Raw genomic sequence first — 101,863 nt, 5'->3', positions numbered from 1 at the left:
GAAGGCAGAGAAATGCAACATTTAGTCTGATTCATGAAAATTTATTCTGAAAAAATTCAGTAGGCTCTTTAATAATTTAACTTTGAGCATATGTGATAATCTTCCCAATGTGAACTTTTGAGGTAGCACAGTAATAGCTGATGCATTAGCGTTGTAAATCAACTACATGTTGCATGTACTTCATTATTATTACTTTTCTGAAAGAAAAAAACTATTCCCGAACTCGATGACAATTACCAATGCGGGTTTAAATATAGTAGAATGCCTTTAGACAGTCAATCTATAAAATGCAACACTCAATAAAATGCACAACTTTTCAGAAGTAAGAAATGCCTTGTGCAGTTAAAAAAACACTGCTTCCTGCATTAGAAACACAACATTCTCCGACCAATTAAATTTTGAATCAATTTTCAATCGTTCCACCTTAATTCAAAGCTTTTATATGAAAAATTGTATTAACAGTAAAACAGAACCAGGTTGTTAATTGTTGATGTATTCTGCATATTACAGTAGAGAACCAATTATCCGGGAAGTTCGGGACCATCGCTATCCCGGATATCTGAATTTCCCGGTTTTCTGGATCGCTAAAAAGCGCTATTAGCCGATGGTTTGCAAAACTTAAATTACTGTAATAAATAGTTGTGCATATTAAAATAGGAAGAAAACAGTTCAGAAATGCTTATAAATATCGAAATATTAAAAACTAAGAGTGAGAGAATATTTTGAACACCAAAAAACTGAAGTTATTCATAATACCTGAGACCCTCACATTCTGTTTGGAAAAGAAAAAAAAATCCACCACTTTTTTGTGAAGTTTTGCCCCGCATAAAGGACAACCATTTGAAGTTGGTATTTGCAAACATTTTCCCCGAGTTTTCCGTGAGTAATATGTTGTTTATTAAGAAATCGTTCATATACTTTTTGGTATTTCAGAAAAAATGCATAGTTTTCAAAAATTACCAAAATGGTATATTTTTTAAAAAATGGCGGAAAAATCGGGAAAAAGTTGCCGGTTTTCTGGTTTCCCGGTATTTTGGTTCCCGGATAAAAGGTTCTGCACTGTATTTCATAAATATGTGAAATGAACTATACAACACTAATATGCTATATTTCTTACAAAACTAAAAAAGAAATTCAACATGAAGTTGATAATTTGTTCTTAGTAGCAGTGGAAAAAATTGCCACCCAAGGAAATTTTGTTGTCTACGAAAATTTGTTGCTTTAGGCTATAGCTTATTTAATAAATCTGCCACTAGATTTCTCAGGTCAAATAGTTATACAGTCTTGAGGTGAGCATTTAAAAGAGGGAGAGGAGTTAAATGAGTTTCTTCTGGGCCTGATTATTGCACAGATCGACTAGGCCTGGGCCCCCAACTTCTTAAGAGGCCTTAAATTACTTGAAGAATTATGCATTGCTTTACAACTATAAGAAAAATATGTGTATTTTTAAAATAATAATAAAATAATGACTTGTCATTTAAAAATAAACTTCCTTAAAGGAGAATTTTAATTAACTTTGCCAGTAGCAAATTTACCATGTCACAATTATGAGGGGCCTCAAAATAAAATGGATTCATAATGCACATGATAAATGATTTAAATAGTTATGTGATAGACACAAATGATTCCAAAAATGCATTCCAACCGGACATAAACCTGCAAATCAACCACTGAATTCCGCTATAGAGTCTTCAGGGGCTTCCAAATTATTGTGGGCCTACAGCCTCCCTTTGAGTTAGTCGGGCTCCGAATTTCTTCACCTTGTTACATCAATTGTTTATATCAATACATTGATGTACATATTTAAAGAAACAATCAACATGCATTTTTCATCTTTAAACCAAGAACCACAGCTAGATAATATAGACGCATGCGTGCACACCATGCGCGGATGTGGTATTTTTTAAAAAGGGCAAACGATATATGCTACTTGAAACTGTATTAATTCATTTAAAAAGCTTTGAGTCTCTCTTTGAATTAAAACAGAACATTTTATCAATTTTTTTTAGTTTAAGGTGATATTTAATAAGCTTGAGAAACATAGCAATCAATTATGGTTATGTTGCAGCTATGGCTTATTGCAACTTAAAAAATTCATAGAAACAAAGGGGGGTTTTTTTTATAGAGACAATACCTGAACCATGATATCTGTAACATTAAGCGGAATTTCCAAAAAAAGAAAAAAAAATCACAAAAATTAACAATTAATAAAGTTTTGGTAAGGCACTATTAGCAATATCAGTAATTTCTCGAAAATGCAGAATCAAACTTTGATCGAAAGTAACTCAAAAACTTATATTAATAATCTTCAGGAGAAATTGGCAGAACCTCTTCTTGCACTTCATGCTTTCTTTTAGGCGGTGCTTTTGGGCCAAATTCTTGTTTCAACTCACTGAGAGGTTTTAGCAGAGTGATGATGACATCATCATCTCGTCGCTGAAACAGCATTTCCCCTTCAAAATGAAGTAAACCATGTTTTCGAGCTCTCATTAAGAGGCCAACAACTTTATTTGATATGGTGGTGTAGATCTAAAAGAAAAACGATGCCATATTAAATTGTATCTTAAAACTTCATAGACAGGACTCATCTAAATGTTCCCTGAAATATTTTGCAGATTCAAGTTTTTATTTATTTTGTGAAAAAAAAGAAACTTGTAAACTTTTTTCTTTTTGTGAAAAAAAAAAAACTTCTTGGGGCATCTTTTTTTTTACATACAATGGTGTGCAAAAATTAAGGACGAGACAGTTTTTTCAATATAACTTTGTACAAAAGCTTTCCAAATCAACACATTTAATACCGTAAGATCCTCAATACGTAAGGACATGTGTAATGTAAGCAACACTTACTAAAAGAGAAATCAGAGGGATAAAAAGAAGCTTTATTGAAAAAAAAGCATGGAGCGCAATGCGACTGAAAGCCAAAACATCCCTGTGATGGGTGTCCAGCAAGAAACATTCGGTCTTTAGTATGGGATATGATCTCCCCCGACTGCTAGGCAGGTTTCATAGCATCTGCCCATGCTGAGAATGAGGGTATCAATGAGTTGTTGAGGCATTGCTGCCCATTCGTCTTGCAGCGCCAATCGAAGCTCCCGAATCATTACTGGTGGTAAGGTACGATCTGCCAAGTGTTTGCCTAGAAAATCCCATACATGCTCGATGGGATTGAGATCCGGAGATCATGCCGGCCAATCCATACCTTCAATATCCTCACTCTCTAAGAGCTGTTCGGCAGCTACTGTGCGATGACATGGTGCATTGTCGTCTATGAAAAGGAACTGCGGACCCATAGCGCCTCTAAAAAGACGCACATATGGAAGAAGAATCTCGTTACAATAACGGGTAATGTTGACTGAACCTGCGTTGAAGATGTGAAGATCTGTACGACTACCAAGCATGATGCCTCCTCAAACGAGAACACCGCGACCTCCATACCTGTCCCTTTCAATGATGTTCGAGGTGTTGGCATAATTAAAGTTAAGTTTAAAATCCAAAGGTTAAGATATTTAAACTAAGCCAACATTAACTGGCCGTGTAATGTCAAGTTGGAGACAAGCAAAAAACATGTTTCAGAAAAATACATTTATTAAATATGACTAGAATTTTTATAACATCCCCATAAAATACACCCCCAAAATATCATAACAAAAGTGGTTCCAGTAAATAAAAGAAAAATGTCACCAATATGTCGATGTAGTCGCTGGCTGTTCCGAAGGATCTACTCGAAGACACACAAAAGGTCCGCCGGATCACACTTCAGGAATGTCCGTAATGGAAAGGCAACATTAGACAATTCGTAGATCGGTGAACATCTCAGGTAGACACATAGGAACTCACTTCCCCGGCAATATTAATTAGCCGGACACAACACAAATGTTTCTTCACCTGGACTCATACTAATTCCAGGACTTGGAAGATTTAATTTCACATACCACAAAAAAACCCCGCTAGCATTGCGGGGAAAAAAACCCCCCACACGTGAGCCGGACTAGGCTTCACGATCAAAACAACAACTGGGGATCGTTGAGAGAAGAGAGCCTGCTGCCCCGAGTGCTGCCACTCGCCACAATATATATGTTTTATCAACCAATGAGATTCCATGCCTCGATGACGTCACCACACTAACTTCTACTTCGACCATCACTCATTTGTTTATTCCACTGCCGCGAATATTCGTACTTCTCTCCATAGCACGTGCGGTCAACAAGTGGAATTAATTCCACTTGTTGCCTATTCCCACTTGTTGCCATTCCTATGTCAGCAAGTTAGCTGACATAGGAATAGGAGGAAAAACTTTACTTTGGGTTAGAAATTGGCTCACTGGTAGGAAGCAAAGAGTAGTTGTGAGAGGAAATCATTCTAATTGGAGTGATGTTTTAAGTGGGGTTCCTCAAGGATCAGTTTTAGGGCCTCTTTTGTTTATTATATTTATGAATGACATCAATGAAAATATTTCTGGAAGCATGAATTGTTTTGCTGATGATGTAAAAGTTATGGGGATTGTCGAAAATGAAGAACAAGTAAATCAGCTTCAAGAGGATTTAAATCATATTACGAAGTGGGCAGATAAATGGGGTATGGCAGTTAATGTAGGGAAATGTCAAGTGCTACACTTAGGTCATGGAAATAAGCGTAGAAGATATCATTTACAGGGTTCAGTCATAAATCAGGCAGAAAATGTTATGGATCTGGGTATCTTAATAAATCAGGACTTCAAGTTTAGTCAACAGTGCAGTATTGCTAGTAACAAAGCCAACAGAATGCTTGGGTTTATCAATAGATCTATTTCAAACAAATCTAAGAAAGTTCTTCTGCCTTTATATAGAAGTTTAGTAAGACCTCATTTGGAGTACGCTGTTCAGTTTTGGTCGCCTTATCTGAAGAAAGATATTTTTGTATTGGAAAGGGTTCAAAGAAGGGTAACTAAATTAGTAAGGGGACTCTCAGATTTAGATTATGATACCAGACTTAATAGGCTTAACATGTATAGCCTGGAGCAAAGGAGAGTCAGAGGGGACATGATTCAGTTATTTAAATTTATCAAAATGAAAGATGTAAATGGATTAAATTTTTGTGGGGAAAGCAGGACAAGGGGTCATTGTTTTAAGCTATTTAAATCTCAGGCTAATTTGGAAATCAGGAAAAACTACTACTTTAGCAGGGTCGTGGGCACTTGGAATAGCTTACCGGAAGAGACGGTAATGAGCAAGGGGGTGGATAGCTTTAAGAGGGCCATTGATCTTCATTGGGGTCTAATTAATTGACTAGGACCAGCCTAGCTGGGCCCAGAGCCTGTTGCTGGTCGTCACATTTGTATTTGTATATTTGTATTTATAATTCGAATCAATCAGGTGACAACTCAACTCTTTCTGAATCGACACATCAGGACATGCAATCTTCGATGGTTTCAGTAAACAGTCGCCATTAATTATGGCGTGGGGGAATTGTCGATTGAAGTGTTAGCACCAACTAGTTGACAAGTTCTACTTTTTCCAGACTGGGCCTAAAGTAGGTACACTTAACTTTAAATTATTTTCTTTAAATTATCGGCTGTGGACCGAGAATAAAAATAAAATAATATTTATGCCAACAAGAGGGATGATTGCGGCTTCCCCACTCTCTCCAGATGAGTATGCGATGAGAATCGCTACTCAGATTGAATCTGCTCTCATCTGTAAAGAGTACTCGTCCTCATTCATTGTCTCTCCAATTCCGGTGTTTCCGGCACCATAGAGAACGCCTTCTCCGATGGGCAGGCGTTAGAGGTACACACCGTATAGGGCGTCGTGCAAACAGACCACCACCGTGAAGTCTTCCGGCCATGGTAAAACGCGATATCGGTCGCCCAGTCGCTCGTGTCGTGTGTCTAGCGATTTCTCCCGCTGTCTGCCGCCTGTTTCTTCTGGCCTGTAAGACAATATACCGGTCATCTGCGGGTGTGGTTCCTCGTGGACGACCACTACTGAACCCCGGATAGCTGTTCCTGTAGTTTGAAATTGTCTCCAAAGTCGTGAAACGATGCTGTGAGCAATTCCGAACTCTGCAGCCACACTTGTCACACTGCGGCCTTCCTCCAACTTCCCAATGATTCAACCTCGGATAAAAGCATCCAGATGTCGTCTAACAGATTGATTATTCACCATTTCTCACTGAGGCAGCAACTCGGTGTGATTTTAACTGCTATATGGCGTGCAATCTCTTTGCCAGAAATACTGATCTTACACCGACAACATGCTTTATACTACTCAGACACTCCATTATGTCTGCCTGCATATCTGCGCATGTGTTACTGTACATCACCTTACTTAATCTCCTGATTGGTCTTTCTGTCCGCTCTGCCTCTTCGTTCAGCTGATATGCTAATTTTTCGACTTCGTCCTTAATTTTTGCACACCAGTGTATTTTTTGTGAAAAAAATTATATTATACAGAGCATGCTTAGCTATCAAAAGTCTGTCCCACCATTGCCCAAAATGACAGTAGAAATGACTTGGAAGTTGGAAGTTTTTCAACTAATGCTTTGCTTTCAGATGAATTGCTTTTGAATTGAAATGCATTTGCCCCCTCGCAACCCCCTTCCCCTCCTGTTGCCGGCTCTGGTGCATCCTGACGACTCAAAGTCATATAGCAATGTAGGGTCGGAAATGCTTTCCTGAAGTGGTGGATGTATACAGAAGCACCATAAAGAAAAGGGGCCGTAAGTGAAAAATGCATGTAAAAAAGCAAAAGGTACAATGGGTCCGAGCAAGTGCTTGAAGTTTTTTCAACCCGCTACAATGCACACCTTGCATCTTCGGTGCATGGAACTCCAAACAGTCTGGAATACTCCTAGCGTATATCAAATGTTTCGGGTTGGGAAAGCATTTCCGACACCCGCATCACGTTATGATTTCAAGTCCTAAGGATACATCCTACCCCTCTTAGGAGTTCTGAAACATTTAACTGAGACACCCTGTATGTTGATACCATGGACCCTTTGTGTCTCGCCTATTCCTACGGCACCCAGTTTGGGAACCCCAGCACTAACACATTCCATTTACGGGGGAGGGAAACCTATTTAACAAACAATACACAAAGACAATAAAACATAAATATATACAGTAAAAATGCTTTATACAAACCTGAAAAAGTTCCCCAAATGTAATACAAACAGTGTCATTTTCACAGGGTACTCCATATTCATTGATCATCTCACACAAAAACAGCACTTCATTACTGATATGTGCGCCAGCAGCCATGCCTCTTTGCTCGGTTTTCGATCCTTCTGCAGGTCGACCATATCGGGGGTCATTTTTGTCCCACTTTGGGCGATCAAAATGGGATACATTTCCACTGTGAGAAAAGGGGTTGGTCTTTTGCTTGACTTTGTGTTCTTCAGCTTTCTTTTGAAATGCGGCAACCCTGCTAGATAAAGCATCATTGCCATAAATTTTAATTGGTTTTTTGGATTCACTCTCCATTTCTGAAACAAGAAAGGAAAAGAAAGGTTGAAAAAACTAAATTGGAAAAACTTTTTTTAAACAAACAAAATTTTAAAAACACTGTTCAAAAACTTTATTTTCTTTTTTTTTTTTTTAATACTTTATGAGATATTTTTCCCCCTAAAAGATTTTTTTGAAATGTGCTTGATAGAAAAAAAAAGGCAACATGTGTGGGGGGGGGGGGCAGATATTTCCTTTCACTTGTTATTTGGTTATAAAAATATGACTGCCTTTAGCAAAATATGTTTTGTATAATACAGTAGACCTTCCTTGTTTTATGCGGGGGTTACATTCTATGGAAATGCCGCATAAATCAAAACCGCATAAATTAAGACTTGATAATAGTGTTAAAATAAGGATGTTAGGTTCCCTAGATAACTGAAAATACTTCATTCTAGTGATGGATATTTTTATAATAAGTTTAATGTGTACTTATATCGATATATATGCACAAAGAAAACATAAATTAATTTAGTGTTTATAAAAAGGAGCTGGCTATGATAGATTTTTGGCAGTCATTAAGATTTTTTCTCTGTAGTTCCTTGCTGAGCATTAACACATCCATGATGATTTGCGTCATTTCTAAGATAGAATCTTCCTTTACTAACTTAAGATAATTTGCTATTGTCAAGGAATGGCTCAGAATTTTCAATGTGAGCACTTTTGGTTGTGTGTCATTGATGTTGGCATCCTCGTTGGTTTTGTCCTCCTTTGTCACTCCTAAAAGTTCTTCTTCCAGTGAGTTCTGAACAGGGTTGTTTGGTTTAAACCAAGTGGTTTAAAAAAAAACAAAAACATGTTGGTTTTTTTTTTTGAAAAATTTCATTGTTTTCTCAAAAATGTTTTCAAAAATTTTACATATTATTGCAAAGAGTAAAATCTAATTCATGTAAAGTAACTAGCAAAATTTTATAGATTAATTACAGATTTAACAAATTTAGAAACTTATATTTTTTAAGGTATGCAAGTTTGCTAAAAAGTTTTTATTTTATTTTTTTTAATCTATGTAGCTTTTCTATTAGGTACATAAACATACAAGGCAGACCAACTAAGTTTTTTAAAAATTACATGGAAAAAAAATCCAAGGAGCTCTTATATAATTTTTAACTATCATTATTTTCCAGTCTTTTGCATATACTACCTAATTTGCTTGATTACTTAAGATTTATTGAGATAGATTATGTACCATTGAAGGGATGCATAGTGTATATAAATTTTAATGCTAAAATATTTAAATGACAAAAGGGAAAAAATCACTAAGTCCAAGAACACTTAGAGTAGGCATAAAATTCTGCTTGTACCTGCACACTTCTTGCATCCTCAATAGACAATGCAGTCAGAGCAAGAAAAGAAAATGTATAAAATTATGAAAACAGAAAACATTCGTGTAACTCTGTGTTTGTATTTTAAAAAATAATAATAATAATAATTAATGCCAAATTTTCACCTTTCAAACAACTTTTTTTTTTTTGTGACATCTCTCATGTATGAATGGTGGAAGAATCAATAAACATTAATTTTTATGAGTCTTCATTATTAAAATATGTTAAAAGAGCATTTTCATCTAAGTTTGTACTGAGGTTCTTTTTTTTTTTTTTAATAAAAAAAAATTGAATTCCTAAATGCATTACACCAGGAGAAATAATGTTTACAATGGAAAACACAATGATTTTTTAAAAACCTACTTGTCCTGTTTCTATAATTGTTGTCACTGATACATTAGATTATAAATAAAATACATGATTTGTAACTTTTTTTAAAATCTTTAAACAAAATATGCATTGATCTTTTGATTTTTAAAGTTGTAAAATGTACATTTCAGACTTATTTTGCAGACACTTCAAAATATTTTCCATGTTTAAGAATGTGTGATTTAAATTTTACTTATATTTTTTTATTTATAGTAGATAGCTATGATTATGAGGGAATTAATTTGCAAGAATTTATTCTTGGTTATTTGTAATTAATAATGTCTGAAACTATCACAGTAAATTATTTCTTTGATCATTTATACCAAGACCCATTTATATATTGTATTTTTTGTCCCACAGTTAAAGGTTTTCAAACAATATTCTCCTATAGAAATCTCTAAGTATGAGGAAATGAAATTACAAGATCTTACTCTTAATTATTTAATTAATTATGAAAAAATTAGGTACAAATATGAATATTAAACATTAGCTAACAATTAATTCATAAAATCTTCATGATTTTCTTAAAATAAAATTGTTTTTCTTACAAATAGTAATAAAAACCAAACAAACCTAGTTTAAACCAAAAAAACCTGGTTTAAACAAAAAAAAGGAGTTATTTTTGGGCGGTTTTTTCAAAAAAAAAAGGTTTTAATACCAACCCTGGTTCTCAATTATGTGAGTTTGATAATTTTACTTCTGAAAAGAGCTCTGGAACCAATAGCATAAAATGTGTCCGGTGGCCTTAGCTCGAATAATTCCGAAATGCAGTTTATAACGTTTAACCTGCAATCTCAGGAGTTTCAATTTTGAAAGAAGGGAAAATTTTATCTGTTTTATTGCCACATCCACGCAAAACCAAAACTCATCCACATGAAATAAAATAAAGGTTTCAAATCTTAAACCGCATTAAATCAAAACCATGTAAAACGAGGGTCAACATGTATACCTGCCATCATCTACTAGGGAAAAAAGTTCCAGTATGTGCTTGTGATACACAGAGGAAGCCTGAACTTGAAACTCGAACTGAAGTTTTTGTGAGGGAAAAAATTCTAAATTTGCCGAATGACAATCCAATTTTGCCCACCGATAGGTAATATATGAACATGCACAAATATCATACACATAATACCTAATGACATAGAAGAAAATGCATCACTAAAAACATTTTTTTTTTAAATTTTAATACAGAAAAAAGTCTGAGTGTTGTTATATTGTCTCCCAATCTGCCTATTCTCAGCAAAATTTGTAGAATGAACTATTTTTTGGGAGGTCTGCATGACTTCCCATTGATCTCTCATTGATGTGCCCTGGCAACACAAGATAATATAGCATTTTTCATAGTTATTTTGGGAAGAGTAGGAATTTTTACTATCTCTCTTCAAAGTACAATCAAATGCAAGTTCTTTACAACACAATTAAGAGAAATGCTAAAAATCCAGAAATCTCCCGAGAAAAGCTAGTAGCGTTTGCAGGTATGTATTATGCTATCCTCCTTGCTTCTTCCTTCCACTCAAAACATTAACTTTAACTATTGTTGTGGCCTCAGAGGAGGAATGAAGTAACCACAAGAGAGTATGGTCTACAGGAAACAAATGTAGTGTTTCCCTCACATCAAAAAAGAGGCAGGGTGCTTTCAGAGAAAACTGCACTTTAATTCAATTAAATGAACTTTTTGATAGAACTTTTGTTATAGACAAGGTGCTTTTCTTTTACTTTTTGGTATGCTATATGCATACAAAAGTCAAATATTTTTTTAATACTAAATATTTTATTTTTAAAAAAGGAAAAGCTTTTTAACATTTGGTTTTCAAAATTCTGCTAAAAACATTCAGATTTATATTTAAATCAAACACCTCCCCCCCCCCCCACACACACAAAAAAAAAATGTTCTTGTGATAAAGTTTTGTCCTTTTTTACCATCTTCAATAGCTTTGACTTATTTCTTTTGTGCGAAGAAATTCTTCTGTAGCAATTTGCTATTATATAAATTATACCAGAATATTTCAATATTTTTATAATTATTTTAAAAAGAGAATATTTGCATAGACTTTAAGAGACTTTTTTTAAAAAAACATTTACAACTTCACAATTAGCGACACAGGATTTTTGGTAAAAAATTAAACAAAACCTGAGGGGGCAGATTGTGAATTGATACATTAATCTATTGTTTCTTCTCAATAAAAAAATTCGTGATCACCAAAAAAATTACATCTTCATGCTTTTCCAGTCAAGAAAAAGGAAACGAGAAACTATTAACATATGACGGAAACGATAAAACGTTTTAACGACTTTTCCCATTAAATCGGACCATTGCTCCATGAAATTCCGCTACTTGTGGAGCCATGATCGGACACATGAAAAAAGTTCAAGATTGTTGAAAAACAAGAGTTTAATAAAATGCAAGTAATGATTTAAAGAGATATTCATACCTTTTGAAACCAACTCCAACAAAAGAAATTCGATAACAGAAAAATGTAAATAAACAAACGGATTTGATTGATTGATTGATTGATTGGGGTTTTTAAATTATTTCTGCCTAATCTACAAGAGGAGGCTTGTACTACGGCAGGAAAAAGAGGGGAAGAACTCGGGGGATGCACGGGAGGAAGGAAAGGCAAAAAAAAAAAAAAAATTAATTTGAATTTTTGGCATCTTGAATTCAAATTATGTTTTTCGCAAACACGTCGGTCAATGCAGGAACGATCCTGGGTCCATGGTTACCATACTGGCGACTTCATCTATTTTAAGGCGAGTTCTTATCAACATGACGAACATGATGCCAAAAAAAAAGTGCGATACCGTAAGCAATACAGTTGCAGTTTATTTTTCCTTTTTGGAAACACTTCCTGAAGGAGTATGTTCTTTCCGATTTTTAAGTGTACTTTTTTCATGTATTTGGTATTTTCAAGAATGGTAAACATCATTAAATGCAAATTAGTTTAAGAAAATAAACTGGTTCGTTCTGTATTCTAAAGTTAAATATTTTGAATCATAATAAAACAAACTAAATGACGTTACAGTTTTTCCGCATTTTTTATGAAATTCCATTTGCACCAAAAAAAATCTTTAGTAAATCAGAGATGCTCCTCTTCCCCCTCAAGAACAATGACGTCCCCTCCCCTCAAATGCATCCCCAAAATGAGATCCCCTAAAAACGACAAAGACAACTTTTAGCAAACCCTCCTCTCCCTAAAAATTTCAATCATGCTGTCTGCTCTGAAGTCCCACTCGCAGCACTTTATTTATCTATTTATAGCTAGACAATTTCACATAGATAGAGGACTGCGTGCCAAGCGCCTTGCCTCCGGACACACACAGGAAAGATTTACAACACTAGAGAAGGAAATAACACTCAAGGCACAGGCGGGAATCGAACCCACGATCTTCGGCTTGGAAGACGAAGCTTCTACCACAGAGCTACAGAGGCCCCTCGTTGTACTAACTACCTTAATTTTGATAACATATTAATTGATCCCCTTGAGTTCCCACTCAAGGGGGATCGTGGCACGAACCCTACCATAGAAATGTTAAGGGGTATCCTGGGTGCTGCTCCCGATTGGGGGGAGGGGACAACTACGAAACACATAGATGCAGAGGGGTACCCACCTTGGGGAGGTCATGGCGCACTGCACCATCAAAATTGTTATGGGGGGGGTATTTCGAGTGGTATTTTCCCTGTTATGGGGTCTTATTTTGGAGGGGGTGCACCCTTGCTCTTAAGGGGAGGGGGAAACCCCTAGATGCAGTAATTTTGCAAACTTTTTCTGCAAAATAATAGTTGTAACATTTTTCATTAGAAATGGTTCATTAAAAATTTTAATATTTTCTCTCTTTTCTTTTTTTGTAACATAGATACAGCATACGCAACTTTCAAGAGAAACAATATTAACTGTCAAAATGAACTGTATATCGCTTTTCCAACCCCATGCCGTTATGCATAAGCTTTGGGAAAAGCAGCAATAAATATAGTTGGATACTGTGGCAATAAATATTGAGAGTTCAGAGATTGGTAATAAAATGATATGTATGACTTATTAAGAACGTGAGTAAATAGCAAAAGTAGTACTTCCTTGCAAATGAAGAAATTCACAGGACATCAGTGGACGCCCAAAAACAGAAGCACAACCTTAGATATTGGGCTTTGGGAGGGGGGGGGGGAGCACCTTCATTGAGTCTCAAGCAATTCTCCCTAATCCTTGAGTTCTTATGAAAACACGAAGATTGCTAATGAGCCACAAGTAAGTCCGTCGTCATTTAGGGGGTGCGGGGCATGGGCGCGCATAAGCAAAATTTTAAGGGGGGAGGGGGTCAGATATTTTTTTCATGGTTTAGTAAGATACTTTCCGCATAGAAACCGATTTCAGTACAGATTAGAGTTATTGAAATTTGACATTTTTAATAATTTATTCATTAATGGCTGGAGAAATGTTTTTACTTTCTTGCTAGAAAAAGGTACTAAAAGCAAGGAAGTTCTAATTTCCAAGGTAGGGCTTGAGCCCCCACTTGCCCCCCCCCCCTCCATGTGGACGAAAGGGAGGAAGGTCGAAAGTCCCTCTAGCTTTGGAAAAATAATGCTTTTTATCAGTTATAAGTGGATAGCGGGCGTGTGTTTCGTTGTTTTCCCCCCAAGTCAATTCCCATTGAGTGCACACCCCCCTCCCTCCATGTCAAATTTCGAAATGAAGGACCGCAGAAAAATATTTCTGATTGTGCTGCCCCCTAACAGAGAATATGTTAGAATCCCCCCCCCCCTCCCCTTCAAAGAAAACGCAAACCTACCTGGACTTAAGGCTACCCACCGATTTGTTACGTTAAACTATTATTTATTAATTTATTGCAGCGAAAAGGCAAGGAGCAAGTTACTTCTTCATTAAGTTATTTACTTAGCCCAATTTATATAATATGTGCATATAAGTATACAAAGGGCAAATGTATGTTCAAACTGACAAACTAAAAAAATTCCTATCCTCTCTTACTCCATGATTAACAGACATTAAATTAACGTGACTAGGGGTGCAACCCCCCCCCCCCCCCCCCTCCCCGTTTAAAAATTCCCTACTCTTGATTTTCTCCTGCAATAGAAACTGAGTATTTTCCGCATCGTTCCCTTGGTTTTTTTTTTTTTTTTTTTTTTTTTTGAAATGACGAGCCTGTCAGGTGCTTGTACACTCAAAACAGCCTTCATTAAAAAAAAAAAAAAAAAAAAAAAATCAAAACTATGACTTCTTAGTAAGTAAAAAAAAAAAAAAAACGTTTAATACAGAAAAAAGTTCATATAGCAGACGGATTAAGGAGAAAAAAAAAACGATAACACTTGTTTAAAATAGAAAAGAATTTTCCAAGCAATGTTTTTCATATGATACATGATAGAATTCTGAATAGATTAAAATTTGACAAACTCTTAATAAAACTCTATGTGAAACATAAAGTTAAATAACAATTCTTAATAAAACTATTTAATATATAAAGCTGAATAATTTTCTTGTAAATATACAGGCGTCTCTCGTATTCGTTCCGTGTAGTATCGAAATCGTGTTATACGAGACTTTTTCAAATTTATTAACATATTTTTTACACTAATTAATCATGTATATAGTAAAAATCATGTCAATATGTATCGTGTTGTATCGAAACCGTGTTATACAAGACTTAGAAATAATGTAAATCAAAGCATGTCTGTCGTGTTATATCGAAACCAAGTTTCATGAAAAACAAAGAAAAACCTCATTAGAGTTATCAAACGTTAACAGAATGTATTAAACAAAAAAGAAATGTCTTCCTTATTAGAAATAACTTTCGTGTTATATCAAAACCATGAAGTATTAAATTGAAGTTTCGTACTGTGTAATATCGAAACCGTGTTGTGCAAGTACCGTGTTATACGAGGGACGAATGTACTACAGTAAATTTGTTAAAATCGAACGTCAATTACATTGAATGTGTTATAAAATAAAACCTGCTAAGTGTGAAGCATATGCAAAATATAATGCTGTGGTTTTATTTTAATTTAGAAGCAAAATTACCCACTTATAATTGTAATGTGTGTTGTTTAAATGCTAACACTGAAAAACACAATTACAGCATATAACCAAATCCAGAATAAAACATTTCTTAAAATTACATGGTATGATAAATTGAAGAATGTCTCCACATGCTTTTCAGCACTTATTCAACATGGTGCGAATATTTTTAATGCTCTTGCTCAAATGTTCTTGACATTGAAATATGAATATAGCTTAAAATTACTCCTCTGTTAATTTGAAAGGATGATCTTTTTAAAATCTCCACGGAAAATACATGTCTAATGACTATCATGCTAAACTTGTTACCACACTACTATATTATTTTTACCATTAACTACTAATATAGTGCTTTTGTAAAAAACAAATTAAAGTACAAGAAAAATATATTTGACCCAAAGAAAGACAATCATTTTATCTTTTAACTATAGCTTTGAAATTTAATATTTAAATACATAATTTAAAAAACTATATGTCATTGCTTTGACGGGATTTTTGAAACATATCAATAACATAAAGCATATATACCACTACTATTATACACTTAAGTTTTGCTGATACCTTTTACTTAAAATGCAATGTTGATTTAATGCTCATTTTCTTTTGATTCCCCTCACTAGAATACTTTGCTTACTTTCTACTTTCCTCATACCCCTAATTTCTTACACCATAAAATTACACATAGTGATCTCCAAGTTTTAATGCCAGCATGCCAAAGAAGTTCTGTAAATGTTTTTCTTTTGACATTTATGAAACTTTTGCACCAGGAAAAACATTAGAGTACTGAGCTAACTACAGGAATAACTTAGAGAAGCATATTCATTCTTGGTATGATAACAGCAAGAATTTGTTTTAAAATAGAACAATACACAGATTTTTTTTAAGCCGGCTGTGTTACAATTCTAAGCAAAATAATTGTACCAGAAATAAAACATATCTGTGACCAAGTAAAAATGTTCAAACCAAACTTTTTATCTCGAGGAAAATTAGCCTAAAAAATGTTAGCATTTATAAAGAGGGTTTTAGTCAAATTAAGTGACAACATCCCTTTATGTTAATTCTGTAAATGCTTTTTATTACATCAGACACAAGAATCATATATTTAGACTACACTATATGACTGATGTTGAATGCACTTGAATTTTAACAAGTCGGTTTTACAGCGTTATTGCAAGCAAAATTAGTACTTCACAGCAGACTTTAATAAAGTAACTGTTGTGCAAGTTCTAAATTCAACTAGTGTGCTTTAAGTTTCTATAACCTCATCCATCTTCTCATTATTCAGGATCAAACAATTGACATCTTGGTAAACTAACATGGAACCCTTCTGAAAAATGGATACATTAATAAACAAAAAATATATTCATAATTCACAATACAAATTGAACATTCAACTTTGGGCCACATTGAAATAATTATTTTTATACTTATATTTACAGGAAGTTTGTGCATCAGATGAACTTAAAACTGATTTCTGGCTGCAAAGCATAGACCCACCATTTCAAAGATTCTATTGGTTGTTCTTACTCATTGAAAGGTCCAGTTAAAGCATTATTACCAACAAAATTAGGACTTTGCAGCAGACTTTAATAAAGTAACTGTCATGCAAGGTCTAAATTCAACTAGTGTCATGCTTTAAGTTTCCATGAAATCATCCATCTTCTCGCTATTCAGGATCAAACAATTGCCATCTTGGTAAACTAACATGGAGGAACCCTTTTGAAAAATATACAATAAGCAAAAAATGTATTCATAATTCACAATACAAATTGAACATTCAACTTTGGGCACATTGAAATAATTATTTTTATACTTATCCCACAGGAAGTTTGTGCATCAGATGAACTTAATACTGATTTCTGACTGCAAAGCATAGACCCACCATTTCAAAGATTCTAATGGTTGTTCTTGTTCATTGAAAGGTCCAGTTAAAGCATTATTACCAGCAAAATTAAGACTTTGCAGCAGACTTTAGTAAAGTAACTGTCATGCAAAGTCTAAATTCAACTAGTGTCGTGCTTTAAGTTTCCATGAAATAATCCATCTTCTTGCTATTCAGGCCATCTTGGTAAACTAACATGGAGGAACCCTTCTGAAAAATATACAATAAGCAAAAAATGTATTCATAATTCACAATACAAATTGAACATTTAACTTTGGGTACATTGAAATATTTTTATACTTATCCCACAGGAAGTTTGTGCATCAGATGAACTTAAAACTGATTTCTGACTGCAAAGCATAGACCCACTATTTAAAAGATTCTATTGGTTGTTCTTACTCATTGAAAGGTCCAGTTAAAGCATTATTACCAGCAAAATTAGGACTTTGCAGCAGACTTTAATAAAGTAACTGTCATGCAAGGTCTAAATTCAATTAGTGTCATGCTTTAAGTTTCCATGAAATCATCCATCTTCTCGCTATTCAGGATCAAACAATTGCCATCTTGGTAAACTAACATGGAGGAACCCTTCTGAAAAATATACAATAAGCAAAAAATGTATTCATAATTCACAATACAAATTGAACATTCAACTTTGGGCACATTGAAATAATTATTTTTATACTTATCCCACAGGAAGTTTGTGCATCAGATAAACTTAATACTGATTTCTGACTGCAAAGCACAGACAAACCATTTCAAAGATTCTAATGGTTGTTCTTGTTCATTGAAAGGTCCAGTTAAAGCATTATTACCAGCAAAATTAAGACTTTGCAGCAGACTTTAATAAAGTAACTGTCATGCAAAGTCTAAATTCAACTAGTGTCGTGCTTTAAGTTTCCATGAAATCATCCATCTTCTCGCTATTCAGGATCAAACAATTGACATCTTGGTAAACTAACATGGAGGAACCCTTCTGAAAAATATACAATAAGCGAAAAATGTATTCATAATACAAATAGAACATTAAACTTTGGGCACACTGAAATAAAGCATTTTTATACACATGTCCGCAGGAATTTTGTGCATCAGATGAACTTGGAACTGATGACTGACCAGTGAAAAACCCACAATCTCAAAGATTTCAATCATTGCTCTAACAATGACTGCTCACTGAAAGGTGAACTTATACTTCAGGTTCTATTGACAAATGTACCAGGTGCCCTACTAATTTAATAGAATAGTGTTTCATGCTTAAATAATTTAGCTCTTAGCAAACTACAAAAATCTTTCATTTGTTGCTAGACAAAGTTAAAGTTCAGTAGAGATTAAAAATCTGGCATATAATTTTAAGTAATGAATTAAACAGCTAAATAGTTTAATTATGTAAGGATTAGGAAATAAGTATTAGGAAATAAGTATTTTACTCATGATAAACACCTATTTGTTACACATCTATAATGCTGGATAAGAATAATACCTAAAATGCATGAATTTTGAGAGTAAATTAAACAGCATACTGATTTCTGACACCAAGAATATGAAAATTAATAAATGTTCATTTTTGGCACAAGAATGAACTAAATATTCTCCCTATTAGCTAAGGAAGGCTAATAGGGAGAATATTCAACAAGAAGAAAAGATATGATGGTTGAAGGGAAGGGGACTTAACAGGAAGAACCTTTACAGAGTTAATTTTTGAAGGAAATATTTTGCCGGGAAATTGAACAGTTAAAGGGCTATTCCACGGAAAACAGTAATTTTTTCCCACACGTGACGCTTCGTATATTTCATAAAAAATAATAATTTAAAGGATAATGAACAAAATTTTGTTGCTTAAGACATCAGAAACGCATGTGTGACTTCTTTAGCCAAAACTTTCTTCAAAAATTATTTCTTTTTTATGAAATACAGAAACCGTCACGTGTGGGACAAAATGACCATTTTCAATGGAATAGGCATAGACATATTTTTTTTTCAATGGTTTAAGTAATTATTTCTAAACTTATGAGATATGTTTCCTTTACATTGGAACCATAGCTTTCAAAATCTGCAATTTGTTTCGTCATTGCTGTATTAATAGAGCAAAAATATTAGCTTATCCACAAGCAAGTTACCAGAGGTTGACTTTAGATGTGACGCATGTAAATAAATTTTAATTTAAATAACAAAATTGTTTCAGAAGTATCTTTGTATCAAATTTAAAGATTAAAAAAATTGCTTACCCCAGTTTCATTAAAATATTAAGAGATATGACGAAATGTTAAATAAATTTAAGCGTATTTTTGTCCCACATGTGACGGAGGAATGGCCCTAAATAGTTTCAACTATGCAACAGGAAAAGAAAATAAATGTCAGAATGAAGTCATTTGATGCTCAACTACACAGGAGACAGAAAGAATCCTTACTTGACTTGATATCTGAAAGAAAGTTAATTTTGGCAGAATATTAAATTTCAAATTTGCTACTAAATATTCCTAATTGTTCAAGGAACAAAAATGCTTTACAGTACAATTTTTAATAGCGTTCATTAGAAACACATCTTTGCACGCTAATGGCTAACAGAAGGAATCTGCCCTTAAGAATAGATGACAGGAATAAATTTAATTCTGGCAGTAATTAAATTAATTATACATCAAAATGGTTTTACTAAATGAAGGAAACTAAACAATTTCCTCACGATGACAGATTTCTAGTTGACGCAGATCTACGCACGCTAAAGGCTGACTGGAACAATTCTGACAAAAGTCAACACGTCTGAGAAAAATGATTGTTAATTTTTGATAATTAAGCAACTCAGTAGCTTTAATTATGCAAGGAAAAGGAAACACCTAAATGTTTCACAAAGGATAAACGTTTAATGATGTGAATACATGCACGCTTACAGGAAGAATCCTTAAGGACGTCTTAAAGAAATGTACGTTAATTTAGGCGGGAAATTAAAAGAAGCCTAATAGTTTCGATTATTCAAGGGGGGGGGGGGAATCAAAAATCTCAAGCACACGAGAAACGTTTATTTAATGCACACCTATGCAAGCTAACGTCTAACAACAATTCCCATATTATATATCTGAAAGACGTCTAATTATGGCATAAATAAATATAAATTTTGTCCAGATAGAAAGTACAGATGCACAGAATGATAATCTAGAAAAAAAAAGATAAGGCCTAGCCATAATAAATCTTAATACATGCTTTTAATTTCATGACCGTTGTACTGTCCAACCACAGATTGCATGGAATTTTCAAACGTCCAGATCAACGAATCTATGTGAATAAAGGGGAAAAGTAAAAATTTGATGCGCGCATTCCGCTCATTTGAATGAGACTCTGCTTCTGCAAAAGCTGACATCGGTAAAAAATAATAAATTTATCCATTTCCGGCTGTAAAACGGTGTTTGTCATTCCATACAATCCGTGGTCAGACAGTAAGCATAAGTAAAGGAACATGCTCTTTTTCAAAGTAAAAAAAACAAAAAGATACAACTTAATACAGTCACATCCAAGAAAATGTTTCACTTACTTTCATGCATATTTAATTGTAAAAATCTCATCATAATAAATACATTAACACATTACTACATTCTTCAAGCCATTTTTTAAACCACGCACGAGGTACTACAGGAAGAATCCTTGTCGCCAAGTCTTAGAATGATATCATTTAGCGCCAAAATATAGGGTTGCCTCCCGTTTATCTGTCAGGATCGTTCCTGCATTGACCGATTTCCTTTTCGCAATCACGAGCATGTGTGTTGGTGCGTAAGTGTATGTATGCATGTGTGTGAGTGAGTGTTGTGTACGTGCGTGTGCGTGTAGGTGTTCGTGTGTGTGTGTGTAGGCGTTCGTGTATGTGTCTGTGTAGGCGTTCGTGTGTGTGTGTGAAGGCGTTCGTGTGTGTGTGTGTAGGCGTTCGTGTGTGTGTGTGTGTGTGTAAGCGTTCGTGTGTGTGTGTGTAAGCGTTCGTGTGTGTGTGTGTGTAGAGGCGTTCGTGTGTGTGGGACATGGACGCCACCGCCCAGCAAAAGTGGATTCCGGGGGACAGTGCTCAGGACCAGCCGCGCCACCGCCGGTGGACGGTGGTGCTGCAGGCCTGGTCCAAGCTGAAAAAGGAACCGGAACATCAAGGACGGTCAAGTGAGAACAATAAGCAATCGTGATTGCTCAAAAAAAAAGAAAATTAATTTGAATTTTGAAATTTTGAATTCAAATTATGTTTTTCGCAATCACGAACTGAGACAGGACCCTACTCATTGGAGTTATTGTTTCTAGAAACAGTTCCTGCCCCCCACCCCCAAGCCTGTCTCTCTACCTGGGCGGTTACGTGTGCATAGTTGCATGTGTAAGTGTGTAGGTTTGTGTGTGTGCGTAGACCTGTGTGTATGCACGTAGGCGTGTGTGTGTATGTGCGTGAGCGTGCGTGTGTGTAGGACATGGACACCTCCGCCCAGGAGAAGCGGATAGCTCAGGACAGAAGCAGCCGCGCTGCGCCGCGCGCCTGCAGAGGACGGTGGGCGGTGGTGCTGCAGAGGCTTCTGGTCCAAGCTGAAAAAGGCACGGACCTCAAAAACGGTCAAATGAGAACAATAAGCAATCGTGATTGATCAAAAAAAATTAATTTGAATTCTGAAATTTTGAATTCAAATTATGTTTTTCGCAATCACGAACTGAGACAGGACCCTACTCATTGGAGTTATTGTTTCTAGAAACAGTTCCTGCCCCCCACCCCCAAGCCTGTCTCTCTACCTGGGCGGTTACGTGTGCATAGTTGCATGTGTAAGTGTGTAGGTTTGTGTGTGTGCGTAGACCTGTGTGTATGCACGTAGGCGTGTGTGTGTATGTGCGTGAGCGTGCGTGTGTGTAGGACATGGACACCTCCGCCCAGGAGAAGCGGATAGCTCAGGACAGAAGCAGCCGCGCCGCGCCGCGCGCCTGCAGAGGACGGTGGGCGGTGGTGCTGCAGAGGCTTCTGGTCCAAGCTGAAAAAGGCTAGGACCTCAAAAACGGTCAAATGAGAACAATAAGCAATCGTGATTGATCAAAAAAAATTAATTTGAATTCTGAAATTTTGAATTCAAATTATGTTTTTCGCAATCACGAACTGAGACAGGACCCTACTCATTGGAGTTATTGTTTCTAGAAACGGCTCCTGTCCCCCCCAAGTCGGCCTCTCCTCCTGGGCGGTTACTTGTGCATAGTTGTGTGTGTGCGTAGACCTGTGTGTATGTATGTAGGTGTGTGGGAGTGTACGTGTGTGAAGTCGTGTGTGTGTGTGAACGTGCGTGTGTGTAGGACATGGACGCCTCCAGCCAGAAGAAGCGGATAGCTCAAAACCGGAACAGCCGCGCCGCGCCGCGGCTAAAATACGAGAAATCACGAGGGCGAGAGGAGCATTGGGATCAGAGATGTTGATATTAATCGTCGTCTAAGTGAGCTCTAAAATATGTTTTTAGGATGGAGAAGGGCTCCCGAATCTCCTTCCCCTAACAATGCTATAAAAAAAAAAGCTTAATATTACTTTTCTAGTTTTAATGAAATCATTTTGTAGGTATAATCCTCAAAATGAAATGCGCCCCCCATCGTCCAAGAGAGCCTGAAATGCGATTTACAGACTTCGATTTCGAAAAAGTTCTGGAAAAGATCTCCGAACACTCACTCTTTTCCTAATATTACTATAAAACATAGAATAAATAGTGTCTTTAAAACTACAATTTCTAAATTTAGCCGAAGTACCTTAATTCTTCTCTACACGCTTAACGTCTTTAAACAGAGCCAAAAACTGCTCTTCTAAGACTTCAAATTTTATAAATTTCCGGAGGGTCCCCTCGAGCACCTCCTCCCTAGTATCAACACAGATAGCTTTAAATTTCGTTTTAGAAAATTCCTCGGGAGAATCCCCGAAAGTTTTTTCTTAACATGCAACCTAAAAATGACTTCTTGAAAGAGGTTTCGGGAGGGAAGGAGGCCGATAGAGTCAAGAAGAGGCAGGGGGTCCTTTCCTCTATCTTTCACAAACCTAAACCTTAAATCACATCTTTAAGACCTCAATTTTGAAAAAAAAAAATCAAAATAAAGACCTGACATCTCTTTTGTGACGTTAAGAGATTCCCCTAATGTTGTCAAAGAAGGCGTATAGTTGAGTTTTTTTCGATCTTTAGGGTCATAAAACTTCCAGAGACAGTCCGTAAACTTTTTCCATTTCTCAAACGAAACGCCACCTAGGACAGCCTTTTGAAGACTTAGTTGCTAAAATATTTTCATAGAGAGCCTCCAAAAATTCCGATTTTCTAAATTTAACCAATCATTGACTAAAATTGCGTCTATCAGGTTTCACTGACGAAACTTTTCCAGAGAGGATCTCCGAACCCTCTTCATTTCCTAAACGTCACCAGTTATAGAGTAAATTGGAGTGTTTAATGTCGAAAGATTTCCGGGGGAGCCTAGTAACGTAAATTGACCAGAAGTTGCGTAAAACTCCTTCTTAAAGACTCCAATTTTGAAACATTTCCAAAGTAAATCATCAAAGAATTAATTCCTCTCCTATAACGTCCCCAAAGATAGTCTATAATCGTGATTTTCCAAGTTCTACGGGGGAAAACTTTCAGAGAGCCCTGGATCTACAAATTTTGGGCCCATCTGCAACAAAATCTCTAGGGCCCCTCCCCAGAGGCCAGCAGTGTATATTTGCAATGTTAATAAGCCTTACTGCTAGTTTTTCTTTTTTCCAATTTTCTTCATTCAATTTCTTAGGCAGTTGGGCCTTTTAAAACGTGCGCCCCCCCCCCCCCACACACACACACATCGCAGGATCTGCTGGTACTTAGATCCGGGCCTGCCCTGGACCATCACAGATAGCATAAAATTGCGTTTTTAACCTTTTATTTGTGCACATTTCTGGAAAGAGCATTCGATTCCCTAATATCATTGAAGAAAGCTTGAAATTGACTATACTAAGGGAAAATACTCGTGAAGGAACCTCAACCTCATCTCACCAAACTTTACTACCAAAACGTTCCGAAAATTGCGTTTTTGACATCACATTTTCAAATTTCTACGGGAGGGTCCGAACACCCTTCACGCATCTACTTTTTTTTACTACCTTTCTCTAGCAATAGCTGGGGTATAATGTTTATACCTTAGCTTTTCTCTTCGTTTTTCCGAAAGGGAGCTTTATACTCAGTTTTATAAGAGGTTTTTGCCTGAGCATGATTTTAGCTACTCCAGACTCATGAGCATAAAGATAGAGTGCAGCTGCAATCTCCGGATGCTGTAACTTACATTTTCGGTTTGCTTGCAATTCCGTCTTAGCTCTGGCCATGGGGTGGTAATTTGTAGCTTTATATCCAACTGAGGTGCATATAGTGTTTTCAGACCTTTAAAATATTCGCGAAATTATTTATGTTCTATAGTATACTATATAAGTTTATTTCAAGTAAAAACCTGTATTTAAAGTCCTAAATTTTTCGGGGGAGGGACCCTTCGTAGAGAAAATTTCATCGTTTAAACAAGGGTGTATGTCCCTCTAAGAGCGGGTCCCCCCCCCCCCCCAACCGAGATTGAGAGTATCTGAAAAAAACGACGATAAAAAATACAATCTAAAACGGTAACTCCCCACTTGGACCGAGGTACGCTAATTCCTTGCCCAAGTTCTAGATCCGCCACTGGATAGGGCCACATACTAATCTATGGCTAATTAATTTATTACTATTGCTAGGAACTTATTTCAATTTAATGAGACAGACCGAAATAAATATCTATTGTATAAAATAGGTGGGAGATTTAAATGTCAATATGAAATATGAATATTGAGAACTTTCAGATTCAGTGCTAAAGCCATGCAGCACTGGTTTTGGAGGGAATTATTATTTTAAAATAAGCATACAAACTGGAAAAGGCTAGGAAAAAAATATTTAGGAGTTCAAGATGCAAAACAACGCTGTATGTATAATTTGTTTTAAATATTCTTTCATTATAATCAAAGAATTTTATGTTTTGGCGCATGTGAAAGCTGCCATATATACGTGGGAACTCATATGGGGGCGGGAAGTGGGGGCTCAAGTCTCCCCCCTCCCATACAAATTTGAAATTTCTTGCTTTTAGTATTTATTTCCTTGCAAATATGTAAAAACATTTTTTCTACAGCCATTAATGAATGAGTTATAAAAAATGTCAATAATTCTTATCTGCATTAAAATTCGTTTCCATGGAGCAAATGTCTGAGCCCCCCCCCTTAAAATTTTGCATATGGGTGCCCATGCATACACATGTGTGTGGTCCAGGAGAAAAAACTATACGGTTGAGTACTGCTGCTCTAGAGGGGGGGGGGGAGGTAATACTTTACCTTTAGATGAGAGGAGAGATATGTGTTATTAGAGAATATTTTAGACTAGCAAATTAAATGATTAGAAGAAAATGTTTTAAAAAATAGAATCCAAAGTACTATTTCAATTTTTTTTATTAAAACTCCATTTTTACACTAAATGCTAAAAACTTGTCTTATTTTGCTCCTATGTACATAAAAATATTGATTTAAAACATAATCGGTGGTCAAAAATACTGTATTAATCTGAATATCAGATTTTTATAATTTTAAGTACACAACATTTCTACACTTTGGCACAATATTCATGAATGATAATATCTGCCCTGAATAAAACAGTGGGATCATAAAAATGAACAATGATAAAATTCTAAGAAATCTTGAAACTTAGGTCTGATTTTTTTTCCCTCCTTATCTCTTCTTAAATATCTTTACTTATTAAAGCTTTTATACCTGGAGGAAAAAAACATTTATACAATAATTTTAATGCTATGCTCAGAAGGACAAAGTAAATTCTGGTGCATTAAGACTCTTTTCCTCAAGGAAAAAAAAAATACATAAATGAAAAATAGTAAACCTTCTATTATTAACAAAAATTATTCATTTTTTAAAATGTTATGTACATATTAAAAATAAAATAATATGTTTTGAAAACGTTTACAGTTTTTATCACAGAAATTTTAAGTACATTTCAGGACATTTTACAGCTTTTTATACAACATATACACACAGAAATATACAGTGACCTTTCTTTCTCTTCTTTTTTAATTAAAAAAAAGTATTTAAAAGATAACAATTCATACATGTTGTGGGTGTGACTTTTTGTGTCACACCCCATAGGGTTCCTTAGGTATAAAAATATATAACAATTAAAAGCCAAAGATTAAAATTCTTGGACTAAAGTGCAAATTCTTGGACTAAAGTGCATCAACGTAAAATTGTCAGGAAATTTAGGAAATGAAAGATATCATGACTGTCATAAAGACGTACTGTAGGCAAAGATCATTGAGTGCATTTCAAACAGTTCAATTCAAGGGCAGACTGGGTCCCTTGAGTGGGCGCCAACCTTGGGAAAAAGAAAAGTGCGAAAAAAAAAAAGGCACATAGGCGGGAGGCCACATCGGCCCGTGGGCCAGTCCGCCCCTGGTTCAATTCAGGGTATGAGGCAGAGTTTGCCATCAGTTTGAAAATACTTAAATTTTGTGGATTAAAACAAAAACTCAATCCTATATTGTTTTGAAAAAGGGGAAATTAAACATTTAATTTCTTTCATTTTTGTTGTTTGAAACTAACCAACTAATTCATACTTTTCAGCTGAACTGATTTAGCAGCATGTGTATTTTGGAATTCATATCAGTTTTTCACGCATGCCCTTCTCTCGCTCATGTCTTTATCTTACGATCTCATCAGTATTCTAAGTTTGCACTGAATTGAGAGGTTACTGTACATATGTATGTATACTTTTTTTCCCCATATGAGAGAAAAATATATTGGAATGAACAACGTTAAAATTATATTTCAACAATATAAACATAAACATAACATAAGCGATATAGAATGAAATGTTTAAAAAATAATAGTAATTATAACAATAAATATTCAAAATTTATAAATGATGAAATGAAAACATGAACATGGTGTATCCAGAAGCAGAAATTTCAGTAGGATCTCATAAATACAATTAAAAAAAACTCTAGACAATAATGAAGTCAAGTAAGTAATAATAATAAAATGTAAGGAATCATTAATATTAATCAAAAATCTGTTTAGAATCAGGTTCAAGGGGGAAACTTTTTTTAAAATCTACACAGGCCTAGACATAGTTGCCAACAGACTGTGTTAGGAGCCAAATATAGCGCAGAAAAACACGTAAAACAATTAAAATCATCAGCAGAACTTACAACTACCATGTTACTATATTGTCATGTCCAGGACAGTTGCTTAAGTTGCCACCACTATTGTCGAGGTAAAACTGATATAGATCTTAAAATCTTGAAGAATGCTACACAAGCATAGAATTGGGAGTATACAGAGTTAAGTAAGAAAACTAACTTTTGCTCCCCACTCCTATTAAAATTTTGTTTCCTCTCTCTCTCTCTCCCTATTTCTATTCCAAAAATTAAGTAGAAAAAAATTCTCTCAGTACTTTTCCAAAAAAGGAAACATTAAAAAATAGTTCTGCTTTTATTTATGCTGTATTATCAATTGTATTAGGTTAAGTATTTCTGAATGACTACTTTGGATGTTCGAATTGTGACAAGCAATTTAAAAGCTTTTCTAAGTGATGGAATTCCACGATTCGTGAATTAAAATTCAAAATTCCGATGTAGCCCCAAAAAAGTTTTGCCCTTCCTTTTTATTGCAACTTTTGAAACTATGTGTAGCACAGCAGATAAAGATGTCATTTCAGATGCTACTTTAGCTACTTTGATCTGGTTGAAAATTTAATTTTGAAAACCATTTGCAGTTCATGTGAAAAAAATATTCAGGGCAGGTTCCACCTCCCTAACTTCTGCTATTGGTGATTTATATCAATCTAGCTATCTAAAATGATAAATAGATAAATATAAGGGGAAACAATGAATTTGCCTAAATGCTGTAAAACTAAAATAACTTTTTAACTTTTATAAAGAGCTATACATATTTGCAACTGAAGAAATCAAATTTTACAAATATACATATTGCACGAAATTATGTTACATTTCTTGTGCTTCAAGTTTTTTCTTGTCATCAAAACACATATTTTGGCAAATTAATAAATCACGCATATTTTTTCCTCTCGCTTGCTATTTCAAAATAAAATATATCATTTCAATTATCACAAGAACATTTATGAAAATATTTACAGCAAATATCAAAGGTATTAATACTCTACTTCTGTTGAAACCTTGACATATAATAAGAACAATCTGGACAATATAAATTTGGAGACACTACCATTTTTTTATGGCACAAATGGCATGGAGATTGATTGGTTGATTTTGAAACTTCAGAATGGCTGCTATCTTGAGATACAGGTGATTCAGAATTAGATTCATTACAAAAGTTTTTCTTACTATCATTTTCTGAAAACTGCTTGTTATCTACATTTGGCTTCATTAAATGCTGCTTATAAACCCTTTCTAACAAGGGATTTGGAATGAAGTCATTGTCTTCGTCCCCCGCACATGCTACAAGAACAACCTTGTCTGAAAATGTAACACTCTTTTTTGGACCTCGCCTCCTCTTTGCTTGCTCTAGAAGAGCTTCAAAAGATATACAGTTATTCGGATAATACCGTGAAAAGTTCCTATCATTCCGTAGCAATTCTAGTCTCTGTATAGCCGTTTCATAATCGGGTGGTTTATCTGGTCGTTTTGCTTCGGGAAGAACAATAGCATCCCGTGAATACTGTGAAAAATTATCATCTTGTGCTTCAAAGTTCGTATTTGTATTTCGAAACGATGACCTATTAGTTCCTATTCTTAACACATTAGTTAACTGTGCATCAGTAAGATGCGGGTTATAAACACATCCTGATGTTGATTGGCTTGTGTATGGCTGTTTGATGGTGTTATGTCCACCATTCTGTTTGCCTTTCCCTGAGCTGTGCATAGGCGAATCAATTGGTTTCCTTAACTGTTTTTGAGTCACGAGCATAGAATGTTGATCGGGCACAATATGCAATTTTGAATGGTCTGTTTCAATATTTTGTGGTAGATACTGTACATTTGGAACTGACTGAATGTGTGTTCCATTCTCACTTGCAATTGTATTTACTGTAAATGTACCAACAGGTGTTGTGGAAGTTGATATTTTATCCTTTTCATCTGATGACACTTCAGAAGTTACTGGCACAGTACCTTTTTCAAATCTTGATGCTAAATCACGAACAGATTTTTGTTCACCATTAAGACTAGAGTTCTGATTATTGCAATATTTGGACTCACTTTGAACAGTATTATCTGTGTTTACCTGAAAATTAAGAAGAAAAAATATTATTATGAATAAATAAAATTTATTCAAATATTTTACTATACATCACAAGCACTTATATCCAATGTTAAGTCTGTCAAGTCTAGTATGATACTGCTTATTGTTAATATTAGATTAAAAACAAATAGTGAGATAAAAAAAGTGAACTAAATCTACAAATATATAGGGTGTCCCAGAGTGCTGCGTACAAACTTGGAGATAAGGTAGAGAAAACGATAAACTGCAAAAACTGTATTGGAACATATGGCCACAGATGCAATGCTGATGCACGTGTACACTAAGTCAAAAACTGATGGTTGTGAAACAGATTACAAATTTCACCACTTCCTATTCAAGTTTGTACATGGATGGGTAAGAATAATACAACTAATAAGTCGAAAATGTCACACACACTGAGGTAAGCATGGATTTGGGTTTGTATTTAAGTACAATAATTGAGGGGGAAAATATTAAAATATATTGCCCACTAAGAGGACACGAAAATTGTCTGCTAACCAAAACTGCTGTTCAGGTGCGAATAGCAGTGGCATAACTCAGCTTCCAGACCACTGATCGAACCAGCTGACAACTTTCTGATCGAGGGAGCATCCCTCACTCATGACAGTTCTTGCATGTAATTGACTTTCTTTCAGAAACCTATAGTAAATTCTAGAATGACTGTGGTGTCAGTCATTTAAAATTACTTTAAAGCGCGTTACTAACTTTTCATAAGTTGATGCATGATAAAAAAGCACCTATATATGGTTCATCACTCGTAGAAGACCTAGAGTCTGAGTAGTTCATAGTATTTTCCTAGTCTTATGTCTAGTGTAGTAAGTATTGTGTTGGTTTTGTTAGAAACTGTGTATGTTGCCCACTTCCTCCACTAGATGGCGCTGTCACCAAATAGGAAACCAGGAACTTTAATTCCTTGTTAGAACTCAACTCGCTTCTCTCTGACTGCTTATAGTGTAAACATGTAGTGCTGTAATATATATATATTAAATTTATGTTTCTTAGTTTAGAAGGAGTTGTGTTTAAGTGTGTCCGTAAATATTCATCTATGGATATCAGTCTCATTTAGCAGAAGATCCCTCCAACATATCAATTTGGATTATAGATATACAAAGACAGATGAAGAACATATATGATAAGGTAAGCTGCATGCTTCCTTAACTGCATTGATTTAAATGCCTCTCTAAGAACGAGTTGACAGACATTTTATGTTTATTTAATTCTAATAGGTTTTGTGATTGTTGATAAATACAGTTAGCTGTTAAACAAGCATTAATTGGAATTCTAAACTTTAATCTAGACTAAAACTAAAGTAACACCAGCTCACAGCCGCACTTTATAACATTGTATCTCCCACAATTGAGTTTTAATTCATATAAAAAATAGTGACTTTTATGAAGAGTGCAGCAAAGAAAAATGGAAAAAAGCCGAAATGGACAAGAGAATTGTACATACTAATGTTAAAGAGAATTTCAAATCAAAATAATCTAAATTTAAAAAAGAAAAAAATCCAATGAATGATTATGTAAAGCAAATAGAATATGCTTACCATACATATAGTATGATTCTTGGAAAAGTCATCTTTGGGACTCTCTGAATTCTTTTTTGAGCAAACTGCACAGAAAAAAAAAAACGAATATTTATAGATAAATGCCACAATATACATTTCTTGTATTTATTATAAAATTTAGAAAACTTTCAGAAAATGTTTTTCAAACACATATTTCAGTGTTATTCAATCCTTCCTTTTTGAGCATTGAAACTAATTGATTTAATAAAGTAAATTAATTTATTTGAATTCATGCATTTTCTGCGATTAAAAATTATACAAACCAAGATAATGTTTTATTCAAAGTGATTTTTTTTCGTTTCATTTGTGTTGTTAATGTTAGAAGCTTAAAAAATAACTTTTTATTAGATATATGTCACTAAAGATTATGGATAAATAATATATTATCTTGAAAAATAAAGTATTTATTTTCGAGGTAGACCGCAACGCAGCTTGAGCAAATCTCCATACGAAAATTTGAAAATAAAAATTACAAGCATTACTTAAGAGGCAAAGATTGACACCTTGTTGCTTGGGCCAACTTGCACCAATTGCAATTTAAAGCTGGCCCACTTCAAATCAATGCATTGTTGTTAAATTAATGTATAGTTTAAAAAACAAAGCAACTGAAAAATATATACATATTATAAGCATCCTACAGATAATTAAATGTTTGATCTTGCAATAAATTAATAATCCTTATTTTTATTAGCAAGTAAAGACCCATGCTTACTTAATTTTTCATCAGCTCCAGACTTGCATTCAGACAACCACCTTTCTCTTTCTTCTTGTAATTTTCGTTTTTGATTTATTTCAACTTGTTTTAGTTGTAATTCTTTCAGCCAAACAGCACTGGCAGGATGTACATCCTCATGATTATGCAAAACATATTGAGAGTTTATAGTTCTGTGATCCTTGGGATCTCTACTTAAAGGTAAGTGATGACCAGCTTTTTGCACATTATTGCTTTTATGTGGACTAATGGTATTGCATTTTGTAACATATATGGAATGAGGTAGTTCAAATTTTGAAGATGCATCAGAACTCTGAGTAATCTTCTTTGGTGAGATGTTACATTGGTTTGAATGGGTTATTGGTGGAGGAGGCTTGTATGGTGGAGGTGTATGAGTTCTAATAAAGGATTTCTTTGAAGTTCTTGGATTGTCCAGCAATTTGTGGACGGGCGAGGAATTTTCCTTTTCTAACTGTGAATTCATTCCATTTTCAATGTCAGAAAAAGACGAGTTTCTGCCGTCTTGTTTTTTACGACAAGGAACAGGTGTTTGAGCAAAAAAGCAATCATCAAACGATCGCGCCATCTCTCCTCCAGAATCTTGACCTTCCCGAAGATCAGGCAAACTGCGATTTTTTCTTCTCATAAATCCTCCCATAAGTTTTCTTCGAATTTTATGCTGCTTTTTAGAAGGTTGATCCACAAAACTTTGATTGTTATTCAAATTTAGATCAGATAACTCACTTTTGGAATTAGAGGTAGGTCCTGAGTACGTCCGATACAAAGATTGTTTCTTTGTTTGCTCCCACTCGCTAGAATAGTCACTTAAATCTGATTCTTTACCAACATTTTTATGAGATGGGACAGATTTCTTTTTATTGCAAGGAGATTTGGACAATTTGTCCTCTTTATTTGAAGTTCCACTACTTGGGCTAACCTTTTGGGAACTAATATCACAAATATTTTCCTCACTTTTATTTTTCTTTTCTTTCATGGATCTTTCATCAGAGCTTTCATCACCTGTTAAAGATTCTACAAAGGAAGATAATGCTCCTTTTTTCTTTAAACTTCTTTTTGGAAGTGTAGCATAAATTTCAATGTTTTTGTCTGAGGAAGAATGATTGTTCTCTTGATTAGAACTATTTTGCTTTTGATCTTTAGAATTCTTTTCACAATTAGCACTATCAGAATTGCATTTGTTTTGGGAATCAGTAGCAGTTTTATTGCTAGCTTTAGTGTGCGTATTTCTACTAATTTCAAATAATGCTTCTTTTTGCTTCCTCCTCAAGGCAACCTCAGCTTCCTTTAGCTTTTTATGTAAATTTGAAGATCTAATGAGACACATGCCATGCTTCATTTTAGCCATAGCTAATGCCTGACTATTAGTGTATGGTACATCCATTGCAGCTCTAGCTTTAGCTGGAACAGAAAAAAAAAATGACATATAATAATGGTTTCATTTTAGAATAACTGAAAATAGAAAAGCGTTATAAAAATTGACTTTAACCAATTTAGTACATCATATGATGCTTTACAAATTAAAATTCTTCACTCAACATTTCTCAACTGTTAATCCTTTGAAACTGAAAACGAATTCATAAGCAGTAGTAGATTTTTTCGGGGGGGGGGGGGGGGGGGGGGGGGGGGGGGGCAAAGTTAATTTAACCATACATTTAACATTGCTTTATTTCTTCAAAACATAAATAATATTTTTATTTCTTTAAAAACTGCACACACAAAACATATTTGAAAAATAATTTTGGTGCTATAGGAGTACTACTGTAGTCAGCGGTCAGTCATTCGGAAAATATTCATAAAACTCTCGAGTTAAGAATTCAAGAGCATATTACATCGCAATTCATTCATTAATTCTTTGATAGAAAAAAAGTGCTTATTAACTTATTTTAAATAACCTCTTGTTTTAATTGTTATGACCATGTTTCTGAGTAATACCAAATACCATGCATTATTATACCACTTTGGTAAAATTATATAAGGTTCAGTAGTTAATTGGCTTAAAATGTTAAAAAAATATTTTTACTACCACCAGGGTTGCCACAGAAGTTCAAGAATGAAATTGCCTGACGTTTCCAGATTTTCCAGTCGATTTTAGGAAAAATTCCAGGATAATGTATGTCAACTTACGTTATTTAATATCAATACAATATAATTTTTACTGTAAATAAACCAAATTTATTAACCAAAAACTGCTTTAAAACATTAACGATAATTGTTATCAATATCTGGGTTAAGTTAAGATAAACTTGAAATTTAACTACAAATGCTTTGAAAGATCAGATATTTCCAATTAACACTTTCATTTTTAAATCTCTGCAATTATGTTCTGCAAAAGTGTGTTTCCCTTTCAATGCAATTTTTATTACTCAAAACTTTTTCTTAGAACTTTTTTTTTTTACTGTTTTTCTTACTTTGTGTTATATTCCCATGATAATATCCCTGTTATACTTTCCTCCAAGGTTTATACCTCGATCCAGGCGCCGAAAGAATAGAACTCTAATGCTCTGAGTTCGAGGCTATCTAGTTAGTGTTGGTTTCGATTTTGATCTCGCAGTTCGATGATGTAGCTTTATGTGTACGTTAGTGTGATTGTGTTGTCCGTACTAAATAAATAACTATGTGTAAATAACATCTCTCTACTCCTCACTAATAAAATACACTACACTTTGCAACTTTTTCCTATTGCATAATGATATGTACCAGGGACCATTCTGGAATAACTGAGCGTATTGTAAGAAATCTCATTTGAGCGCATTGTAAGAAGTCCTTGCAGCGTGAATAACAGCATTCTGTCAGTCCATAATGCTACAAGACTTTTCGTTCAAAATTTTGACCAACATGCCCTTGTTGATACTACACTCTCAACAAGTGGTGTGACATATTTTTAAAAAACATCGATGTTTAAAAAAAATAATGTTCAAAATTAAAACATCAAAGTTTTAACAAAAATCACGATAGATGTTTCCAAAACATCGACATTGCCATTATTCTCGACTGTAACATAAACATGGGAAAAAATTATCCGCATTGTGATAAAATCGTAACATCTTTCTTTGGCAAGCAAAGATCTATAAAAATCATAGTTCATCCTGTTTCAAAAATAACAATATATGCTAAAAATATTCTCTGCAATGATGATTCAATTTAAAATTCATATTCTTAATACAAAAGAATATAGAAAATTATTACACTATTCTTCTAAAATGGACTTTCATTTTTGTTTTCAAAAGATTTTTTACAAATCCTTAGCTTTAAAAGCAAATGAAGAAGTAAAGAAATTAAATCCTCATTTTTTTACAATTCAGTATTTTTACAAAAAAAAAATATGTAATTGCTAATTAACTCAATGATACATGAAATACACCATCAGCTTAGTCAATTCCAGCGGAGGACTGCAGTTTTGTGCTTATTAGCACTCATCAGCCCAGCATAGGAGTGACTGAGCTGGAGGTGGAAAACCTCTTAAGGAAGACAAGAGTGCCAAACTCGATAATAGTTAAAGTTTGCAAAAAAAAAAATATATATATATATATAAAAAGTCATTCTAATCCAGAAATAATAATAATAAGTTCTAACCATTGAAATGATGGAAAAACTTGAAGGATGCATATGGATTGGAATCTCAAACACACTAAGCAATTTTCTGCAAAGTTACTTTCAATGTTGGTATGTTTCCAAAAAAAAAACAAGTTTTAACCTATAAGACCACACGTACTTTGCGAAAAATATTAGTAATGCATGGCTTGATTTTTTTTCTAAAAGAAGCAAAATAAAATGTAATGATATAAATCAGAGCTTCATAATTTACGTATGGATTTTTTAAAAAAATTATTTATTTATATTACTTATTACATTTAGTACTTAAAAATGAGTTTGAATTTTCTTCCTGTCAACTATGACGAAAATTCGCGACATTTACCACACTTCCACATTTTAATGCAACAGTTTCACCCATCAAATGCAAAAATTAAGAGAAAATCCCTGACATTTCCCGAAATTTCAATAATTCGACTTTCCCTGACCATTTTAGGTGTTTCATTTTCCCTGACAATTCCAGGTTTTCCATATTTTCAAGGTGCGTGGCAACCATGAACCACGTTCAAAGTAAATTAGTACACAATAGTTCATTACTTTAAAGTAGATAGGTTGGCTCTAAGGGCTCTTTAAAAAAATTTAAGAAACCTCATGAAAACTGTTTTTAAATAAAAAATTGTGTAGAGGTGGGGGTACTTTTCAGTGCGCCTCCTAAAAGTTCCCCTCTAACTTGTGACTTTTATTTTTACGCAAAAAACAACATAAATCCATTTTTAAAAAAATCTATAGAAAAGAGAGATTAATAAATTTTAACAACTTTTAAACAAAAGATTTTAGAAGAAAAAAAAACTTTACATTTTTTACAGACACATTGAGATGGGATGTATATATCGTATTCACTATGAACCGTTAGATGATCAAAATAAAAAACTTTTCGCCTAATATACTTAGCAAGGAATTATCATTTTATAAAATAGAATGATTTATTCAGGTGCAAAGTAAAGCAATGAGCCATAAAAAGAAGGAGCCTCCCAACTCCAAAAAAAAAAAAAAACTCGAATAGACAGTTATGTTAATATCCAAAATATTATTTTAACTCCAGCAGAAATATATAATTATTACGGCATTTAAACAGAAAAAAAAAACTGGTAACTGACAAGTAATGATAAAACATAGAGGGAGAGATTTTTTTAAAAAGTAGCAAAAGTCACATCTGTATAACACACACTCATTAATTTATCGTAAGATAGCTATTCTTCTCCTTCAATCAACAAACTTGTACTGCTTATTACTGAAATGTACAAACACTAAAATAATTAAGATGGTTTTTAACTCACCAGCGGCAGTGTCACTAAGCAGAGCAGCCATAGAAATATCACCAACATTTTCCCTTTCAACAGATTTAGCATAAAATATGTCAGCTTCAGCACACAATTTATCGCACTCATCTTTGAACCCTGTAAGGTACAAAATCGGTTAATAGGCTGCATTTATTTTCAAAAATTCAATGCTCAGTGTTCAATAAATCCTATACTTTCAATATTAACTTGGCAGTGTGTACTTAAGTTAACCTAATTGCAGTCGTTATCATGGATGTCAAAGTCGGACAAACTTTGTAATACCAACGCCAGGATAACTTGTCACATGACTTTTTCAAAGACCTGAACTTATAGCAAGCAATTTTAAGGTGGCTGAGAGAATCATGAGTGTTTAAATAGAAAACTCCAGTTACCATGATGCTTCCAATCTATTCGTACAAGGTCAAGCTTTTCTTTGCAATTGAAGTTTGTTCAGTGAAATGATGAAGATCCCCGGTAAAGTTTATAGAAGGAATTCTCGTCATTAGTGAAATTTTCTGTAAAAATATTCATTACACTCAAAAGGTAAAAATTCTGAAGTCAAAATGAACTTTTCATTTTACTACTGTTGACAGCAGTAGATTTACCATGTCACAACAGGGAAGTTGCAACCTATTAAATGTTCATATTTTGGCTATTGGATATTGTTAATTGACCCTCAAAACTAAAAAATTCACCATCGCCAAATTTTAAAACACCGTGGTTGATTTTTAATAAATTTTTAAAAATCAACGCGCAAAAGTGCGCGCTTCTGAAACGTCACGAGCCTACATCACAGGGCGCGAATGGGCAGCCTTCTGCCGAAGATCCCTTGTTTTCACTAGGAACATTTTGAGCGCGCTGATAATTTTATGTTTTAGAAATTCAATAATCTTTTTGAACACACTATGGAGACCGGATTCGTTAAAGCACAATCTAAATAATCTTCCTCATGTAGCATCAATGAGGATATTCGAATATTTCCGAGAGGATGAGAGGTTTAATGTTCCAGAAACGCGAGGAGTTAAATGCGAGGAGATAAGCCTTTTATGTTACGTCTTCGAAGTCGAATGCGTGACCTTCGGCTTCTCCCCTATCAGAAGAGGGCATGACGTCACTTCCTATGCCATTTGATGTCACAAGCGCTTGAATATTAAAAATTAATTTAAAAAAAACTACTTATCGTATCGCAAAATTTTTTTCACCTATGATGTTCATACATGTTACTCTATCATATAAAAATAAAATTGAAACAAATCGAAAACTTCCCTATCGCAAGGGACCCCTATGACCATAGAGGCTTTAAGCGTGGTACAAAAATGCCCATAATAAATGTTTTACATAATGTAGTGTTTCTGAGTGGTGGCTGGATGTCATAGGGATGAGATAAAGTTTTCATAAACATAATTTACTGTAGCCTTATTATATACATAAAAGGTACATTGATCTGTTCCATATTACAACAAGCACAATGCTCACATAACCCAACTCACATTTAAGTGCAGAAATTACATTACAATACATTATGATATTCAAATCTCTTGCTTGGATAGTTATAATTACACTGTCCAAATATCAATATGTAACACATAGTTCTGTGACAGACAAAGGGGCTCTCAAAAATTCAGATCTGTAAATCTGCCACTGGCTGTAGCATGTTTAAAATATACAGTAGGTCCTTTGGTATTTTCATTTTCAAAAAGTAATACCAGTAAACAGCTTTATTTTTTCTTACTGATCAGAACTGCACCAAAATGTCAATACATCAAAATAAATTTAAAACTATAATGGTAAATTTCTACATCATAGACCATATTATTGCGATTGGTACTTACCAAAAGGAAAGTGTTCATTATTTTTCAACTCTTTCAAACAATATTGCAGCTTGGACAGATCATATGGCACAAAAGCTGTTTGAACATTTTCTGGAATTTGGCCGAGTCTGGAATCTATTTTTCCTGGAGAACTATTAATTATGGATGGATAACTGTCAGAACTTGAAAGTGAGAAAGAATCATAACCTGGATCTGTTAAAGGAATTTCTCCATTTCTACCAGCATTTCTTGGACAGCTTGGAAGTCTAAAATGAAAGCAAATTATAATTTTACTTTTAATTACATTCAGTTTCTTTTGAATTTGTTACACCTGTATGCAGTTATGTTTTTCTTATATTACTTTTAAATTATTAAGTCGCACTCCTATATAGCGAACTTATGGTTACAACGTAATAGCTTCAAGTCCCTTCTTAGTTTTACTAATTGTTTATTTAACCTTTTATTGCCCATATTAGAGCTTTAATGAAATTTTTCCTTGGTCCCTTTGACAATGCTGTAAACAAGCGCAACTGTACATTGCTTTTTATTTAACTACTTTGTACACATTTTTAAGTAAACTTTGGCAATAACATAAAAAGATTAGAAACTAGGCTTTTGTCATAAAAAGAGATTTAAATTTAATAATATCAAAAAATAAATACAAATCAAGAAATTCCCCCCTCTTCTCCCAACATAATAAAACTAAATTATAAAGCAGCATTTTCAAAAAAAGAAAAAAAAATCAAATAAGTGAATAAATACCTTTTGTTTCCAATAACATAGAAATATGGATTGTCCAAAGATGTAGTACTAGATGAACTAGCACTGTTACGGTCACCACTCCAATTTCCGGAATCTCGTCTTCGAGCCATGTTCATTGCATCAGGAATATCTTTCACATTCAACGCACCAACGTAATTTTTCTCTCGAAAAACATTATCTAGTGATTCTAAACTGCTACTACTATTTCTCTGGCCAACAAAAATGTGACCGCTTTTGGAATTCATTGATCTCTGTCGTTGTAATTTTTGCAATTGCAAAACGTTTTCCACAGCTTTCCGGCTAATATAAGTATTGTCTGTACAAACTTCTTCTACTTTTGAAGTGTCTGTGGCAAAACTATTTTCAGATGAATTACTATCAATTTTAATTGTATCAGCAGCTTTTGTACTTTGATTTGTTGTTGATTGTAGAATGTCATCAACTGATGCTGGCCTATTTAGTGAATTATTTGCTACATTTTTATTTGACTTTGCCTGACAAAAATCTGAATAAAAGGCACTACTTGGAACAGAGATACGGATTGGGAGGTTAGACTTAACTGAGTTAGGATTCTCCACATTGGAAGCATTAGTTTTAGAATGAGTCGATTCAGAATGATTATTGCTGCAGTAAGTAGGGTAAGAAGTATCTTGAATATCTCTAGTGTTTAATGGATTGTTCTCCTTCAACTCTAAATTTTGTTCTTTTCTACTATTTTCACACCAAGATAATTCGCCACTAGGCGTAACTGCTCTTCTTGGTTGTAAATTAGCACTTAAATCACAAGACATTTCAGGATTAGGGGTCAAAGCTCTTCTTTGATTTCCAGGTTGAAAAAATCTGCTGGATTTTTCATGTGATAAGTTTAAATCATCCGACTCTTTACCTAGTAAAAAAAAAGAGCGAAGAAGAATGATTAACATAATACTTAAAATTATACCATATAATCATTGAACTTGTAATGACAAAAATTATATAAACCAATAAATACTACATCAAAATAAGACCACCACAATTAAATATTTGTTTTTTAATTCCAACACGTATTTTTTTTAGAATGCAACTGAATTGTATGTAACATTAATGGAATAAAAGAGTTATGTCATCGTATAAAATAAATTCAAAAGTAAAATTTCAAGATACCAATAAATTAACAAATAAAATCAAAGAAACAGCAACAAAAAATACTAATAATTAATGAAATAAAAAATAAGTAAGCGAATTTAAGGAAGCAAATGTTAAAAAAAATTCCAACTTTCAAATTACTTGGAATTTTTAAAGGATGCAAAATCAAAAATACCTAACGTGTTCAACAAAGATATGCTTCCAAAAAAAATTAAATTTTAATCTATGTGTGCTAAAAATAACGAAAATCTGCTTAAATAACAATACAATTTCTGTAAAACTTTATGAAACTTATTCAAGTCATCAAAATAGGCCAAAGTTTTTCAGAATAAAAAATATTAGTTAGATAAATAACCTTCAGCAAAACAAGTACTAAACACATCAAAAAGAGAATTCCAATGTAATGATGATATAATTCCTATATTTATTACATCGCTGGATAGAATTAAAAGTAATGAAGAAAATAAAATAGAGGGGAGGGGGCGGATTTCTGATATAGTGTCAGTATCTTTGAATCAAAATTTTAACAGCAACATTAAACTTTTTAGTACTGAGTCAATTCATGAAAATTGACTCATATTAATGATAAATTTCATACTCTTGAACTCAATATCAATAAAATAAACCAACTATATTTTATTTTACATTCAAACAATACAGCTAATCTAAAATTCACTAAACATTTAAAATTAAAACCAAGTCATATTTTTAGTTTAATAACATTAAAAAAAAAAAAAATCAGTTTCCATAGAAGTTGAATAATTTTTTCTGCAAGCTTGAAAAACTAAAACACATGCATATGCTCTTTGGAGAAAGTAAAGCTTCAAGCCAGAAGATCTGCAACCATCTAAATACTTTCTGAATATAGCTAATGAACTTCAAACTTTTTTTATAATAATTTATTACTTACCACTGATAGTCTTCTTGTGAGTAGGAACTACTTTAATTATCCTTGGAGCAGTTGAGGTATCTACAGGTGTACCAAGCGGATTAGCATAAAGTAAAAGGAGGGGTTGAAAATGGCCACGACAACATTTTTCTACAACTTGCTCCCATTTTGGTCCAATCTGTAATGTATATTACAATCTGTTATTGCACATAAAAAAAAGTATAGGTGAATGAAGTGTGTTAAAACAACATTTAGTAAATTACTCACTGCATTTTTATTTGACTTTGCTTGATAAATATATGAATGAATATGAAACATGTGACTGTTTTGAAAATTAAAAATACATATTTACAAGTTGTTGACCAAGTAATTTTCTACAGGATCAATTTCATATGAATGTGAGAAAATAACTGCTATTAAAAATTTATACTAGTTAGATTTTTTTCCCTATGGAATTAAAAGTTAGGTTATGGTTAGATTTTTTTTCCCTATTAGAAAATTAAAAATACATATTTACAAGTTGTTGACCAAGTAATTTTCTACAGGATCAATTTCATATGCATGTGAGAAAATAACTGCTATTAAAAATTTATACTAGTTAGATTTTTTTTTTCTATGCATGATATTGATTTAAGCAATTTTTCTTTCTAATAATCTATGCTTGTATGGGGGAAAAGGTCCTTTCAAGAAATTTTTAAAAAATCATTCTTTAATTTGATTTTCTACAGATTTACACAGAAAATACAAAAACCTTAAAAGTACTAAGAAGAAGTCAAGTTCTGAAAAACATTTAGTAATAATGCAACAATTTTAATGAAAGAAATTATTCAAGCAAATTGCAAAATAAACTTTTAAAAAAAGAAAAAAAAACTATTCCTCCATAACAGTAATTTTTCATACCTCTCTCACAGCAGCATCATCAAAATAGATCCAGACTCTCAGTTTGGTGTGAAAGAAAAATGTTGAATAATGCTTCCCATAGTAAGTAACAATGCCAACTAGTTGATGAGTAGCAGTTGATGCCCAACGACTATCAACAACAGAATGAAACACCTAAAAAAATTTAATTTTCAGATTATTGAATTGATATAATGCATATTTTGCACTATCAACAGCACACAGCACTATATTATGTACGTACATTTATTTATCCATCTTGCAAATGATATCAAACATCACCCTACATACTTCTGTATAAGTACTTACACTTACTTATAACACTAGCCTTTTAAGCAATAAGTTGTAAAAAAAAAGGTAATAATTGTGTATGAGTCAAATAACATTACTCCAACTATTTCATTTTTTTAAATTCAATTTCCAATGAATCATTGATAATAAGCATGGGATCCCAAAATATGTATGAGACTGATGGAAAAACAACATCAGATTCTTAAAAACATTTTATCCTATTAAGTTCATTTAAATGTCATTTAAAATGTCTCTATGTGTTAAAAACAAGAAATATTAGAATATTGAACAATAAAAAGAAAAGAATGAATAAATTCTTACATCTTGGAGCTTTAGAGACATTCCAATAGTTTTAAATACATCCATTATATGATCTATTGTTGGCCTTTCAGAATCCCAAACAAGTCCTATACTGACTACAATAAAAACAAAACAAAAACAGTTAGACAATAGCATTACTAAAAATAATTAGAACAGAGAAAACTGGGGGGAGGGGACATACCTATTTCTGGATGGTTCATTAATGTCTTTCTAATCTGTATCACAGCACCACATGAACTCTAAAAAAATGAATTATAACTATGAGTACCCCATAAACAAAAAATAAATATACATTCTATTAAAGCAGTTTAATTCCAATGTTTATCTATATGAAATTTCAATAGATTTCAAGCAATTTTACCGGACAATCTCTGAAATCTCCCAATCCACCAGCTCTTTTCAGCAACTCACTAAAGCTTGGAATTTGATCAGTTTTATCTTTCATCAACTTTGCTTGAGAGCTGTAAAGAATAGTTACATTTAATATCTCTTATATTTTTACCTCCATACCTTTACTTATTAATTATCCCGCTACCTAAATTCCAAAAAGTTTCCTCCCCCAATTATTGATCTTAACATTCCATGTGATATGAATTTATATTTTTGGGAAATATGGCTATTCTATTAGTTTCTGTATATGAGGCAGTGAGAAGCAAAGGGATGCAAGTGGCAAAATTTAAAATGTGGAGATAACCCGTACAAATGGTAGGTGAACCTCTTCTCTGTCTTGGGGCAAGAGTCAGTACTAGTAGCCTTGGTAAGTGATGTTATTCAGCAGGATTTAAAAAAACTTTTCAATGAAAGTCTACCAAGGGCCTTATCTTCAAACGTATTTTAGTCAAAACTTGAAAATGCCCACTTACATCCCTTTGCTTCTCACTGCCTCAAATGTTAAACATGCCCAGGACAATCTATTATGCTGAATTACGAACTCTAGCAGTGATATTTAAAATATATTATAGAGTCACGCCCATTTGAAATGAAGTTGAAGAGAACTGCTGAAAGTTTCATTGTAGGAGTAGTTTCATAATTAAAAAAAATATGGTATGAAATACAAAGCAGAGTACAAAAATAAATATGAAAACTTTGCTCTTTTAATGATTGGAGCAGTTATATGGCAATACTAAGGTTTCACACTAAGTAGGGAGTTGTTGCAGGAAAAATACTGGCACCATTACGGTGACAGCACCCGTAACAGACAAGGGTCCAGTAACAGACAGTTATAAGTTTGAATTTAAATAATAAGAATTTTAGGCAGTAAAACGGATGTTGCTGTGGTCCATGAATATGAACGTTGCAACCATCTATTGTTATCAGAGTGAATTTTATGAGCCAGTTGGTATTTACAAGGCAGTGGTGGAAGGTTATGACCAGCTACCAACAAGGTCTGCCGGTGTTTCATGTTCATTTGAATTTAACAAAGTTTTAGATAAAAAAATGAACTTTTGTACATTTTGAAAAGTAAAGGGGAATTATGTCCATTACTCATCCTTTCCTCATCCTATCTGTTACTGGGTATCATCAAAATTGTCGGTGTCTATTACCGGAGGTCGGATATTTTTTTGCGAAATTGAGCAAATATAAATAGAATTAACTTATTCAGAGGGTCCAGAAGCATCCAAACGTTAGATGAGATGTAGTTGCGTGAGAGAAAAATAGTTTAAAAAGTCCAAATACATGAAAGGGCTTAGAAAATTAAGTTAACCTGAGAGAGATGTCTTAAGCATGTCTGTTATTGGTGTCATTATCCTATTCCTCTGCTTAATTTATTTTAGAAAATCTTCTATCACATGTTTGGGAAATCAGAAGTTTTTTTTTTTTTTTTTTTTTGTAATTTATTTTGATATAATCGTGTTTTTCTGCCTGTTAAACATTCCCATGGATGCAACAAGAGTTTCGATGGAGGAATTTTTCTTTTTCTTTTTTTTTTTTTTTTTTGAGGATACAGGTTTCAATGTCTTAATTAAAAAACAAACACAGAAAATTATTTGCAATTATAGCAAGTTTTTTGAATACAATGCTTCAATGTCTTAATTAGAAAACAACAGATGCATTTTCAAACATTGTAGATCTAACAAGAATTTGTATGCCATAAGTAAATAGTAGAAAAAAAAATTCTTTTCAAAACAAATCAAAAGAATTTAGGTTTAAACATACATTTTTACCATAACAACTTTGTTACAAACAGCATGATATGCGAATTATTCAAGCATACAGTTTAAAAAGCAAAAGATGAAAATTTATTTACTTACAGTGTCAAATGTGCAAATATGACTTTATTTGCAAAGAACAATAAGTATATATTAATTCACTATGTTACTAATATTTATTAGTGAAATATATATAAGTTTATCAAAATTCAGAAATTATGAATGCTGAAGTTTTAAAAGATACATTTTATGATGAAAAAACTTACTTATTTAAATAAAAACAAAGAAAAAACTATTTTGAAACACACATTTTTTGGATATATAATTACCAAAGAGCTGAAGAAGGAACATAATGCACCATCTGAGTAAATGGTAAAGGCTCGGATGTGGCACCACAGGCATGGCATACAGTCTAAAGAAATACACAAATGTGAACTACCATGCTAACCAATGTAAATACACAATGCAAAATAATAAATTTTTGATTAGAAGGTTTAGCAAAACAGAAATAGCAGAATAAATAATTTGTTTTTATCTCACGAATTACTAAAAGTAATGAATAATTTTAAAAAATAATTATTATTATTACAACTAAGCTGATTAAAATAATTTTTTTTTTCAATTAATTTATCAAACCTTGTGTGTATACTTAAAATAAATACAACACAAGCAATAAATAATTTTGTTTCTCAAATTACTGAAAGTAAAACATCAATTTAAAGGTTTTTAATTGCAGAAAAGTAATTTATTTTGGTGACAATACTTTCCTTGCTAATAACTAATTGCTATATGTATACAAAATGTGAGGAGTTGTGGTCAAGTTTAAAGTTTGAAAATTTATATATTGACTCATGTAATCTTTTAGAGCATAATTCCTGTCTTGAATTGGAAAAAAAATTCCTATGTCATTATTTTAGATACACTACACAGACTGTTAGATAGCATAATGTGAAGAGTTTCCAGAGGACGAATGAGTCCCCATGTAAATTTATATATTTAAAAATTAATGTCTAAATAATATGACATGCTAAACATGTACGTATGGGATGTGCACTTAAACGAGATAAGATACTGACAGAAACTAAACCTTAAATAAAACTATAAGAAAAAAAAAAAGAGCTTTAAGAAATAATACAATGCTGGTAGGAGAAACTAATAGCAATTTTCAAGCTTTATTATTACTTACTTGTTCGACAAGTGTCATGGCAAATTTTTGATGGGGTATACAGTGAAGAGCACTGCACATATCTTCAGATTCAGAATTGGCAATGTGAAAATGGATTCTCATTAAAATGTTTTCCTAGAAATCAATATATTATTTAAAAATCAATGGCTATTAAATAAATCAAAACATTTGTTTTGGCAACAATATTTTTTTTTAACTGTCACTTAGGTCACACAGAAAGTAAATTAGTTTACAACATACTTTGTTCAACCAAAAATATATTTTCTTTTTTTTTCAATTTTGTGACTTCACTATTTACATTTTGATGCCATGCTATTTATATTTTAATGATATCATTGGTAAAGCTGACACAAGTTTGAACAAGTTTGAAGGTACGTTAATGTAAAAAAAAACACTGAATAAATTTTAATTTTTTATGACAATATTTAAAGCAATTAATAAAATATCCATCCTGATGTAATCTGAAAAACCTCTTCAGCTGCAATCTCTACTTAACTTTGGAAAAATAAAAGAAAATAGTTGTTGAAGTGTTGTTAGTAAACACTAAGGAAGATAGGCGCCATTGCCTCCCCAGAGGTTGGACTTCTTTATTTTATTAACGTACAAGACAGCATAAGAAAGATTTGCAGCACAAAGGAGGAAATAACACTCCGGGCACTGGTGGGAATCGTACTCAATTTCCAGCTTACAAAGCAAAGCTTCTACCACAGAGCCACAGAGGTCCCAGAAAGAAAATTGTAATTGTATAAAACAATCTTAAACTAACTTTGCCTCCCCCCCCTCCACCATTAATCCAGATAATACATACAGGACTAATAAAAATTATGGATTTGGATTTCAATTTATTATAACTTCCTTACATGAAATGTAAGATTGATGTTAAAACAATTATTTTTTTAAACAATTAATTTTTTTAACATTCTATATTGCAAAACTAAACTGTAACTTACGAAGCACTCAGCAGCATCATCCATAAAGCCTAGCTGGAATCGTCTCTGATCACAAAAAGTTTCAGCTAGGGCCCGCCGTAATGCGTCAGGAGGTAATGCGGATTCTTGACTATACTGAAACTGAGCAAATAGTTCCTGAAAAAAAATCCAGATTGTTAATTTTCTTCAAAATATTCTTCTAAATAATGAGAAATTAAAATAATTTTAGTGCAGGCTTCCACATATATGTTTATGCATAAATGAAAAGGGACATTCCAATGAGAAGAAATAAGTTGACTTTCAGCAGAACATAAGAGTCAAATGGATAACATTGTATTAAAATTCCTTTTATAATGAATAACCTCAAATTATTTTTTCTTAATCAAAATTGTCCCTTAAATGCTTCACACTTAACAGTGTTTGAACTGAGTCTTTATAGAAAACATTTTACCTTTAAGGCACAAAATATGCAAGAATCTTCCATACAGGCATGTCCGCATAATTCTCTGAAGCTTCTTCTGAAAATATCTAAGTGCCACAATACCTGGAAGGATTATAAACAGATTGCGGTCAAAATATAACAGCAAGACATGCTAAAGAATCTAAATTGAAAAATCATGATACAAATCCTTAAAAAAAAATTTCAATAATAGAGAACTTGTTAATCTTCACACATAAAAAAACTTTTCTAAAGACTGAAAGTGTTATCAATTGATAGCAAGCACACTCCCAAACCAAATTAAGAACTTAAGTTTAAAAAAATCAGATAAACACACATGAAAACATCTAAAATTGAAACTATAATTTAAAAGAATAAAAGAGTAATAATAGTTATTATTATTATTAATAGCAATAATAGTAATATAGTAAAAAATCTTTTTATAAAAGGAGCAAAGGAAAATAAAAAAATAATTATAGGATAAGTCAAAAGACGCTAATAATGCTAAATTTGGGTAGTTTGAAGAATAGGATTTACTAATTTTGAGGGGGGGGGGTTATCTCTTAAATTTTGCATCAACTACAAAAGAGACTAACAACAAGAGACAACTACAACTCGCATCAACTATCAAAGAGAGTTCATGTTATTTTTAAAACTAAATCTGTGTTTCAAATTTGAAATAAAACTAAGCAATTTTAAAAACTATAGTTGAAAAAAATAAAAGTCATGTACAAAATTTGTCATAATTATCAATTATGTGCAGTATTTTTTCATTTGTACGTTGAAATTAGAATGTTTCAAAGATTTTATTTTCATTTCTTAGTTATAGCTATTTAATTTTGGAGTTTCACTACTTTATTTAAACAAGAAATGAAAGTGGGGGTGGGGGGAATAAACAACCTATGGTGAAAGCTGACCAAGCGCAATTAAAGACCTTACAAGCTCGAAATATCAAACTTCAAACAAACAAAAAAAAAAACCTCTCAAAACCAAAGCCTTTTCCGACAGTCCCCCCGCTTCAGATAGCAATCTGCATCAGTCCTCATCGCCTAAGTACTAAACGCCAAATGACCGACATGCTATATTAATCGGACAATCACGTGTTTTGCCTCAAGAAAAAACATTGCGACCGGATGTTGTCAGCAGCAGAGCGTGCCGAATTAAAGACTTTCATGCTACATTTTACATTACTAACTTTATCTAAAACATGTTTATGCTTTGACGGCCGAGCTCTTTTTGTCGCGTTTGATCTTCAACAAAAGGATGCACGCCGAACACGTGCCACTGTTATTATCGATCCTTTTATTTCCCTCGTATACATTAGACCAGAAACAATTGCTCAACACCCGGTCTTTTTTCTTTACTTTTTCTTTTTTTTTATATATATAATCCAGATTATTTAACGCATAAACAAGGCCCTATTTATTTTAGAATTTTAATTTAGATATTTACAATTTTATTTTAGAATTTTAATTTTTCAGCACTAAGTTGTACCTTAAGATTAAGCAAATCATTTAGTGAAATCCTAGTCTCGAAGTGATCTAATTGCAGAGATATAAGCAAAACCAGGCCTCAGATTTATCCGTGACAATCAGGCCAAGTATAATAAAAGTGCTTAATTAATCATAAATTATTTTTTTGAAGTAACGAGTAGAGAATCTTATGAATTTTTTTTCTTAGTCACTTCACTTCTGACTCCAAATCAGAACAATACGCACTTTAACATCTTTCAGTTTTATACTTTAAAAAGCTAATTAATTCTAACCATAACGTACCAGCTCCCCCCCCCCCCATACTATTATTAAATTACTAACTCTCTAACAATTTATTTTCAGCAAGTGTCAGAAGCTTTCTACGAACTTCCATTTGTTTACATAAGTTCCACCGTTGAAAAAGCACCTCAAACACCTCCCACAACATCAAGAAATGTATGCAACTATCCTGCCCGTTTACTTTAAGCAATTAGTGGAGGTTTGCTGGGCATTTATTTTGATACACTCAAAACAGATAGTAAGGTTAAAAAATAGAAAAAGGATCGAAGGATTCCATAAGCGACACCTTGCAACACCGAGATGAGTAACAGATGGCATACACTCTCTTGACTCCCTATGAAAAAAAAATCTTTCCCCATGATTCCTGGAATCCTATAACCCCTAAAAAGAGGGAGAATTGAACCGTTGAAAGAGAAACTGTAAATTTTCTATCCCCCCCCCCCGAGGGAGCCCCCGTAAAGGAATGCGAGGGGTGTCTGAAAGCTAAACGCACTTCACTTCACGACCACATGAATAGCAACGGTTGATGTTGATACGCGAAAGACTCTTGAAGAAGTATTCACGGCTTTAAATTGTAGCAAGTTCTGACTGAAACCTTTCACAGACTTAACACTATTCTGATAAGATTAAAAAAAGAATGATTATTACAGAAACAAATCAACACAAGTGGCCGAAAAAAAAAAGAGGTTACCCAGTTCTTAGAGGTTGCATTTACATTTATTTTTTTTTATATTTATTTAACAATATAATTACAACAACGGGAGGGGGGGGGGGACTTTTCCCACGGAAAAAATTGCATTAAATTTCGCTTTATGGTAGGAACTGCTTACACAACAAACAGATGACTACACATTTCTAATGAGTGCTGAATCCTAAAAAAGGGGGTGGGGACGAATGCTTACTGATACCATGGCTAATTGGTACAAATGCTGATTCGAACTAAAAGCAAATCGTGTGTGTATGTGTGTGTGGAGGGGGGGGGGTGTCTTGCGCTTAACACGTGAGTTTCGCTAGTATGAAACTTTTTTTTTCTTAAGTAGGGGGATGCAGCCCTCTGCACCCTCCTCCTCGACTACACTGTTAATAAGCCATTTCTCTTTTAATTGGGAAATAGTCTTATTTTTTAAAAGTTTTCAAGTTAAACTGATCTTAAAGAACTATCGATTGTTGGAAAGCATTACACAATGTGTAATATAATATATTATGTCATATTTATATTATGTCATAATATAAAGGAGCGAAACACAAGGATACAACAACGCAAATATTTCAGATTAATTTCTCACTGGTCATCAAAATAAAACAAAAGAACCGCTCAGGAGATATGACAAACCGGCTAATGATAAAAGAAAGGAAAACTGTCAAATCAAAGTAATTAAGATTTTCTAAATAAATACCTGGAGACACGAAAGCGATGTCGTGAGATAAAAGGAATCGCAAAATAAGGCGCTAAGTGCTTAGTGAAAGGGAGGCAGAGGTCAGTCGGTCAACCGTGTCCGCAATAATAGGGCTTGTTTCCGGTGCCCCCCCCCCCGGAAAATATAAGACATGAAGAAAGAAAACGACGAAGAACAACGTTTTGTTCTTGCCTCGGGCAACAAGATTTGACGAACCCCCTACTACTTTTGTTTTTCTCTTTGCAACACAATGGGAGAAAATAAGATGTCATTTATCTTGCCTTGATTTTAATTTTAGAAAAAAGACTTCTCGCATAAAACTTAATTTGACTTTCCCAGCGTTTTTTTTTTTTTTTTTTTTTTTTTTGTCGTTCGGCCGCTGGTCCTAAACGCCAGTTGCTCCTGGAATTAAGAAATTCTTCATCTTCTACTTAAAAATCACCTTTACTCGCAGGAATACAATAACATGTATTTCCGCACATTCGCAGAACCGTTTCATGAAAAATATTCCCTCGTTAGTTAAGAATCATACATGATTTTAACAAAAGGGACCATCCCTCCCAAGAGCTAGGGTGCATGCACCCTTCCCCCATGCCAGAAATATTCCCCAAACCAGAAGCCCTACCCCCCTTAGAAAAGAAAAAAAATACCGCTCAACCCCCGCTCCCCCTCCCCCACAAAAAAATTAGTGGCACAGTCTGCGCTTAGGTAGGCACACCTAGTTTTAAAAAATGTTTGGTATCTTTACCAAGTTTTAACTTCTGGATCCCTTTCATCAAAAAGATGTTTTTTCGGTGAAAAGGATCGATTCTTCTTCTTTTTTTTTCACTAATGATGACATTAAACTATGTCGATGTCGGTGACCCCTGGACTTGAACGTATGCCTTAGGAGACAACTGTCTTTTGTCAATTATAAACCGGACCAAGCTGGAAAGAAACGTGGAAGAACCTGAGGGAAGGACATGTGTTCAGAAAAGGGCATCTGTTCTCGATACAGCATATATTGGGAGAAAGCAGATGCCTAATGTTCTTTTAAACTATTAGATTGAAACCCAACGCATGTTTAAAATTTTGTAGAAATGTTACACAAAACCACTGCCGGATGTTTTTGTCACAGTTAAAAAAAATACTATTTTTTAATTAAATTACCTCTTTAAAATACATCATTTGTGAAGATAAAAAGCGAAGAAGTTCGACCCGAATAAGCCAACCTTGCTGAGCGTCAAAGAGAGAGGGAGAGAGAGAGAAAGAAAATAACTAAAATAACAAGTTTTCGGCTAGCATGAAATGTGTTACAAAATTAAGTTGCTCCCCTTTTGAAAAATTTTCAAATACAGCGGAATCTACTTAGTTCATTGATTCTTACGTCATTTTGGATGTCAAAAGCAGGTTTTACAATTTACTAAGGGGTGAGTGCCCACTAGTACGGGGGGGGAGGGGAGTTCATGTCGAGATGGAGCATTCAAATTTTTTTTTTGTCAGCGATGGCTTAGAAGAGTTTGGATCACATTTTGGGATCTCGTTCTGGGGGAGAGGGGGGGGGGGGTGCTCCGTAGCATTTGAGCCTGATGCGCCATCGCCCTTGGAGGCGCCCTTGTCACCCCGATTCACTGCGCATAAAAAGTATTCATAGCAAATATTAACGAGAAGGTATGATTCGGCGAATCATTAATTCCATACATTTCAAGACTATAATATTTTAATCACCTCAAAAAGCATAGAATCGCGAAACTTCTTCATTCATTGGTTTTAGATTAATTATAAACGTAATAGAACTCGAATAGATCATCGATTGCGAAGGTCTCTGATTAATGCATACTCAAAGAAGCTCTACGCCATTACTGTGCAAGAAAAAGAAGTCGGAGAGCGTTCTAGCAGGTGGGTGGACGGGGAAAATTTACGTGACAAGAAAGGATTATCACAAAAAAGCGATTATGCTAATGATGTACTTAGAATGCTTGAAAGGGCATAAAAATGAGCATGATCTCGTGCGGAAAAAAATTATCTGGCATCGCAGTATGAAAATAAAAAATTCAACTGAGAACAGATTTATTAACAATCACACTAAGATTTTCTTACTCTCCCCCCTCCCCCTTTTTGTAAATACATTTTTTTTAAATACATTTACTCACGTCGAAATATTTACCTAATTTGTGACAGTGTCATACAATGACTGTTTCTGGTTCGGGTTTTAGCAAACTGAAACATTCTTTTCAAAATTAGAAACTTGAAACGAGAATTTTACTCGATTTGATGGTTCTGATATGTTTAAAGACATCTCCTAAACTGAGATCAGCAAACTTGCCAACTGTACAAAATGAAAAAGCAAAGAGAAATATTTGTACTCTGGAACCAGACGGATGCTAGTATAAAATTGATAATTCTCATGATCTTAGACTTAGACATAAATGATAGTCCCCCTTTGGAAATTGATAATGCCATTTTTAAAAAATCAATTTTGAACAGAAATATCAAAACATTTCAACATAACGGCTAAACTGTTAACGAACGACTGTTATTGAAACTTTCTGTACTTTAACATTTTTGTAAGATTAATTTGCACTGAATTTTTCTGTCACAACATATTTTAGATTACAAATGTCCACGTCTTCTAAGGAAAACATAAGTACGAATTGCCTTAAAAGGGTTAGGTCCGTCTAAGTTTCAAAACAGAGAATCTTCACGAATCTAAATTTTTACCCTGTATTAATTTGAAAACAGAAGACAAAAAAGATTTTTTCTCAAAAGGGGTTTTCTTAAAAGGTTTCTCGGAGATAATGGAGAGTTTAGGCACTCTCACTACTGAGATGAACGCAAAATTAAAAACTCTTAGCTGTACACTTGACAGCCAAAGTTTGAGGACTTTTAATTCCATAAAAAGCAGGAGAAATTTCTCCGACGGAAGTAGGAGCCCAGAGAGGAGTGAGCACTAAAGCAGGAGATTTTTTCCTGCCTGGATCAGTAGTAATCTACGCATCCAAGTAGAAGAGGTGAAGAGGTAGGTTGCTTACCTGTACAGCGCTGTTGAGGAAGCAGTTGTTCTGGCCAGGCATGTTGAGCAGTCCTTTTGTATTGGTGATGGACATGCTGTTCCTGGGATTCAAGAGCTGGGTATACTGGAGCACCCCTCCTTCGGCCCTGCCACCCACGGTCAGGCATTTCCCCTGCGGGATCCGCGGCGCCGAGGGAGCTGGAAGCATCTTCCGAGATTTAGAGCTCACTGCATCTCAATCGCTGGCCCTGGAAACAACAAGAGATAAGTATCACAATACAAGATAAGTACACACACAATAAATTCCAATAATTTCTTCACGAATGTGGACATACGCGTCCATTTTTTGAAGAGCCATTCCAAGAAAAAGCTGCCACGTTGTCCCGCACATGGCGGCTCATGTATTTCATTAAAAAGTCATAATTTTGAAGGTTAATGAAAAAAAAAGTAATCTTGAGAAATCACACATACATTTGAGATTTCTTAAGCAACAAAATTTTGTTCATAACCCTTTTAAAGTTTTATTTTTAACTAGTGGTACCCGCATGGCTTTGCCCGTAGTAGAAAATTAAAAGGTCATTTGGTTCGCCTGCATATTTACAAATAATGGATGATGAATTTCTCGCCAATTTACTATATTCATTTGCTCGCCCATGTTACGGTTCCACGTTATGATAATTTGCTAATTTACTCGTCCGTGTTGTGATAATTTGCCCGGTAAAATTTTCTTAAAATCGGAATAGAAAAAGAACAAAATCGAATTTTCGAAAAATCGCTTCGAGATGCATACCCCCCCCCCGTGCTACAAACCAATTTTGTACCAAATTTCATGAAAATCGGTCGAACGGTCTAGGCGCTATGCGCGTCACAGAGATCCTGACAGACAGAGATCCAGACATCCAAATATCCAGACAGAGAGACTTTCAGCTTTATTATTTGTAAAGATGAAATATATAAAGTCACGTGTGGGACAAAAATGTCCATTTTTCCGTGGAACCTTACGGAGGGTGGCTTCAATTAGGATGCAATTTGTTTTCAATTTTTTTTCCTCAATTTTACACTACGTCCCTCCACTTTTTAAGTATCAAACGAAAGCAAAAACAAGCAAGCTCTTTTAGTTTCATTATCTTCTGCTCGTATCAATGAGCATTTCGCCACCCCCCCCCCCTTTTTTTTCCGGAACAAACAGTAGAGAGAGACGCCAGAGTTTGTAGCAAGAAACCACATGATCATCGTTCTATTATTTTTTTTTTTTAATATAAGAGAAATACGGTTTAAAAAGAAAAAAAAACAGTAATAAAAGAAAAGGGATAAAATTAAATCAAGCAATAAAAATTACAAAAATATAATTCAAAATCAACATCAATTAAATGTATACTCTTTGGGTCTCAAAAGTGTCCAAAAACAAAGAAATAGCTCACAGAATTCAATAAATGTAATTGTTTCTCAAAAAAATGGGGCAGATTTTCTCAAAAAAAAAAAAAAAAAAAAAAAAAATCATTCTCTTGTTGGTATCAGAATAATAATAATACTGTGCGTTCGCATAAGTTGCACAATTTCAACTGAATTTCCAACTATGTGTGTTTGTGTATAACCTTAATAATATATTAACTTTATAGTCCTGTATAATGTTTTTCCTCATGAAGATATTTTCAAAAAACTAATTACATGCTTACTTTTAAATATTCATAGGCCCGTGAAAAAACTTTCTAGGATCAAGTTTCGTTTCTTTTTTCTCATTATTGATTTATTTATTTATGATTAATTTGTCATGAAAAAATTAAATTGTTTAAATATTTCTAAAGAAAAAAAAGTTTAAAGCAATTTTTTTTTTATTTATTTTTTTGAGCAATCACGATTGCTTATTGTTCTCACATGACAGTTTTTGACGTTCCTTTGATTTTTCCCACCGCCACCCTCCGCATCATCACCGTCGACGGGCGCCTCACGATGCTGCTCCTCTAGCGAAAGCCGTCTCCAGGTTGCATCCATGTCCTACACACACACACACGCATACATACACAACTACACACGCACACACACAAACACATACACACATACACCTACACACACCTACATACACAAACACATACACACACGCATACATACAGACACCCACACATACACACAACTACCCACACATTCATGCCTGCACACAGACACAAACATATATGCCTACACACATACACATACCCCCCCCCACAGACACAAACACACATGCCTACACACACATACACATAACCCGTACACACAAACACATACCCCCACACACAAACACACACGCCTACATACACACACTCGTGATTGCGAAAAATATAATTTGAATTCATGATGTCAAAATTCATTTTTTTTAAATATATATATATATATATATATATATATATATATATATATATATATATATATATATATATATATATATATATATATATATATATATATATATATATAATTGTTATTATTTGAAGTTTCAGGTAAGAGCAGGCGCTCTACTGCCTGCATAGCGCTCCTCTAAACTTAAAAATAATTTTTAAAAAAACTTTATAAAATGACTTAACATTGCTTTAAGATATGCTTATAGAATTTACACCGATTTCTAAGAATATTTTCCTTTTTGTATTTCTTCGTTTACCGAAGAAATACAAACTGGTTTCATCAGGGAGAAAATGAGCGGTTTGAAAACTGTAAATGTGGTTACTCTGCTTACTATCAGGGTGTTGCTCAGAAAGACAATTCCGTAACGGAAGTTTGAGCCTTTTAGGATGAAATACGGTCGGACCCCGATTTAACGAACCTCTATTCAACAAATTTCTCGATTCAGCTAATTTTCATTTTTCCCCGACTAAAATGAAAGCAAAAACCCCTATTTAACGAATAAAAAAACATCGAATTAGCAAATCATTTCAACAGTTCAAAAAAAAAAATTTTTTTTTAATCAATTTGAGTAAGGAAATATTGGATTGTTTTCCAAATGACATATCCATATTGTTAAAAACACCCATATGGTTAAAAACACAAATATGAAAAAATTATTAATTAATTTTTTTTTAAACATTTAGTGTTAGTTATACTAGTCATAAAAGATTTCATTTTACAATTAAATTATTAAGAAGAGGAAAAATATCTCCAGCATCGAAAACCATTTGGAATAATAATATTGAGAACAACCTTTAATGAGGAATCTTCAATCACTTACAGAAATAAAAATAAAAACATATTAAGGCATTCTGTGAAATGCTTGTTGAAACAAAAAATACAATCTAAAAGAAAGATCACTAAAAATTGTTTAAGTAATGAAAAAAATAAAAAAAAACTTAAATATGTACAAAATATGTGATAAATACTTCGACAAATTCACGGGTCATTTTTCAGCAGCACTTCAAGCAAACTGAAACTATAATTTCTTCCTGACTTATAAAAGCCGCCCTGTCCTCTCTCGACTGATCGCACCTCTTCAATTGAGTGAATAGTGGGAGCAAGGAGTGGATATGCTTGCGTCAATTTGAAGTGTTTCTCAAGGGTTTTCGATTTTGGCTTTCTCCAAAGCTTGAAAAGTCATTGGACTTATAAACTGATATATTTTACAAGATGGATGACGTACCGCGTAAGAGCAATGCAAAAATGACGTCATCCGCGAACGTCACAATGTGAAATGTTTTAAAAATACTACATAGTTAAAAAACCATATGTTTATTTATGTATGTATTGCTTTTTCCTTCGACCCGACAAACAAAAATTATAACACACTAGACATCCGCTATCAGCAGCTGAGAGATATGAGAAAGGAAATTATATACTATCTTCATTTTTTTTTTTTAATCGCTCCACACATTTATCTTACACACTGCGAAATTAAGCTTCGCCCCTCCCCCCCCCCCCTACCCCCTCCTATCTCACACATGCTTTACTTATAAAAGTACAATGAGTAGTTTTTGATAAATGCGTGGCAAGAGTTTTTGAGCAAATTGGGATGGATATTCTCATTAAAAAGTCTTCCTTCAGGAGTCACATCTCTATAATAACATATGCATGTATCCAGTTATAAAAAATTTCATCCATCCCCCAAAAAAAAGATAACAATGTTCTTTTAATGTTTTAATGCCTGTAGAAAATATTTATTGGCAGGAGATAAATGGTTTCAAAGAAAAGGAAAACACAAATAACTGTTCGTAGGAATAATTCAAGGAAATGATTAAAATTCAGATTTGGAAAAGAAAAAGTTCTTCAGACTCAGATTACAGCCTAACTGAGAAAAAAGAAAAAAAAAACAATGAAATAGCAAAAGATTCGATCTATATCAAGATGCTTATTCAATTTATTTATATATTTATTTTTCAATATAAAAAATCTCCGACCATATAGTGATAAAATATGAAAACTACGATTAAACTTTCACCCTTCCGGAAACGGCAACAAGAGAAATTTGAAATTGCGTAGTTGGGCTGCAACAACAAGCCTCACCTTCACGTTCCAATGTCACAATTATAAGCTTTAGAACTCTGGTGCAGCCGATTTTATCGCTTCGAGAGAAAATGAAATTAACTGTAGAAAGGATAACATCTGCATAAAACAAAACAGCATGGAGGAGACTGACGCAAACGAAATAGGACTGAGATTTCGTAATTAATTTTGCATCAATGTGTCTTTCACACTAACTTTGTGTGTTTCATACTGGGGATTTTCTTTCTTATTAAGGCTCAGGAATGAATGTTTATTTATTGAACTCCTTAGAAGGGTAAAGGGCAAAAAAATACTTCATTGCAAAAACGTTACTAAAGCAAGCATAATGTTAGCCGTTTTTAACGTGTTAACAAAGAAATAAAATAAAATAATGGTTTAAAAAAACTAAAAAAAAAAAAACACGCTTTAGTAGCAAAATTAACAAAAAAGTTAAAAATAATCTTTGAATGACAAGTATATAAAGTAATTGACCAAACACTTAATTTTACTGTAATAAAAAAAAAGCGTGAGGGGCTGCCTATTTACATTTTTGCATGGATAACAAGTGGAAAAAAATTTAAGACAACTGATAAGAAGCCCCCCACGCTTTTTTTTCTATTACAGTAAAATTAAGTGTTTGGTCAATTACTTTATATACTTGTCTTCCAAAGATTATTTTTAACTTTTTTGTTCATTTTGCTACAAAAGCGTGTTTTTTTTTTTGGTTTTTTAAACTATTATTTTATTTGCATCAGACATTTTGAATGGTTTTCTGGTAAATTCATGTGCAAACATTGTTACACTCCGCAGCTATGATTTGTACGTTGTAAGTAATTCTAATAAGCCACTGACTATTTATCCTAAGGAAAGTTGGACCCACAAACATACAAGTTAAGCTAATAAAAGGTTGTTAATTAGAATAAACTAATAACTTATCGTTAATAAATTAATTTGATTATAGACTATTGCATTGTCATTGGGTCTGAGTTTGCATTTCAAATTTTAAAAGAATCCGATCACAAAAAGTGGGCGAAAATTGAGTTGCAAGGTTATAAATTTAATTTCGATGTAGACGGGATTAGAACGCACGCCCAATGATTCCCGGAGGTGAACGTCAGCGAAGACCCGCGCCTGAGACCGCTCGGCTACGAACGCTCATAAAGGGGTGGAATGTACTAACAGTAATAAGCCACTAGCTCCTAGTCCAAAGGAGAGTTACTCATAAACATACAAGAGAAGCTAATAAAAGCGTGATAAAAATAGCCTCGCTTTGTCCTATTTTGGTGGTCGCTACAGTAAAATATAGTTTTTTTCATACCATAGAAATAATATTTTCACAGCAGTTATATTTGGTGAAATCAAATGAATCCAAAAGTTTTCTTTTCAGTAAATTTAATTACAACTATAAAAATTAAAGAAAAATTTTCACTAGCTGCTTGCAGACCTCTTGAAAATTGCTCGTGCACCACTAGTGGTCCGCGGACCATAGGTTGAGAACCACTGACCGAGACAATGCTGTGCTTTTCTAGAAAAGTTCGTTTCAACGAAATAAATGTTCAGTCCGGGTTTAATTTCCATTTCATTTCTTGAATTCCATTACAACGAAATTCCCGATTCAACGTACAAAATGTGCGGTCCCTTGAAGTTCGTTGTAACGGGATTTTACTGAATTATCACATGTCTTTTACCAGTAGCGTTGTTACAGGGGGTGGGGGGGGGGGCGGTCAGACCCGGGTGTCACCCGTCTGGGGGGATAGCATTCAATGTAGTATAGCAAGTTTTTGAAAAATATGAAGCTAAAATGCATTTTTAATGCTACAAATTTGAAAATTTTAAGGGGGAGGACCCCCGGACCCCCATTTTATTTGTCTTTGGTTCATTAGTCAACTTAAAATTTCGATTTTCAAATGTAGTTGTTTCTGAAAATTGCGTGAATTTTATGTTTTTATGCTTACATACAATTTTAATTATTCTTTTGCGTTGGGGGGGGGGAGGGGGTACACTCCAAATTAGCGCAAAGGGGGTCACTAAAGTAACATCAAACAAAGATTTTTTAAAACTCTTTCAAAGAATTTTTCTCTAACGGATCTTGAAAAGAAAATAAATAAAACTTAGCTTTGTGTCAAGGAACTGCAATAATGAAAACGTTTTTTTTTATACACCCATTTAATGTTACCTGCTATGAAACATTTCTAAACTCGTTTTCATTGTGTCACTCTTTGACAAGGGCGTAATGCACACAAATGGACAACTTTAGCCACTTTCAAGCGCATTGCATTTCCTCCCGCTCATTCGTTAATGTCGACAAATAACAAAGAACAATAGACTAAGTGACAAAGAAGTATCTTTTCTAATAAACATTGCAGGAACGACCTGAACCAAGTTAATGGTTGTCAGCCGAGTCTAAGTTCGTGAAAGAAATATCTCTAAAGCTACAGTGTGCCGCATTTAAATTTCAATGTACGTAATGAGCCTTTTTTTTAAACTCAGCTTTAGATCGTTGTAGCAACACAAAAAACATAAAACAATGAAATGAGCGAAATAAGTGCCATTAAGTATTCATATAAAGAATAACATCCATCAAATTTTATTAAACGTTCGAAAATTATAATAGCCAAATATGTATTTTAACAGACTTCTGAGATTCGATTCGCATACTTGATGGCAGGGGAGCCGAAAACTTAACTGGACCCTGATGCAAAATACTGGTATATATACCATGTACTACACCTAATCCCCCTCTCTTTGGCCTATTCATCCTTTTTCAGAAGTGTCGGACAGTAAAACGATGCAAAAAGGATGCAGAAAAATAAGTGGAGACTTCGCTGTGAATTTTCGGAGAGGGTTGTTGTCTTATGGAACTCAGGGTCAGGGGTGCCATGTGATCTTTTGACTACTTTAGTAAAACCCATTTGTAAAGAGTGGTATAAAATTCAAATTGTATTGAACATGAATATTTCAATAGAGCAAAAATACAATATTTGTTTTTCTATATATTTATATATTTGCAATGTATATTGCAGTTTATTAAGTATTTTTTAGTCTGATGTAATATGTTGATACAGTAATGGTTCAAATAAATATAATTTTTATTTTAATATCTTTTGGAAACGAAATTGTTCAAATTTATTTCCTAATAAAAGACGGATTTTTTTAAGCAGTTTAATAAGCAGAAATATAGGACGGCTTTATTTAAATTGGCCATAATATGGCAGCTCCTCCCACCCCTCTCCAGGCATGGGTCAAGGCTAGCCAAGATCTTGCCAGCGTCAAATGTTGATATTTTCCTAAACTAACATTGATGAGAAAATTGTTTATTGGTCGCAAATTTAAAGTTACAACTGATCAGAACGAATTCAGCAGAAAAGGAAGAAAATATCCATACCGGATGTGTTTAGATGAGTGGGTTTGCATTTCACGTGAACAGCTGAAATCGCTAATTCTGCTTATCCGCATTAATTAGGACTTAGGTGTTCTTCAGCAAGAGAAATTCCGGCAATCAAACAATGTTGACGATAGACTAGAGGAAGGACTAGAGGAAGAAAATCCGTTTGATTAAACCATCCCGGATGCAATTGGCAGTGGCACCATTTAGTAATCGCATCAAATCTCATGGGTAAGCACCAAATTTCGTTCAATTCCATGCACTACATTTGAGTCACAGAGGCCGCAAAGAATCTTTTGCATTAACATACGTATTCCCAGAAGAGATCAAAGAGTGGGTTCAGTACCCTTTGAAAGACTAAATCCGTCAAAATTCGAAACATAGGTAATTTTTACGACATACCAATACTTCATTTAGAGAATCTTGGTTGAAAATTGGTTGGATTTAATTATTACTGGTTGTCTGTAAAAACAGGCGGGGGGGGGGGAGGAATGAAAAGGGACCGTAATCTTCAGTTTTAAAGGTTAAAGTTAATAGTAGTGATTGATCGACATTCATTGGTGGTCGGACATTTTGCCCATTGTTTATAAACAACCAATTTTGACCAAAATATCGTCTTATCTTTTTTTTAATCAAAATTAATTTTACCTGGAACAAGAAGCTGTCGTTACCCATACCCATTTGATTTTAAAATAGATTACACAAGAAAGCAAAATAAAACTGAAATTCCAAAACGAAAAGAAAAAAAAAGGACCAAAGAAACGAACTTTTAGGGACCTCAAACTGAGAGTCCGGTTGGTAGCCTTGCTATAGAAATGTTATTACGGAGTCATTCCGCATCAACTGACCTAATTTTTTAAATCGTCGTAATTTTTAAATGAAATATGATTAAAAAAAAAAGAAAAAAAATTATCTTGTTCTGTCTGATGTATCAGTCTGCTTCCTGAACAAAATACTTTTCTGATTCTAACATATTTATTTTGCAAAATAACTTTTTTAATGATTAATAAAAAAACTATTTCTGACTTATAACAGTTGCATAATCCCTATATGTCGGTTGTCCCTGTCCCCCCACGGCGTTCACCATTCTTTATTTGTTGTTAGATTTTCCCGCTAACAACAAATAGTATTTCAGGCTCATTTTTTCACGCTTATCTGAAAGAACAACATCGGGAAAAAAAAAACGATTTTTATAGAAAAAAAATGTTCTTTCTCATGGTACCAACGGAAAGACGATGCAAGGTGACAAACTTGAGCTACGGGGCATTAAAAACACACTATTTTTCATCTGAACTATTTTAATAACTACTTTGGATGCCAATATCTTCATAATCAGAAAATCAATATTTACGCTCTGCAACTATAACCCATTAAAAACATGCATATTGACAATAGAATTACAATGTTCGAGCATTTAAATCATTTTTGTTCAGAATTTATGACATTCTAAAATCCAGGAAAATATTTCTCTGTTGCGTTTTGTCAAGACTTTGTATACGTGATACACAAAAAGTTATGAACTCAAATTCACAAAAATACTAGAACGTATTGACAACTAAAAGTACTTAAAGCTCCAAAAATTTCAGGCTTCTAGTGTTATAAAATGTTATGTAATCTGAGATTAAATATGACAATTCGTTACGACAGACATAATTTCAAGCTCGTTTTTTTATCCTTATTCGAAAAAACACCATCGAAAAAAAAACTTATTTTGAAAGGAAAAAATGCGTTATTTCTAATAGTATAAACGGAAAGAAGATGCGAGGTGACAAACTTGAGCTATAGCGCTTTGAAAATAGGCTATTTTTCACTTGAACGGTTTTTATACTCGCTTTGAATCACAATATCTTTTAGAAAATAGATATTCAAGCTTTGCAACTGTAACCCATTAAAAACAAGCATTTTTACAATGGAATCACGCAGCACGAGCTTTTGAATTATTTTTGTTCAAATTTTATGACAACTTAAAATCCAGGAAAAAGTATTTTCCCCATCTCGCTTTTTCACAAGTTCACGCGTATGTAACACAAAATTTAACGGGCTCAAATTCATACAAAAATACTTGAATATATTAACGGCCAAACGTACTTTAAGCGCCTAAAATTTCAGGCTTAAAGTGTGATAAAATTTTCCGTAAGCTTGGTGTAAACTTGGCAATTTGGCACAAAAAGCAAATCCGCCATCTTTTATCGCATTTTTCGGAGATCCAAGATCAGGGTATGTAAACAGACTTGGAACAATAAGATAGAAACCAAAGTCCTACAAGATATGTGGAAAGCAGAAACAATGCCGAAAATTGCAAAGTAGGACACAATAGTGGGAGAAAATCTTAATTTCTCTCAATCCTCACAGTTTTTTTTTTTTTCCTTTCTTTCTTTCCGTCTGCAGAGTTACTTAAAATTGTGAAAGTATACTACAAAACAAATCTTCCAAAGAAATGTAATTCCTAGTATTCTAACAAAGAAAAACACTTCAATAACGGTTATCCACAAAAGAAGTTGATGAGATTTCCCGTTTTCCCGATAGAAAATAAGGAATCTTATCACGCGACTACAAAGAAAGGCACAGTAGCTACATTAAAAAAAATTGCCTTTGGAATTAGAAAGTGATAGACTTGACAGTGTGCCAGAAAAGTTGAATAAAAGGTTTCTTACGAACCAAAAGCAAAAAATCGAATGTCTGAGAGTTTAAACAAAAGATTCATTGTTTTGAGGACTTGACCTTGCAATCAACGACAACATTGAATAACCAAGCACTAGTTTTTCATTCGAAAGCGGTTAGTAGTGGTTTTTAACACGAATTTACAAACCATCTAGGCTTCTTTCGTAAAATTAATATGACACATTCCAGTTTGTTTTTATAGTTTTTATATTAATAGTTTTTAGAACGTAATGTAACTACATAGAACCTAGAACGAGATTCAAAATTAACGTTAGCAAAGCCATTGCACGGAAAAGAAACCATTTTATCCTGTTACGAATAAAATATATCAGCTGTCACGTGCGGGACAAAATGTCCGTGGAATGCCGCATCAGTTAATGTTAATAAAGTAAGTTAATGTTAATAATGATTTTAACGGGGTTTTAAATTAAAGAAAAAGCTCAATTAATACGCAATATCGATATTCCAATTGTCCCCCCCCCCCACGGAAAAACCCACTCCCCCAAATTGGTGAACTTCATCTGTTAGTTTTTTTAATTATGACAAACACTAAATCCTGATAGATCAGCCAGGGAAAAAAAGTTTTTTTTTTTTTTTTTTTGCAATGGATGGATGTATATCTATCGCAATTGCACATTATAGAAAAGAAAAGAGCGCCCACAACTTAAAACTAAGTGCTGGAAATTCGAAGCAAGAAAAACCGATTGAAAATGTATCACATAAGTCAATACATGAAAAGATGAAAATTCTAAGTACACGTGGGTGTGTGTAGAGTAAAAAATCCAGCCCACAACAGGCAGGAAATGTTTAGATAATAGAAATCCTCTTCTAAACAAGTCCACTTCCTGATGGGACCCCTGCTGGCAACCGAATGCCTGGAATCTGTCCAGTTTGAAAGATCCATCTCCCTCCCAAAAGTATTGCAAAAGCTTACAGTAAGCGGATGATAAACCTCTGAAACGCCCCAATAGCATTGCAGTAAAAATAAATGTTTGTTGTTCTGTTTAAGGTGTTTTGCATGAAGTATTCCATGGAATTCGAACTACCGTCAGCAGCGAATTGACGAAGGGGGTTTTACCCCTTTGCAGAAGTGTTTATTTTAGGCCAAGAAGGTAAATTCCGGTTGCGCTAGCGCACATCAGCACTTTAATCATGGTAATTTTCTTTATTGTATGTTCCAGATATAAGAGCAGTAGTTTCAGACAAATTTACAACTTGAAAACGACACAATATGAAACGTTTAAATAACAAAAAAAAAAATAATAATAATAATAATAATTAATTCCATTTTAATCTCATGGTACTTTTTTGTTGAACGGTGACGAAAAATCTTCGAATTTTATGAAATTTAATCAACACAATTTTCTAATTTACAATAGAAAAAGCATGCAAATTGAATCAAAGTTAGTTTACTAAATAGGATGCATCGACAAATTTAATAATGTATTCAAATGCATCCAATAAATGATTCAAAAATATTACAGATATGTCTTAATTTAAAATTAAAAACTATTGAATACCTTGTGTTTCATAGTTATACTTCAATGCAGCGGTTCCCAAACTTTTTAGGCCACGGAACCCTTAGTGATTTGTTTTTACTTAAAGGAACCCCATTTTTGTTTGTGACTGAAAAACAAAATGTTAACGATCTAGGAGTTAAATGATAAAGATGAAAAATGATCATCATTCGATTACTTTCTTCTGCATGGGAGAATTTTTCGTATTTCGACAGATTGGCACGTTTTAAGGTGCTCTGAGCCCACCTTAACCATTTTTGGAAATCATCTGTTCGTCTGTTTGTGTTTCGCATGTACTGTCCAACCACGGATTGCATGGAATTTCCAAACGTCTAGATCAGACGAATCTATGTGAATAAGGGGGAAAAGTAAAAATTTGATGCGCGTATTCCGCTCATTTGAATGAGACTCGGCTTTTGCAAAAGCTGACATCGGTAAAAAAAAAAAAAAAAAAAATAGATTCGTCCATTTAAGGTTGTAAAACGGATGTTTGTCTTTCCATGCAATCCGTGGTCAGACAGTATTTGACCGATTTCTTGAGGATGATCATACTCAAAACGTAATACATGGAATCGAAAGAAACTTGGTCATCTCCATGTGAGCTTGTGTTGATTAGCTTCAGAGATTAGTGCCAAAACGAACGATGTCCACTTTTATCGTGACTGCTGTCTCAAAAAAACACACACGCGCGCACACACACACATACACACGCACACACACAAGGATTCGCATTAAAATTGGTACACATACGTACTTAATGGGAGAGGCGCAGATAAGTTTTTACTACCAATCATTTCAAAAGGGTGAAACAATAGAATGATTTTCTCGTCAGGAATTACCGTTTCTATCTCGAAAAATAATACAAGAATTCAAACAAAAGCTGAAATACAAGGGGATCTCAACGGAAACATTTGTGAATCCGCAATTGATTTTTGCGCCAATTGCTCAACGAAGGACTTTGCATGCTTTTACCGTCCAGCATGACTGATCAGGGGCGGATCCAGACAAAACTCTCGGAGGGGGCCATTTGGAAAAATACGATGCTGTGGAAATTTTTTGAGTTTTACAAATATGAATATAGCCCACCTTTAACTAGAGCAATTTTTAAGGAATTTTCACTAGGCGACACAAGTTTAACATAAAGGCTGTAACCTTCCCAATAATGTTCCTCTTTTAACGAACGCGTGAATATATCGTGGCCTCAAAGTGGTATTCCTATAATCAAGTACTGCGTTCTGAGGCGACTTTATAGGACTTCTACTTGAAGAGCAAGCCGATGTGAACCAATTGTAAGTATAATATTAACTCTGAAGTAAAGGGGGCCCGGGGCTTCTCCCCTGGAAAATTTTCGAATTCGTAGTCTTAAAAACGCATTTTTGACGATCTTAGGTAATGTTAGGATAGAAGAGGTTCGGTGGCGCTCCCCTGTCTATTTTTCGAAATAGTAGCTCTAAAAATGCAGTTTCAAACGATCTTTGATGATGTTAGAAAGAGGAGGAATTTGAGTGCCCATGTAAGGAAATTTTTCTGATTTGTAATCTTAGAAATGCATTTTAACTGCCGTTAAGTGTCGTAATATTAAGGGCTTGGGTGCGACCCCCCCCCCCCCCTCCCGCCTATTTTTCGAAATTGAAACCTTTAAAACGCAAACATTATCGCCAATAAAGTTAAGAAGGAGGTGATTCGAAGTTTCTCTGGCGGATTTTTTTTTTTTTTTTTTTTTTTTTGCAATTGTAAAGCAAAAACGCAGTTTAATACGATCTTTTCATGATGATACGTGGAGGAGAAATTCCAAGGCCCACACCAAGAAATTTACCCATGTCTTCATAAATCTTGCTAAATAATCTTGACTGGAGAAAACGAGAGTTAACAAAATAAACTATTTCTGAAACTTCATCAAGAACTTTTCTCAAGTCAGATGATATTTAATTGATTACGCCACGACGATGCAAAACACTGTGACCACTACTACTTCAATCTGGAGCGACATATTAGATCCTTGATATTATTTCATTTTGCTTGAAACTAGTGGAAAATAAATGTATACAACGGCTAACTCGCAGCGGAAACCTTCCTATACTTCGGCGGAACTCAAGGGTTCCGCGGAACACACTTTGGGAAACGCTGCTTTAATGTGACATATTTCAATACGACATAATTAGACATAAAGAAATTACAACTTAAGATATGCTTTATCCGTTCCCGAATTCCTGATACATCGATAGTTTTACGTCTTCCCTATAGCAACGCCACACCACACGTTGGGGGAGATTTTGTTGACTGAATGAATGACAATTAATGAGCAACTGGGTGACGGAACGAGAGCGCATGAATTAAATTGATTATAAAAAATTGATAATTTTCAATGGAGGACGATGAAGATGAAGATGTAAGATATTTAGTGGGCATGCGCATTTAGAGGAGACAGATTTCGTTTATATCCTCGCAGCCGTTGTGAAACCATCCATACTACAGCCATTATTTTTCCACCTCCCATGTCACAAACATCGAAGTGAACCCTTTTAGAACTAACAGTCAGCCGTGATGCCCCAATGCCAACCAAATTTTTTTAATAACGTGCTCATAAAAGGAAGAATTGTTAACTGCGGTTGCACGTAAGTGCTTCCTATGCTACCGCTGGCACGTGGCTGTCAAGTTGTCATTCCTAACTGACAATATTTTTTGCAAAAAAACAATGAAACCAAGGGCGCCCATATGCAAAATTTTAAGGGGAGGGGGCTTAGATATTTTCCCCATGGTTTACCAGGATATTTCCCCATAGAGAAACCGATTTCAATATAGATGAGTTATTGAAATTTGACATTTTTAATAACTTATCCATTAATTGCTAGAGAACAAATGTTTTTACATTGTTGCAAAGAAAAAAGTACTAAAAGCAAGAAAGTTCTAATTCCAAAGGGAAGGGCTTGAGCCCCGCTTGCCCCCCCCCCCCCCTCCCTATGGGCGCCCCGGCGCCCTTGAATGAAACAATAAAAACACAAAGTGCTAAATTTTATTAAATAATCTTCACAACACACATGGCCTGATTACTGTATAGGCAAACTAGGACGTGGCCTACCCCCCCCCCCCCCCCCCATCAATGGCTAAAACAGTAAGTTTTGTCAACGAGAGGGCGTCGAAAATACGTTCGGCCTTGGGCCCTGTGGTATCTCAATCGACTACACACGCTTTATTAGAATATATACCATGCCCACTACCCAGTGCTGTCGTTGTGAGGGGGTGGGCACTAAAAATAATGCAAATGTGATATAAATTAGTTTCAAACCGTCTTTTCTTTTGGCGAGTCTCCCCTCAGCCCCAAGGTGAGTTCTCCTAAGTCTTTTTTTTTTCTAACTACAGCACTGACCGTTATAAAATTTATTGGTCAGAAATTCAGCGATTTAAAAACCTAAAAAAAAGTTCCCGAAAGTTATTGCTGTTATGGGAAACAAATCAAGAAAAGCAAGTCTATTGTTCACTATCAATAGCAAATCTATCACCTACTAAGAGCAACTACGCTCGGGTACTTGGGAAATTCAAATGTGATAAATGTAAAACAATCAATCAAAAACAATAGCTATTAGAAAAGCCTGATAAACGACCTCGCCTTTTTTCTGACATCATTTGGTAATAACATTCACTGTTGATCAGTTCTAGAAATCGAATTGAAGAATAAAAATCGCCAAAACCAAAAACTAAAAATTCACAAAAAAAAAATAAAAGATTTCTTCGGGTGTTCTTTTTTCCCACAGCACTGCTCGTCGTAATATGTAACTGAACTTAAACTAATACTAACTAATACGACGACATTAAGGTGGCACAAGAGCAAAAAATTAATACTCATTAAGCAGAACAAAAAAATATTGATAATGCCTCTGAACCTCTTGTAATAACTCCTGAATTAATTAATGCTCATAAACTACAATTTTCAAAATTAACAACTAATCACTCATTAGCTAACCATAATAATCAGGTTAATCTTTAAAAAATATGGTAGAAATACAATGATAATGCGCTCTAATGAAAAGAAAGGATATAAATTAGTAAAACTGCGATGTATTATACCTGGATAAAAATTAAAAAAAACAACATAATAAAATGTTAGAATAAGTGACAAAAATAATTCGCTTAAACTTGGGGGGGGGGGGGAAACAATCAAAACTTAAAAGCTTTCTAAAAATGTTAGATCAACTCGTTTATTTTTAACACGCTTTTATTAGCTTCACTTGTATGTTTGTGAGTATAACTCTCCTTTGGACTAGGCGCTAGTGGCTTATTACTGTTAGTGCATTCCACCACTTTATGAGCGTTCGTAGCAGAGCGGTCTCAGGCGCGGGTCTTCGCTGACGTCCACCTCCGGGAATCATTGGGCGTGCGTTCTAATCCCTTCTACATCGAAATTAAATTTATAACCTTGCAACTCAATTTTCGCCCACTTTTTGTGATCGGATTCTTTTAAAATTTAGAATGTAACCTCAGACCCGATGACAATGCAATATTCTATAATCAAATTAATTTATTTACGATAAATTATTAGTTTATACTAATTAACACGCTTTTATGCTTAACTTGTATGTTTGTGGGTCCCACTTTCCTTTAGACAAATAACCAGTGGTTTATTAGAATTACTTACAAGTACAAATCAGAGCTGCGGAGTGTAACAATGTTTGCACATGAACTTACCAGAAAGCATTCAAAATGTCTGATGCAAATAATGCAATAGAATACTAAGATACATTCCATTATAAAAATCGAACACACGCACAAAGATTTCATTTAAGAGTTACAAGTGTTAGCAATATTTAGTATCTAATTCTTATTTAAAAATTTAAAAAAAAAAAACACGCTTTTGTAGCAAAATAAACTAAAAAGTAAAAAATAAAATAATAGTTTAAAAAACTAAAAAAAAAAAAAACATGCTTTAGTAGCAAAATTAACTAAAAAGTTAAAAATAATCTTTGGATGACAAGTATATAAAGTAATTGACCAAACAATTAATTTTACTGTGATAAAAAAAGCGTGGGGGGGGGCTTCTTGTCAGTTGTCTTAAATTTCTTCCACTTGTTATCCATACAAAAATGTAAATAGGCAGTCCAGCACGATTTTTTTTACTACAGTAAAAGTAAATGTTTGGTCAATTACTTTATATACTTGTCATCCAAAGATTATTTTTAACTTTTTAGTTCATTTTGCTACTAAGTGTTTTTTTTTTTTTTTTTACTTCCTTTTACAAAAAAAAAAAAAAAAGTAGTGTATTCGCGAAATAATTTTCACTCAAAAATCGACCTTAGTTTCCATTTTACTCACCCTCGAATGAATATTGAGTTTTTTTTGTTTTTTTCGACTCGACCACTCGTGGATAAGTGCCTAAGAACGTATAGACACGCGAAATATCCATTATGACGATTCCCGAGTTAATTACAACGAATTTTTTCGTGACGGCCGTATGTACGCATGTATGTCGCATAACTCAAGAACCGTAAGTCCTAGAAAGTTCAAATTTGGTACGCAGACTCGTAGTGGGGGTCTAGTTGTGCACCTTCCCTTTTGGATGCATTCGGGTGTTTCTAAAGGGGGTCTTTGGTCACTTTTTGAGGGGAAGTCATTGTTAATTTCGATGTAAACTCAAGTGGTGTTATAATTTGGCGGACACTTGGCGAAATATCGCCAGTCTTTCGGTCGCCAAGTTTTGTCACCGACAAATTTGGCGATTTTTTTGAGCAATCACGATTGCTTATTGTTCTCACTTGACTATTTTTGACGTTCCTTTGATTTTACCCACCGCCACCCCCCCACCCTCCGCACCATCACCGTCGACGGGCTCCTCACCCTGCTGCACCTCTAGCGAAAGCCGTCTCCAGTTTGCATCCATGTCCTACACACACACGTATACATACACAACTACACACACACACACATACACACACGAACACACACAAATACACAAACACATACACACACATAAATACATACAGACACCTACACATGCACACACACAAACACATACAAACAACTACCTACACATTCATGCCTGCACACAGACACAAACACATATGCCTACACACACACACATACCTCCCCATATACCCACACATTCATACACACAACTACTCACACACTTATGCCTGCACACAGACACAAACACACATGCCTACACACACATACCCCCCACAGGCCTACGTGCACACACTCGTGATTGCTAAAAACATAATTTGAATTCAAGATGTCAAAATTCAAATTAATTTTTTTTTTTTTTTATCTGTTTCAATTTGGCCACTGTTGGTGATATTTTGAGAGTAAACTATTGAATCACATTTGAATTGCCAGTAATGTGGAAATGACATTAAATTGGAGTAAAAAGAAGTCATGTGATGCACACATCAGCTCGTTTAAACTATTATTTTTAACAAGATAACGTTTGTTGACAAAACATGGCTATGATAACCTGCCTGTTTTTTACGCAAATAAATGACAATGTGCGCATCAAAAAATATTTAGTAAAACAAAATAACTTTCTATATGTGAACAAACTCTTGAGTATTCAAGGAATATTCAGGAAAAAAAAAAACAAATATATATTGTAACAATATAACTATAAAAAAAACAGTAAAATGCACGTACTTTTCCTTCAAAATTAAAATCAAGCACGCTTGGCAGCTTTAAACTCCGTGGGCATGAAAAATTTGGGTTTTTGTACGAAAAAATTAATTTAAATCACGGAAACGTTTTTGCTTCAAAAAAGCGCGAAATGATCACAATATCACCTTAAAATTTTTCAGAAACGTTGCATATCACCAGCATTTCAATAGAAACTATTTATGGCCCCCGTACCCACATGGAGAGTTCTTGGAGGCACTGCAGCAATGGGGCGCGGGTAAATTTATTTTTATGTTTATGTGCCGTATTTTATTTCCCGAACTTGAAAATAGGGGAAGGGGACCCTGAAACAAATGTGAATCAAAGAGCCTATTTTGTTCTAATTGATCATGAGTTGAAATTGACCTAAGTTTATTGAATAATTCGCGAGCGTTAGGATAGATCTTTTACTTCGATTGCCATGTTACTGCCCCAAATTTTATGACTGCTTAATGTATTGCAGAGAAAAGCTTTCATTTTAACACAGCTAGTTTTGCTTTTTTCTCATTTTTCCACAAATTTAGTTCTTTTACAAAAAGTTTTTTTTTAATCACATAGTGAATAATATAATTTTAAATATACTTTTAACGTGTTAATTTTTCAGAGCGTGCACCATCATACCTCTTGCCTTCCCCCCCCCCCCCCCGCGCAGCGGAGGTACTATGTATGCCACTTGATAAGAGGGGGTAATAAAATGTGTGACATCCCATATTTTCTTTCACAATGCTTATGAAAATGGCGCGAGATGTGACTAGGGGAGGGGAAGGAAGTGATAAGGTGAAGTGAAATATTTTGAGACAAGATGGGGAGGGGGGAGCGAAAATGTTGGAAAGAAAAGGTGTAACACTAACAGCTCCGTATCGTCTGCTTTTTTCGCATGCATAAATAGTGTTTGTTTTTTATTGATCTTTTATTTCTTATTTGTTAATAATGTCACTTGTGCAGACAATAAATTTAATTTTAGTGATTCTTTTATTATTGGAAATTACTTTGGACTCTATATTTGTACGCTAATATTTCATTTTTGAGTACTTAGATGAAGTAACTGCATTAGATATTTCTTAAAATCTCCCCCCCCCCCTTTGATAAAATCTTTTGTGTTGGATGTACTTTGTACCTTATTATTTAATTAATAAACTTTAAACGCTTAAATGCGGTAATTATACATGATAAAATTTGATATTCTTTTTGACTGACGAATTTCTTAAACTAAAAATGCTCAAATGAATTCATTCAGATGATCAGATAATTTGATTTTTATTTTGGCTCCATTTAAAATAAACAGGTTTTTCACTTTTTTTCTCTCTAGGATTGGCAGGTTTTTGCCATAGGTGGAAAAAACCACGGAAAAAACAGGTAAAAACCGTCCGGCAAAAATACCTTTTTGCCATTTTTTGCCAAAGCGGTAAAGGTGAAAATTATTTATTTTCCGAGGAATGTAACTATTTTTATTTTTACCAAGTTTATCTTTGGCAATAATAATACATTGCTTTTGTGTTTTTTTTTTAATTTTAATTATTACTTAGAATAGTCGATGCATTATTGAAACAGTAATCTAAATACAAGTGCTATTCAGTTTGTATTGATTTAATAAAATGCTTTTTTAGTTAATAATATTAAATATAGATCATGAGAAAGAGGGAGAAAAACTCACTGGCTTTGGTTATAAAATTGAAAATACTGAAGAACAGCTGTAACTGTTAAACAATTGAACCTCATCACACATAAGGAGTATGAATATAAAAAGCTGAATAATGACCATTAAATAAAATGACTTAAAATAATTAAATTTGTTCATATTCAATTCAATTTTCTATTTCAACTCATATTTCCTTTTTTCAACATAGCATAACAAAAAGCAAGTTTTGAAAACCTTTCTAATTCCAATCTATTTTGTGATTTTGAATGAACCAAATGAAAAATTAGAGAATGAATATTTGCTCTACTGCTGCACTACTTGAGGGGCATGTTTGAAGATGTGCAATTAAGTTGCAAAAGTCTGGAGAAATATTACATGTATACTCCTCCACCATTTATTAGCATCAATAGTCTCAATAACTTGATCTTCAAAAAATGTAGCTGGAAAAGGTTTTTCTTTCAACCCAAAACTTCTCACATATGGTAAGTATAAAATAAAGGTTTTTTTTTTTTTTTTTTTTTTTTTTTTTTTTTTTGTAGCCATTCACAGGGTTTTTTTTTTTTTTTTTGTTCAGAATTTAAATTTTCCCCTCTGTACTTTGGATGCAATAAATAAGAAAGTAGGTGCCAAGATAGAAATGCTTGCTCAAACCTTTTTAGATTATATTGCAAGTATAGTAAAAGAAAAACTGATAGTGATGTGTTTGTCACACAATCATGCAATTTCAGTATTTTGCATCCTAACTGGGGCACATGTCTCATATATTTTAATTGACTATCCTCAAAAAACATTTTGAAGTTTTAATTACCATATTTTATATTAATGAAATTTCTAACTAATATTCTGATTTGAAGACTTAATTGCATTATGCACAACAAAATATTACTGTTTATTAGTACATTTCTTGAAATCTAGCCAATTTTCCTAGTTTTTGCCAATTTTGCCGGTTTTTGCAACTGTCCTGAGGGCAAGTATAGAATTTTGCCCCCAAAATGTCCAACCCTATTTTTTTCTTTAAAAAAATTAACTGAATCTTTTACGCAATGCACATTACTTACTGCTTAGATAATTCATCTTTTTTCTCCTCTCATTTCAAATTTTATAGTTAGAATATCCTTAACACCAAATAGAAAATGTGTTGGTTCAGGATATCAATGTTATTTTGCAATGAATTTTATAATGTATTTTAGAACAAATCATGCAGGATCTTGAAGCGATGGACAACATAAAACATGAATTACAATACCAAAAATATGCGCAAGAACAGTGAAACATAAAAGTGCATGCATTTACATATTTTCTAAACATTTTCATAACAGTATATAAAAAAAAGTTAGTACTAAAATTAAGCATTATATTACGCACAGTAAAAAACATGCTTAACTTTCGAAAAGATATATACCTCGAGAACTAAATCATGAATCAATTTTAATAATTTGAAGAATTAAAATACTCTATCGCAAGATAACTACTGTCAACAGTACTTAGTCGACAACGTTTGACAGTCCATTTTGTTGTTTAGCTTTTATATTGACTATTTGTTCAAAATGCTAGTAATAACTTTATTCTTTTTATTTCGTTACAGAACAACAGAACATTGGGCCCACGAGACGCTATATGAGACTATTCGGAAACTAGGGGCCCGGCCCTTGCGTTGGGTCGGCTCGGAATCGGAGTAGTGTTTTATCGGGAAAGGGGGGCCTGGAGACCAAACTGACAAGGGGCCCGCCTCGACTCTAAGCGGCCCCGCAGAACAAAAAATTTATAAGGGGGGAAAATCAGCATCATTTTTAGTAAAACACATGAATCGGACATTTTAATTCTCAATAAATGAAATAGAGACATAAAAATATACACGAGAAAATGAGAACTTATCTCAGAACACCGACTCACCTGGCCGAAATCTGTAACTACTGTCATGCTGCGTTGCACTGACAACACCATAAACCTGAATTTCGTGTAGATAATCAAATGATTTGAGAAAATAAACTATATCCAATCGTTGATCAATCACCAGATCATCCCAAGCACAAAAGCATCACTATTGACAATGTTGATTTCACCGACTGCATCCATACACACACACAAAATTAGCAAGTGACATGTCAACAAAACTTCTGCAGCATTCGTAAACTTCGGCTACTACGCGCTACGCGTCTAGGGTTGCTATTCGCCGCGGAAGAGAATTCCACCGTGAAGTGCTTTGGCATACTTAATTGTTGCCAAGTTAAGTGTCACTTTTTTCCTTCCATTTTTTTTCTCTTCGTTCTCCTCTTCTCCCTTTCAGTTTTCCTCATATTTCAATCAAATCTTGAGATCATTCAAAAAATAAGAAATGGAAAACACTTGAATGCGTAGAAAAAAAGTATTATTCAGTATGTTTTATGCAAGATTCTTTATTATCTCTTTTTTCTCTGTGACGGTAAAAAGAGGAGAAATTAATATAAAAATCAAGAAAATTTGTCGAAGGAATTTGCCTTTCGATATTCTGTTTTTTTTTTTCTTTCTTTTTTTTTCTTTTCGCGCAATACTTTTATAATAAACAATGCTTTGATTAACACAAAAATAATTCATTGTATTTTTATTCAAAGTCATTACTCTAACTTTCATATTATGCTTTTCTTATATTTAAAAACTTAATCCGTGGAAACTGATTTTTTTTTTTTTTTTTTTTGAGCAATTTTGACGTTCCTTTGATTTTTCCCACCGCCACCCTCCGCACCATCACCGTCGACGGGCTCCTCACGATGCTGCACCTCTAGTGAAAGCCGTCTCCAGGTTGCATCCATGTCCTACACAGAACGCATACATACACAACTACACACACACACAAACACATACACACATGCATACAGACACCCACACATACACACAACTACCCACACATTCATGCCTGCACACAGACACAAACATACATGCCTACACATACATACACATAACCCGTACACACAAACACATACCCCCACGCACAAACACACACGCCTACATACACACACAAGTAATTGCGAGAAACATAATTTGAATTCAAAATGTCAAAGTTCAAATTATTTTTTTTTTTTGACTAATGGGATCGTTTCCAAAATTTTAAAAGTTTTTTTTTTCTGAAAGAACATGCTTAAAAACATATTATCTGACCATTTTTTAAATAATTTGTTGATTAAAAAAATTATTTAAACCGGTGCGCTTTCATTGTTTACGCTTCTGCCGATGACATCACAAATGATGAAATGCCATTCAGTGTTGCCATTCACAGAGCAAAATATTAAATTCGCATCTTTACTCACGTGTATTGGCAACGATATGGTTGATAGCAAGCGTAGAGCGCAATTTTTATTAGCTTCTTGATTATTATAACGAGGAAACGCGATAGAAAGGTGCGCCAAGAGCATCATTTGTGACGTCATCAAGACCACGCCTTGTTTGAAAAATCGAACATTTTTGACAAATTAATTAAAAAATAACTGTTGGGAAAATGAAAATATTTTTTTGAGCAATCACGATTGCTTATTGTTCTCACTTGACCGTCCTTGATGTTCCGGTTCCTTTTTCAGCTTTTGGACCAGGCCTGCAGCACCACCGTCCACCGGCGGCGGCGCGGCTGGTCCTGAGCACTGTCCCACGGAATCCACTTTTGCTGGGTGGTGGCGTCCATGTCCTACACACACATGCCTGCACACAGACACAAACACATGCCAACATACACACACACACACACGAACGCCTGCACACACACAAACGAACGCCTACACACACACACACACGAACGCCTACACACACACACGAACGCCTACACACACACACACGAACGCCTACACACACACACACGAACGCCTACACACACACACGCGAACGCCTACACACACACACGCGAACGCCTACACACACACACGAACACTACACGCACACGCACGTACACAACACTCACTCACACACATGCATACATACACTTACGCACCCACACACATGCGCCTACACAAACACACACGCTCGTGATTGCGAAAAACATAATTTGAATTCAAGATGCCAAAAATTCAAATCAATTTTTTTTTTTTTTTTTTTTGCTTATTCGATCAATTTCAGTGGCGAAAAGTATTACTTTTGACTGAAGGAAACAACCCCATTGTTAACATGAAAAAAACGAGCTGATGTGTGCATCACATGACTTCCTTTTACACCAATTTAATGCTATTTCCCTATTATTGCAATTTTAATGGGATTCTCTCTCTAACTCTTTAAATATCACTAGCAATGGCCACATTGAAAGCAGATTTAAAAAAAAAAAAAAAAAAATCGCCAAATTTTTCGCCAAGTTGGCGACAAAACTTGGCAACCAAAAGACTGGCGATATATCGCCAAGTGACCACCAAATTATAACACCACTTGAGTTTGCATCGAAATTAACAATGATTTCCCCCCAAAAAGGTGCAAAAGACCCCTTTAGAAACACCCGAATGCAACCAAAATAGGAGGTGCACAACTAGACCCCACTACGAGTCTATGTACCAAATTTCAACTTTCTAGGACATACCATTTTTGAGTTATGCGAGATACATACGCACATACGCACATACATACAGACGTCACGAGAAAAGTCGTTGTAATTACCTCGGTGATGGTCAAAATGGATATTTCGCGTGTCTATACATTCTTAGGCACTTTTCCGCATGTGGTCGAATCGAAAAAAAAAACTCAACATTCATTTGGGGGTGAGCAAAATGGAAATTAAGGGCGATTTTTGAGTGAAAATTTTTTCGCGAATACAATACTTCCTTTTTTGTAAAAGGAAGTAAAAAGGGAAATTTTTTTTGTTTCAATTTCGTTTTTGTGTTTGAACTCCCATACTCGCAGATCTTCGAATTTCCCCCGATAATTCCTTGAAAAGTTCTAATCATTCTTTGAACCTCCTCGACCCTCTGGCCCAGTGCGTGCCCTAGAGGTGAACTGTCGAACAAAGCAAATATTGCATTAATCGGAATCTCGATTCTTTTTTTTTTTTTTTTGTTATGTTCTTACATGGTTTAACCTAAATCCTAAATCACAAAACATATAAAAATACTCCAACCAAAAATTTATTAAAAACTACAAAATAATAAAAGAAAAAATCTACACCATCGTTTTCTCTTCCTCGGATTTCACACATGACATGTATTTTACGGCCCGAATTGATGTGCTCTAGAAACAAATCGCTTTTAAAAATGTCGCTAAATTCAGATTACAACGATGACAAGTATTGTCTGACTCATTCTTTTTAATACCACTTATTTAGAGACTAATTTTCGTCGTCATGGTTACAAAGCGTCTGCGGTTTGCGATGATTCATTTTTTTTTCTTAAATTCAAAACTGATTTTACATTTTAAAAATGGACGGGGGGAGCAGCATTCCCCCCCAGCAAAATTCTTAGTCTAGTATTTGAAAAAAGAATAACATTTTTTATTTCTACTGCAAAAGTTATATAGGAAAGAATTATATTGTTTCCTTGTTAATTACTGCGTAATATATATATATATATATATATATATATATATATATATATATATATATATATATATATATATATATATATATATATATATAAATTTTCTAAAAAAAAATTGATTGAGTTGGAGAGCAGTTTTATTCCCTTCCTCTTTTCAGTTTTTAATCCAGCGGTTCCTAACCTGGGGGTGATTAACTCCGAAAGGATATAAAGTGAGGTTTTCCGAAGGGTAAAATGGATTGAGATCACTCACAAAGCAAAATTATTAAAAGTCATGTACGTATCAATTATACTTAATCGATAACAATCAAGGATTGATAAAGGTAAAAAAATGAACTTAGAGCTCGACTTACGATGCGCATTGGCCGAAACAACAACTATTAAACAAATTGTTACAACTAAGCCATATCATAATACCAAGAGTCTAATTGACTACTACTTGGTTTTATAATAAATTTCTAAGAAACAGATGTTTTCTTTATCCGAATGATTAAAATTGATGCTACAAATGTTAAAATAATCAATTAACCAACGTTTTGAAGAACAAAAACTGCAAATTACTGCAGACACGTATTTCGGTGTGAAAAGGAACACTTTTTTCAATGCAAAGAAATGTGAGCTTCTGGATGAAGAGTCAACCCAGAAAAGATCTCGGATGACTTTTCACCCAGAAACTCACACTTCTTAGCAATGAAAATGGTGTTCCTTGTATAACACTGAAACACGTGTCTGCAGTAATTTGCAATTTTTGTTCTTCAAAACGTTGGTTAATTGATTATTTTAATTTTCAGCACAAAGGTATTTATTCACTATTACAAATATTTTTTATTTTCGTAATCAGTGGCGGCTCGTGTCTTGAAAAAGTGAGGGGGCTAGATCATGGGTGCACTCGCACCCATGATCTTTTCTGGGATCGCACCCATTCCTCCTCCCCCCTCCAATTTTTCGAAATTGCAGTTAAAAAACGCAATTGTAGACAAATTTAGAAGACTTTTACTGGAAGGGGTTCTGAAGCTCTCCCCTGGAATTTTTTTCAAAATGGAATTTCTAAAATTGACGTGAAAAAAAAAAAAACTTCGTATAATCCGCGGATAATAAACGCAAAAAAACGAAGTTTTGATTTAACATATGATTTTAGTAACAAAAATGAAAACGTGAAGAAGTAATAACTTTTATTCAAAACTAATGTAAAAAAGTAATATACAAAATAATGATTTCTTCTCCAAATTATCATTATAGTACGCTAATTATTTGAAGATAAGAGTCAAGAAAGGAGCAAGTGGTCTAATCTTGTGCAAATTAAGGCTTCTTCCTTTACTGTATGTTGTTTATTTTACATAGCCTGAATCGCATAAGAACATTCAAGCTATGTAAAATTGACAACCTACAGGCATTGTGACGGTCTTGGCAAATCCTGCTGTAAATATTGAGGTTCAGTGCGTTAGTATTGAGGGAAAAGAACCACACACACACAGATAGTCTGCGACGGCGTATTATCCGCATCTCATAAATGTTACACATTTTTAATAGATAATCCGCGGATTACACACAGGAAAATGCGGTACAGTCCATTTTTTTTTAAATTTCAAGCACGTATGCACAAAAAAAAGGAAAATAAATAAAAAGTTGTAAATTATTGTCTGAAAAAAGTGAGGGGGCCTGCCCCCCCCCTCTGGCCCCTCCCACGAGCGATCACTGTACGTAATTTAAAGAAGAAAAAAAAAACACTCTGTATTTTTGTCGCATTTTTCATTCGCTCAATAAGTATCAAAATCAAAAAGATCCATAATATTTTTTTAATAAATGATATTTCCAAAAAGGATAATCACTATTTTATCTGAAAAATCACTAGAATTTGTTTTCTACACGAAACACCCACAAGAAAGTTAATAGTTTCTAATGCAAAAACCAAAACCCTTAGCTCCTTAAAGTGAAGTTCAATTTTGCATTATTTTTGCAGTTAACAGAGAAAGATTGCCAAAACAGCCGCCCCAAACGTTCCGCCTTGAGGTAGACGGAAGAATTGAATTGTTATAATAAACAATTCCTGAAAAAGAATCAAAAGCACCGACCAAAAACACCTGTACAGACGGAAAATAAATATTTTCGAGATAGCAAGGAGGTTTCATGCAAACAAAGGAGCTCACCTGAACTAGGCGCCAGGTCCACTGAAGAAGAATACACTGAAGAGAAAAATACCTGCCGATCTCTGAAATGCCCATTTCCTATAAGTGTGCAATCAGCATTCACACAGAAAATAGTTTCCCTGGAGGATGTTGGTCAATCTGAATGTGTTTGCTAGCTTTTGAATGTACAAACATCATACTGGTAAACCTGGGTAAACCTGCACCTGTTTTATTGGCTTTAAGTCAAACGGTTATCTTAAAAGCGTCCGAAAATAAAACGCTAAGCTTTTAAGTGGACAAGTGCTGGAGATTTACAATTTTGTCAAATTATAGCTTTATGTGACTATGTGAATGGGGTTACTTTTTTTTTTTACTTTTTTTTTATCTCGTCGTTTTTACACCACGTGAATAAAAAAGTGTGTGTTCTTTTTTGAAAATTCGATTTGTTTTTTTAATTTTCTTTCTTTCTTTATTCCAATTTTAAGCAAAAGTTTCACATAAAACTCCTAATTCGGGAGAAAAAAAAATCCTGGCATGTTTTACAGATCTCTCCGGATCGTTTTTTTTTTTTTTTTTTCAAAATTCAAACAATGAATTTTGTTTGAAGTTTCCAAGACAATAAGGTACGCATTTAACAAACGTTTCAGAAATATTTTTTAACAGAAAAACAAAAAAGTATGTATTTGATTTGAAATATTAAAAGCTGTTCTGAGTCTTTATTTATTTATTTATTTTATTTATTTATTTATTTATTTATTTATTTCAATTTTTTTTTGTTTTGGACCAAGTTAAGACAAATTTCTTTCCGACTGCAGAATGTTTCATCCACATTTTTCGGAAATACATCTTATTTTCGTTTAGCACAAAATTTGCTCTCAATTAAAAAATTTAACACGAAGTTTCTAATTCAATTAGAACGACTGAAACTAATGTTTAATAAAAATCATGTCAAATCTTCACGTCTTCCCTATGATGGAACTATAGTTCATTTCATACTATTCTTATGTAATTTTAAGACAAGTTTTTCGATTTTCGCGTAACTTTTCTATCTTAGACACCATATCTTTTCCCCAGAAAAGATCTTTAAACAATAAAACGAAAGCATTGTGGTCACGGTCACTCAATGGTTGTTAATTAGCGTCGGTTAACAGCAGAATTACAGCTACGATTCCGGTTGCTAGCAGCTGAAATATTTTATTAAAAATTAATTATTTAGTTATATGTTTTCTGAATTTTTTTCAACGCACATACATCTTTAAAAATTTATCTAGTGTTATCCAGCTGTTCAATAAATATATTTTAAGAACAAGAAGGGGGGGGGAGTGAAGTGAAAGATACTTAATGAATGAAATGACCTTGAATTATTTCAAACTGCTTACTTTTTATGCATTGTGATAACAAGTTACTCATTACTTCATTTAAAAAAACAACAACAAAAAAAAGACAAGCTCTAGCTTCTACATGGTGCACAAAATGTTTACCAAAAAATGAGGGTGCCCCCCCCCCCAGAGCAAGGGCGCGCCCCTCTATTATGAAGATCCCTCCAAGAGCAAGAAAAGCCCCACGAAGTGCAAAATACCCCTCAAAATACCCCCCTCTAAAAACTTCAATGGCACAGTTTGCACCATGAACCCCCCCCCCCCCTGATGGTGAGCACCCCTGCTAAAAAGAAAAAGTTGAGGGAAAAAAGACTAAACTGCAATGCAATTCTTTTGCCAACAAAGCGATAAACAACTTGGCGAAATCGAAGTTCCATCACGTTTTAGAAGAAAGCGCATGCGTGAGTAAGGGGCGTATGCTATTGGCGTAATGCCAACCAATCTTTGGAAACTGGTTTTGCGGAGGAACTCGCGGATGGCATATCAGTTCCCGCCAAAATGTCCCCCTCTTTAAAAGTGGGGGAATATTGCAAGACCCTCGCTGAAACCAATGGCTGAAACTGCTCTCCTCTGACCTCTGAGACGGAGCAACCTTGAAAAATGCCAGGGAATGAAAAATTGACTAAAAAAAGAGAAGCCACGGGTCAGGAGCGTGTCTGTTTCCCGCCATCTCGCTCTAAATTCTGTTTTGCTTTTAATGGAATGGAAGATGGAAAAGCACTCTAAAAGAGAAAGTCCTCTGTCTGGATGAAATTAAAAATTATAGAATTTACAAGTCGGATTCAAGTAAATCAATGAGGTTAAGAAATAATAATAGTTAAAAGAGAAAGTAAATCTTTTTGGAGAATTACAATAATATTAAAAAATAATAATTACCGCAAAATACTCTTGTTGGAACGGTATTGATTCAGAGAGTCAGCGATGCATTGAATGATTAAGTTCAATACATATCTGGAAATTTACAAAATTAAATCTTTTTTGGGAGTTAGAATGATAGCAAAATTAATAATTACCACAGAATTCTCTTGCTGGGACAATATTGATACAGAGAGTCAGCGATGCACTAAACAATTAATTTCAATGAGTCTTTTAATTTACAGACATTTTTTTTTTTTAAATAACAATAATAACAAAGTTGAAATTGCGCAAATAGGGGTGGATACAGAAGTTTTTGGGAGGGAATAAAAAGTAAAATAAAAAGTGCCTATGTCAGACATCTTTTTAAAAATTTTATGCCAGTAACCTACTAATCGCTATATAATATCGCCAAAATGCTGAACTAATAAACGGCATTAGTACTTACAAACATTTTCATAATGATTAGGAGAAGAGGTTATTGAAACAGAACCCATAGACTCAAATGATGAGAATTATAAATTATCTACGTGTATTTTTTTGCCCATAGTAGTGTTATAAAACCCCACCCCCAACCTCCTGCACAAGGTATTGTATTTATTAGACTAAAAGAGTTAGGAACATATAAATTTTATTGAAACATCCAGAAACAATTTCGGAGCAGCTGCTGATTTTTTCGAAAAGCCATGATGCAGTTGAGACTACATTTTGTACTACATTCCGTTTCCATAAAAAAATCTCTCCCTCCTCCCGCCCCCCGCTCCTGAGTATTTCCCCACACTGAAAGCCGACTCTAATATCACTCTTAGAGCAAATCAAAGTGATCATATTCAAATATGCTTTGTGTGCGTATGTGTTTTTCAAGTAATAGATTAAAAACATTTCTAATTTTACGGAGGAATAATATAAAAATATTTAATGAATGGGGCAGTTAAATTAATTTTATTCCTTGGGGGGGGGGAGGGGCCCGTGCCCTCTTAAATCCTGTTCTGGATCAGAAAATACTTTTCGCGTAACATTTAATGTTGATTTTGTTACTAGTTTTCCCCCAATCTCAGATCAGATGTTTTTTTTTTACTCCCTCATCCTTCCTCCCCTCCGTTTTTTCCTCCGCTCATGTTAAATTTCTCTCTTGAAAACACGAGTTAAAATAAGATTTGTTTTTTTTTTTTCCACTCTACTGCGCATTTTTAAACTTCTGACACAAGTCTCAAATGATGTCCCAGTCTCTTTCTTTTTCCATATTGAATTGGAAGGAATAATTTATGGGGTACAATGGGGGGGGGGGGGAAAGTTTGCTGAAAAGTAGTGCAAGGTTATTGATAGAGGTCGCAGTTGTCATGGTGTGGAAAGCATCAACAATACGTTGCAGGAATCAAACAATACTTTCACTCTATGGATTTTGATTATGCAATGAATATTTGATATTTAAATAACTTTTTCTGTTACTCTGAAAATTACTGACATTTTTTTTCCTTTCTTTTTTTTTTTTTTTTCTTACTCATGTAATATGGTATCTCCATTTTATAGGAATGAAATGTATGAAAACAGTGCAGACAATTATGATGATCAACTCCGCAGAATTTTTTTTTTTTTTTTTTCTAATAATGAAATGAAAAACGGCGGGGTAAGTTAAGTATTAAAGACATACCATTTTGGCCTTTAACATTCAGAATTTTTGACACTTTGTATTGAAAAAAGTATCATATATTTAAATGTAATACTTAAAAGTTTCAGTTGCTTTTCCCCAATTTTGCAAGTTAAATTTTTGTTTAAAATACAAAGAGGGAAAATACGCTTCTTCACTAAATTTTTCCGGCGTCTGACTGATTTTCATTGCGTGAACTAAGGCGTTAAAAACATCTTTGATTTTGACCTTCGTATGACCCGCAGTTAAATTATCCATAAAATCAAACCCGCAGACGAAAACGAGAATCGAAAATTATCTCCGGTTTTTTGTGAAAAAAATTCTTCACATGCAATCAAAGCGCAATTCCACAAATGTCTCAATCATTTTTCAATTTTTTTTTTCTCCTATCAACTATCAATTTATTTACTTTATAATTCCGTAAAAGGCCGAAACTCCGTGCTAAGTATAAAAGCAAACGTTTTCCACCATTACCGTCTGCCCACAACAGAGAAGCCCCCACTTTTTCTTTGGCACTGCTTGATTCACTTGAGAGAGGGAAGCCTCTAGAGGCGAACAGTGGGGGGGTTTTCTTCTTTTTGGAGCTCCGGAGCTCGTGCACAGGATTGTGGACGACAGGTGGGTAGAGAAAGGAGGTGATCGCGTGGATGTTTATTATTATGGGGGCGAATTTTTCTTGCTTTATTTTATTCCCCAGCTCCCTCTTCTCCTCTTCTGCGTATTTAGTGGAGTGGAGTGGGACGACCGTTGGAGGAATTATAAGCGGAGAGAAGGGGGCAGGCGGTTCGTCTTACGCTCGGGTGCCCACGAATCTCAGTGCTTCGCCCCCCAAGAGAGAGAAGTGTTTTTTTGAACATTTTCCCCTTCCCCCAAAACAAGGTTTTTAAAGAAACTTCCAAGAATAGGGTTGTTCTGAATGCGCCGTTAACGGAAATCGAAAGCTTGCTTATTCAGTCCAAAAAGCAGGGTTATTGTTCGGGTTCAGTGTTTAGTAAATTTTGTCGATTTGAAACAATTTTGCGAATTGCAACTCGTTCTTCAAACAATGAAACCCCGATTTTACGTTTCACAGTAGACTGGGTTAAAAAACGTATAACACGGGAAATGTATAGCAGCAAAACTTATGATGATACCCAAATGAAAAAACGTTCAATGCGTGAAAATGTAGATTCGGGGGGCGTAAATTCGGGGTTTCATTGTATTATAGACTACATTCGTTTTTTTAATAACACGGTGATGCTATTCTAAATGGATCTTTAATAAAATTCTCATTTCCATCTCGTGTGAGATATGCAATATAAATTCTACATTTCAAACATAGCCGTTTTCTAATCATTGATAAAAGGTAAGGCATTTAAATGTTTTCAAGGCGAAGAGAAGCAATTTTTTTTTTTTTAATTTTCTTTTTAAAGAGGAACTACGGAGATGGAAATACATCTTCTTGGCGAAGGAAGAAACATTAAATATTTTTATCCCACTTTCATCGTTTTCCCCAACTTTAAATGAAATATTGCAGCAATAATTTTGCTGTCGTTAAACTTTCAGACTGATGTTCGTTAAAAATTGAATGTAGCTATAAAGTGTATAAAGTTATGTTATATGCTGAGTTTCTGTCTGAAAAAGTACACGTTGACAAAAATTTTGTACCAAAATTAGTAAATGTAACTGATGAAACAGTAGTTTTATTTGGTCTGAAAAAACGATTCTTTATTTTGGTTTTATGAACAAATAAAAATGTACTTAAAATAAAATTTTGAAACAAACACACCATATATTCCACATATAAATGTATCTACTATTCGTTTGTCTGTACATATTATTATTGTTTTCACGTGCATGGTTTCGTATTTCAGTTGAACTGCTGTTTCTCACAGTAAATTTTGTTTTCACTCAGGGAACTACATATATCATTGTCAGTAACACAATAAAAACAACAGGGGAAGAAAAGGGTGCATTGAAAAGTCTTCAATCAATGTGCATTTAGTACAAGGTAAGAAAACCGATAATTTCTATCGTGATCTACAGTTAATCAATATGTCACGAATGGTTAGAACAATAGAATAGAATGAGCTGCCGCAATGCTAATTTAGAAAGGCTTAATCGTTCCGCTTTGCCATTTTGCTTTTGCACGCTTTGCTTTGAACAAAGTGAAACTTATTACTTAAGAATAAGCTGACTTGATATTATTCAGCAATAATAACCACAAATGAAAAGAAAATTGCATATGGAGAGGGCAGATTTATCACTTTTGTGCCGTATTGGTGCTATTTTGTTTGAGACTATTGAACTTGTATCGATCGGCAAGCCAGGGCTGAGGATTTGGAACAAAAATTATCAACTCCCAGAATTTCAAAGTCATTGACTCCGACTCCGCAGTCATGGCAGATTGCGGACTCGGAGCGAGAATGGCCTACTCCGACGCATGAAATTTTGAAGTCTCTTACTTCCTAGTCTAAAACCAGTCCTTTTCCGAATCCGCAACCATGTGGCAAACTTACTTTCAGCTAGGGCCGTATCCAGAGGGGGAGGGGGGGGGGCGAAATCCGAAAAGTTTTGTACCGTAAAACAGAAGAAAGTTTTTTTTTTTTAATTTTAATTTCTCATGTCAGAAAAAGAAAATAACAAAGTTTTTTATTCTTGATTTTGCAACTATGAAACGTGTGAAAATTTGAAGAAATACAGAAAAAGCAACTCTAGTTCTCATTAGCTGCAAAGCATACTTGAAATTTTGACCCTTAATTAGGATTTCCTGCTCTCTTTCCAAATTCAATTCAGGGCCGTCCAGGGCCAAGGCTGGCCCCTTGTCAGTTTGGTAGACATGCCCTGCTCCAGGGGCGGGAGCAGAAATTTTGGGGCCCGTCACAAATGACTTTTTTGGGCCTACCTCCATATTGTTTACCCATATTTTCACCCCTAGTTTTAAAAATATTGGGCCCCAAAATACAGGTTTTTATATCTATTTTTCAAAAAAATGACAGGGGGAGAAACCCCCGGACCCCCCTGAAGTTATGGATGTTCTACACCCGACTAAAAGGGACACTCTACTGTTATCCTTACCACTACAAGGTGGATAAAAAAATAATAAGAAATTAAAGTTAAAATAACAATAGTCAAAACAGTGGAATCATTAAAAATCGAGACAAAAAACATCTATGTTGAATATTTTTATGTGTGTATGAGTGTCTATATGTATAAATGTGTGTGTTAGTGCAATGTGCAAATCCAGGCCCCTCCCGAAAAAAAATTCTGGATACAGCCTTGCTTTCAGCTTCATTATATGAATATAGTTTGGAATGAAGAAATGAAAAGGGGTCGTCCACAAATGATATCGCGCTTAAAGAGAAGGAGGTTCATGAAATTGTGACAAGGAGGCGGATGGGGGAGGAGTAAGAAGAAGAGTGACATCACACATTTTGATCGAAATAAAAGCATTTCTCACAAAAAGATATTGATACAATATGGCGTCACATGCTAAAATGGGTGGTGGGTGAAATGCTGTGATGGGAAGTGTGCTACTTTGAGACAGAGGAAGAGGGGACAAATGGGTTGAAAAACGTGTAGCATCATTTATACAGGCCCTTGCCCTAAATTAAGTACAAAATGAATAAATTTCGTACAACTTAAATGTTATCGTTTGGTTAAAATAACAATGATTGCAGGATTAAAAAACATGGATTACTTGACAAATATTATAACTTCTTTCAGACCACTCTTTATCACTATGTACTTGAAAGATTGTGCAATTTTCAAAGAATATCATTGATTACGTTTTTATGCTAAGTGAAACTTAAAGTGGAGCTATTCTAAAGTTATAAGTTAAACTTTGTTCAAAGCAAAACGCGCTGAATCAGAAAGCAAAATGGAATGATTAAGCCCTTCTCACTGAACTGCAAACGAATGTAATTTTTTGTTTCATTTTAACTCTATTTGTATGAACAAAACATACTAATTCGATTCAGAGCACTTCGTGACAATGCATTTATTCTTAATCTTTCTCGTCACGATGTATCTATTCTTAAAGAACACTGTAATGAGTAAATAAAACATAAAAAATATTGTAAACATGAAAGTTACAAGTAAGCAAAATAATGAAAAATTGTAAAACGTTTATAAAATTTAGAAACTATTCTTGGAGGGAATACTTTTGATGGAGAGAGAGAGAACAAAAGTCACATAAGAATAAAACCGCTTTCGAGTGGCATCCACCCAACGCAAACACGTGACCCAAAACTGGACGAAACGATGAAAAAAAAAAAGGCCTCTCAACCCTTTGTTTCTGCTTAAGAAGCTGTGAATATATAAAGAGAGGGCGTATTCATGCTTCTTCCAAAGAGTTCTATTTTAAGAATACGCCCATAACAAATTAGACAATGAAACCTTGAATGCACACGTGCTGAGTTCGGGTATGAGGTGAAAGGGTCCATTTCATTCTTTCTCTCTCTCTCTCTCTCTCTCTTTTTTTTTTTTTACGGATTACTACAATATCAGCAACACCCAAATGAATGCGAAAACAACAAGAGGAATTGATACTTCATTTTAAGAAAAATCTGATCGTAAAAAAGTTCTTAGAATGCATAAACATACGATGCTACAAGAAAGTAACAATGCTGTAAACATGTAATGGGGTTGTTTCCTTCAGTAAAAAGTAGCACTTTTTGTCACTGAAATCGATAGAATAAGCAAAAAAAAAAGACCCAGAAAATACTTTTATTTTCCCAACGGTTATTTTTTAATTAATTTTTTTTTAATGTTCGATTTTTCAAACAAAGCGTGGTCTTGATGACGTCACAAATGATGCTCTTTGGCGCATCTTTCTATCGCGTTTCCACGTTATGATAATTCTAGAAGCGAATTAAAATTGCACTCCACGCTTTCTATCAACCATATCGTTGCCAATACACGTGAGTAACGATGCGAATTAAATATTTTGTTCTGTGAATGGCAACACTGAATGGCATTTCATCATTTGTGATGTCATCGCAGAAGCATAAACAATGAAAGCATACCGATTGAAGAAAATTTTTAAAAATATTAAACTTAAACAAATTATTTAAAAAATGGTCAGGTCCTATGTTTTTAAGCATGCTCTTTCAGAAAAATAAATACTTTTAAAATTTTGGAAACGACCCCATTATGTTATGTTTGGAGATAGGGAAAATTTTGAATATGTATTCTTAAAAAAATCATGTAGATTTAAAATTGAAATTACTGCTCATGAAAGTTTTTTAGAAATTTATGTTTTTCATGTCTCAGAAATTAGGATTTGTAGCAACTATTCCAAAAGAGACTTCTTCTATCCACTGAACCAAAAAACCTAAATTTCGGACATGGTTCTGATGGTCAGAGATAGTGATGATTTTAAACAACGCAGCGCTTTCGATTACGGCTGCAGTGAGAAAATTTCAAATGGCAACGCCCATTTATTCCGTGTGCGAGTTAATCAGCGTATTGGAAACCACAAATAGCATCGGAACGGTTGGTGTGTGACGAAAGTTACTCGTTCGCACATTCAAGCACCTGACTGAAAAATCACTCTTGCAACACTGCTTTTACTAAAGTTCTTTTCTCACAAATACCTGGCTCGTATTGTGCTTCTACTACCGTCTAACTTTGTGAATTATACAAAGATAGTCAAAGCTCCTTCTCTCTTGTGATATCATTATTTCTTTATAATGCTCTTTGCAAATATGCTTTAAGTTGGCTATTTTCGTCACGAGACAATTGTTCCAACGTCATTCGCGGATTTTGAATACTGATCCAGTTGCACAAGAAAAAAAGAGGGTGTTATATATCGAAAATTTCGAAATTCTCTCACTGTAACAGTAACCTCGAGCACTATTTTTAAATCATTACCATCTCCAGCACCTGCCTTCAAACAACAATAAAGTGAGACATTTTGATTGGTTGGACTGTCAGCGGATAGGCCATTAAAGGTTCATAGAATGTTAAGGTATTTTTTTTTTTTTTTGCATCACCGTGTATGTAACGCAAATAATCAACATATTGAGGATTCAAAGACGTTTTAAAATTTCACGTATTTACAATTTCAACTGAAAATAGGTTTTTACACATTTTAGTAGGAACGAATCCTTTGAAAATATATATATAAATTTAAAATGAGCATTTTTAGAGAGCATAAAAAACAAATGTAATGACTATGCTGCGGAAAGATTCGCAAAGTGAGAGAGGATCTGATTTTTATTAGGTTTAGTTGAAAACGTATTCAGCTAATTCAATTTTTCAGAGCTTCAAAATAAGTTTTTGAACAGCTTACGTAAATTTATTTAAATTCTTTCCCTAAAAAAAAATCTCTACTTTGAAATATAGAGGAGAGCTGGAAGGAAAGGAACAGAGCCGAAATAAAATGCGAAAAAAATATTTCTACAGTTTTTCGAGTAGGTTCATGTTGCCGCATTAGCATTAGATTCTTATACTTATTGCTACTTAGGCTGGACAACTGGAAATAATTTTTCACATTTTAATAATAACCTTCAAACAAACATTTTCCTTTCGCTGTTAAGCAAGCGTGGTGAAGGACGAAGTAATAAATTTTTGAAGGATGGGGAAAAAAAAAACACCTGCAACATCAATTATTAATCTTTTAGTAAATATTGGGTATTAGTTTGACTTCAGTTAGACGGATAAGATCTTTGAAGATAAGTCATTTTTAATGGGTATCGAAAATTTGCAAATAAATAATACATTCTAAATTTGTAATTATTTTTAGAATGTTTAAAAAAAAAAAATCACTTTTCATTCTTACTGTTTTATGAGAAGATTAAATGGTCTTTAAATGGTTTCTTAAATACCAGCGTTAAAATAAGTAATTACACTGCAAAGAGTAGTCATTGTGTAAGCAGTGGGTTACGCAAAAACATCCACATTCAACTACGGATATACGAAAAATATTTGACTCAAGTGTTTTCCGCGTTGGAATAAAGAATACATTCTCTATGAACAATTTAATTAACCTAGTTTATTTAGTCGAAGTTTGCAAATCGCTTAAATCCTAGAACAGAGGCGTCTAAGATTTTTGGGGTCTCAGCTAATGAATTTAGAACGACGTTTGAAAGAATTCCAAGAATTCCTGATGTTAATGATAGAAGATACTATTCGTAATCTTTCTAACATTAGCATTAGCACGGCAAAGAGTATGTCATTGAGAAAGCTATTTTGTGTTTACTTTTCAAAAACAAAATCTCACCTAAATGACTTTCGCGATAATGTTTTCCTTTTTTTTCCATCTTAATGTTATGACATACTTTTCTCTTCTCTGCGACAGAATCCCCCCCCCTCGCCATACTAAAATATTCTTAAGCTTTTAACGTACCCAGAGGCGTAGCTAGGGCAGGGTGGAGGGGGGCGGTCCGCCCCGGGCGGCATATTTTTAGGGGCGGCGATTCAGCACCTTCGATGTGTAAGAAAAGAGATTATAAATAAGGGAATCATACTTTAAATCTATTACTGGAGGCAAAGAAAAAAAAAAATCTTCGAAATGTAAGGTTTTGCTGTGACTACAACTGAACTTCTCAGTGTTCGAAGTTGAAATATTTCCGAAGTCCCTAAACCTTCCTTGTTCCTTTAACGTCCACTAAGGCAGACTTAAAATGTATTTTTAAAACGTAAATTTCGGAAAATATTCGAGAAAAGACTGACTTCCTAATGTCACCAAAAGCTAAAACTGACTTCAGTTTTGATGAACATTTGGGAGAGAACTCCATCCCCCTAAACGTTGCGATTTTTGATGTGAATTTAGAACATTTCTCCGATATAGGCGCCTAACATGAACATCCAACCCCCCCCCCCCTTTTTTTTGTAGGAATAACACGGATTAAATTAGTTTCCCTTTTCTTCCTTAAATGAAGTTTTCAATTTGTTCAATAATGTTCGACGGTTTAATGTTCAAGCGTATTTACGACACACATTTTTTTTCATTGTATTTTTTTGGTATTTGGTGAATCATTTCAAGGACCTGGCTAAATATTCGGTATTCGTCCAAACCATTATTCGTTACATCCTCAACCAACTGCGCACAAGTACTGTGGTGAAAGATAAAGCTTTATTACGTAACAATTTCGAGAGAGAGAGGGGTAAAGCTGTGCCATGTCTCCATAGACGAAAATCCATAAGTCTATCTATAACATTAGTCACCATAGCAACAGTCACTAGAAACATAAAAATACCCCCACTTGGGATTCCCTATGTACAGAATATGTATTACAAAGAAGGAAGAAAGACTACTTTCGAGATCGATAAAATGTTCTGATTGGAAAAAAATAAATTAATGACAAAAAACAAATGAAGAGTTAACCAAATCTACTTAAAAGAACACGGATTAAAGTATTTAATTTAATCTTCGCTTAAATTGTTAAATACAAAATTTGTGTTGCATAGTACGAAAATTAATAGATTTTTCAATTTAAAAAGAATTTTATGTATCATTTGGTTCCTTTTTTTGAATTGCACACTTTTGGCAGAAAAACATCATAATATTTATTTCAATTTACTGGGTCTCAAAAAAAACAACACAATTCATAGTAGTCTTCAATACTATCTGATACTGTATTCTACTTTTTTACGACAAAGAATAAGCTAAGCCACGCATTGCTCTATGCTGATCAGTCATGACCTACACAGAGTAGAGAAACATTAGAACTATGATAAATTGATCGAAATCACCAGTTTGGAGATTTAGTCAGTTGGATGACGCACGACTCTAGAGCAATTGATGAATTCAGTAGGTTGGTAGGCGATTTTAATGATTGGTTTCATAGCTCTGGAAAAAAAAAAAAAAAAAACACCAGTTGGTGATTTAGCAGGTGGGAACATTAAAATGTAAGGTTAGCAGCCTGTAACGAGCTGCTACAGTTGTAGAGAATGACCCTTTTCAAAGAGTTAACTTGTGATAATGTATTTTTTGACTTAGTGTGGAAAGTCGAATCTATATAGTTTTTAGGGACGCCGCCTATAGTTAAAAAAATTTATTTTCTCTTAATTTATTTGTAGCATTTTAAAATTTGAAAAAAAAAGAAAGGAAGAAAAAGGAATGTTTGAAATTTATTTCAATAAACCCAAGCTTGTTTAGATATCTTAAAAAACGTTTTTTTCGTAGTTATTCAATGAGACATTTATACAAAAAAAATCCAATGATGTAAAATAATTGTTTTACAAGACATTTTACATCTTTTTACGATGTATTTTAAGGAAACAATTCCTGTTTAACAATATGTACTCTCGTCTGATATTTATTAAGAAGTAAGGGGGAATTTGGTAACAGGTTGAAACAGAAGAAATTCTGAAAAGTGGCTCAAATTGTGCTTGGTTTTCCCCACTCAGTTTACACACAAATTTCTGGATGTTGAAGTTCAAATAAATTCTGTTTAAAACTAGTTTACAGTATTAATCGTGGTAATATGTAATAAGATACATTTTTAATCGGCTAATTACAATTTGTTTTCCAAAATTGTGAATAAAAAGGCGGGAACAACGGCTCCACGTCATATCATTTTATTTAAGAATTGAAAAAGCTTTATATTCTCCGAAATTTCATTAAAAATTGTAGATCAACACAAATAATTGAAAATAAAAAGCAACAGATTCAATCGACTGCTTCGAATCTTTTCTCTTTAAACTTTATCAATAGTAAAAAGAAGAAAAAAAAAAAACATAATTAAAGTATACCTTTAATTTATTGTCCAGCTTCAGAATAATTCATAATTTGATTTCACCGAAACATAATTTTGAACCTGCATTTTTCCACGAGAGACAGAGTTCAATTCAACACTTTTCACAGAAAATCAATTTTCTTATCATAAATCACATATGATAACCCTTTATCTTAAAAATGTCATTTCGACAGAAAAAGATTAGTTATGAGTAACAAAAAAAAAAAAAAAAGAAAGAAAGAAAGAAAAAAAGACTGTTTAAAATTGGCAACATTTTAAGTCTGATATTGATATTTATCTTTCTGAATCATTACATCAAATCTGATTTCGTCATTAAAGTATTGTGATAGAAAATTTGTCGGCATTGATTTATTTATTGGTGACAAAATTAAGTAGTGAAATACCTTTGGATGCATTTATGTTTCAATTTCATCAGAAACAAAACGGTCCCATAGAGAAAAAGTTTCTGTCATAGAGTTTTCTAGCTGGAAAAAGAAAAAAAATCATTTTCATCAATTTGAAAAATTTCTCATGCATGACCTGAAAAAAAGAAAAAAAAAAAAGTTACAATGTTCATCGTCTCATTTCTACTGTTTTTTACTCTTTCTTTCATCACACAATTAACACTGATTCATATTGATGGGAAATTTATCCACCGGTGTATTGTATTTGGGAAAATTTAATTCACGAACGCCAGTCTGTTTTTGATTTTTTATTTCACTAAACAGATGAAGTAAGCTAATCATATTGGGAAATATGATGCAATATACTTGTTAATTTTTTCATGCATCACATAGATAGCTTAGTCATTTTTATTTCTGTTTCAGATTAAAAAAAAAAAATCACGAAAATGGGGAATTACCTTGATTTGCAACATTCAATGTCCACGGGAGCTTATGGGAGCTCAGCTCCAGCACTTATTTCCAATTTTATCTGAAATTTTACATATTTGACCGAGTTCAAACTACTTGTGCATAAGACTAAAGAAATTAAACCCTGCTAATATGATACAAAAGATTTAAATTCAAAGCATCATTGCTGTAGCAGGGCAGTGTAAAAAAGAAGAATTTGTTCCGCTTTTAGTTTATTGCGTTCTTCTTCTTTTTTTTTTTTTTTTTTGTATTACACATATGAGCAATGCTCATCAACTGCATCACAAATGCGCACTGCCGTTCAAACATAGATACATCGCCTTCATTTCAAAATAACAAGCGTCTTCTTGGTATATTTTCCTGTTCATATCAATTATAATTTTTGGAGAACCACTGAACGTGCTTAGAAATAAAGATCTGTAAATTTCTTATGCTTCACATTTTTATTAATGAAGAAATAGCACCGTATCTTGAGAAAAGAAAAATCAAATTGCTCCCAGAATCTAAGTTTTACTTCAGAATTCAAAAATATCCCCTCAAATTCTAAATCTAGGCGGGAAGCAAATGCCCAAACATGGTATTGAGCGGATATAGAAATGTAATATGCACCTGGGGGGAGGCGAGAGTCTAACTACAACCATATCCATATGTATCCATTACATATACAGTTGGCTCTCTATTTAACGACTTTTAAGGGACCACAAAAAATCGTCCTTTCAGAGTGCGTCCTTAAATAGAATACTTCTAAAAATACAGTTTAGCATTCTGAACCGTGAAAAGTAGTCTTTAAACAGAGAAAGTCGTCAACTAGAGCGTCGTTAAACCGACAGCCAACTGCAATAATTAGAAAGTGTCAACCTGCTTGCAGAGCCGATTATAGACATCATTGAGGTAGAAAATAAAAACAATAAAAATGCAATATTGCACTATGTCCCCACATTTGCTGAATTATCAAACACAATTTGCCAAATATGGAAATTTGTTGGGAAGTCAGTGAACCACCAGTCATCTCCTATCGGGACGTCCCTTCCTGCATGTAATATACGTTGAACCCAGGGGCGCCCCGATGGAAAGTCACTGTGATCTTCCAAAAATTTCCTTATTCGACACCTCTTGTCTGACGATTCGACAAAATTATCAACATTGGCCAAAATTTGGAATTCTGCTCGGCAGAATTATCATCATTCGGTGAAATTTGGAGTTCCATTCGGCAAATTGAGAACTGGCGTCATCCCAAAAGTTAAAGTTCGGGGCGTCCCTGGTTGGCCTTCGAGCTTCGAAAAATCATTCGGTCAACATTCGATCAACAATCCTGTGGCTGTACAAATTTCTTGTATGAAGTATGCATTGTGTATCAAGAAGTTATAGCCTAGTAAAACCGATAAAAATATCTTCGATCCTTTATAACGAACACGGCAGGAACTTGCTCATTTCGCACCTCTGCTTCACATTTTTATGCTCCGACTTTCAGCACCTCTCTGCATTGTCAGAGATGCGGAAGGCATGCACCTCGAACAAAGCAGTCAAGGGGCCAATAGGTCAACTCTATACGGTAGGGCGCCCCCTTTCTCTGCCCTATTCTCTCACTCCCGCCACCCATCGCCTGAATGGAGGAAAAAAATCGGAAGTATTTTCATTGTTACTTTCCTTACAATGCAGTTAGCTATGTATACCTACAATGGAACAGTAAAAAAATTGATGCACAGCTCTTCGTAAGGTTACGTAATGCTTCAAGAATTTTTCCTTCAAAGACTGGAGTTTTTTCGGTAGCTCAACCCTTTTATAGACGGATGCATCATCAGCATTTAAGGAGGGATTTTTTTCTTCTTTTCATCGCGTCTAATCTTAGGACGAAAGGGTGATTCAATGTGTACCAGAGGAACATATTCTAATCTTCGCCATTTTTTCATTGAAATAATATTGGAAGAATGAGTTGTCCACATGGATTCAAGGCTTCAGCGGTTCATTGTCCCTACGACGAAAAGAGGCCATCCATAGCCTAATGGGAAACTGTTAACCCCCTTCTTGGTTAGAATCTAGCTAAGAGCGGGAGAATACGAAAGTGGGTCTTCCTATCTGCATGCTACACTCTCTGCAACCTTTAACAAACGAAACACCTTAACTTATGCAACATTAAATGTAACTTCTGTTTACAACTCTATTGTGAATTCAGTTAATCTCTACTTGTTCATGTCTATTGCAATCGACAGAAACAAACAATCTTGGCACTTGCTCTTGCTACGAGGTTTTTGGTGCAGTTATTCTAAATATTTATTAACGATTCATGCTTCTATTGTTTAATTTATGACCTACTTTAAGAGTATTATACTTCAAAAAAGAGCACTAAAGAAAATCTACTGATTAAATTATGTAAGGAAATTAATTGAGTGCGGAAAGATGTTTATGTTGACCTTTAAAATGATAAAAATCATGAAAGTGTAAACATATTTTCATACACTAATAAACATATAGATCGATCCCGACCTAACTAATTTAACATTACGAATTGCAATGTTTTCTAGCTGTCTTGATTGTTTGCCCATAGTTCTTTTTCAAAATAGAAACAATATTTTACTTTCAGCTAGGTACTACACCAACGGTTTTCAACCTTTTTAAGGCCCACAAAAGTGAGCCTTAAAAACACAGGTGTAAGCCACAAAAGTGGGCCCACACAACATAAAAAGTGGGAAATAAATAAGCTTCCCCTCAAAAAAAAAAAAAAAAAAAGTTCAGTCTAAAGACAATTAGGTATTGCATTATTTTTTTAAATTTAAACTACAATAATAATAATAATAATAATAATAATAATAATAAATTTAAGTTATTCAGACAAAGAAAATACCTGTTTTTTTTTGGTAATTTGTTATTAAATCAAGAAGAAGACAATGAGACAGATGATATTGTTTAGTTATCCCAATTTGTTTAATAATTGTTGTTTCGCCCAATGTACATCGCATGTCGAGTTCCACGTTCGTAGTCTTTTTTTTTTTTTCATAAATCACTAATCGTTACCGATTTGGTAGTTGGATATTAGATTTGATACACAATAATTTTCTTTTGTGACTGAACAATGACTCAACTATTGTTCTTATTTTTACACCTCGAAAACATCATTTTACCCCTTTGGGGGTGATTACCCCCAGGTTGGTAACCACTGTACTACATGGACTACTGCTAAGAAAGTAAACATACCATTTTGGTTTTTAAATACAGCAATTTATTTCAATCATAAAGCAGAGATAGAAACGAAACATATACGAGATCACTGAACATTCTGATTGTTGTGTATCAAATCATCTGCTCACTACTACCAAAACACGACAGACAGGCAGTCCCCTCAGTATCACAATCATTTTATTTTGATCACAATTTATTTGAAGTAAACCTTGAATCCATGGAACTTACTCTCCACCTCTTTTACGTATACTCTTATAATGAAATTGGTTGATATTCTAATCTTTATTTCTACTGTCCTCAGGGATTAACTTGCATGGGTGCTCACGGGAGCTGAAATCCTGCACTTCTTTTCAATTTCATGCAAGTTTTAACATTTAGTGAATAAAGTTCAGGCTATTTAAGCACGAAAATAGTTGCTGAGAACCATAGCATCCCTGCACTTATTTTTCTAGAAATTAAGCCCTGGTCGTCCCATGAAAAAAAAAAAAAAAAAAAAAAACTAGCTCATAAAGTAAGTAATTTTGACATTGGAGGGAATTTCCCCTTTCATTTATTATGTTTGCTTTGAAGATTTTACTGAAAGAAGACCAAAACAAATGTTGATGAATTACATTCAAAAAGTTTTAAAATATTGAGCAATTTCTGTTTTAGGTCAAAATTTTTGACCTATTTAATAAATTTATGAAATTAATGCAGTTCTAATAAAAAAAAAGTATTGTTAATAGTGACGAATCTTGTTTAATTAAAAGATAAATGTAGATTACAAAGAACTATTTGATTAATAAAAATGATGATGAAGTCTAACTTAAGGCCCAATGCGGAATAAACCACGAAAGTATCGTAAAATGAAAAATTTAATAGAAACGAAAACGAAAGGCGCAGTAGAACAGAGAACTAACGTTACGAAGAATTTACGTTCTTTTATCAGAGAGGAGGATTCAATCATATTAGTACTAGTCTTATAACACAACTAAAACGTTCACTGTGGAATTTACAACTGTTGCCTGCACAATGAACGTAAATAAATGCTCATTTCCCTAAGAGAAACAGTTCCTTGTTCCTTGACTCCTCTTTTAATTAGATTCGAAACCTGTTTTGGGGACGTGATGGATCTAAGTGTTGAGAGCAAAGCTCTGTAAATTGAAAAAGAAAGATAAAATAATGCATAATGCATGCAAAAAATCTTTTTTACGCAGAAGCCAGTCAGACATATCACACGTTATTTTCATAATTTAATCACAATTATTTCAAAAGAAAAGAATCATGGCAGATCGAGTTCATAGACCTGTCAATTTTAATTATTGACTGTAGAAAACAGTAAATAATGCAAACAATTATTATCTTCATTCATATTTAATTCCCTTACTTTCACTCATTTTTGTCACTTTCCTATTAGCGGAAAATTTTTAACCGCAGAGGGGTATGCAGAGGGGTAACCGCTTAATTTCCAGAGGGGTAGGGAGTCAGCTGCCTTCTGAAATAAGTTTTAATTCCAAAAGATTCTTTGCGGAGTATCGATTCTATCACGAAAATATTTAAGAGACAAAAGTCAAATTATCGAATGGGAATAATCGATATTTTTACAACAGTCAAACTTAAAGTTTATTGATCGCTATACATATTGAAGCAAACATATAAACTTATATTTTCGTTGCCTCCCGAAGATTCTAGCAAATACACGAAGAGGGAGTTAAAATGGCATTTTCAAATGGTCATTATTATGCCAAAAGTAGTTTTTACACGAGTAACATTTATTTTCTCTTTGCACAATTAATTATTATATTAATTTCACAAAAAAGGCTTTTATAAAAAATATTTCGTTAAAAAAAAATGAATCCTAAACTTGACATGGCTATCGTACTTGTACACACTGATAAGATGATCAAATCATCGAGTTGGTATAAACACTAGAGTACGTGCTGTTTTATGCACAAGGCTGTCCGATTCCTTAGACAGCCCGTCCGATATTTCATTGACTGTCTAAGGAAAAAGTAACGGTCAAATAACCTAGAACCTCTCTCGCCAGACCATGGTGAAGTTAAATTAAGTATTTAAATGAGTTTGCGTGCTTGGCTGATAGTCCATTCTGCTCGTCAAACGGTGGTGATCAAAACGATTTCCTCCAAAAACACCTAGCGAGCTCGAGCTCTATCGTTGCTCTATGGATGAAGTCACGTCGTAAGTAGCCACGTGGAATAGAAAATTCTGCATACATAACATAAACGCGTGTCATTGCCAAAAACATTTTAAAATTTATTAGCTAATATCGTAATGTCTTACCTCGCACTAAATCGTGAGCCATACGACAGCATCTAATTACACGACACACTTTGCTAGACCTTATTAGCTTCTTTCTACATCAAAGCTATTTCACTGTCAAGGTGAAAAACTTCCCCTCCAAAGAAGAAAACTGCAACTAGCGTGATAAAATATCCTTCAACTTGACTTAAAGAGAAGTAGTTGTTTCTCCACGTGAAATAATATTTATCACATAAAGAGAATCCAGTGGGAGATAAAAATTTCTTAAGACCCAAAGAATGTTATTGCTCAGCTGTAGAAACTCTGCTTCTCGCCTTGTGGATACATAACTTGCTGTGGCAGCGAGCAATCTGTTTGAACAGACGAGGAGGTTGGAATGCTACCATTATAATGTGGCGAATGTTTCCTTCGAAAGATGAGAATGTGTCGTAAAGTTCGTCGATTTGTATTAGGTAATTCTGATGTAGAATATGTTGTAAATATGTTGGTCTTTAAAGCGTGAAGAGTGATTTTTATGCAGCAGAGTAAATGTTTGGCTCAAGTAAAATGAGTTTATTACCATACCTACCATTGAGTGAGATATATTATCTTGTTTCTGGAAGGATTTGGTTTTGTAAAGTGTAAAAGTCT

The 101,863-nt window shown here is 34.0% G+C and overlaps 2 protein-coding genes across 2 annotated transcripts; both read right to left on the bottom strand.

The window, feature by feature from the left end:
• Nucleotides 1-2,264: 2,264 nt before the first annotated feature.
• Nucleotides 2,265-11,644, bottom strand: LOC129217180 (actin-binding Rho-activating protein-like). The gene is made up of 3 exons (XM_054851444.1): nt 11,604-11,644; nt 7,121-7,461; nt 2,265-2,529 (listed from the first exon to the last, which is right to left on the bottom strand). Exons 2-3 carry the CDS (start codon nt 7,457-7,459, stop codon nt 2,299-2,301), a joined length of 570 nt encoding a protein of 189 aa, XP_054707419.1. The 5' UTR covers nt 7,460-7,461; nt 11,604-11,644; the 3' UTR covers nt 2,265-2,298.
• A 13,879-nt stretch (nt 11,645-25,523) lies between these two features.
• LOC129235166 (uncharacterized) lies at nt 25,524-101,362 on the bottom strand. The gene is made up of 18 exons (XM_054868856.1): nt 101,255-101,362; nt 95,330-95,410; nt 53,517-53,745; nt 47,349-47,441; nt 46,919-47,053; nt 45,969-46,082; nt 45,112-45,194; nt 42,994-43,093; nt 42,814-42,871; nt 42,633-42,727; nt 42,024-42,176; nt 41,145-41,301; nt 39,110-39,995; nt 38,369-38,613; nt 36,534-36,653; nt 31,645-33,063; nt 30,912-30,976; nt 25,524-29,347 (listed from the first exon to the last, which is right to left on the bottom strand). The coding sequence occupies exons 3-18, from the start codon at nt 53,703-53,705 to the stop codon at nt 28,265-28,267; spliced, it is 4,995 nt and encodes a 1,664-aa protein (XP_054724831.1). The 5' UTR covers nt 53,706-53,745; nt 95,330-95,410; nt 101,255-101,362; the 3' UTR covers nt 25,524-28,264.
• Nucleotides 101,363-101,863: the final 501 nt, after the last annotated feature.

The sequence above is a fragment of the Uloborus diversus genome, chromosome 2, assembly GCF_026930045.1.
Source record: "Uloborus diversus isolate 005 chromosome 2, Udiv.v.3.1, whole genome shotgun sequence".
Lineage (NCBI taxonomy): Eukaryota > Metazoa > Arthropoda > Arachnida > Araneae > Uloboridae > Uloborus > Uloborus diversus.
Note: the sequence above shows the minus strand (reverse complement) of the source record. Positions and strands in the feature narration are given on the sequence as shown.

Bases quoted from the DNA above. Each gene is read 5' to 3' on its own strand.
- LOC129217180 (XM_054851444.1), bottom strand. From the start codon at position 7,459: ATGGAGAGTGAATCCAAAAAACCAATTAAAATTTATGGCAATGATGCT. The intron at 2,530-7,120 runs GTTTGTATAAAG...TTTTTCTTTTAG, and splicing joins CATTTGGGGAACTTTTTCAG to ATCTACACCACCATATCAAA.
- LOC129235166 (XM_054868856.1), bottom strand. From the start codon at position 53,705: ATGCTTCCAGCTCCCTCGGCGCCGCGGATCCCGCAGGGGAAATGCCTG. The intron at 46,083-46,918 runs GTAAGTTACAGT...ATTGATTTCTAG, and splicing joins ATGATGCTGCTGAGTGCTTC to GAAAACATTTTAATGAGAAT. The intron at 43,094-45,111 runs GTAATTATATAT...TATTCTTTACAG, and splicing joins GTTCCTTCTTCAGCTCTTTG to CTCTCAAGCAAAGTTGATGA.